Here is a 101,735-nt window from a genome sequence, read left to right as displayed (position 1 = left end):
ATGCTGGGTGTGGTCCCCCACCCCCTGCCCTCCTCCCCGCATCGCCCCCAGTCCGGCAATGGGCCACAGTGCCCAGCTGATTGGCTGTCTGCAAAGCTGCCTCTCCAGACAGGCCTGTTGGATCGTTTTGGTGCCGCTCGCTTGTGTGTCATGAGCCCTGTAGTGCTAACAGCCAGCAGCGAGTCTCCTCTGGTGGGGGCAGGCTGGGAAGGGCGAACTCCACGCCTGCTGTGTGGGATTCCCCCCCCCTCCCCCGAGCTGCGGGACGGAGGCCTCCCCAAAGCTCAGATGAACGCCCCGGCGTGTGGGCGATGGGGGCAGAGGCAGGTGCAGGGCCTGGGTGCTTGGCGCAATGGGGGGCAGGGCGAGGCGCCCCCTCTGCCCTGGCACTCGCCCTGGCCTGTGGCAGTGGAAGCTGCCACGCTGGGCGCGCTGCAGACTGCGGGGCTGGTTCCATGCGGTGAGTGCAGCCCAAACCCCTCCCGGCTCCCTGCTGAGAAAACGACCGTCTAAATCCGGCTCCGGCTGGCGCCAGAACCTCAGCTGCCCCCCGCCCCCAAACCCGGGCCCTGCTCCCCTGTAAACCACACCTGGCCCTCCCTGTCCCCCTGCCCTGGAGCTGGGGGCTGAGCCTGAGGCGCTGCCCGTGGGGGGGGGGGGGAGGGGCGTGTTCGCACGTCCCTCTGTGCACGTGTGTGCTCTGCGGAGCCGGCCCGCGGCCGCCTGTGCCCGCACAGCAGACACGTCTGTGTGTTGTGGGGCTTGTGTCTGTCTGGCTGTGACTCACGGCAGGCGGGGGGGGGGGGGGGTACGTGCGTGTGACACACACCGTGTGGTGCTGCCGGAGGGGGGGGGTGTGCACCACACACCAGCCGTGAGCGGCGCTGACTCCGACTCTGCGAGCCGCGGGCTGCCCCTGACCTTCGGCACCCGCCATTGCCGGGGTGGGCAGGGGGGGAGCAACCTCGGCTAGCGGCCCAGCCGGGCAGCGGTGCCCACAGGGCGCCCGGCCGCTCGGCCTCTGGCTGTGTGGGGTGACACCGGAGCTGCCTGCGCTGCCTCCAGACCTGCAATTAGCACCGATCCCGGCTGGACCACAAGGCCCAAATTACCAGCGGGGGCCTCTCGTCTGGGATGCCCAGGGCAGCGCAACGTCACCGGATGGGCTCTGCCAGGCAGCGTCTGCAGCATTTCCACTGCAACCCCCTCCAGCCGGGAAAACGCCCCCCTCCCCCGGCACCAGGGGGCCCCAGCAAGGATGCACCTGCTGCCACTGGGCAGAGGAGGGGCCCCCGAGCCCCGTTTGGCCTGTCTAGCCGGGTCCCCCCCTCCCTGCCCCACTGGCTCGAAGCACCGCGCCCACCCAAAGGTGGGAGGCCCCACGTTCCATTCCCTGCCCATGCCCAAGGGGTGCCCCCGCTTGGCAGCTGGGAGAAATCCCCTGCCTGGCGTGGGGCGAGCACCCAAGCCCCCCGAGTGTCAGGATCCTGCAGGCAACTGGGCTCGGGGCCAGCCGCCCCCCTCTGCCCCGGGCGCCTGGGGTCTGGCACGGCAGGGGCGGGGCTGGTAGCGAAGGGAGGGAACGACCCTTACATGGGATGGGGCTTGGGGGGGCCGTAGACCGGGGCAGCTGTTCTCCCCCAGGGGTGTGGGGCCCAGGCCCTGACCCACTCGGTGTGAAGGGGGCAGAAGCCGAGGGCTGCGTTTTCAAACACGCTGAAATCCGCACGGCCCCTCGGCCAACGGAGCTGCTACCCTCTTCCTGCCCCCCCACTCCCCACAACCCCCTTGCTGGGAGGGGCAGGGCTGGACTAGCTGGGAACTTCCCCCCCCCCCAGCCAGCGCCCCCCCCCCAGCCAGCGCCCCCTGCTGGGACTGGACTGGGTGTGGCGCTTGCTCCAGCTGTTTGACTCTGGCCCTCTTGCATCCCAGCCCTAGCCAGTGCTGGGGGGGGGTGTCGGGGGGGGGGGGGCGTGATGAGGTGTTGTTTCTGCGGTGAGACAGTAGGGGGATCCAGATGTGAAACCGCTGCCCGCAGAGGAGTGGGGCCCGCGCGCCGGAGCGAGCGGCTGAGTCACAGTGAGTGGCCGGACACCGCCCGCCCCGTTCCTGCAACGCCCATGGCTGGCCGGGCAATCTGCTTCCAATTTGCCTGGCCTGGCGCGGCCCTCCCGGACGGACAGACGGGCCGCGATACAGCTCCCCTTGCCCGACGGCGGGGGGGCTGGGGGAACGGCGCAGGAGGGAGCAGAGGGTGCTCAGAAAAGCAATGAATGTGCCAGGTCTCAGCTTCCTTCCCCTCCCCGAGACCCCCCTCCCCGCCTGCCCTCCTCCTCCCCCCCGCCTGGAGCTGCACGGGTTGTTTTCTGTGCCGGGGAGGCAGGCCCAGCCCGCCAGCTGGCCCCGCTTACGGGAAGGTCACGGCGCTGCTGCCGCAGACACTTGCTGGCGGGGCAGCGATGGCCTGGGGCAGGGGGGCTCGGCCACCAGGTGCCGTCCGTCCAGGCCGGGCGGGAATCACAGCGGGTCCCTCCCCGCCCCGCCAGGCAAGGAGCAGCCCACGTGAACGTCAGGCGCTGGCCCTATGTGGGAACGCGTGTGCGCCAGGCTGCGTGCACACGCTTGTGTGTGTGTATGTGTGTGTGTGTGTGTGCATGCACACCCAGGCCTTTGCACGTCCATGGACCCTGCACTCTGGCACGCAGGGCGCCCCAGGGGCTCGGGGTCCCAGCCAGCAGCAGCCATGGGTCTGGCCAGGGGGCAGGCCTGGCCAGCGTCCCCAGGCTGCTTTCCCGTGGGGATGAGACAGCTGCCCAGGCCGGCCCACCACCTCGCTCCCCCAGCTCTGGGGCGCCCCCACCCCTCTCCCCGATGGCCACACACGCTCGGGGCCGGGCCGGGCCGGGCATGGCCTCTTGCTGAACTGCCCCGCGCCGGGGAATGGCTCCCCTGAGTGAGCGACACGCCCGAGGCCCCGACTCACCACAGCCGGGAACAGCTGCTCACTCAACCGCAGCCACCCTGCTCTCGGGCCTGGCTCCGCAGCAGAGCCAGCTCGGAGACGCGCCCCCAGCCGCACCCTCCCGGGCCAGCCACGGGGCCTCTGCCTGCGGGGCCGGCCACACTGCGCAGCGAGCCGGGGGCCAAAGCCGGCAGCGCCTGGGGAGGAGCGTGTGGGGCCTAGAGCCGGCGTGTGGGGCAAAGTGGCAGGGCAGGGCCTAGATCCCAGGGTGACGGGCACATTCCAGGCAGCCCACGTGAGGGATCGGGGCTGGCTCAGAGCGCTCGGGCAATGCAAATGCCTGACGACCCTTGGGCAGGCCGGTTGCCCGGGGGGCAGGACTCCATTATCCAGGGCTGGGTTGTGGGGTGCAGAGCTGCAGGGAGGTTGGGGGGGACGCCACTGGCAACTCGCACAAGGGTCCCAGTTCATTATCTTTGCCCTCCGCAGGCCAGCCAGGCTGGTGGGAACGGAAACGGGCCCCCGGCTTCATGTCCCACAGTGAGGGCCTGGCTGGGGGCAGGAGGAGCTGGGCCAGGGCAGAGCAGGTGGGTGTGGGTGTGCGTGGAGCCCCGGGGTGGACACGGGACACTAGGGTGGGGTGGGGGTGGGGTTGGCCCCGTCCCCAGGGCCCTGAGGAAGCTCAGGCTTGGGGGGGGGGTTAGTGGCTCCCCCACACTGGCCCATGCTGGGAGGCCTGGCTCCGGCCTGTCCCCGTCCCAGCGCCCCGGCTGTGTCGCAGCCCCTGAGACGTTGGGACGGGAAGTGGTGATCCAGCGGGCCCTACGCCCGGGCACCCTGCCGGCCAGCGCTGGGCTGGGCACCTCTGCATGAATGCCCTGTCTGCCGGGCCGCGGGGACGCTGGGTGCCAACCCATGGCGGGTATCGCCTGCTGCCATCCCGCTGTCCCCGTGCTCGCAGCAGCCCCACAGCAGAGGGGCTAAGGAGGGCCCCCCCCCGCTGGAGCGGCCCAAGGCGAGGCAGCTGTGCCGCAGGAACGCCTGACTCACAGCCTGCCTCCTCGGGGCTGGGCCCAAATTAACTGCAGCTGGGCTCCTGTGGAACCAGGCTGGCCTGGCTCCCGCCGCTGCTCCCCGGCCTGCCGCAGCGCTCCGTGCCGCAGCTGAGAGCAGGATCCGGCCCCACACCTTCCCCGCCCCCGGCTCTCCGCTATCTCTGCTCCCTGCCCCACTCCTGCCTCCCAGCCGCGCACGCGCGGGGGCCGGCTGGGATCTGTCCCTGCGGGTGGGACCCTGCTGTCCCCGGGGCTGGTGGTGACTGACCCTGGGGGGCGATGGTGACATGGGGGCAGCCGCGTCCTTTTCCTTGGGGTGCCGACGGGTCCTGCCCTGGCGAAGCGGGGCTCCCAGGTATGCACTGGGTTTGACGTGGGGCAGCTGGGCCCGCATCTGGCTCTCCCTGCCTGGCCGCCACGCATGTGCCGGGGGCTCTCTGGGCACAGACAGGGCCCTGGGCTTCCCTCTGGTTCTGAGCCGTGCCCCGTCCCCGCCACCAGGCTGCCTTTGAGCCCGTCGCCGGCTCTGCTCGGCATCGGGTGGGGCACCTCGGAGCTCCCGGCCTTGTGGACCGGCCGGCCCTGGAGCTCGGCTCATCTGGTCCCAGCGTCCGTCTCCCCTTCTCCGTCCACGGGGCTGGCACGGGGCGTCGGCGGGGGGGGTGGGGGGGAGCTCATTGGGGAGAGTGCGCTGGGCTGGCTGGCGACCGTACCCCTTCACGTCCTCACAGGTCCCTGCCCCAGCCTGTGCCCACGGGCTGGCAGCTCTTTCAGGGTGGGGGGGACCTGGTTGCTTGGCTCTGGGTGGGGACAGTGGGGGGACGTCTGTTTGCAGGGGCCCCCGAACCCAGGCTCAGCACAGCGTGGGCCAGCCCGGGAGGGAGGCGAGTGGCTGGCTGGAGTGGGGAGGGCAGCAGGGGGGGGGAGAATCGGGGTGCATGTAGCTGGGCGAGACCTGATCTGTCATTGTGGCAATGCTCCCTTCCCTGTGCCCCCCCCACTCCCAGTGCCACCAGCATCGCAGCTGAACTGGGGCCAGGGAAAAGACTGGGCGACCTCCCACACTGCCGGGGGTGTCCCTAACCAGAGACACCCCCCCCCCCCTTAGGACACATCCCAGGGCTGGGGGCATGGGCAGGAGCCCTGGGCCAGGGTTGGGGTCCCATAGAGAGACCCCCCCCACACACACCCCCTCCATCCACAGGGAGCCGCAGAAAGCTGAGCTGGAGCCGTCCTTCCACGGCGCGGGACAGACCCACGGCCACAAGGTGTCGCTGGACAGTAGGTCAACCAGGCAGCCCCGGGCTGTGGAGGGGGACAGGGGTGCGGGGCTGGGGGGGCTGCGTGGGAACCTCGGGCGGTGAATTCTCACCCCTTCCAAGGCGCTTGCAGGGAAGAAAAGCACAGGGTGGGGGTGGAGGGGTGCATACCCCCCCCCACCCCCACGGCGCCGGGGCCCGCCCAGTTGCTGCATGGGCCCTGCCCCAGCCTGAACCCTGCATCAGGGCAAACCAGCGCCCACCCCCGCTGCCCCCACCCATTGCCCCGGTGCTCCAGCGGGCCGCCTGCGCCCTGGTGCAAACTGCACATGGAGAAGGCTTGGGCCTGTGGGTCTGGGGCCTCCGTCCACACCCCGCATGGCCCGGGTGCTCGCAGGGTCTTTAGTGCCGGCCAGGCCAGACCCCAGGCGCCGGGGTGGGGTGGCCGGGAGAACGCTCCACCCTGACCGAGGCTTGCTGGTGGCGCTGCCTGGCGCGGGGCCGGGGGCCGGGTTTGCCGGTGCAGGGCCGTGCAGGCACTTGCCTGCTCTCCCGTGATGCTCTGCGGTGCGGCCCCTCGACTCGGGGAGGGGGGCTGCGTGCGGGGGGGGGGCAGCTTGGCGGTGTGAATGCAGCATTGTTAAGCGGGGCTGGAGTCACAGATAATTACCTCAATTAGTTACAATGGAAGAGTAATAAATACAGGCTTAGCGGCTCCTACCCCACTGTGGTTTCTCAGATTAATCCAGCCCGGCCGACCGGTCCTGAAAAGCGTGATGGACAATTCATTAAACGCCCCAAATGCCACACAACCTCCCCATGAAGGTTTGTATTAGACCCCTGGGGCTTGCCGCTTTCTCCCTAATTGTTTCGCTCAGGCATTGGTCACCTAACAGCCAGGAGGTGACAAGCTGCCTTTCCAGCCCATGCCGGCCTGCCCGCGGATTAGCGGCGATCCCGGCCTCCGTTGCTGGGGCGCCTTGGCCCGTCGGGCCAGGAATGCTCCCGGGGAGGGGGGAAGCAGAGAGGCGGGCCCGACAAGGTGGGGTATTCGCAGGACACAAAACCGGAGGCACAAGGAGTTAATTAGAAGCCAGGCAAGGGGCTGGTCGGGCCACAATGACGGGGCTGCGAGCGGAGACGGCTAAATTACTTCCGAGGATTAATATGAACCGGGCTGCGCTAAAGCTGACGTTGAGTAATCGGCGCAGGGGAGCGGCTCCCTCGTTCCCACCACAGCCCCCTCCCCTGTCCCAGGATGTGGCTGGGGCACAGACACTAAACTCCACATCTGGACTCCCTCCTCCCCCAGTGATATTAATGGCCCCGATCCTGAGCACCCGCTGGAGACCAGGAGGGGTTGCCAGGGCCTTGAATTCAGCCCCGTGGATAACAGGCGCAATCCTGGGCTGGTGGAGATGAGGAAAATCTGCAGCCATGTAGCTGCACAGGTGGGAATCCACCCCCCCGCCCTCCTCTCCTGGCTAGAGAGGCTGGGCTGGTGCCAAGGGGAGGTGAGGCACGCCTGGGGAAAGGCCGTGGCTTCCTCCCACTGCTGAGATGCAGCCACCTCTGGGAGGGAACGCGGCAGCTGTTTGACAAGGACGCCGCAGTGCCATTCCTGGTGGGGGCAGGAAGAGACGGAGCGGCTGGAGTCCTCAGGGGATGCTGCGGGTGCAGAGAGGAATTGCCCACCCTGGGACTGCGCCAAGCTGCTAGGGGGAAGCCACAGGCAATTATGGCTGGCCAGGAATGGGCCCACGTGACTGGCAGAGCCTGCGGTGGCAGGACACCCCCCGCACCGTGCCAGTGCTGCACGGACTCAGCCAGGTGCGGGCCTCCCGCCCCGAATCCCCAGCCAGCCCGCAGGGACCTATTCCCTCCAGCCCAGGCCAGCACATGATGCTGGCGAGCTCGTAAGGGTGACGTCTCCTCATGGCCAGTCCCAGCGCCCCCATGGCATGCGCACTTAGTCCATCTCCGGCTGAGCCCCCTCGGCGCCTGGCACGGGGCAGGGCCGCCTGCTCATGCCAGTCACCCCAGGCTCCCCTGCAGCCTCCCAGCTAGCCACCCCCCCATCCTTCCCTCCCCAGATAACCCGCGCCCCATCTCCTGGCTCTCTGCCCTTGCAGAGCCCCCGCGTGGGTGGCCAGCGCGGGCCCAGGCGACGCTGAAGGCCCAGACTTTCAAGGGCTCAGACCCCACAGCTGATGCCCAAGTTGCTCGGCACAGGGCTGACTGTCCCAGGGAATGTGTGCGGGGTGCGCGTGAGCGAGCGAACACAGCTATCTGACGAGCTGTAACGCGAGAGCGTTGTCCTCGGAGCTCAGCTTCCAAAAACCCCCGACAACCACCAAAAAATCCTTCTCGAAAAGCGCAGCCACTGGCAAAGGGATCCAGATGTTGTACGGCTTCCTTCCCAGATGTGATGGGCTTTCCTCCGGGGGGGAGGGCAGGGCGTGCATTTCCCAGCTCAGGCCCAGAACATTGCAGGGGGAGGGGGTGGAGAGCTCTATTTAAAGCCACCCGGTGTATTTATAAAATCCCAGATAATTTGCACCCTGAAGCCCAGGCCTCTGTGTGTGTGTGTCTATCTCAGGGGGGATTTAGCTGTGTAAGGGCCGATACGGCTCAGCGAGCCCTCTGGAAAAACTGAGTAACAGAGGTGACTTATAAGAATGTCATTATCTATATTCTTAACTCTCTACCACAGGAAAACAGGGTTATTTTCATGCCCTGTGCATGTGCAGAATTTAGCTGGGCGATAGCTCCCAGCAGACAAGCATGATGGTGCAGGAGGGTTATTTCGGGATGTGTTTCTTTCCAGTCGTTTTTTTCTTGCATTTCTTTACTTTACCGGGCCAGTGAGTGTTTTTTACCTTGGCACGAAAAAGGGACGTTTTTCTTTGTTTCTTTCCTTCTTTCTTTCTAAACATCAACTTTTCCACTCGCGGCGACCCTGGAAGGTATTTCTGGAAACGCACCCGGAGCCATCGCTGAGCTGGCCTGGCCCGCTTGAGACACGTCACCTGCACCCAGCTCCCCACAAGCCTGACTCGAGGGTTAACCTCTGAGCAGCAGCAGAGCCTGGAAGGTGAGAAGGCCGCGGTCAAGCCGCTCACCCGACCTGGGGGCCTGGCTCGCAGCGGCCTGAGCTTTGCCCCAGGTACCCGCATCAAGGCCACGGCCTCCCCTCTGCACCTGGAGCCATCAAGACATGGCCACTCCAGTTCCCTTCCGGCGACTGGTCCGACGGGCCATCGCACCAGTGACGGCCGGGCCCGCTGGCCAGCTGGCGTTTCGCTGGCTTTACCTTCCTGCACTGGGGGTCTCCTGCTGCCCGCTTCAGGCAGGCGAGGCGAGGCGAACGCAGCGCCCGCACCGTCTCTGTTCTGTGCGCATCTGCTGGAGCCGGGAACCCCCCCGGCATGCTAGGGGTGAACTAACGTTTAGGGTCAGATTCCCACGAGCTCGCGCCCAGCGTCCTGGGCCTTCCTAGGAACCCTGGCTGGACTCAGCGCCTTCACGGCAAACAAAGGGAGTTGGGCACCTCGGTGCGTCTGAGGCTCTGGGGCCTTTGGCTTTTCCCAGTAAGACATTTTGGGGGTGCAGGCCCCAAATGCTGGGACAGGGCTGGGGTTCCCCTGTGAATGCCCACGGCTAACGGGAGCCCACTGGGCCTGGGGGTGGCTCTGCCGAGCGGGTGTTTGGTGGGTCAGGCAGCACCACGGTGGGCACGCTGGAGCCATTCCTGCTACCAGTGACCCACTGGTGAATTCAGCCCTGGGGAAAGGGGCTGGGCTGACGGCCCAGAAGCTGAACTCTACTTCTCCCCACTCAGGCCCAGTCCAGCCAGCAGCTGCCCCCGAGCTGGCCGCATGGAGCAGGGGAAATCCTTGTGTCTGCAGGCCCCAGGAGGCCCACCTCCGGTGAGTACAAAGCGGCGGTGGGCTCAGTGCAAAGAGCTCTCGCTCAGCCCTGGATCAATCCCTGGATCAAAGCCAGGCCCACGTCTTACAATCAACTCCCGCACTCGCGCTGGGCTCCCCGCACGAGTGGAGGGGACGCGCAGTCGGCTCCTGGCCAGGGGACAGTGATGGACGATGCTCATCCACTGCCTTGTTGTCTTTCGCCTCCAGTGGTCATTAAAGACCCCTTGGCCGTAGGGGCACCAGCCCCACAGTCCCAAGGAAAGGCCAATGGCTGGAATCCCCATTGTATCCGGGTGCCTGGATGTCCTGGTGGTGGGCACATGAGAACTGCTATGAGAGAGAGAGAGAGAGAGAGGGGCCCCTGGACCTTTCAGTGGGATGCAACAGTCTTGATTTCCAAACTATAGTGCAGCTTTTCTGTGTGGCTGTTAAATAGCTACCAGACTCCACCCCAGAGGTAGCTGCATTCAAGGGTTCAGAGATTCAAAAGGAATTGTGTGGTACGCTAGGGACTCCTGGCCGCCTGCTTCCACGTGCTCCTCCACCCGGAGTCAGGACTGTGCCAGCTCGGGCAGGGGCCTTAGCCGGGCGGCGCACGTGTTTGCGTGTGGCAAGGGGTCTGCAGCATGTAGGCAGCCGGTCTCCCTGTTTAACCTGGAGGGGGTGTGTTGAGCAGCTCACCCAGGCTGCGCCCAGACAGGGAAGCCAGGCAGTTCTGCAGCTTGTTGCCTGCTTCCCCTTAGCTCCTCTGGTGAGAGGCCGGTTCTGATCCCGCACCGCGCCGGGAGGGAGAGTGGGGGTCCCTTTCTCCGCTGCAGACGCAGGCTGTGGGTTTGAGGCGCCCAACACACTTGCTTAAGATCCTGAAATCCCAAACCAGGTGGGCACCAAAGTGTGCCAGGGAGGGGGCAGGGCAGTCACCGCCCCGGGGCCTCGCGGGCTGGCCTGTTTGCCTTTCAATGGAGCTGGAGCGCAGGTGCAAGTGGCAGCCCCAGCATCTGCAGAGTGCGTGGCCTCCTGGGCCCACGGCTGCCTTGGCGTCATCTCTGCCCAACGGGCAGCCTCCGGGAGCCGCACGGGCCACGTCCTGCACCCCAATCAAACCATGGGGCGCCTGCCAGGCGCAGCTCTGGATGCTAGTGCGCTCCTCTCAGAGCTGGTCTAGCACCGTTAGGGGCGGGGGGGGTGATTTTAGGCTCACTCCGGCATAAGAAAAGGATCCGGCCCAAGTCCAGAGCTGCCCCCGCTCACAGCCCGCAGGGCTCTAGTGAACAGAAGCCCTGGCCCAGCGCAGTGCGAGCGGACTCTGCAGGCAGCTGAGAGGCGCACTGGGGAGGGGGCAATGCAGCCACTTCTGGGGTGGAATATGGTGTCTGGTTGCCAGCCACGCAGCTGTAATTAACCAGTGAGGTTGAGTTAATCCGCGTGTTCCAACCACCCTTGGGAGGATTCCTGCGGGCAAGGGGCTCGTTGAGCCAGCTGCAGTGTGAGAGCAGTTCAAATGGCAAATCAGCCCCAGTGGGGAACTGACCATTGGAACCAGCTGCCGTGGGCCTGGGGTGGATTCTCCATGGCTGGAGCCTTTACGCTGGGGCTGGGTGTCTCGCAGCGCGAGGCTGGAGGTGGAGATTCCCCGGCTGGATTCTGATGGGCCCGTCTGACGTTATGATCTCTGACGCCCCATTGCTTGCACTAGCACAACAGCTGTGCATGGCAGCCGCCCTCGTGCACGTCGCACCGGTGTGCATGATGCTGCAGCGTGCGTGGGGCTGGGAGCGGATGAAGTGCCCCCGTGCTCCCCCATCTCCCCCCCCCCCCCAAAAAAAATGAAACTCAGCTGGATTGATAAAAATATAGCTTTTATTCTTCTCTAGACGCTACGAACGAGATCCATAAGGAAGCATTATTATTATTTTAATTAAAAACAAAAAGGAAAGGGGGAAACTCTTTCTCAAACACAGAGGAGAGGTATTGTCTAAGAGACCAACCATGGGCAGGCCAAGCCGGCTCTACGGGAGATAAAACCATCCACAATAAATACGTTATTTACAAAACAAACCACACAAAGGCGAGTCTGACCACGTTTTCAGTGCACGTTACGTACAGAATTCCCACCGAGAGCACGAGAGTGAGCAGACAACCGGGAAAAATCAGCATTTCTCTACTACTTTCTTGGCAAAATGATCTAAGTCCCAGATTAAAAACCAAGCTGCGTTTGGGAATAGTTGTAAACACTTGTCCAAGGGGCAGTGGCGGGCACTGGTTGCTTTCCAGCCTCCTTTGAATTGCCCGACATGCGGCAGAAGGAAGGCAGGTAGCTGCTGATGGCACTGGGGGGGCTACAGAGCCTGTGTCTCTGGCTGGCGGATGTGACGCCTGCCGGGGGGTGGGAGTGACTGAGCCTCATGGAAGGGAGGTTTCGGATGGGCACCGGCCGACTCAGCACAGAGGCCAGCGCTGGGCAGTGGAGACCGACCCCCACCTCCAGGCAGGGCTTGGCGGAGGGCGTGGGGCAGGGAGGTCTGCCCAAAGGCACCCAGGGGCTCGTCCAGTTCACTTGCCCGGGTGGGCAGTGATACCTGACGGCCCTGCGGGTGGTCCCATCCTGGGAGGGGTCCAGGGAAGACAGCCCGCCCCCACGCCTGCGAGACCTTCCCCGTCCTCGGGGCGGCAGGACACTGAGCTCCCGTGCTGGGTCAGCCTCTGGCGAGGGCCCCAGGTCTGCCACTGAGCGCGGAGGCCACAGAGCTGCCCACAAGGTCCCGTGTCGCAGGAGCTATTCAGGTGCAGGGCTCCTGCTGGGCAGGCTGAGGCTGGGGGGCCCTGATTTTGCTCCCCCCCCCCAGGGAAGGTCTTTGCTTCTGTCCCCCTCCTGCCGCCCGGCCCCGGCTCACAAGCACTCGTGCAGCACTTGTGTGTTGGTGCAGTTCAGGCAGCTGACGTGGCAGCACCAGTGGAAGGTGCAGTTGCAGCGCTCGGTGACGCGCTGGGTCCGCGTGCGGTAGCCCCGCCCGCAGCACAGCAGCTCGCAGCCGTCCAGGGCCGGGGAGGAGCTGTTGCAGACGCGCCCCGCCGTGCCCGCCGCGCCCGTCTTGCCGCTGTAGGTGCAGAAGTTGGGCGACTTCTCGAAGTAGACGAGGTCGTGCGGGGAGGGGGGCTTGTGGGCCGGGTTCTCGGGCTCCAGCAGGTGCACCTCCGCCCGCGAGGCCCGGTTGCTGCCCTTGTTCCCGTAGATGACGCGGGAGGCGCCGTCGAAGCGGTCCTTGAGGAAGTCGCCCACAGCGCGGAAGGTGGGGAGACGCATCCAGCAGGTCTTGACGGTGCAGGAGCCCGACATCCCGTGGCATTTGCACTCCTGCCGCATCTCCGAGAAGACGGTCTGCAGGACACGGCACGCTTAGCAGGGGCAGGGAACCCCCCAGGGCGGCGCCCAGCCGGGACCCCACAGGGGTGCCCACCTCGAAGTCCTTCACGTGTGCTCCGTCCCTCCCTCCCTCCCAGCTAGCGCACGTTAGCCAGCGCCTGCCTGCCTGCCTGGCTGCGGGGGGACTGCTCGCGTGATGCCAGCCGGCGCTGGCTGTCTGGCCACAGGCGGCTTGTTCTGAGCAGAGCCGTTCCGCCGGGATCGCTCTGCAGCCGCCCGCCCGCCCGCCCGCGCTGGAATGCCGAGGCAGCGCTCGGAACCTCCCAGGGCTCCTTTCCAGGGGGTTTTACTGCAATTAGAGGAATTGGATCATTTCCTCCCATATGTGCTGGATGCCGGCAGGACCACGCGCGGCAGCACGCCTGGACTAGGAGCCCTGGCGTTGCCCGTCAGTACTAGCATGTCCTGGCGTGTCCGCCCATGGCGCCTCCGCCCTCCCTTCCCTGGCCTCTCTCTCGCCCTCCCCCCATCTCTCCGGCTCTGATCAGTCCTGCACCCCCTTGGCCCCCACCGGCTTGGCTGAGAGTCCGGAGCATGTGAGGAGAGCAGGACGGGTCCCTCCAGGTCTCGCTCTCTCCCTTGTGGTGTTGCACGGCACACGTCTGGCTTCCGCCATCCCTCTGCTCAGAGGCTGCAGCTCCCCCGCACCCTCTGCTGATGCCCCCCCAGGAAGAGAAGCTGCAGGGACCTGCCCCGCCGAGAGGCTCCGGCAGCCGCACGCTGACTGCTGGCGTCCAGCCAGAGACCCCCATCAGCGCCCGTCTGGGCTGGCAAAGGGCCCCAGAGATGATGCCCTTCCCACAGCACACACGTGCACACGCGTGCACACACCCCCCCCCTCCCATGCGTGCACACACCCACTCGTGCACACACACACCCACGCACGCTCCTCACCAGCCGCCCCGCCTCGTTGTTGTGCAGGTTCACCAGGAAGCGCAGGTCCCGCCCCTTCTCGTTGGAGTCCACGAACTCGCGCCCGAAGACCCGGCCGAAGTCGACGTTGTCGCTGCAGCCGCCCCAGTGCCAGTCGGGGCCCCCCGGGCCGCGGCGCCGGTAGTCACACGTGCAGGACTCGATGGAGCCTTCGGAGCAGGACCGGGCCACGGAGTGGGTGACGCCGGCGCTGGTGATGGCAAAGATGAACGCCGTCTCCCGACAGCCTGGGGGGGGAAACACGCGGCTTCAGGGCACCGGCGTCGCGCGGGGACCCACAGCGCGGGGGAGGGAGCGGTCCCGGCCTGCTGGCTCTGCGCCTGTCCTCTGCCCGGGCACCCTAGACACCAGCCAACCCGTGCGAAAGGTAACCTGGCTTGGGGGGCGGAGGGAAGGCGGGAGATGACTGTGGCTCCCTCAAGGGGAAGGGGGGACGCTGGGCTGGGCTGGGCCCAGCCTGAGTCACTTCATCTCCCAGATGGGCGCCGGGGCCGGCTCGCCCCGTGTCCCTGCAGCGCCAGGAAGCCGCGGGTCATACACCCCATACAGGCTCAGGGAGGCTCCCTGGCTCCCCCTAGAGGTGAAGGGGGGAAATTAAAGGTGCGTGCCCACCTGCGGCCAGGTAGGTTTGCATGCTGAGCTCCCTGGCTCCCCCTAGTGCTGAAGAAGGGGCAGTGAGGGACGAGGGGGCAGGTGGAAGGTGCAGAGGGCAGGGAGCTGCAGCGTCTGGAGTCCCTCATGGAAGGTGCTGGCTGTGCCCTGGGGCGGCGGAGAGGTGCATGGCTGGGGACTCGCGGGGGCTGCTCAAGGGGGAAGGTGGACGAGGGGGGGGGTCCCTGTGCAGGGGGGAGGGGATGATTGTGAGCTGGGCTTTAGGGGGAAGGGCTGCAGCCATCATGGTGGATGTGCCAGGGGCCCTGGGGAGGTGCTGGCTGGGGGTGCGTTCCCAGAGGTCCTGGTGGGAGAGTGGCAGGATGGCTGGGCCGGGGGCAGGCACCTGCAGGCGCACAATTGCAGGGGAGACCAGCTGGGCAGGGACTGGCACCCGGCTCCCCGCCCCCCCGTGCACTCTGGGGTGGGGGCACCCCCAGCTCCCCCGAGCACAGCCCCACCTTTGCTTGTTTGTTTTCCCCGATGAAGCTAGTTGGACCCCAGGCGCCCGAGCCTCATGCACGTGTGAGGGAGAGAAAAATACCCTGCCAGGGCGGGGCTGGGCCTGGCCGGGCCGGGCTGGGGATACAGCTCCCAGTGGGGGATTTCTGCCACGGCAGCCCCGTGCGGACACTGGCCCCTTTAACCTGGGGGGTGACTCTAGCTCTGCCCTTCGTGCGTGGGCTGACCGAGTCCCGCCCCCCACCGGCCCTGGCCAGAGCTGCCAGTCCAGGCAGGGCGGGAGGGGACCCAGGAGTCCAGGGCCCCAGTTCGAGCTCCAGCCACTAGGCCACAGGGCCCTATTTTGGAAACTTTTTTTAAAAGCACTGAATGAAAAACAGGCTGGCCCCACACAGAGCCCTCTGCAGAGGGGTTGTGCCCCCGGGTTGCTGGGCCGCTCGGTGTGTGTTTGCCGGGGGGGGGGGGGGCGAGCCATCACTGCTATTGGGGGGGGGTGACCCACCAGGTATGGCGCGCAGGGGGAGGGGTCCTCAGCACGTGGTGGGAGGGGAGCACGTGGCACTCCTAGCCACTGCCTGCCTCCTGCTCTGCCTCAGTTTCCCCCTCGCCTTGACCAAGCTCACAGCTGGTGGCCGAGCCCGGAAGGGAAGCTCAGCCCCCTGCTTTAAGCCCGGCCGGGCGCCCCCCCGCAGCCTCACCCCGGGTGACGATCTTGCCGAAGATGTTGGGCCCCGGGGTGGTGGGGCAGTTCCAGCGGCGGTTGCGAAACTGCCACTTGCATTCCTTGATGGCGCTCTGCAGGCCGCTGCTCACGCTGTGCAGAATGCCGGGGTTCTGGCGGATCAGCTTGCGCTGCCGGCGGCTCAGCAGCTGCAGGCTGGGGTCCAGCACCAGCTGCACGTTCTTGGAATCCGTCAGCAGGTTGGTGGAGGAGGCCACGTTGATGATGCCCCTGCGGACAGCGGGGGCGGAGGATAAAGCGCCGTGGCACAAGCCCGACCGACAGACCACGACCGGAGCAGCCCCCGCCCCCCACCAGACTTGGGGTCCTGGCTCCCAGCCTCCCTGCTCTAACCACTAGGTCCCACAACCCTCCCAGAGCCAGGATAGAACCCAGGAGTCCCGGCTCCCAGCCCTTGCTCTAACCACTAGATTCCACTCCCAGTTCCGAGGGGTAGAGCATAGCGCCGGGGCGTGGGTGAGGAGTGGGACAGGCTCCAGGATGGGCAGAGCCCCGAGTTCCCCAGCTCCAAGATGCCACAGCACAGGGTGCCGGGTCCTGGCTGCTCAAAGCCGTGCCAGGCAATGAGCGGGCATGGCCTGTTCCATGCAGAGAGGTCAAGTGCTGCAACCCCGCCCTCCCCCCCCGCTCTAAATCAGCCCGACAGGCCAGGTCTAGGCAGTAATTAAAACACGAGGGAAAAGCCTCCCCCGGAGCCTGGCAACGGCAGGGACCGGAGCCCCGGACTGTCACTATGGCATGAGTGTGCATCTGCAGGACATGGGGGGAGAAACCCCACCCATCCGTCCAGCCCCACACACCGCTCTGTAGCTGGCTATCATAGACACAGTAAAACATAACGGCTTTGCAGACACACAACAAACAGACATACACCTTTATCCCATGTCTTTGGCATACATGTGTGTATGCACCTCTTTGTGTAGATATCTCCTCTGTTGTATATCAGGTATACCTACAGCCACTCACACTGTGTGTATGTGTATCTAGCTAGTTGTATGCGCACACACAGTGTGACATGTCAGGCTGACATGGTGTGGCTGTGTCCCTCAAACCAGTGCTGAGGGCGTAACATCATCAGTGTGTACGGACGTACGAATATACACGCCCTAGTGAGCAACAGAGGAAGAGCGCGAGCACACAAAGGTGTGTTTTGTATCTGCGAGAGGTGTGTGTCTATAGCCTGCAGCTGTTTCTGTGTCTCTATGTACAGCGTGTGATTATGGTCGTGTCTAGTCAGGGATCAGAGCCTTCACTCGTGTAATGAAAAGTCAGTCCCTGCTCCATAGAGTCTGTGTAGAATTAGCAGCGTGCGCTGCCTAGATCATCCTGTGTGTGAGTGTGTGTGTGTGTCTTTATATAGCAATAGCTAGCTAGATGTGCATGGCGATAGATAGATAGATAAGATGGGTGTGGGGGGGATGCATGGATGGGTTTTGTTATAGCAAAGTTCCATCAGCAACTCCCCCCTGCAACCCCACGATGGGCAGAGGAACACACAGAAGGAAAACAGATTTGGTCATAAATATAGAAATCTGTCTACCGGAGAAAGCAAAAAGACAGGAGGAGCAAGGTGTGCCGGGGTAGAGGAAACGCCCGGGCTCCAAGCCCTTGGAAGGCGCCTTTGCTCCTCAGTGCAGATTATCAACATTTTTTCATCCTTAGAAGCAGACACCTGAGTTCTTGAAATTTCTCCCCAGACATCTCCGGATGCTGTGGAGAGCAGCTGCGTTCCCTCCTGCAGTGAGACCAGACCCTCTCTGCACTTGTTTGCTGAATTTCTCTCTCTCTCCGCTGCTACATTTGCAAAAGGAGAATGACCAGGTCTAGGATTTCTGAAATTGATATAAATGCAAAAGCAGAGACTTACCACCATCTCCCACTGTTATTCACCGCCAGCGTGTTGGAAAGAGACGAAAATGCCAAAACCCACAAGGTCTTAAACCCTAAAATTAATGCCACAGGTCTCATTGCTTTGGCTGCAGGGCAGTCGCTCGGATAAAACTTCCAGAGACACCAAAAATTATAGATATAAAAAGTCTTGCTGCAAGGAGAATCCTACAACAAATTCTTTGGCTTAATCATTTCTGGTTCTCTAGCTATCTATATATCTATATATACATCCACACACAGAGAGATACGGTGTGTCTATGTATATGGCTATATATAAATATATAGATATATGTATAGAAACTTAAAGGCTAAAAATAGAATGGAACTAAAACGTGGTGTCACAGTTGAATTGGCAGTAATGCCGGCATCCTCAGAAATATGAAAACGCTGAAGGAAAGGCTCCAATCTTCTGGTTTCTGGCAGTCTCTGAGAGATGATTCCCCCTGAGAGGAATTAAACCACTAGGGGAAAAAGTTTGATGGTCACAGGCTGCTGTTGAGTGCTGAGCATCCTCCAACCATCTCCAAAGCATCCCAGAGCCCCTGCCTTCTTATAGAGGCAGCGAGGAGGGTCTCCATGGAATGAGACATCTGTGTAGGATCCAGGCAGTGTTCTCATGCTAACAATGGGAAGTGGAAGAGCCGCATCACTTCTTACGGGGCAGCCTGAGACGGGCTAGCTTGCCATCAGACTGTCCATCACCCGACTTGAGATTAATTCTCTCAAGTGTCCAGACTCTGTAAATCCATCGGTTCCTCCGAAATCCTTCTCTGCATGGGAGCAAATCCACATCAGGGGGATGAAGGTTAGTGTCTGTCACTCACACGCCCCCCCCCCTCTGCCCACCCCCACCCTACCCCTCTCCTAGCCAGCTCCATGCACAATCATTGGCTCGAAGCTGGCTGAGTCCCGGAGGTTTCTTGCAACTCATTTTCCCCCAGAGGCGCCCAGAGCGCCCATGACCACAGAAGCAGGACAGGTCGGAGTAGGGGGTTGTAAGGGAAAGTCGAGTCCAGAGGTGCTGAGATCCCACAGCAGGATGGAGCTGAGCACAGGAGAAGGGCTCTCCGGGTTGGGGCCGGGTCCCCCTGCTGAGATTGGCCCGGGATCAGCTCCTGCCGCCCTGCCATGGTCTCCTCGTCCGCACCATGCTGCCCGTCACCCGGGGACGGCTGCGCTCACATGTACGGTGGGGGCTCCGCTGGCCACATCTGGCTTCCGAATGCTGCTGAGGCTTCTGTGGCAGCTTCTCTCCCCTCTTGGCTGCTCTTTGCCAAACGTCATCCCGCGTTTGTGCTGGGCTTGGCAGTCTTTGCTGCCTCCTTTCATCGCACGGGGCTGGCGGTTGAGGCAGGAGCTTGGAGAGATAAAACCAGAGCGAGTTCCATCCCCTCCGACCAGATGTCGCAAATTAATTGCACAGCAGCTAATGGGCTGGAGCTGGCGTTTTCCATCCCGTCTTCCGAGACCTCCCCGAGCGGGAGTTCCAGGCTGGAGAGCGAAACGCTGGGGGTTTTCCCCAAGGGGGAAAGAAACAAATCGAACGCTGGAGTTAGGAACCATCCCTGGGGCCGGGGCTGGGCCTTGAGTGGCACTGGGCAGCCAAAGAGCGGGTCCTCGGCCAGGTGGCCAGGAGGGCAGGAGGGCAGGTTGCCCACTGCTGCTACACAACGGAGCGGGGGCATGGAAAGAGACGTGCCCAACGGTCCTGTTCTCGTACTGCACCCCACATCCCTGCTGTCTGTCTGTCTGTCTCCAGGCACACCCTCGCTCGCCCTTGCCCTCTGCTCCTCCACTACTCTCGTTCCCTGTGCACGTCCGTGTGTCTCTCTGTCCGAGGGGCTGTCTTTTTACGTGTTTCATGGGGCAGTTGTACGTGCTACACGTGTTGTGTGTGGACACACACACACACACTCTGCGCGACTGACACGCAGACGGGGGGAACGCTCCTCCCGGGGTGACTCTGCTGAAGTCTATGGTGTTGAAGCAGGGAGGAATCTGGCCTCACATGAAGCTGACCCCCAGGGTGGGAGAAGGGGGGGGGAGCAAAACCCCCTCCTTGTAGGTTTCCTGGAGGGGCCTTGTGGGTCTCAGGGTTAAGCTGATGCACATACACAGACAGGCGCCCTGGCTTGTACCACTGCTCCCCCTCCCCCCGCACCAGAGCCAGAGGGGCGTGTGAAAGCGAGCCGGAGCCCCGTCAGCAATAGGGTTTCTGTATCATGCGCCTCTCCCCTGCAGGGCAGGACAAGGCCACCCCACGCTGTGCCCCCCAGGTGCTGACGGGAGGTGAGGAATCAGAAGGAGAAGTGCTAGTGCTGCCCTGTGCTCCGGCCCCGGGGCCTTGGGGCCGGCGTTCCAGCTCGTGACCCCTGGTTTCTCTGTCCCAGTTTGTGGGTCTCAGTGAATTTGATGTGGGTATTTGTACCTGGGGCCTGATTCTGCGTCCATTACAACAAGCGACCCCCCCCGCCCCCATTCTTGGTTTCCCGGGCAGAAGGATCGGGCCCTTCGTGAGCGTCGGTGCACATTGGGCGGTGACTGTGCAGCTGAGGGGATCCCTCTGCGGGGGAGCCGGCGCTGGGGGTGGGGGTGGGGGTGGGGGTGGCTGACAGGCGAGGCTACGTTTTTGCCAACTGCGGTGGAGCGAGTTCGTGTTATTTGCTCTAACGCGGTGCCTGGACGTGGAACTGGGGAGGCTGCTGGGAGCAGACTGGCTGACGCCACGTTTCACCCCGGCTGGACACCCGCCTCGCTGGGCTCGGCCGCCCAGGAGGCCTCAGGCCGTAAGAGATCCGGGCCCAAGGGCCTGAGGCAGCTGCCGGCCCGTGTGCGGGCCTGGACCTGGGACCATTCCACTTTCGCACGCTGGCCGGCAGTCCCTGCCCAGCCACTCACGCTGGCACGTCCCCCCGCCCCGCCCCCCGCCCCCTGCCCCCTGCACATCTCTGCGCGGGCTTAGCACCTGCGTGCCACCCCCGTTGCTGTGGGAGGGAAACTGAGGACTGCGGGGCCCGACCGACACTGGCCCTGCTGCCGGACGCACAGACCAGGACAGACGCCAGGCCCTGGAAGAACCATTGGAGAACAAAAGAGAAAAGAACCAACCCCCCCGCCTCCCCCGTCCAAGGAGTGACACCCCGGGGGGGGGGGGGGCGAGGGCTCCCGATTGTCTTGGGCCGCGTGTTTGCGTCTGGTGGCTGTTGCACGCACACTTCACACGCCCCCGCCGGCCCCTGGCCCATGCAGGGGGCGAGCAGCTGCTGTTCCACGTCTGGCCAGCAGGGGCTGCTGCTGGCTCGGCGATGGCCCATGAGGCTGAGCTGGGGGAGGGGCCGGCAGGTGTGTCAGGGGCTGCACCGGTGCGGGGGGGGGGGGGGGCGAACTGGGGAGTTGTCAGAAGAGCTGGGCCCTGGAGGGCAGGTGCGGGATGGAAGGGCGGAGGGAGAGGGGGCAGGTGGATGAGGTGGGTACAGGGCATGGGGGATGGATGGATGGCAGGGTGCAGGGCTGGGGGGATGGAGGGATGGCGGGGTGTAGGGATGGAGGGATGGCGGGGTGTAGGGATGGAGGGACGGATGGATGGCGGGGTGTAGGGATGGAGGGATGGCGGGGTGTAGGGATGGAGGGACGGATGGATGGCGGGGTGCAGGGCTGGGGGGACGGATGGATGGCGGGGTGTAGGGACGGAGGGATGGCGGGGTGCAGGGATGGAGGGATGGCGGGGTGTAGGGATGGAGGGGACGGATGGATGGCGGGGTGTAGGGATGGAGGGGACGGATGGACGGCGGGGTGCAGGGCTGGGGGGACGGATGGATGGCGGGGTGTAGGGACGGATGGATGGCGGGGTGTGTAGATGGATGGAGGGACGGATGGATGGCGGGGTGCAGGGATGGAGGGGACGGATGGATGGCAGGGTGGTGGGCGTGTACGGGGACGGATGGATGGCGGGGTGTAGGGACGGATGGATGGCGGGGTGCAGGGCTGGGGGGACGGATGGATGGCGGGGTGCAGGGATGGAGGGATGGCGGGGTGTAGGGATGGAGGGGACGGATGGATGGCGGGGTGGCGGGTCTCTGTGACAATCGATGGTTAGATGGAGGATTTTGTTTGTGGCTGTTTTCCCCCCTTTCCCGATGGATGGGGGCGCTGACCCCCTTGTTTCCCCCCCCCCCCACAAGGCCTGCAGCCTTCACTGCTCCCCCAGGTTGGGCTGGCCCCCGTCCTGTCCCCACACTCGAGCCAGGCTGGGCTGGGGCAACGAATGGGGGTTTAGTTGGGTGGGAAATGAGCAGCGCTCAGGCCCCGCTTTGTGGCCGCCTCCAGCCCCCCCAGGCCTAATCTTCGCCCCGCGCCGTTTCCCCGGGGCAGTCATGCGCGCGGGATGGATTAGCCCTTGAAACGGCCCTTTCTTCTCCGGCGTCGTTTCTACATTCCATGGCATGGCAGACAAAGGCCATGGGCTGAGCCTGTGGCTGCTATGGGGGAGACCCCCACCCCACAACCCCACAGGGACCCTCATTTCCTCCCCCCACAGGAAACTCTGCTCCCTAGGTCCTTCAGAGACCTCCACAGCCCCCTCCCCCAGCCTCACAGACCCCCCCCATCCTCCTCTCATGGGAAATGTCACTCCCTCTCCAACACCCCCACTGCCCCCCACACCCTCCTGCTCCCATTGGTGCACCGGGGAGCTCACGTGGGGTCCCAGCGCACCCGGCGCTGCACAGGCCCCAGACGGGGATCGGGCCCCGGCACGCACGGTGCTCCACAGACTGGTGACAGCGGTACCAGGGCAGGTGGGAACTTATCGCACTAGAGGCACCCGGGGATCACGCCCCGGCAGGGCACCCGGGTCCCCGGAGGAGAGGGCTGGGTTCTGGTTTAGCAGCCGTTGCTTTGGAGGAGGATTATGGGTATAACGTCCAGGGCAGCCTAACCCGGCTCACACAGGGGCAGGTGCACTCCAGGCTCCCGCTAGCCAGGTTAGCGTCGTAACCACTGGGCTGTCCTGCCGTTCGTCCCGCCCCGCCTTAGTCCCCCCCACACCCTTCAAAAAATATCCCCACCGACTCCGTCTTAGTCTCTGCTCCTTCTCCTCCCTTGCTGGACTGCAGGGGCTTCTCCATGGGGGGGGAACCAGGCAGTGCAGTGGGGTGGGAGGAGACCCCGCAGGAGCCACGTGCAGCCAGGCCGTTCTGGGGCTGGGGTGACCACTGAGGCAGCAGAAGGGGAGGCCTGGCCTGGGAGAAGTGGGGGGTGGGAGCCGTTATATTGTATAAACTAAGGAAACGAAATGCTCAAAAACGTGGCGAAGGCAGAGTTGTGGTTGCTCAATGCTGCCCCAGCCGGTACCGTCACAGCCACACAGAGCCCTGTGAGGACAGAGCACGTCAGCGCTGGGGGCGGGAGGGGAGCCTGACATCGTTTCTTTGCTAAGGCAAAACTGGGCTTGGGGCGGTAACCCTGCCCCCTTTAAGGTCAAATGGGGCCAGCAGCACCTGTGCAGAAATGAGCTGCCCCTCCGCCTGACGAACACACCTGGGCCTTAGACAAGGGCTGAGAGATGCCGGCGGGGGGAGGAGCTCCAGGAGTCGGGCCAGGCTGGCCCAGGCCGTGTGGTGCCATGGAGGTAGGGTCTGTAGGCAGCTGGGGGTCTCTGGGGGGACCCGCTAGGAGAAATGGCCTTGAGGGAGGACGCCCAGGCAGGCCGTGCTCAGCTCCCAGAGCAACGCAGAGCTTCCAAGTCACCCGGCAGGGGCTGAGCCCATAACCTTTGGGGATTTGACTTTTTGTCGGACTTATGTCTCTCCCCCCTCCCCCCCCCAGAGAAGCTGGCCTGAGGGGTGGGCTGCAGGCTGCAGAGCCAGGGCAGCGGGGGGGGGGGGGGAGGGCTTGCACATGGATGCAGCTCGGTCCCTCCTGTCCTCTGCCCGAGGCAGGTGCGCTGGGTCTCCTGTGGGCTGCCGATCTGTGCTCTCAGTCTGGTGGTTGGCTCACGGTGCAGGTGCTGGGTGGTGGTGGTGACCTGTGATATACAGGAGGGGGGCCCTGGGGGGCCCTTCTGGCCTTCCCGTCTCTGAGCGTGGCCCAGAGGAGGTGCTGGAGTGGTAGAACACCTGCAGTGCCGTGCCCTGGCGGTAGGGGTGCGCTGGTGGGGGTTCCCCCTTCGCCGTCAGGAACAGCAAACGGTAGCTGCTGACTCTCCCCATACAAATCACCTCAGGCGTGTCCCTGCTCCCCGGCCCCCGGGAGTCCCCCCTAAGCCGGCGGCTGCTGACCGTCGCCATGCCGTGACCCCTTGCACCGCCGACGCAGCCCGCAGCACCCAGCCCTGCAATGGGGCACCCGTGCACCTCTCCTCGTGTCAGGGTGACCGCTTGGCCAAGCACCGTTAATTCTGCACCGTGCGATGCAGGGCGGGGGGCACATGCAGATCACGGCTGCCGTCCAGCGCTGTGGAACGCAGCACATGCAATGGCAGGCGCTTTGTCCCTCCTCGTTTCTATGCGGTGTAGAGGCCTAGAGTTCTGGGCCAGGAGGGTCCAGAGGCTCGTTGCGTCTGCCTTCCTGTCTGGTACAGGCCAGAGAATGTCCTCCACTTTCCCCTTGGTGAGCCTAACGCACGTTCGACTAAAGCAGCTTCCAGACAAGCAGCGAGGCTGGCCTGGGAGACACCAAGAGACCGAGAATCCCCCACTTCTCTTTGCACTGAACCCTCCTGGGGGCTCTGGCCAGCTGCCAGGGCAGAGAGAAGGAAGGAAGTGCTGTGGGGTAGCCCACACCTGAGCTCTTTGTTCCTGGTTTTCGGAGGTTTAGCTGCTCCCCCCATTCAGGGAAAGCATGAGGCCACGCGGGGCAACCTTCACTCTGCATGAACCAAGATTTGGGGGAGTTAATAGGTTAAAAACCCGGATTCCTTCTCCGGTACCAGGGGAGAGGATCAAAGCTGGAAGAATCTTCATAACCTCCCAGCTGCTGTCTGTGTCCCTTCTGGGTTCCACTAGCACAAGCCATGATCCCTGAAGGGGGGACACCCCCCCCACTCGTACCGAGACACCAGTGCAACGTCACTCGCTCAGCATGGCCGTGCTTTGCACCCCCTCCACTCCGCTGTAAATGATGGTGCAGGGCCACCCCCATCTCTGTCTCAGCCCCTTTACCAGCTGTGATAGTGACTTTGTCCCCTCCCCCCATTCTCATTGTCCAGCTCCCTGCACACGTGCTCCCAGCAGCGCCTCCTACCGGCTGGGGCAGGGAAATGACCTAGCCCCCCCCCAGCAGGACTCACGCCAGGGTCCCTGCCTGCTCCGGGTCACGGGCTCCTCCTCCCCCCAGCAGCTCTCTCCGGAGCTTCCCTCTTTCTGAACCGGTTAAACATTAACTCTCCCAAAGCGCCGAGGGGAGTTTCACGCCGTCCTAGCGAGTTCAGGCAGATCCGCCCCGGCGCTGAGATGCTTGGAATTCAAGAGAGTTGGAGGCTTGCGCCAGCCTGGGCATCTGCCCCTGGAAGAGATCGCCCATGCGCCTGCACTTGTTTCTGTGCAGCAGCCTGGGTGGGGGGGGAGACCCTCCAGTGGCTGGCAGAGGCGGGCTGGCAGAGGCATTTCTGGAGGGACAGCCCCGGATAAACGGGCAGGATTTGAGCCAGTAACAGAGGCCCCCTGGGACAGGAGACTGCAGGGCAGGGCAGTGATCAGTCAGGGGCACCCCAGCTGCAGCACAGAGCCAGGGACCCACCTCTTCCAGCCCCACCGCACACCCACTCCAGCGTGGGTCACAGCAGGGGCTGAAGCCAGGGCCTTTCATCCCCCTGCCCAGCCTGCCATCCCTTGAACTACAGCTAGAGCAGGAAGCCCGTCAAACAGTCAGTGGGGCCACAGGACAACCGAGGTGCTGGAGAGACATTCAGGGAAGACCAGGCCATTGCAGAGAAGCTAAATGAATGTCTTGCATCAGTCCTGACTGCAGAGGACACCAGGGAGATTCCCGCACCTGAGCTGTTTTTAGGTGGTACATCGGAGGAGCTGTCCCAGACTGAGGTGTCCGTAGAGGAGGTTTTGGAACAAATTGATAAATTAAACCCTCATAAGTCACCAGGCCCAGCTGGTGTCCACCCGAGAGCACCAAAGGAATTCAAAAATGAAATGACAGAGCTACTAACTGCGGTAGGTATTGCTATATCTGCCTCTGAACCAGATGACTGGAGGCTAGCTAATGTGACGCCAGGTTTTTTGTTTGTTTTTTTTTAAAAAGGCTCCAGAGGCGATCCTGGCAATTACAGGCCAGTAAACCTAACTTCATTACCAGTCAGCTGGTTGAAACTATAGTAAAACCAGAATCATCGGCCACATACATGAACATGCTTTGGTGAGGAAGAGTCAACGCTGCTTTTGTAAAGGGAAATCAGGCTGCACCAATCTATTAGAATGTTTTGAGGGTGTCAACAAACACGTGGACAGGGTGATCCAGTGGATCTAGTGTACTTGGGCTTTCAGAAAACTTTTGACAAGGTGCCTTACCAAAGGCTGTTAAGCAGAGGAAGCTGCCATGGGATGAGAGGGAAAGTCTGTCAGGGATCTGTGACTGATTAAAAGATGGGAAATAAAGAGTAGGAATAAATGGTCAGTTTTCAGACTGGAGAGAGAGAGGTTGATGGCAGGGTCTGCCAAGGATCTGTACTGGAACCAGCACCGTCCAACATGGTCATCAGTGATCCGGGGAAAAGGGTAAAGAGTGAGATGGCAAAGTTTGCAGATGATACAAACTCAGTCAGGATAGTCGTGTCCTCAGCAGATTGCAAAGAGTTACACAGGGATCTCACTGGGCAATAAAATGACAGATGAAATTCAGTGTTGATAAATGCAAAGTAATGCACATTGGGAAGCATAATCCCAAGTATACCTACAAAGTGATGGGGTCTCCATCAGCTGTTAGCGCTCAGGAAAGAGATCTTGGCGTCAGTGTGGATGGTTCTCTAAAAACATCCACTCAATGCGCAGCAGCAGTCAGAAAGGCCCACAGAATGTTAGCAGCCTTTTGGAAAGGGACAGATAATAGAACAGAAAAGACCACAACGCCGCTCTTTAAATCCATGCGTCCTCCCCTGCCCCCAAAGACTGCCTGCAGGTCTGGCTGCACCATCTCAAAAAGATATATTCTAACTGGGAAAAGTACTGAAAGGAGCACCAGAAATGCAGAGGGGCTGGAAGAACTTCCCTCGGGGACTCGGACTGTTCAGCGAGAAAGGAGACAGCTGAGGGGGATGTGCCAGCGGTCTCTACAGTCATGACTGGGGGGGGATGCGAACAAGGGAGGTTCTTTGCCCCTTCTCGTAGCGCACAAACCAGGGGTCGCCCAGTGAAATGAAAGGCGGCCGGTTTAAGACAAACAGAAGGAAGTGCTTCTTCACCCCCCGCAGTCACCTTAGTTAGCAGCTGGGACTAGTTACCAAGGCGCGGGTGGATTCTCTTTAAATCAAGGCTGGGTATTTTTCTACAGGCTCTGCCTAGGAGTTGGGTGGGGGCCGGGCTCTGGCCCGTGCTAGCCCAGAGAGCAGGGTGGATGGGTGTGATGGTTCCTGCTGGCCTGGGGATCTCAACCCAGGCATCCTGGCTCCCAGCCCCTTCCCCCCCCACCCCCACTAGACCCCACTCCTCCCCCAGAGCCGGGGGGGGGGGGAACCCCAGGCGTCCTGGCGCCCCAGCTTGTTCTAGAACCACAGGAGCATCCTTTCCAGAAGGTGAGGTCGGGGGCACGAACCCCAGCAAGCTCTGGGGGTGGGGGAGTCCCCTGGGGCCGGGAAATGCCCCCGCCCATCCATCAGAGCCCGGGCGGGGGCGCTGCGGGCGCCCAGTCCCCCGGGGTGGAGCGCGCGGGCTCGGCCCACCGGGGCCGGAGATGAAACGCGCAGCGCCGCCTCGGAAAGTCCCCGGCGCGCGGGGCTGGCCCCGCTCCAGCTGGTAGGCCCCGGCGGGCCCCCGCCGTCTAGGGCTTCCCTGCCCGCGCAGCGCCCCGTGAGCCGGCCGGGCCACACCCCGCGCAGGTGCCTCGCCCGGCCTGCGCTTTGCTGGCGCCGCGCTGCCTGCGCCGCGCAGCGCCCCAGCCACGCGCCCGGGTGCCCCTGGCTGGGGGGGGGCCTGCACGCGCCCTGCGGCTCCCAGGCGCAACCCCCGCGGCTGGCTCTAGCCTTGGCCGTCTGGCCCTGCGGCTCAGCAGCGCTTCAGGGGGCGCAGCTCCGGCAGCCCCCCGCAGCTGGCCCAGCAGCTGTGCGCAGCTGTCTGACAGGCCACGGCACGGCCTGGGGAGGGATCGCAGTGCAGCCGCCTCTGGGGCGGGGTGCAGCCGCCCAGGGCAACGCCGCACAACGCTCTGGGGCGGGAAGCAAGTAGCCAGGCGGCGGCGCAGGGCCGGGGGAGGCCGAGCGGGGCGACCTCGGCCGGGACTTGGCCGGGCCGCCGGGGTTTGCGCCCGCTGATCTCATAGCGCGTGGGGACCTCGTCCGCATCAGCACAGGCCCCCCCCGCGCACTGAGTCATCGCCAGCAGCTCCTGCAGCCCCCGGGGGCCGGGGCCGGGCCGGGATGAGCTCAGAGGAGGGAGGGGTGGATGGGGTCAGAGGGGTGTGGGGAGGGGAGGGCGCGAGGGGGGCAGGGGGCTGGGGAGGGGGGCAGGCTGCCGGGCGGGCTGGATGGGCGCGGGCAGGGAGCGGAGCGGCTCAGGGAGGGGCCCGGCTTGTGTCTCCCAGATCCAAGGCAAACTTCCGAGCGGCTGGCGGCGCGGGGGATCCTCTGCTCCCAGCAGGGGCCGGGGGCCGCAGACCCACCTAGGCCAGCGGTGGAGCCGAGCCGAGCCCCCGGGCCGGCCCGGGCCGGGGGTGGGGGGAGCGAGCGGGAGCCGCGGAGCAGCCCGGAGCCTGACCCCGACTGGCGGGGCGGAGCGGAGCGGCCAGGGGAGGCAAGAACCGAGCCCCGGGCTGGGCCAGGCGGGGGCTGCGGGAGGGGGCGTGTGTCCCGCTGCCGCAGCTCGCCGCTGGGATGAGCATCCCGACACTGGACGGAGGGACGGACTGAGAGCGAGCGGGCTAGAGGCGGACGGGCGGACGGGCGGACTGTGAGCCAGGAGGCGAATGCGGAGGCAGGAGCCGCGAGCGGGGCACGGGCAGAGCGAAGGGCGGAGGAAAGCCCCGAAGTTCTGGTGACAGGAGGGCGGGGTGGGGGAAGGAGGGGGCCGGGCAGGGCCGGGGCTGGGGGCAGCGCACAGCGCACAGCGCAGCGGGAGGACTGGCGAGACTGACAGGTGACGGTGTGCAGTGCTGCAGTGTGTGTGCAATGGCAACTGGGGCTGTGTGGTGCAGTGTGCGTGCAGTGTGTGTACAGTACGAGCTGGGGGTGGGGTGCAGTGAGGGGTGCAGTGTGCATGCAGTGTGGGCTGTGTGTGTATACAACACGAGCTGGGGGGTGGGGTGCGGTATGCGTGCAGTGTGGGCTGTGTGTGCAGTGTGTGTGTACAGTACAAGCTGGGGGGTGGGGTGCAGTGAGGGGTGCAGTGTGGGCTGTGTGTGCAGTGTGTGTGTATACAATACGAGCTGGGGGTGGGGTGCAGTGTGCATGCAGTGTGGGCTGTGTGTGCAGTGTGTGTGTACAGTACGAGCTGGGGGTGGGGTGCAGTGAGGGGTGCAGTGTGCATGCAGTGTGGGCTGTGTGTGCAGTGTGTGTGTATACAATACGAGCTGGGGGTGGGGTGCGGTATGCGTGCAGTGTGGGCTGTGTGTGCAGTGTGTGTGTGTACAATACAAGCTGGGGGTGTGTGGTGCAGTGTGCATGCAGTGTGGGTGTCAGGTGCAGGGGTGTGTGCAGGGGGTACAAGCTGGGTTGTGGGCTGTGTAGACAGTGGCCCAGGTTTCCCACGAGCAGACGGGTGGGGGCAGGGTCATGGCCCATCTGAGCAGGGGAGGGGAGGGCCTTCGCAGCTCCAAGATGGGTTTAGCCACAGCATGGATCTGCCCAGGGTCAGGATCGGGGCCTCTCCCCCCATGGCCAGGGAGGGGGATGGGCGCCCAGCCCCATGTGTTGGGTGAGGCCCCTACTGGGGGTTCTCGGCTCTAGTTCATGGGGATCCCAGGGCAGGGACCATGCAGCCTGACCCCAGAGACCCCCACACCCAGGGTGGGGAGGATGCTGGAACCAGCCCAGGCCGGCAGATGCTTTTCAGGCTCCCGTGGCCCAGGCAGAGGGAGGGGGCGTGGGCGCATTCCCAGCCCCACTTGACGCCTTCCCCCGCCCGCTCAGCAGCTGGTCACTTTGGGGTGCATGATTGATTGGCGGGGGGCACCCGTCTGGGCTTCCTCAGTCATGGCTTGGCCTGGGGGCAGGACTGTGCAGACAGACAGACAGAGGGGACAGACAGGCCTGACTGGTGTGTGAATGAGGACGGATGGATGGACGGGTGGGTGGAGATCGACGGACAGGAGCTGAGCCATGGGCTGTCTGTACTGGCCGGTGCTGGGCTCACCCCCAGGACTTTCGGGAGGACCCCGCTGTCCCTGCGAGCCCCTTGGCTGGAGAAGGGGGCCTGGGCTGGGGCAACTCCCCAGGAGCCCATTGGTGAGGGGAGCAGGGAGGGCAGACACAGGACCAGGGCTCGCCCTGGCCTGCCTCAGTTTCCCTTGAAGTTGAGGCCCCAGGGATGACAGGATGTGGTGAGAGGTTGGGGGGGCTGGGACGTCTTCCCCCCACTAATGACCCTGGCCCCTTATGACCTCCAGCCCGAGGCTGCCTGGAGCAGGAGACACCCCTGCCCCGGGTGGGGACATGAGGGAGGAGGCGCCGCCCGACCCGACAGAGCAGCCACTGCACAGCATGGGCCTTGCCCCCTTCCTCACCCTCTGCCTCTGGAGCCGGTAAGCTGATGGGGGTGGCCTGGGGGCTGCTGGTGAGGGGGTGGTGGCATGGGCATCACCATAGTCATGCAAGGTCTGTCCCGCTGTCTGTCCACCCCTGCAGGGGTGTGTCAGCTCTGGCTTTCTCCAGCCAGTTACCCGCTGCCCTCCCCACCAACTTCCCCTCTCTTTGTGCCCACCTGTGCCAGGGGCCGGGCGCCTGGACTCCTGGGGTCTACCCCTGGAATTGGCTGGGACGTGGGGTCTAGTGGTTAGAGCTGGGGGCGGGCTGGGTGCCCGGACTCCTGGGTTCCATCCCCAGCAGTAGGAAGGCAGTGAGGTCTAGTGGTTAGAAGAGGGGAGTGGGGGTGGGAGCCAGGGGAAGTCCCCAGGCTGGCTCTTGTGGGAGATCATGGAGGTTCCAGGGACCTGGGTGGGGTTATGGGCCTCCTGAGGGTTATGGGCTCATGGGTGGTTACGTTCCCTCCTCACAGCAGGAAGCTTCGCTATTTCCCCTTCAGCATCAAGATGTTTTTCTCTGCAGCCACCCAGGTTATTCATGCCCCTCCCTCCATTGCCATGGAAACCCCTGCTCTAGACCTGGGGGGGGCCGGGGGCCCTCACATCATCACGGGAACACCCCCTGGGGTGGGTACTGAGCTGGAGGGGGGTGCACCTAATCCTCAGACCCCTTTAATCTGGTTCCAGGGAAGAATGTGTGCGCGTGGGGAGGAGGACGGGGGAATTTCCCCTGCAAACAGGGCCAGGTGCAGAGCTCCCTGCGGGGGTGGGCGGGAAGGGTCCTGGGTTTGCACGCCTTGCACACACATGTGATGCAGGTGCACACGGGCCCAGCTGCCAGCAGGGCTGGAGTGTGCATGACACATTGGACTCCTGGGTTCTATCCCTGGGTCTGGGAGGGGAGTGGGGTTTCGGGGTTAGAGCCGGGTGGGGCGTGGGGTCTAGTGGTTAGAGCAGGGGGGCTGGGAGCCAGGATTCCTGGGTTCTCTCCCCACTGCTCTTCTCACCTGCTTCGCTTTGCTTCCCTTCCAGGGCCCTGGGTAACGACATCCTGGGGCTGAAGCTGACGAGCGACCCTGTCCTGACCCCCAACACCGTGTGCCTGACCCTGCCGGGGCTCAGCAAGCGCCAGATGGGGCTGTGCGTGCGCAGCCCAGACGTGACCGCCTCGGCCCTGCAGGGCATCCAAATCGCCATCCACGAGTGTCAGCACCAGCTGCGGGACCAGCGCTGGAACTGCTCCAGCCTGGAGGGGGCGGGCAAGGCGCTGCAGGACAGCGCCATCCTGAAGAGAGGTGAGGGCCGGGGGCCCATGCGGCGCCCCAGGATCCGCGCCCTGCGGCACGAGCGGCGGGACAGGCCCTGCCAGCAGCGGGTGTTGCGGTCCCTGCTGCGCTGCCCCCGGGCGCCAGGCAGGAAAGGGTGGAGGATGCCGGGCCCCCCAGCGCCTGCAGATTGTCCCGGCTGGGGCGAGGCCTGATGGCAAAGGGGAGGGAGGCGTGGGCCTGTCTGGGGAGGTCAGAGCAGCACAGGGAGGGGATGGGACGGGGCGAAGGGCTGGGGCAGGTCAGGGAAAGAGACGGGACCTGTCGGCGGGGCGGGGGGGAAGGCTGAAGACACTCAGGGTGACGTGCTGCCCCCCTTCCTGCTGGCCCCCTTGCTGCTCTCATGGCACATCGGGGCCGCCCCATCCCTGCTCCCCGTAGCCTGGAGCTGCCTTTCATGCCGGCCTGGCCTCTGTATAAAGGGAGAGGAACTAAGAAGAAACCCGGGATCAAAGCGAGGGAGCTGGAGCCAGCCGCAGCCTGCCTGCTTCTGCCGGGGCGGGGCAGCTCCTGGGGCGCAGGGAGTTCTGTGGGTCTCAGCCCAACTCCCAGCTGGTGCTAATGGGGCAGCTTCAGCAGAGACGCCCCAAGGACCCAGCTGTGGGGGAAGTGGGGAGGATCGGGGTGCTTAGCTGGGGGCCTGGGCAGGGAAGCAGCTGAGACAGTGCCCCCAGTGCGCCAGGGGAGGGGGTAACGGCGTCTGTATCCCTTACATGCCCGTGAGCACAGCAGCATGGTGGGGTGGGCTGGGAGGGTTTGAAGAGCAGAGCATGAGTGAGGGGCCCACTGGGGTTTTCGGCTCTGGAGCCCTGCCTCCAAACACCCACTTCGGTCACAAGTGAAGCGAGTAAAGCTGGTCTCAGCACGGTTCGGCCGGGTTAGTGGTTTCTGAGCGGCAGAATCAGGAGAGGGATAGCAGGGGGCTGTGGATCGGGATTGGGGATTGGCAGAGCTGGGGGGCTGCAGGTCAGGATTGGGGGGTCCTGGATGGCTCCCATTCCCCAGCTGGTTAAGCAGCTGCTGCTGCCTTCAGGGAATTTCCCAGGGACAAGTAGCAGCAGCTTCACCCTGCGCTGCCAGGGGCGGAGGTTGGGCCAGCGGGGATGAGATGCGCTGCGGGGGGGAGGGGCTGAGCAGCCAGCCACCTGTACAAGGGGAGGAGACAGTGGGGTTTGCACCTAAGGCCAGAACTGGGGGTTTGAGGGGGCACTGGGCAGTGGGGGCTCTGTGTGTGGGGAGGTGCTGGGCCGTGGCAGGTGGACTCCCAGAGCAGGTGACCAGCTGAGCTGACTACACGGGGCAGCAAGGATCCTGTGGGCTTTTTGGAAAGAGTCCAGGAGTCCTGGCCAAAATCTGACTCCAGTGACCCTGTCCCCTCTGCCCTCACCCTGCCAGTTTCAGCTGGGTACTGGATGCCCCTTCACTTCCTGTCCGAAAGGGCTGCCTCGTGCTCCACCCCAGAGGCAGCTGCTCTTCTGCAGGGGAGAGAGATGACTCCCCAGCAAGGGGCTCCTGGGTTGCTCCCGGGAGGTGCTCAGGAGGGAGGGGTCTGGCTTGGTCCCCAGCTCACCCCCTCCACATTTGCTCCCCAGGCTTCCGGGAAAGTGCCTTCGCCTTCTCTCTGCTGGCGGCTGGCGTGATGCACTCGGTGGCCACGGCCTGCAGCCTGGGCAAGCTGCAAGGCTGCGGTTGCACGTGGGGAGAGCGCAGTGGCCAGGAGAAGCAGCGACTGAAGCTGAGCCAGCTGCAGGCGCTGTCCCGGGGAAAGGGGCTCCCCCCTCACCTGGCCTCGCTCCTCGGGGAGCCCAGCCCGCAGGACACCTGGCAGTGGGGTGGCTGTGGCCCCGACATCAGCTTTGGGGAGCGCTTCTCCCGGGACTTCCTGGACTCACGAGAGGCGCCACGTGACATCCAGGCCCGGATGAGGATCCACAACAACTGGGTGGGCAGGCAGGTACGGTCCCCACCAGGGGAGGGACACGGTGCATGTAGGGCCTGGGGGGAGGAGAGTGAGAGGGCAGGGTGGGGAGATGGGGTGGAGGGACAGGATCACTGGTTGCTGTGTCCAGTGGCAGGGAGTTCCGCCGGCTCACCAGTGTCTCCATTTTTCCTGGGCAGGTGGTGACACAGAACGTGAAGCGGAAATGCAAATGCCACGGCACGTCGGGCAGCTGCCAGTTCCGGACGTGCTGGCCGGTGGCGCCCGACTTCCGGCTGGTGGGCACGGTGCTGCGGGAGCGGCTGCAGCACGCCGTCTTCATCAACGCCCACAACCGCAACACGGGCGTCTTCGGGCCCCGGCTGGGCCAGCGCCGCCTGGCCCGCGAGCTCGTCTACTTCGAGAAATCGCCCGACTTCTGCGAGCGCGACCCGGCGCTCGACTCCCCCGGCACCCGCGGCCGCTCCTGCAACCGCACCAGCCCCCGCATGGACGGCTGCGCCAGCCTCTGCTGCGGGCGCGGCCACAACATCCTGCACCAGACGCGCAGCGAACGCTGCCGCTGCCACTTCCACTGGTGCTGCGCCGTGCGCTGTGAGGAGTGCCGGCTCAGCACCTGGCTCAGCGTCTGCAAGTGAGCAGGGGCTGCGAGCGCAGGCCTGCCCCTCTCCCCCAAGGGACTCGCCCCTTCCTCAGCCCCCTCCCCCCATGCGGAGGGCTCCCTGCCGCCTGCACTCCCTGCTCCCCAGGAACGGTGCTCCCTGCACCCGCCCACCCTGCTGGCCCCCCCCACGCGCCCCCGGAGGCTGAGCTGTGCAAAGCATCTGGCTGGGGCTGGGTGAAATCCGCGCTCCTGCCCCCGCCTCGAACATCTGGAGGGCTATGGCAGAAACGCACCTTTTCCCCGACCCCCACCCCCCGGCCAGGCAGGGGCACTGGAACAATGGGCACGGGGGGGGGGAACGAGCGCTAGTGAACCAAACCGTAACCCCTGCCTCCCGTGGAAACCCCTTCGCACCGGGGGGGGGAGGGGGTGCCTGCACCCCTGCGTCCAGACCCCCTCCAAAAACGTCTGGGCAGATTTGGCTCCAGGCTGAATACAGGGGACAGCGCCCCAACTCCACAGGCAGAGATAGGGTGGGGGTGGTCTAGGTGTTGCCAGGGAATGGGGGGGTCAATAACTCCCAGGGCTTTGTGGGAAGGGAACCAGAGGCATGGTGGGGGGGGGCCTGCAGCATGTCCTGAGGTGTGTGGGGGGGTTAGAGATGTGGGGGGGATTAAGCAAATGCTGCAAATGCTTTAAATGCTGCAGCAGGTGTGGGGGAGCAGGGGGGGGCACGGGGAGGCGGTGGGGGTGTTATGGGGGATGCCAGTAGGCAGGGGAGCTTTGGGGGTGTGGGGGATGCTGGGATCGGGTCAGTGGGGTGCTGCAGTGGGCGTACAGGGGCTGAAGTCGGGATGTTGTGGGGGGATGGGGCAGGCAGCAGGAGTAGTGGGGGGCCAGGAGTGGTCTCAGAGGGTGGCTGGCGTGGGGGACCCCCCAGGGTTAATTTATTGCTTTAGGGGCTCTTGCTTTTCCTTTTGTCACACAATCAAATAAAGACGGCTGGTGGCTGCCGGGCAGGGGCCAACCTGCTCCGCTGTCTTGGTGCCTTCTGCTTTCACCCCCCGCTGGTGCAGGCGCTGGAAGGGGTCAGCACGGGCAGAGGGGTCCTTGCATGGACCCTTTTGCTGGGGAGGGGCAGGGGGAGCACGGCAGGCGGCCCTGGGGGGGGGGGGAGGAATAATTCACAGTTCCCAGCCTAGGCCCAGCAAGTATGCAGGTCACACATTTGTTAAATGAAAACTTGAGTGAAGGGGGCTGGGAGCCAGGACTCCTGGGTTCTATCCCCAGCTCCAGGAGGGGGCTGGGGTCTTGTGGTTCACGTGGGGACAGGCTCTGGGGCAGCAACTCTTCGCCCCGTGAGACCTGTGTTTGAGGCTGGCAGGGGAGTCCCATGAGCAAGTGTCACCCCGCAGTGGTGTGGAGAGGCCCGTGCGTGGCTGCACGCCCGGTGATGTGCGTGTCAGTTACATGCACGTCTGCCCCTCTGCATGGCACAAGCGGCTAGCTGTGGAAAGGCCAAGTGCGTCATGGCAGCTGGCGGCCGTGGCTCCGGCGCCCAGGGGAACGAACACCTTTGCTGCCACACGTGGGCGGCCGCTTTACTGCACGCCAGGTCGCGGCCCCTGGGCCCTGCTGGAATCTGAGCTCTTACTCCGCTCCAGTCCCACCATCTCTTTCCAGCAGGGCGTGGCAGGGGCTGATGGGGATCAGGCTAATTAAAACAACCCAGCTCGCTGGCCCAGCGGGCAGCCCGGACCCACGCACACTCCATGGCTGGCCATGCTCTGGAGATCCTTGCATTTCCTCTGCAGCAGCAGGAGACAGGCCAGGCTAGACGGGCCCCCCTGGGATCTGGGACACCAAATAAGGGGCCCCCCATGGCAGGGCCCAGCCCCTGGTGCAGAGACCCCGGCGGCCAGTGAGCCAGGGCAGGAGGGCGGCGGGAGATGTCCTCTGCCCTGGAGCTGGCATGTCACTGAACGTGGAAGCCCAGGGAGGCTGGGAACAGCTCCCCCCCAGCACGGGGACGAGCCCCCACATGCAGCGAGGTGCGGGGGGCTCAGCCCACGCTGCCACGGCTGCCAGCGCCAGGCTCAGCAGAGAGGCCACGGAGACCATGCTACCCCCTATAGGGCCGGGCTGAGGGGGGCCAACGGGGGGGGGAGGGGGCTGCGCCTGCCCTGGGGAGGCCCCTCTCCCCAGCATCCTGCTCCGCCAGCAGCTGAAGCGGGACACTCCCTGGGAGCCGCGCGCTCTGACTCACGCTGCAAACACACGGACCCTGCCCTGACCTCAGCCTGCCCTGCAGCCCAGCCCAGCCGCCAGCCACACAGGGTGGCCGCGAAGCCTCCGTGTGTGTTTGTGTGTGCGTGCAGTGCGCAGGGCTCTGTGTGTGTGTGTGTGTGTATACAGTGAGCAGGGCTGTGTTTGTGTGTGGGTGCAGTGTGCGGGGCTGCGTGTGCGTGTGTTTATGCAGTGCACAGAGCTCTGTGTGTGTGTGTGTGTGTGTGTGTGTGCATGTACAGTGTGCAGGGCTGTGTGTGTGTGTATGCAGTGCACAGGGTCTGTGTGCGTGTACAGTGCGCAGGGCTGTGTGTGTGTGTGTATGCAGTGCACAGGGTGTGTGTGTGTATGCAGTGCATAGGGTCTGTGTGCGTGTGCAGTGCGCAGGGCTGTGTGTGTGTGTGTGCGTGTGCAGTGTGTGCGTGTACAGTGTGCAGGGCTGTGTGTGTGTGTGTATGCAGTGCACAGGGTCTGTGTGCGTGTGCAGTGCGCAGGGCTGTGTGTGTGTGTGTGTGCGTGTGCAGTGTGTGTATGCAGTGCGCAGGGTCTGTGTGCGTGTGCAGTGCGCAGGGCTGTGTGTGCGTGTGTGCGTGTGCAGTGCGCAGGGCTGTGTCTGCGTGTGTACAATGAGTGGGGCGAGGGGGCTCTGTGTGCAGTGCACAGATGCCCGGAGGGGGGGGCTGGGAGAGGGACTGGAACCGCAGCATCCTGGCTCCCAGCCGCCTCCTCCCATCTCCCGTGTGGCCCAACATGGCCCTTGGGAAAATAAGGCCGCAAGTGGCTAGTCCCCCAGCTCCCCCGGCTCCCAGCCCGGCTGCCCACGGGGCAGGCTCGTAGGCAGACCCGGGCTCCAGGGGCTAGGTCACGTCCAACCCTCTCCTACCCTGACTGCAAGCGGCGGGATGCCACCTACGGGGGGAGCAACACAGGCCGCGCCAGCCGCCCACATCCCAGCGGGACGAGGAGCGGGCTGTGGGGCCGCGCTCAGAGCCCAGGCTGCTGCACCGGGCGGATTTGCCCATTCACACTGCGATGGCGTAGATCAGTCCATGGCCGGGCCAGGGACAGAACCCAGGAGTCCTGGCTCCCAGGAAGGTGCTGTAACCACTGGCCGGCCCTGCCGTGGTGAGGGGTGAGCTCACCGCGTTATAGCCGGACGCAGGATGAAGGGGGTGATTATGAGAGAAGGGGGAAGGACTCCCCTGGGGCAGTCCAGGGGGCAGGGCTGGGAGTGATAATCAACCCAGCTCCCATCTAGCGCTTCTCAACCGTACATCCCACAGCGCTTCACCGAGGGGGAAACCGAGGCACAGAGAAAGGGCCCCAGGTCGCCCAGCAGGCCAACAGCCGAACAGCGAAGAGAATCCGGGTCCCTGGAGACCCCATCCAACGCCCTACTCGCTAGACCATGCTGCCACCAGCACCTCCCGGCCGCTCCAGTGGGCCCCGCTTCCGTCAGGAGAGGCTGAGGGGTGCAGCGGCTGGGCTCCCCTCTGGCTGCCGTGGGCTGCGCCCTGCCGGGGCCCTGCAGCTCCTCCTGGACCCCGTTCAAATAAGCCAGGGGCAACCTGCCTCCCTGGGGGGGGAGGTCTCTGCTCTCTGCAAGCAGCACCCCCGGGGCTGGCGCGACGGGGGGGGATGGGGACACGGGGGGGGGGGGGGGGTGCGAGGGTCGGAAGGGGAACGTTGTTCCTGCCTCCTTCGCTACTCACGCTGCAGGGGAGCCCCCACCTACTGCACCGCCCCCTCCCCCACTAATGCACCCCGACCCCCAGACGAGCCCCCCCCCATCAATGCAATGGGGGAGCCCCTCAGGCACACCCGCCTCTATTCATGCACCCCCCGTGGGGCCCCCAGGATCCAGCGCGCCCCCCAGCGCCCCCCACGAAGGCACAAGACCCACAATGCTCCACCCCCGCCCCGATGCCCCCCCCCGCATCGCTGCAGCAGCAGCCGCTGCCATGGAGACGGGTTGATGATCTCGCGGGGTTTGCAGCCCCCCCCCCCGACCCCCCCCCAGTGCACGGTGAGAGCCGCTCTCGCGAGATCCCCGCTGCGTGCGCTGGGCCTGCTGCTGCTTCCGGCTGGGGGGGGCTCGCTGCAGAGTCAGCTGGGGAGGAGGAGGAGGGGGCGGGAGGAAGCGCGAGAGCCGGAGCAGGTAGGTGCGGGGTGCATGGCCCCGGGGGGGGGGGCCCTGGGCGGGGTGCGCTGGGAGCTGCACATCTGGGGGGTGCCGGCGCTGCAATGGGGCCTGCAGCGGGGGGGGGGGGGCAGGCTGAATGGGGTGCATGGGGGGGCAGGCCTGATTCCCCCCCAGGACGTGGGGGGGTGGGTTGCCGGCCGTCTGGGGGGTGCCGGCGTTGCAATGGGGCCCTGCAGCCGGGGGGGGGGGGGTAGCAGGCCTGAGCGCGGCATGGAGCGGGGGGGGGTCTCATACCCAGGAGAGGGGCTGGGCCAGGCGCCCCTGGGGCCCCGTCTGGGGCGGGGTGTGGGGGCGGCGCCGCTCGGGGGATCGTGGAGCCCAGCCAGCATCGCCGGGGGGCTGCATCCCTCCAAAGAGTGGGCTCTGCCCTGGTCTCTGAGCCCCCCCCTCCCCCGATCCTCCAGGGCTGCCCTTTGCTCTGGGGCTGAGGGGGCCATCTTCCCCGGGTGGGGGGCAGCAGGGAGGCCAAGGGGCCTGGGGCCTTGCCCCCCTGCTGACCTGAGAGTGAGCCCTCCGTGGGTTTTCCTGCAGGCCCCCCTCTCCCCGTTGTCCCTGGTGAAGAGTCGGGGGTGGCAGGTATTAGTCATTTTGGGTGGGTCCCAGCTCATCGCTGTGTGGGGGGGTCTGGGGTGTCTGGGCCGGGGGGGCTGCGGGGCGCGCCGTGTGCCAGCCGGAGACGCAGGCAGGCTGCAGAGGAGAAGGATCTGGCGGCTGGCAAAGGGGCGCTGGGATGGAGATGCGGATGCTGGAGGGGGCAGGGGGCTCCTTCCCCACGCAGGGAGCGCGTGCAGGCCTGGTGGGAGTGTGTGTGGGGGGAGGGGGCTGGGAGCCAGGATGCCTGGGTTCTATTCCCAGCTCCGGGAGGAGAGCGGGGTCTAGTGGCTGGAGGGGCAGGGGGCTGGGAATTCTTCTGTGGATTCCGTGGCCTTGGGCAAGTCTCTGTCTCGCTCTGTGCCTCAGTTTCCCCGTCTGTTGCACAGGTGAGTGTTCAGGCTGGTTTGGACCCACCTCCTGGGAGCTGAGGCCCTCGGACAAGGGTGCTATCGATCACCCTGCATGAAACGTTAGGAACGGGGGGCTGCCTCGGCCCCCCCCCCAGTGTGATGCAACCCCCCCCAATGAACCCCCCAGCCCTGAGTGTGCAGCTCCTGGCCCTCGCTGGCAGCAGTGCCGTGACCCCGCACCGTGGATTGCTGCCGTGCGGGCGCTGCCCAGTCCGTTGGCCCTGGTGGGCGCTAGCCACAGCCTGGCACGGCCGCTCAGTATTGTGACCGGGGGAGAGAGGCCCCTTGTGGACCGCACAGAGCCAGCCCCTGGCCTCGGGCTCCGGGGAGGGGGACGCGCTCTGGGCTTGTCCTTCTGCCGGGTGGCCTGAGGGTGCCCCTCTCCCCAGGCCTGGAGCCGAAGGGTCAGCAGGGCCCCCGGTGGCGGCTGCTGTTCCTGGCCGCCGAGCGCGTTCGGGCAACGAGCCGGGACTTGGGGTCTGAGTGGCCGAATGCCCGGCCCTGGCCCGATCTCGGCCTGCCGTGGGGCAGAGCTCCTGGGGCCTGCAGCCGGGCGCGCTGGTCGCCGTCGCCTCCGCAGGCCCTGTCAGCCCCTTGCCCTTCCCGCCACCCAGGAGTCTGCCGGGAGGTCAGGAGCGGAGAGCCGCCGAGCCGAGCCGAGCCGAGCCGGCCCCGGGAGCCCGTGCACCGCACCGCGCCCCCACCGCCATGGGCAACATCTTTGGGAACCTGCTGAAGAGCCTGATCGGCAAGAAGGAGATGCGCATCCTGATGGTGGGGCTGGACGCGGCCGGGAAGACGACCATCCTCTACAAGCTGAAACTGGGCGAGATTGTCACCACCATCCCCACCATAGGTAGGGCAGGGAGCCGGGCCCGGGCCAGCGGACAGGACAGACAGGACAGGACAGGACAGGACAGACAGGGCCCCCCAGCGCTCCGGGGAGGGGGCGCCGGCACCGGCTCACGCCACCCCAGTCCCCCAGGCTGGAAAGGACCAGCTGGTCCCTGTCTGATTTGGAGGGGCGTTTAGAACATTTCATTGGGACTCCTGGGTTCTGTCCGCAGCTCTGGGAGGGGAGTGGGGTCTAGTGGTTAGTGCGGGGGGCTGGGAGCCAGGACTCCTGGGTTCTGTCCCTGTCTCTGGGAGGGGAGTGGGGTCTAGTGGGTTAGAGTGGAGGGGGAGGGTTTGGGAGTCAGGACTCCTGGGTTCTTTGCCCAGCTTTGCTGCTGCCTTGCCTCCCGACCTTGGAGGCAAGTAGCTGACCTCTGTGCCTCGACTTCCCCACCTGTACTTTGAGATGAAGGCTCCCTCCCTGCGGGGGGTGGGGAAGGTCAGTGACAGCTCCTGGGGGCAGGGATGCGCCCAGCCGCCATCGTTTGGAGACGCCAATCTGTGTGAGCGCCGAGTTCGAGTTCCAGCGCCACCCACCTGCCCACCTCTGCTCTGCCCACCCTGCCCCAGCTCTGTGCTGGGACATGGAGCCCCTTGGGCACAGGACACAATAGGGGCTGGGGAGCCCCTGCTCTGCCCCACAGCATGTCTGGGCCCAGGGCACCGCCGCCTCTGGCTTACGGCGGGCGCGGGGCTTGGGCGCTCCCTGCCTGGGGCTGGGAGAGCGGGGTTACGTCGTCCAGTGCGGGGGAGCATCTGATCTTCCTGACCCGGGCCAAGAGGCAGGCTGGGCTAGTGCTCAGGGCTCCGGAGTTCTGCCCCCCCGTTCTGATGCCCACACCACCCTGCCCCCCCTCGGTGCCTCAGTTTCTTCTCTGGCCATTGAGAGGCCCCCGTGTGAGATGAGCTTGCTGGGTCTCAATCACTAGCAGAAGTGCCCGGGGCGAAGAGGGCCGAGGCCCCCCCCCGCGTCTGTGACTAACACCCCCCCCTTGCAGGGTTCAACGTGGAGACGGTCGAGTACAAGAACATCAGCTTCACCGTGTGGGACGTGGGTGGCCAGGACAAGATTCGGCCCCTCTGGAGGCACTACTTCCAGAACACCCAGGGTAGGGCGGGCAGAGCGGACCCCCCCCAATGCGTCATTCCCCCCCCCCCGCCCCGCTCCTTGTGTCCTGAGCCCTGCTCTGACCACAGGGGCGGATGGCTGTGGAGTATCCCCTGCCCCTCCCCTGGGGGGTGAGTTACTGTCCCCGTCCTGGGATGGCGGGGGGCTGGGTGAGTGGGGGGGGGCTAGACGGGTTGTGAGTGGGTGGGGGCGGGGAACCGGTGAATGACTTTGTTCCCCCGTTGGAGAGGGTGGGCTGGTGGGGGGGATTCGGGCTGCACCCTGTCACCCCCAGCTGGGGTAGGGAGGAGGGATTCGTCACCCACACACACAGCCCCGGTCGGGGGCGGGCTCCCTAGCTGGGGCTCTGGGACCCCCGGCCCGGTCTCAGTGCCCCCGCCCCCCAGGGCTGATCTTCGTGGTGGACAGCAATGACCGGGAGCGGGTGAACGAGGCGCGCGAGGAGCTGATGCGGATGCTGGCCGAGGACGAGCTGCGGGACGCCGTGCTGCTCGTCTTTGCCAACAAGCAGGTGGGTCCCCCTCGCCCGGCGGGCAGGGAGCGAGCTCTCACCCTGCCATCTGGGCAGGCTGGCTGCTAACCCCCCCACCCCGCTCTGCCCCCCCCCCAGGACCTGCCCAACGCCATGAACGCGGCGGAGATCACGGACAAGCTGGGCCTGCACTCCCTGCGCCACCGCAACTGGTACATCCAGGCCACCTGCGCCACCAGCGGCGACGGGCTCTACGAGGGGCTGGACTGGCTGGCCAACCAGCTGAAGAACAAGAAGTGAGAGCGGGCCCCCCCACGCACACCCCCGCGCCGCGAGGGGCCGGGCGGGGCCGCCCTTCTCCCCCCCACCCCCTCTCAGGCTGGCTGGACCCATCGGCTCCCCACGCGGCTCGGGGGGGGGGTCCCCTCGGGTCCCTTCCCCCCTCCCCGCTCGCTGGGTTTTGCTTTCGTTCCGGCACCGGTTGCTGTGGGTTTGATTTGGGTTTTCGGTTCTGGTCCGCCCGGGGTTTGCACGGATCTGTGTGTGTGCGCGTGTGATCAATATATAGAGCTATAGATATATATGGGGGTGGGGGGCTCCCTGCCGCCCGGGGGCTGGGGGGCACAGACTGTCCCGTGTGTGGCAGTGGCCTTTTTTTTTGTGTTGTTCTTCTGTTGTTCTTGGTGCCCTGTGACGTGGCTCTGAGAAGGGTTGTGAATCCCTCCAGGCAGCTGTAAGCTTCTGTGTGCAGGGAGGGCAGCGCTGCGCTGCGCTGTCTGCCGGGGGGCAGCCGGGGCGTCCTTGGTGGGGCTCATCACATTCCATCTCTCATCTCCCAGTGGGGGGCCGGGGGGGGGGGGGAGGAGTTGCTTGCTAGGGCAGTGCCCCCCGCTGGCGACTTTGCTCTTTCCCCAGCCTCCCTGCTGCACACGCCCTGAAAACCCCCTGCCAGCCCCCCAGCCCAAACCGCCTTCCCAGCCCCCTGCCCCCCTTGCACCAAATCACAGGGACACAAATGTGGGGGGGAAGGGGCAGGTGGCCAGTGCAGTCTCCTTTCAAGGGAGGTGAACTTTCTGGGGGGGGGCGGCCAGGGGTGCGTATGAACTCAGTGGCAGACTCGGGACCATGGTGGAAATTCCCCCCCCCCCCCCCTCAGGGTTTCAGAAGCTGCAGCTCCTCTAGCACCAGCAGCCGGGCCGGCCGGACCCAGCACCCCCCCGCGCTTCCCTGTCTTTCCACCGGGGCGGCGCCCTGAGGGCGATCACAGCTGCTAAATGACCAGGCCCCCGAGGTCGCCTCAGAACAAACCAAAGCAGGGTCTTGCAGTGGGGGCCCCTGGGTTCACGCCCCCCCCCCCCCCCGATCCTGTTGCTTCAAGTGGCAGGGGGACAACTGCAACTGGGGGAGCTGCATGTCTGGGGGGCCCCCCATTACTGCCATCTGCTGCAGAGGGGATGCCCCAAGAGGTGCCTGTTGAGCTGAAGAGGGATTTAGGGGACCTGCTGCTTCTCCAGGACTTCCCCATAGAAGAGGCCCTGGGGTTCCCACCCCCGGGGGCCAGGGCTGGGAGCTCGTTAGCGCCCGCTGTGCTGGGTGATTGGCGGGCCAGTTAGCGAGGAGTGTTTCCGGTTTTTCTTTGCGCCCCGCCGTACCCCCAAGCCGTCCTGCATGTCATCCGCCCCTCCCCCGAGATGGAGGGAAATCGGGGCTCACCCTCCCGGCTTGGGGGGCAGCCGAACAGCCAGGAGGGGCAGCGATTAGCAAGTGACGATTGCGCCTTGAGTGCCCCCCTTCACCCCCCTGTGTGCAGCACAGTGATTGTAACGGTAATGTCCCCTCCTGGACGGACGGACGGACGGACAGACATAGATCCTCGTACTGTAAGCTCCTCCCTGGCACATGTATTTATACCCCTGATCTGTGCTTGGTGTGAAATGTTGCCCGCGGTTCTGCTCTGGTTTCTCCACCACCGCCCTGGGACGTGGCCCGTGTGTACGTCACCCCCTGTCCCCCCCCTTGGCTCTCGAGGTGTGGGACCCACGAGGACTCCTGTCCCCCCATTGAATATTAAACATGTTTTATGTAGCGCTGGCCTGCCTTGCTTCTTTCACCGGCCCTGGGTGGGCAGGAGGAACCGTCAGCCCCGCTGCTCTGCCGGGCAGCCCAGGGCCACAGAGCGTGGGGCGGGGGAGTGGGGGAACCAGGACTCCTGGGTTCTGGGGCTGGAAGGAGAGCAGGGTCTGGGGTTAGAAGCTGGGGGCCAGGACTCCTGGGTTCTCTCCCCAGCTCTTCCAAGCACTAACCCTGTGAGGCGTCTTCCCGTCGCAGGGGGCAAGCCAGGCCCTAGCCCCACCTTGGGTGCCAGGGGAGCCGGGCGCCCGGGCCAGGGGAGAGATGACAGACAGGCTGGGGCTGAGTTTAATTAGAAACAGCTTAGGGGAGTGATGGAGCTTCTGGGGCAGGGAGATGCGGCGCCAGGGAGAAGCTTTAACCCCCAGCCCAGGATTGAAGTGGATATTGGCTGAAATGGTAAATCCCATTAGCTGTGATCCTGGGCGGGGGAAGCGCTTTGTGCCGGTCCCACACTGATTTGAAATGGTGGGGGCAGGTGCTGAATCCTCGCCCCCACCCGTGGCCGGTCCAGCCCCAGGAGCTGGGGGGTGATACGGGGCCTACGAGTGGGTGGGCAGTGGGTGCCGCCTGCCTGTGGTGCGCAGGACCTGGCAGCCGGCCGCGGGGCTCTGGAAGGGAGAGGGGCCCCGACGGGTCGCCTGGGTTCTGCCAGGCGTGCGCTGCATGATCCTGGGGGCGGGGGGGCGCAGTTCTGGCATTTGCACTGCTCCAGTCCTTCCTTAATAGCCCCCCAGTGCTGGGTTCGCCACAAACCCACGGGACCCGCCAGAACCGATTCCAGCCCGGACTGGCCCCAGCCATGCAGCCTCGGCACGGCCCGTGCTAAGCCCCCGGCCGAGCCGGAGCCCCGCGAAGGGACAGGAGGAACGGTTCTTAGCCGCACACAGGTCAGACGGCGCCTGGGGCTGAGGCTGCGCTGCCGGCCCCGAGACCCACCTGCTCCCGAGGGGCCGCGCTGGGTGGATGAAAACTCCACCAGTGTGTCCGTGTGTCACAGGAACTCCTGCACAGGGGCCGTGCGCTGCACCGCCGGGAGCCGGTGCCTGCCGCACACAGCTCACAGGAGAGGATCCTTAGCTGCACGGCACAGAAGGTGACCGGCCCGTGGTCAGCGTCCTGGCTGTACCGGTGCCGTTCGGGCTGGGACCCGGTGCCGCCTGGCAGGTCGGTGCCAGCCCTGGGCTTTGTCTGCGCTGGGGGGGGGTTGGCTGAACTGAATCTGCACGAGGGCTCACACCTCGAGGTATCGCTGCCCCTAAGATGTTTAGAACAGGGGGGCCGGGAGCCAGGCCTCCTGCACTTCACTAGAACCCAGCGCTGGGCAGCTGTGAGCTGCCAGGACCCGATCCTGCGCCCCTTCCTGGGAGCAGCCGGGGTGCAGGGGGCTGCGGTGACGCTCCAGCCGGCGCGTCCCCCTCCCCACTCCCGGGCTGGAGTCTGGTGCCTGCTTCCCCCCAGCCCATCCATCTCACATTGTCTCTGGGCAGGGGAGGGGGCCCAGCCCAGTCCCGAGTCGACCCGGCCCCCGTAATCCCATTACAGCCCCGCGGCCCCAGCCGCCAGCCCGTCTTCGCCACATCACGGCAACCGGGGCTGGTATGCCGGTGCGGCCGGCGGGGGATGACAGGCGTGGCCCAGACAATGGGAGCAGCAGCCCGGCGGGGGAATAGCTGGCATGCCAATCCCGTCGCTCTGGGAGCCAGTGCCACGGCCCAGCCCACGCTCCCAGGAGCAAGCCGGCCCCTCGCAGCGCCTTGCGCGGCCTGCTGGCCTGACACCCCCATGCTGCGGGGAGATGGGCCGTCACCCAGCCCGCCCCTGCTTAGCCTGGCAAAGGGGACACGGCTCTAGGCCAGGGCGCCCTGAGCCGGCTCCTCCGCCCAGCCCCGGGCTCCAGCCAACACCGGAGCAGGGCCCCGTCGAGCGGGACGACTGGCAGCTGCCTGCTGCCGTGTGTCCTCCAGGCGCCAGGTTGGCAGGGCTATCTTTGGTGAGAGGGGGAGCTGGAAACGACTCCCCCCCCCCGACGTTTGTACAGCTCCTAGCACGCTCCTGAGTTGGGCCCTGGGTGCTGCCCCAGCACAGAGCAAACGCGCTGGGGACAACAGGCTGGCCAAGCCGGTGTCCTTCACACGCAGGGCCCAGCATTTCTCCAGGGCACCGTTAAGTGATGCAATATTTACGTTCAGGGGCTGACCCAGATTATGGGGGTGCCCAGCTGAACCCCGACCCGGGACTGCACCCACTGTATCATTTCACGCCCTCCAGGGCCTCACCCCACAGAGCATTGGAGCTGGAGAGCCCAAAGGGTGTCCCGTGAGACCTCAGCGGGACGGGATCCACCTCTCGCCCCCGAGTCTGGCCGTGCGGTAGAAATGGACTGACTGGTTCCGCGGTCTGGGCCCCGATCCCACGTTGGGCCCCCTCGCGGCCGCACTTAGCGGTTCGAGGCCTTCGTTTCTCATGGGAGATGTATTCTGCCAGGCTCGGAGCAATCTGGGGCCGGTCCCAGGTCTGCCCCGGGCCGGCAGCCCGTGGAGTGGTGAGGTGCTGCTGCTGAGTAACTTACTATTGATCTTCCGGTCGCGGCTAGAGAACCCAGCTGAGCTCAAGGCCCCATTGGGCCCAGAGACAGTGAGAGACTCCCCCTCACCCCCCAAGAGACCAGAGATCCATGGAGGAGCGTTAGCCCCATTTCACAGACGAGGGGCTGAGGCCCAATGAGATGAGCTGATTGGCCGAACATCACCCAAGGGGGCCGGCGGAAGGGCCAAGAATTGAACCCGAGTGTCCTGAGCCCCCGGCCAGCGCCCTCAGCGCCAGATCAGCCCCCGGGCGTGCGCCTGCTGCGGGCGCTGGGTGCAGCCTCCCACCCCACAGCGCTGTCAGGGGAGTGGAGCCTTCAGGATCAAATGAGGCCGACTGTGTCTCTGGCAAGACAAATCCGCAGCAAACCTGTCAGGCCCCGTCTAGAGCAGAGAGGCGCTCATGCTGTGAGCTTCTCCCCACAGTGCCCTCCCCAGGCCAGCTGGGCCCATGGAAGGGGGGGATTTTTGATGATTTGCTGCCATCTTCTGGCGCCGGGAGCTTGGTGCTGTCAAAGCTCAACCTGGCCCTGACCCTGCTCCACCAGCTGACCCCTGAGATGTGTACAGGGCAGGCAGGGTGGGTGAGGGGAGCACGCATTTAACCCCCAGGGCTCCTCTTCGACAGAGGTTTTCATGAGAAACATAAGCCGGAAGGAGGGAGTCACCCATGGAGAACCCAGGAGTCCTGACCCATGCGCCCAGTGCTAACACGAAGGGAGGGCAGAGCCCAACCTCCCGCAGGGCCCTCGGAGGGGACAGGAGGGTGTCATGGATTTCCCCATTAACTAAATAGTTAATTGGCCAGTGAGCACCTGCACCGAATAAAAGGGTTCCCTGAGGGCAGCTGGGCTGCGTGTGGCCAGGGGGACGGCTCGCCTCACCTCGGCCCAGTCTAGAGGGCCGTAGCGGGGGCGCGCAGGGCCCCGGACAGATCCGGCGAGGCTGCTGGCAGCATTTCATCCCCTGCCCTAGCTATGGCTGCTCCGAGCTGTGCCTACCTGCACTGATGGAAACGCCCCTTTTTGCCACGATAGGAAGCATCCCGGCTGCAGCGGCAGCGCCTGTAACGCCTGGCGGAAGGTGAGCGCTGCCGGTCAGGGAGCTTGCTGGCGAAAGGCGCCTGGGAGGTGCACAGCTGGCGAGAGCTGGTTCCTGCAGGCCTGTTCCTAGCAAGGGGAGCTTGTGAGCAGTGGCAGGATGCCCAAGCGGGCAGGAGCGATGAGCTGTCCCAGGGAACAGCTGCACCTGGCAGGCCTCCGCAGACAGCTGGCCCTGGAGCCAGCTGCTGCCCAGTTGGTGGCAAGAGACCGGGGCGCAGGGAAGAGAGCTGAGCTGAGCAAACCCTGCTGGGGCAGGGCCTGGAGAAAGGCGAGCAGGGACTCGGGTGGGCCGAATGGACGCGGGCCGACTGTCCCCCGGCTCGGACGACCATCTTTTGTTTATTCTTTGTCGGCCTTTTCCTGGCAGTCCAGGCGCCCCTCCAAAGCGGGGATGCTCTTTGGTACCCGAAAACCCGCTTGGCCTCGTGTATACCCTGGGTGAAGGGAAGTCGAGGAAGGCCTCGCGTTGGGGCCTGCCTGCCCACGAGGGGGTGGGCTGGGACAGCCTGCATTGCCACCCTCTTGCGGGCCACGCCGGGCAGCTGGCATACGTTGTACTGTGAGCCCCACACCTCCCGCCGCCAGGGCTCAGCTCAGCCCCAAAGCACTGGTGGGGTTTGACACACGCTGAAAGCAGGCTCCCGCTCACCGCGCCCGCGTCTTCACGCTTCAGTCGGCTCAAAATCCACTTTTAAAAAACCGAGGGGGGCCCATGCCAGGAGCTGGGGCTTGAGAGAAACTCCCCCTGGCGATCAAATGAGGAGGGTCCGTGACGCTGCAGCTGCTGCCTGCTCCTACGCCCGGCCCCGCTCCCAGCAGCTGTGGCAGAGGTGCTGCTTCTCACAGGGACAAGGGGACATGTGCGTCTTCTGCTGTGGGAAACCAGACCCCGGCTTTCTACCCCCTAACCCTGCCCTGGGCTGAGGCCGTGGGCGAGAAAGCCCAGCTGGGCAACGCAGCTGCAACCCTCCCTGCCACCCGCTGCCATCCCAACCCACCTGAACTCCTAAGGGCGAGAGCCGGGTCCCTGCCCCGCTCCCCTTGCAGTGGGGGGCCAGGCCAGCAGCGGCCCATTGCTCTGGGTGGAGGTTGGCGGCAGGGGAGGGGGTCCCCCGTTGGTTTGGTGGGAGCAATGGGGTGCTGAGCGATCTGCAAAATGCTCTGCAGCTGGTGTAGCAGTTTGCACCTGGGCAAAGTGTGTGTGTGTGTTGGGTGTGTGCATGGGTTGGGGTGTGTGTGTGTGTATTGGGTGTGCCGGGTGTGGTGGGAGTGTTGGGTGTGCTGGGAGAGTGTGTGTGTGTGTGTGTGAAGCTTCTCATGGTCCCGCGGCTCCCAAGGCTGGTCACACTCACCCCCCCCCCCCCCCCCGGGGCTGCTGGGTGGCCCCAGGCCGAGGCGCTGTTGACATTCCACGTCCGCGTTGGTGCGGGGGGGGCGGGGGGGGCACGTGTCGCCTGGGCCCTGCCGGGGGCGGAGCTGCGGGGGGGCGGCCCGTGCGGTCCCGGCCGGGCTCCAATGAGCGGGGGCGGGCGGCACCAGGCGGCGCTAGCAGCGGCCTCCCTGCGGGGCGGGCAGAGGCGGCGCCAGTTGCCCCCCGCACCCCGCCGCACCCCGGCTGCTGGCGCTGCGCTCCCGGCCCGTCCGGTCCCGCCCCGCCGCACCTCGACCCGCGCCGGCCATGCGGCTGCGCCCCCCCGCCGCCCTCCTGCTCCTGCTGCCGCTGCTGGGCTGCGGGGCGCGGGGGCAGAGCGGCGCGGAGAGCCCCCCCCGGGAGCTGCAGCTAGAGACCCTGGTGAGGGGCGCTGGGCTCCGGTCTGCGCCGGGGCGGGGCGGGGTGCGGGGGGACCTGGGATAAGGCGGGGGGGGGCGATCGCAGAGCTGTGACCCCCCCCTTGCGCTTGTCTTGCAGGTGGCGCCCCCCGAAGACTGCGCGGAGCTCTCGGCGCTGGGGGACACGGTGCAGATTCACTACACGGTAAGGGGGGGAGACAGGACCGGACGGGGGGGGGGCAGGAACACGTCAGCACCCGCGGCTCCTTCCTCCCGGGGCGGCCGGGACGGGGCTGCTCCCGGCTCCCGCCTGGCCTGCACGTGCGGCCGGGGGAGGGCGTGTGGGGAGGGGAGTGTCCCCCGTGTCTATAGGGCTGGGGGGGGCGCAGTGTCCCCCCGTGTCTATAGGGCTGGGGGGGGCGCAGTGTCCCCCCGTGTCTATAGGGCTGGGGGGGGCGCAGTGTCCCCCCGTGTCTATAGGGCTGGGGGGGCGCAGTGTCCCCCCGTGTCTATAGGGCTGGGGGGGCGCAGTGTCCCCCGTGTCTATAGGGCTGGGGGGTGCAGTGTCCCCCGTGTCTGTGTGGCACAGGGGCCAGTGTCGGGGAGGTGGGAGTGTGTGGGGGCGGGGTAGCTGTGGCAGTGCCCCCGTCCCCGGAGTGGCAGCGAGCAGCCCCCGGCACAGGACTGCCGGCCCTTCTTCCACCTCTGCCCTTCGTGCTCCTGTTCCCTGGGCTGCCCCCTGCTCTGCTGCGCCCCCGTCTCCTGGCGCCGGCTGTCTGCTAGGGAAGCCGGGGGGCTTAGGAAGGGTGCAGGCATCTCCATGGCAGCACCCTTCCAGGACTGCAGCAGCAGGAGCTTCCTCGGCCCAGGGCCCACGCACCCTCGCTGGCCCTGGGGCAAGGCGCCTGCCCCGGGCCCTGGGGGTCACCCACCTGTGTCGATGTCTCCCGGCAGGGCAGCCTGGAGGATGGCCGGATCATCGACACCTCCCTCTCACGGGATCCCCTGCAGGTGGAGCTGGGTAAAAGACAAGTGATCCCGGGTAGGTGCCACTCTGGAGCGGGTTGGCCCTGTCCCTGGGGGGGAGGGAGGCTGGGCCCGGCCACCGGAGATCTGGGGCCAGTTCCTGCCTTTGCTGTTGACTGAGTGTGTGACCTTGGCCGAGTCGCTTCACCGCTGGGTGCCGTATTCCCCGCCGGGGAGGGGCTGTGCCTTGCTCCCGCCCTCCGTGGTGTCTGCGCCGACCCTGAGCCCCGTGGGGCTGGGACGGTTTCTCCATCTGGGACTCGGGCAGGGCTTCGGTCACGCCTACAAATGCCATGAATCGTAGAGGAAGGTGCGGGAGCCTCTTCCGGCTGGTCTCCGTTGGCTTCCGCTGGAAGGATCGGGTGGGTGCCCAACAGGCCCGAAAGCTGGCTGCTGCCTAGAACCCACGCCGTGTTCCCCTGGCACGTCCCCTGGCGCCGTGCCGTTTAGGAAGGGGCCGCGAGCCCTTGCTCTGATGTTTGCTTGACAGACTCTCCCCTCCCAGCTGCAGCAGGCCCAGGGGTGGGGAGGCAGCTGGCTGTGGGGGGCATTAGGAATTCCCCGGGTAGGCCCGGGCTCTGGCTGGGAGCTTCTCTCCCTCTTAACCAGGCTGAGTGACGTGATCGGAACCGGCCAGATCCCGCCCGCTGCCTCTTCAGCTCCCATTCCCCTGGCAGCCCAGCCCGCACGCGCGCTGCCTCATTGGTGCAGGCTCCACGGCTTACCCCCTGGCGCCGTGTGCCTGCCAGAGCTCAGGGCCGTCGGGGACTTGCAGGGGAGGCTCCTGGGAAAAGGGGGTGGGAAGATGAGCCCGGGGGTGGTGGGAGGCCCCCCTTTCAGAGAATCCCCCTGACCTGTGTCGTCTTCTGTGGTTTTTCCCTCCTCCCAGGCTTGGAGCAAAGCTTGCTAGACATGTGCATTGGGTAAGTGACGCCCCGGCTCGCTGGCAGCAGTGGTGGTGTGGCGGGGAGAAGGCAGCCTGACCCAGCCAAAGGCATGAGAGCAGCTACTGCGCAAGAGACACGATGGGGGTCGCCAAGCGCTCCCCTCCTGCTCCTGGCATGGGGCTAGCGGGTCGTGGGTCAGCAGAGCGGGCTGGAGAGACAAACATGGTTAAAACCGGTCTGAGCCCAGCCGGGGGAGCTCTTGGCTGTGTCTGCATTTCCTCTCCAGGGAGCTGGGCCTGGCTCTCGGGCTGTGCTCGTCCCGGAGCAGAAAGGGGCTCTCTGGCTGCCCTCTGGGGGCATGGGCCAGGAGCTCCCCTTGTGCCCGTGGTCAGATTCAGGCGCAGGCCTGCTAGCCCCCGCAGTTCTGCCGTTAGACCACCCAGGTTGGATCGGGTCAGGCGCTGGATGAGAAAGATCCCAGGAAGCTGTCACTGAGCCAGTGCCCCAAGCAGCTCAGCTGGACGTGCTGCCTGAGAGGAGGCCCTCCGCGTTCCGGTTCTGTAACCCTTCTCCTCGTACAGGGGCTGGTACCCCAGGCACTGCCCAGAACTCAGCGCTATGGTTTATGTGCTGTCCACGGACAGTTTCAGCTCCGTGCGCCATTAGGCACTTCATGTCCTGAACTGTGATGGAGTTGTGCTGTGTGGCTGTTAGAGGTGCTGCGCTCCACCCCAGCAGTGGTCACAGTGCCTTGGCGGATGAGGTTTGCAGGGGATGCTGTGTGCAAATGGCATGTTGCCAAAGGGCCGCGTGTTGGGCCCTCGCTCTGATGTGCCTCTCCCTCTGCCTGCAGGGAGAAGCGCAGGGTGATCATCCCTCCTCAGCTGGCTTATGGCAAGCGAGGATCCCCGCCTGCTGTCCCAGGTAACTACCCCCTGCTGCCTCCACGCCTGCCCAGCCTGGCTGGACGTGGGATCCTTCCTTAATGGACCTGAGTCTCGGAGCCCAGCCCTCCTCTCCCAACCCCAGGGCGGATAGCACTAGGCTGCGGTTAGGTGCCCTCCTCCCAGCCCTCTGGTTACCAGCAATGCCTGCTACAGAGTCGGCTCCCTGGTGAATTCGGTGCCAGACAGCCCCCAGGGGGACATTGCACCCCACATGGCCCGGCCGAGGAGGGAGGGAGCTGGGCCTGCCTGTTGAGGCTGCCAGAGATGATGTGGCAGGGCTGGGGCTCCCCATGCTCTGGGCAGGGCAGGGCAGTGCGGGGGGACCTGCTCGGGGGGAGCACCCCCCCATACAGGTTGGGCAGTGAGCCGGGGCCATGCCTGCCTCCTGTGGCCGGGGAGCTGAGGTCAGCCGTGCCCCTCTCTCCCCAGCCGACGCCGTGCTGCAGTTCGACGTGGAGCTGGTTGGGCTTTCCCGGGCCAGCAAATGGCAGAAGCTGACCAACGACGTGCTGCCCCTGCTCTGCATCGTGCTGGTCCCCGCTCTGCTGGGCCTGATCGGCTACCATCTCTACCACAAGGCCAGCAGCCCCCGCGGGTCCAAGAAGAGGCTCAAGGAGGAGAAGAGAAACAAGGCCAAAAAGAAATAAACCTCTCCTGCCCCGGCAGCAGCACTGCTCTGTAGCTGCTTTTGTCAGGCTCCCTGGTGGGAAGAGGGGGGGGCGGAGCCTTTTGCTCCCCTCCTGAAGGGGGGCCGGAGCAGCAGAGACCGGCTCGAACCTTGCAGGGCAATGCAGGGGCTAAACCGGCTCCCCGGGTGTGGACAAGGCCTCAGGGCAGGAGAGCAAAGGTGTCTCACTCAGTGGGGCCACCTGGCTCCCCCGTCCCAGGGTCAGGCGATCCAGGGCTGTCTGCAACATGGCTGCCACCCTGCCTTGGCAACTCAGGGTAGAGCAACACACCTGTGCCCGTGGCCCTCAGGTGGCCCTAGGCTCCCCTACAGGTACAGGACCTCCAGCTGCCCCACAGCAGCCCCTCGCTGCCACACACTGGCCCCCCAGCTCCTGTAATCAGGCCAGCCTGAGTGGTGTGGGAAGAGATCCAGCCCCTCCAGAGGCAGCAGTCCCTGCCCTCCCTCTCCCCTGGCCCCCTGCAGCTGGGGGAGGCCTGGCCGGGCATTTGATTAACGCTGCTGGAAGTTGCTGAAGCCCAATTCCACCAGCCTCTGCCCAGAGCCGGCCAGCGTCAGCTTCCCGTGGGCTCAGCCCCGCCCCGGGGGGTACGAAAAGGTCAGGCTGGCTCCTGTGAGGGGAGGCAGAGGCATGTACTCCTGGGGCAGAGTCACCCCGGTGTAAAGCAGCACAAGTGCAGCAGGAGCTGCCTTAGGCCCCACCCCCATCAGCTGCGGGCAGGCGGCCGTGATCTGTTCAACCCTTTAATGGCAGCTTCCTGGCGGCAGGGAGTGTCCCGAGCAAGTGTGAGCGCAGCGCGGGGGGAGCGCTCCCTGCTCCTCACGCCTGAGCCACGCAGGCCAGACAGGACTAGGAGCTGGCGCAGCTCACAGAGTGCAGTTCCCAGCATGCCCCGGGCCGGGCAGCTCACAGGATGTGCGGCACCTCGTGGGCTGCCTCGATGACGTTGTAGATGGGCCGCTTGGAGGCTTGGCCCGCCGGCCCTGGCACGCGGGGCTTGTGGTTGAGGATGAGCAGCGGGTTGAGCTGGCTCAGCACCTCCTGGCTCACCGAGATGCCGTCCAGGTACTGCTTGAGCAGCAGGCGCAGCTTCTGGTTCTCCTGGCGCAGCGCCGCCTTCTCCCGCTCCAGAGCCAGCTGCTCCAGCTTCCCCTTGTTGTACCTTTGCCAGAAGCGCTCCAGCCCCAGGTAGTCCTGCAGCAGCTGCAGTGGGAGAGGACAGAGGGGGGCAGCGCTCAGGGGACGCTCCCCCCCCCATCTTGTTCTGCCTCGTCTGCTCAATTAAAGAGCGCACTGCTATCAGCAACCTTCTCCCCAGCCGCCTGGCCCGTCTAGGCACGTGCTCTCCACCCCCCTCCAGCGGTGCCAGCCTGCCTCTAGGCACCCCCGCCTTCCTCTTCCAGCTAGGTACATGCACCCCCCCAGTATTGGCCCCCCCTTCCCCGGCCCTCCTTCCAGCACACTGCAGCCGTGCGTCCTGAGGGATTTCATCCCTCACCTGGGCCAGCTGCTCCCCGGGCTTCTCCAGCATGACTTGCTCCACCTCCTCCTGCTCCTCCCTGCCCAGCGAGGAGGCGTAGAATGGCAGCACCTTCTCCTCCTCGGTCTCCAGCTTCCGACACATCTCGGCCAGCCTCAGGATGAGCTCTGCCTGCGTGGCAAGTGAGGCCTTAGAGGACGGGCTGGGGACAGGTCAGTGAGCAATGGAAAATGGCTGTGTGGTCCTGCTGCTAGGAGAGGGTGCTTTTCCTGGGGGTGTGTGTTGAATTGTGTTGACAACATAGGGAGTGAGAGGGAGGGCAGCAGAAGTGTCCCCTGGGGCCAGGAAGAGACAAGGGGTTTGGGGGAAACAAGTCTCCCAGCAGCCAGCTCACACTGCACCCTGGGACGTGTCTCTGCTGGACGGGCGGCTGGGAGCTGCATTTGGCTGGTGCTACTCCAGGCATGTGTGCAGGGGGAGCAGGGCCCGGGGCAGAGGAGAGGTCTCTGCTGTGGCCTTTACCTTCTCAATGACACCCCTTAGCTTCTTCAGGGCAGTGCTGCTCTCCAGCGTCAGCATGGCAAGGTTGCTCCTGGCCTTGGCCCTGGCTTGGTTCAACTGGGTCTTGAGCTTCTGCAGCTGCTTGAGCACGACCTCCTTCTCCTCGCGCACCTGCCGGTTCTGCTCCTCGGCCTCCCGCAGCTGTGCCGTGATCTTGCCTTTCACGACGCCAATGGAGTCCTGGCAGAGAAATGGTGCCCGGAGAGGGAGGGGCTCAGCACACAGGGAACCCCGCAATCCCCCCAGGAGGGCCTGTTCCCTACAGCCCAGGCCTCACTGACCTGAATTTTCTGCAGCTTCTTCATCTGCATCTCAATCTCCTTGGAGCTCTTCTCATCCTTCTGCTTGAGGGCCTCAAAGGCGATCTTCCGATCCTCTGTGGCCTCTGTGTAGTTCTTCAGCGCCTGCTGGAACCGCTTCCACAGCTCCTCCACCGTGCCCTCCAGCTGCACACGCAGATAGTGCTTCTCCTCCAGGTTCTGGGGAGGGACACGCGTTAGCCCCTCACCTACCCCGAGCCACCTGACTCCCCAGACCAGCCAGGCTGTGCACACCCCATCCCAAAAAAACAAACCAGGGCAGGACCCAAACCCCAGGAGGGGAGCTCCCTCTCTCCGGCCCCACCAGGACTGGGCAGTGGTGGTGGAGATGACTCATGCCCATACGCTGTGCCTCACAAGCCCTGCACTCCTAGGAGCGTGAAGAGGTGGGGCTCCTAACCACAGTCAGCCACCAGCAGCTGGCTGAAGAAACAGGGAGGCTGGTCTCACCAAGCCCCATCCCTGCCCCAGGCTGGCACAGAGCAGCCTCGGCCCAGACCTTGTTCTTGACGTCATCCCTGGTGCTCTGGAAATCCAGCTTGGCCTCATACTCGCTCTCACTGAAGTTCTGCTCCAGGGCCAGCAGCACGTCCCGCAAGTAGCGGCTCTCATTGTCATGGTGCTCAATGATCATCCTCCTAGGGAAGGCAAGGCGCAGGTGAGCCCCCAGGGCTGAGCCAGCACGGCACATGGTGTGGAAGGGAGAGCAGCTGATGGTCTGGGGAGCTGCTCCACAAGAGCCTCCCAGCCAGGGATGAGGGCTCATGGCCCTGGGGCGCCATCAAGCTGCCTCTCCACCCCTCTGTTCATCACCCACCTGTCTGGGTCTTCCCCTCGGCACCCCACAAAGCAGATGATTTCCCCACCCCCGGTACCTCTCTGTCTCAAACTCCTTCTTCAGGGCCTCCAGCTCGGCATTGTAATCCTCATCCAGGTACTTCAGGCGGCACCGCTGGAGCTGCAGCAACTGGTCGATGTTGTGCAGGTGGCTGCACAGGGCATGAGTGTACTGCGCCTCCGCTTCTGACAGGTCCCTGGCCAGCGACTGTACGGCCGACAGAGAACAGTCAGGCGCTGCAGTGCCTGCCCCAGAGCCTCCCAGCGCTGTCAGCCCAGCACGATCAGCGGCAGCGAGGGCTGCAGGGTGTGTGGAACCCCGAAGACTCAGTCACCTGGTTCGAGCATGTTCGCCCTCCACTTGGGGGGCATTGCTAGCCCCGTCCATGGGCCCCCAGAGCCACGCACCCCCTCCCAGCTCACTCAGAAGGGGCCCCCGCTGCTCACCCTGATGACGCTGTCCTTGCAGTCCACCACCCGTTCAAAGGTCTGGCTCAGGATCTCGATGTCCTTGCGCAGCTCCCTGGCCTTGACCTCCCGCAGCACCGTGCGCCACTGCAGGTTGATTTTATTCATGTTCAGGGCGCTGTTGCGTTCCTCCTTGGCCAGCTTGTCCTGCCGTGGGGGTCAAAGGTTACAGGGGCCAGCGGGGGGGGGGACATCCCAATAACCCGCAGGTATTTAACCAGCTAGAGCTGAGCCCACAGCCCAGAGCCGGGCGTGAGCCAGCAGGAGTGACGGGGCCGGCCGGCCGGTAACACCGCGGTTCGGCATGTGGAGGGGAGAGCAGGCGACGAGGCCTGGCCGGGGAGCCCGGCTGGGGGGGCGCGAGGCGGCGTGGCAGGAGTGAAATGGTAAGGCCCCCCTTTCTGCCCGACGTGACGTTTGCTACTGACCCCCCCAATTGCCAGCCCAGCTCCCGGGGTGGGGGGGCAATGGGGCTAAGCTGGGCGGAGGGGCTGGGCCCTGGAGGGGGGAAGCCGGCCCCGCCCCGCCCCGCCCCGCCCCGCCTGCGCCCCGGGCCTCGCCTTCAGGAACTGGCTGAGCATGTCCTCCTTCTTCTTGCTGCGCTCCTCCTCGGCCAGCATCTTCTGCTGCAGCAGCAGCAGCCGCTCCTCCTCGCTCGGGGGCGCCGCCCTGCGCCCCCCGCGCCCCTTCTTCGGCATGGCCGCTGCGCTGGGCGGAGAGGCCGGTGAGGCGCTGCCAAGGGGTGCACCCCCCCCATGGGACCCCCTGCATGGGACCCCCCTGCACGGGATCTCTGGTCCCCCCCGCGCACAGGACCCTTCCCTCCCCCCCACAGATCCCCCCGTTCCCCTTCCCCCAACGGGTCGTCCCCCGCCCCCGACAGGATCCCGCCCCCCACCGGCCCGATCCCCCCCCCACCCCCGGTACCTTTTGCTCCTCCCACCCGCTGCAGCAAGTCGCGTCCCTCTGTCTCCTAGCAACAGCCACTTCCGTTGCGAAGGGCGGCCCCGGAGAGCCCGGCGCTAACGAGCGGCCGCTCTGGGCAAGAGGGAGGCCCCGGGCGGGAGTGAGCGCCCCCTGGGCCTGGAGGACCCGCCGGCTGCGGTGAGGTGGGACAGGCAGCGGGAGGGGCTTGGGGGGAGGGGGGAGCAGGAGGAAACATCTCCCTGACCCCCCGCACACGCGGCCCCCCTCCCCCGCACCTGCCCCCCGACACCCCCCCGGCGCACACGCCCCATGCCCCCCCCCGCACCTGCCGCTCCCTGCGGATGCTGCCAGCCTCTTCCCCCTCCGGGTGGAGCTTGTTTCCATGGTGACGCTGGAAGCCTGGTACCCAGCCCCACCCCGCCAGGGGAGACCTCAGCAGGGCCAAGGACCCCCAAAGTCCGACAGCAGCCAGCCCCGGAGCCCGATGCGGGGAGGCAGCCAGGACTCCTGGGTTCTACTGGAGGCTCCCCCACATTCGCCATGTCACCTGGGGGGAGGCATCTCCCTGCTCTGTGCCTCAGTTTCCCCATCTGACCAACCCCCCACCCCTGTCCCGTGTGGAGCCCCCCTTAGGGGGAAGGTGCTGGGGATGGACAGAGGACTCGTCTCACACCCAGTCCTGCCCACAGCCGCTCCCCAGGGGATCAGCATCCCTCGCTCTCTACAGAGGTGCTTCTTTGCAACCCCCCCACTGCTGCTTCCCCCACCCCCCATGAAGCTGCAGCCACTTGTGGCATTGCAGCACTTGACAAAGGCGAGCCAGTGGAGAGCGTGTGCCCCTGCAGAATGGAGGCGGGGAGGGGGGGATGGATTCAGGGCCCCAGGCTGTCCTGCCGCGGAGGGCAATGAAGCCCGGAGAGGGAGGCAGGTGGGTCTGAGCCTGGGCTCAGCCGTGTCGGTGATTCACAAGAGTGGTGGCTGTCGCTGGCTGGCCCGGCAAAGAGCTAGGACCCACAGCGCCGAGTCAGCCCCCTTCTGCACAGAGGCCCTGGCGGGCGGAGATGTAACTGGCGTTTCCCCTGCAGCCGTGGGTTCAGTCTGGCTGGCTCGGGGGAAGTGGGAGGCGTACAGAACATAGGGTCTTTGCCGTTGAGGGGGCACCAGCTGGGCCCCAGGTCCAGGTCAGCAGTGACCCGGAGTGGGTGTGGGGGGTCTCAGTTCGGTTCCCAGGCATCCACATGACAGTAAGTCCCCTCGTCCGCTGCCCCCGGGCTGGGCCTTGGAGACCAAGCTCCCTCGGTCTCGCTGCGCTGGGGCGTGGGGCAGCTCTGCTCTTGGCCCCTCACGCCCATCAGCTCTCCCCCTCCCCCCCCCGGGCTTGGCTTGCTTCCTTGGTACAGTGACACCCTGCCCCAGTAGATTGGGTAACCATGTAAATCCACCTGCCCCGGGGCAGCGGGGGGGGATTTGGGGTTATTGTCTTGCTATTGTTTTAATGTGGGGTGTTTTTTGCAGAACTGTTGTCATGGTAACTGGTGTGTGTTTAATTGTATGAAGAGAGGCCAAATCCTCTCCCTCCCTTCATCGTTGTATGCCCTCATCCCACCTGCTCCCCTCCATTACAGTCTGAGCCAGGAAGGTGGGAATCCAGGTCCGGACTGTCCCTGAGGCTGGGGGCGCTGGGATGCCACGTTGGGGTCTAAGGCAGGATCCCGTCTCCCCATAATGCCCAGTCAGCGCAGCCAGAGCACAGGAGCCTGGAGCGTGTGGCTGGTGCATGCTGGAGCGCTTGCTCTCCCACACGTCATCGCTTCCTCCTGACTGGAAAACCACCCGCAGGAAGCCGGAGTCCTGGAATGTCTGGGCCATTTCTGTGCAATCTCCAGACTTCCCCTAACCACCCCACTCCTGCTGCCTGGCTCACTCAGGCTGCCCCCTCCTTTTCCCACCGGTGTCTGGATTGGCCCACGGCACCAGTGCCTCCCGCTGGGGGAGGCCAGGCCTGGAGCAGCTGCTGCACACAGAGGGACGCAGAGGACTTGGGGGTCTTCACAGGAGCCCCATCAGCTCTGCCTCTTTCCTGCTGCGCTGTGTGACCGGGCAGGGGCAGGTGGGCAGTGGGGCCAAGACAGCAGCACTGCCCTCCAGCTGTGTGCTGCGCCCCAGGAGATGGTGCTCAGGCCAGCCAGAGCTGCCAAGCTGTGTGGAATTAGGGTGCGAGGCTGGGTGTAAGGGGAAGGGAAGGCTCCCCAGCTATGGAGCCCAAGAGGCAGTGCTCAGCAGCAACCCTACAATAACAAACCAGGGTGCATGGTCCAGCTCTCATGGGAAATATTATAACAAACCAGGGTGTGCTCTCCCCTGCTGGCTACTCCAGTCCCGACCTCTCCCAGCAGGAGGCACTGCATGGACATTAGCGGATGATGCATCAGGTGCTATAGGACGAGGCAGACCCTGGGGTGTTCCAGGGAATCGACCGGGATCATTAAGGCTTGGAAGGGACCCCCTGGAGAAAGTCAGGTTCAGATCTGGCTGTTCTTCTGGAGGCTAAACAAAAGCAGCCAACCTGCCATCCCGGAGAGAGCCAATAAGCTGCCACCCAGGGGATTAAGTGCCAAGGAATTTGCATGGCTGAGTAGCAGCAGCGTTGTTTACCTTCCCGGCTGGAGAGTACCTGGCAGGCCTTCCCCGCTAGTGCACCGGGAAAGTCCCAGCCACCCTTCCCAGCAGCCAGTCTCACAGGACAAGGAATCCGGGAATGGAGCGTCGTTCCTCTTCCAGCCTTCCACACGTCGCGTGGAGTCAGCAACACCAGAAGCCTGGTTAAGCCCTGCTGCCTCCTAAAGGGCCTAGAGACGCTTCCTGTTTCCACTGTGGGAGCGGATTCCCTCGCTTCCTTCTAGCTGCATCAAACTCCAAGTGCCCTGCCCTGCATGCCTGCCCTGAGCCGCCTGTCTGAGCTGTTTGTAAGTGCTTACCCAGCACTATTCAGCCGCCAGCCTGTATCTCCACTTTACAGAGGGGGAAACTGAGGCACAGAGGTGGCTGCAAAGTGACTGACCTGTGCACACACAGCCAGTCACTGGCAGAACTGGAACTGAATTCCAGGAGTTCTGACCCCCAGTCCTCCACTCTAACCACTAGACAGCACTGTCCTCCCACAGCTGGGACTAGAACCCAGGAGTCCTGGTGCCTGGTTCCCTGCTTTAATCACATGTCCCCCACCAGAGCTGGGAACAGAACCCAGAAATCCTGGCTCCCAGTTCCCTCGCCAACTCGACTCTCCTCCCAGAGCTGGAAGCAGAACCCAGGAGTCCGGGCTCACAGATCTCACCCTTCCCTGCCCCAGCCCATGGGACTCATTTCCTGGTGACGTGTGTGTTTGTGTCAGGAGCAGTTTTCCTTTCAGACGGTGACCAAGTTGGCGATTAGTCCCGAGGAGCGGGGGCGGCAGGTTGTTATCAGACCAGTGTCCGCTCTGACCTCCGCTGGCGCTGGGGGAAAGGCTGCGAGGCGAGAGCAGGAAGGGCAGAGCTCTGAGGAATGGAAGGTTTGGAGCAGCTCCCGTGGGGAAAGCCCAGATCCTGCCCCAAGCTCCCCTGGTCATCCAGGTCTCCCTGCTGCGTGGAGGCTGCTGCGGCTGGCAGAGAACGGTTCAAACAAGAGGCAACGTGTGGAACTTGCCCCACCATGGGGCTGGCTCCAGCACCTTGTGGGCACCCAATAGCGGGCAGCCTGGGGAGCCAGGTTCGGCTAGTCCACGCTGCTCCCCTGATTGCTCTGAGAGAGGCTTTCCCTGTTTGCCCACCAGTCCCCAGGTGCTGCAGCGACAGAGCAGGTCCCAGCCCCCTGGAACCGAGGGGATCCTGCCCCTGCCCCTCTCTGGGCTCCATCTGGTACCCTCGCCCGGGAATGAGTCTGCAAGTCTGGCCCTGGCAGCTGCATACTGCCACGGGCAGGCTGGTACCTAGGGGTGGCGAGGGGGGCTGAAGGGCAGCCAGGGAAATACCACCACACAGCGCAGGGGCCCCATTGCCCAGGCATGGAGTGGGCTCTGCAGCTGTGCCCAGCGCAGGGGGTGCTCTGGGGCAGAGGGAAGCTAGGGTGGGGCATGGCCAGGTTTTGGGGCTGGAGAGTGAGCTGGGAGCTGCTGCCCTGTGCCCAGCTCACAGCTGGGGCTGTATGGAGCCCCTTTCCCAAGGGGATACCCCCACACAGGAGGTCCTCTGCACCCCCCAGCCCCAGCCAGAGCTCTGGGTGCAGAGGACATTCCAGGCATGGCGGGCAGGTTGGGGGCAGGAGGGGGTTGTGGGGCTATTCCCTGGATAGGGGGCTTGGGCAGCCAGCCCCAGGCTCAGGAGGCTGAGGTACGGGCCCAAGGCAGCCCAGGCCTCTGAAGGAGGGAGCGTGCCCCTGGCTCCCCAGTGCCCACGAGGACATGATGCTCACCCAGGACGTTCACCTGTTGCAATTTCCACGTTAAACTGTAGCCAGGGCCGGTGCTGTCCAGCATTTCGTAACAAGCCAGCCAGCGGGGCTGACGTCCCTCCCGGGGGGGGGAGTGAAGCCGTGGGGTGGGCCTGGCGGCATTGAAGTACACAGCCTGGACCCCCCGGAGATAGCACCAGCACGCAGGACCAGCTGGCCGTCTACAGGAGAAAGCTCTGCTGCTTTAACTCTCCTGCTGCTGTTAAGGCAGAACCCGCCGCCCCCCCTCCCCCCAGTGCCGGTACATCACACGGGGCTAAAACTGCTCAGAGCACCATGGCTGATTCCAGTTCAGGAAGGGAAATGAACTGGTGTGAGGCACCTCTGTGTGGACAGGACGGCCTCTGTCCCATGGCTCCTGCTGGAAAACCTCACAGCACCGAAGGACAGATACTCTGGTGGAACTTCCTGGCGGAGCCCAGGCCTAAGGGGAGTGGGGGTGAATCGGGGCGTGGGGGGAGGGCGATCCTGCCAATTAAACTCTGCCCCAAAACATGACATTAAAATACTCCAGTAGAAACAGCCAGTTAAAAAAAAATCAGCTTGTGTCCCTCCCTCCCTCCACCACCACCATGCTGGCCGTGTTTGCAACCCAAATATTGCAACACAAAGTCTGATGGACAATGGTGCTCAAAAGTGGCCTCTGAATAGGGTTGTTTGTAATTACTGGGTGGTTCTTAAGCCGGCTGCCGCGTCCTGCCCCGGGGGCAGTTGGATCTCAAGGGCAGGCAAAGTGATTCTGAGCCCGGGCTGGATCTTGCAAACTCTGGGCTCCCAGGAAAAATCCCGCTTGCAGGCCAGATGGCAGGGGTCGGGCCTGGAGACTGGAACATGCCTTGGGGATGAAAGACCAGGCAGAGTTCTCCCCACCCCTCTCCTTCACTACCCCGCCTTGCCAATTCCCTCCCAAACGCCTCTGCACTTCCAGTCACGCTCTGTGCTGCCCCCGGCTCGGCCCAGCTAACCCCTACATCCATGTGCCCCCGTTTTCTGGCCTTTCTTCCCAAGTTACCATATTTCCACCCTCATATTCTGCTACCCTAGTCCTCTGCAGCCCCTCAGTCTCCTTCTTGCACCCCGATATAGCGAGATGTAAGTCATTCAAGGACACATCTGTCTCCTCACCTGCAGACAGATCGTCCAGACGCGGAGGATTTCAGCTGGACAGAACACCAGAATGGCCGCACTGGGTCACACGGACGGTCCATGGAGCTCACTAGCCGGTCTGCTGACAGTGCCGGTGCCAGGTGCTCCAGAGGGAATGAACAAAGAGAAGAGGATGATTATCGAGTGCCCAGCTTCTGTCACCCAGTCCCAGCAGTCAGAGCTGTAGGGCACCCTGAGCATGGGGCTGGCTCCCTGACCGTCCTGGCAAATAGCCATGGAATCGGAGTGATTTTGCCCCTTCGATTTCTTTCTCGTGGGACTGTGAAAATCAGTGACTATGAAAACATTGTTTGGCTGATGCCAGAATCCAAAATGCTGGGTGCGGCGCGCCTGGGGATCGGGGCCTGGAGTTCGAGTGGTGTCGAGGCCCCCCTGTGTGCTGAGTCATCTACCCTTACCCCCACTCAACTCAACTCAACTCAACGTGACCCGCAATCGGAGAATTTCCAGCCGGGAGGCCGGCCAGGCCCAGCCAGAGAGGGAGGGAATGTCCCTGATTTCATTGGAACTATTTTTCTGCATGACTGTGGGGGTGGGGGAAAGAAAGCCTTGCAGACTCGTTAATTGGTAATTAGACTGGTAATTAAGTCCCTTTAAAAACTCCCCAACAGTTCAACAGCAGCCACAGACTCTGCCCTGCGAGTCCTGCCCGCGCCAGCCCATCCCCACGCTGCTGTGAGCAAGGAAGGTGAGGCAAGGGAGTGTCGTTTTAAGGCGATTCTGTGACTCGGGACCTCTGCCATTGGCTACCAGGCAAGAGCCCTGCCTGCCTGACTGGTTAGGGGAAGACCCGCCCCTGCCTGTGATTGGCCTGAGAAGTTCTATATAAGGGCAGCACTTTTCCCTCCTCCCCATTCCTGCAGGGCTCCAGTGGGTGCGAGTGAGGGGCTGTGGCTGAGAACAGTGCCGTGCGGGAGAGAAGCCAGGACCACGCACCCCCCCTCACCATGCGGGAGAGGAGGAGTCCTCAGCCAGCTGTGGCCAGGTGTAAGCTGGTGCTGGTGGGAGACGTGCAGTGCGGGAAGACGGCCATGCTCCAGGTGCTGGCGAAGGACTGCTACCCCGAGGTGAGTGCCCAGCTCTGCATGGGGCATCGGGGCTTGGCCTGACCCAGGCAGGGTGCCTGGGACAGTCCCTACAGCCTCTTCCCTCCTGTCCCCCCAGGGGTGCCCTTCTGGCCCCAGGGAGCCTTCCTGGCATGCTCTGCCCTGCCCTGCCCTGCCTTGGGCACTGATACTGGGGGATCCCCTGGGTGCCCGCTGCCCTGTGCGGGTGCTGTGGCTGGCAGGGCTCTGTGTGCCCATGCCGGTGGCTCTCTGTAGGCATGTGCAAGGCTCCTATGCAAGGGAGTGTGTTTGTGTGTCCTGCGCGCACACACACACAGACACACACAGACACCCCCGCCCCACACACTGCACAGCGTCGCAGGCTGCGCAGTGCCGGGCTCCGCTTCGCAGCTGGGCTCGCGCCCCCCCCCCCCTTCCAGCTCCTGGAGCGCTGGGCAGCTCCCACCTGCCCCTCCTCGGGTGCGTGGGGCGGCACCCCCCATCCCCCAGGCTGGGCCCGGGCAATGACAGACGCCCCCTCTCCATCCCAGACCTACGTGCCCACGGTGTTCGAGAACTACACAGCCTGCCTGGAGACGGAGGAGCAACGCGTGGAGCTGAGTCTGTGGGACACCTCTGGTAAGGGGGGGGGTGACTGGGCTGGGAACCTTGGGGTCCGTGTTGGGGGGGGGTATTCACTCCCTGGGAATGTGGGGGTGGGGGTCCCTGCAGATCCCGCCCTGGCCCCAAGCCTGGAATGGGTTGGGGTCTGCCCTGGTGCTTCCTGTGGGCGGGGGGGAGTGTCCACTGCAGGGGAGCGTGTGAGGAATTGAACATGGAGCTTTAAACTGGCAGCCCCCCCAGAGGGGCATGAGACCCCTGCAGGTTGCTTTAGCTCTTTCTGTGTGTGTGTGGGGGGGGTCCCTTTGCCTCATGCAGCCCCCTCCCCCTGCAAGTCCTGCCTGAAGCCCACCTCTGCCTCAGCAGCTCACTCAGCCCCTTGTAGCCCCCCCCAGTGGGGACAGGCTTTCCCTGGCATCTCCAAGCACTGGGGGCTTGGTTCCTGTGGGGGGAAAGGGGGGGAACTGTGACAATACAGCCCCCAGAACACAGCCCGAGAAACGACAGTGCCCTGATCTGGGGGGGCTGGGGGTGGGTCTGTCTGATGCTGGCCACTCCCGCAATAGGTGTAAGAGCTGCTGTCCCCCAGATCACCCACATCCGCCTGAGTCTCCTGCCCCCCCCCCCCGGCTGCCCACACCCCCAGTTACACTGGGCAGAGCCAAACCACAGCCCCCTGGGGCTCCGTCTGAGGACGGGGCGTGCTCCTCCTCCCCTAGTGCATCACTGCGGATCTGCCACGGGGGGGGGGGGGTTACTGAGGGGAAATCCCAGGTCAGGAGGCTCCTGACTCTCCTCGGGGGGTGGGGGGAACAAATCCCTTAAAACAAAGGGGGGCACAGGGGGAGTGGGGGCTGCAGGAGTTGGGGTGCGGGAGCCTTGGCTGACAATGGGGCCAGGAGGTCACATCGGGGAGCCCCTGCAGCAAGGGTGCAGCCCCCTCCCTTGCTGCTGCAGCGTGTCCCCCCCCCCTCCGGGGGGGTCCTAGTTTCACTCGGATCCCCCTCGTTGCTATGGCGATGCGCTGGCGCAGGGAGCGCGGCTGTTTGCTATTCTGAGCACACAGCGTCTGGGCTGCAAAACCCTTGGATGCTGCTTCTGGGGGTGGGGGAGGGCACCTGTGCTGTCCCTCCCCCCGTACGTTCCCCCCTTTCCCCCCGGCCTGGATTCTCCCCCTAGCTCCCAGGCAGTGCTCAGCTGTGTGTGTGGGGGGAAGGGACCGGGGGGGGGGGGCGGGTTGTTATATAAAGGGCTCTGAGAAGCGCCTGGCACAGGAAGCTGAAGGGGGGAGGGACTGAGGACTGCGGGGGCCCTGGCTGCACAGCTGTATCCGGGGGGGGTCAGTCCCCTCTGCCTCAGTGGGTCCCGCTGCCCCGTGGCACAGACTCTGGGCTCTGGGCAGGGGTGACGCTGACTCCTTGCAGGGTCCCCGTACTACGACAACGTGCGCCCCCTCTGCTACAGCGACTCGGACGCCGTCCTGCTCTGCTTCGATGTGGGCCGCCCCGAGACCATGGACAGCGCCCTCAAGAAGGTGAGGACCCCCTCCCCCCCCGCCTCTCTCCCCACGGCAGAGCTCCCTGCTCCTGCAAAGCAGGGAGCTCAGGGGCCTGGGGCAGGGGGCCCCTGGAGGGGTGTTGTGCTCCCAGCCAATGGTGAAGAGCTGCTTTCAAGGGGGGGCAGAGCGGCAGGGCCTTGACTCCTCCATGTCCCGGGCAGGGCTGCACCGCTGGGGTGGCCTGTGGGTCTTTCGGTGCAGGGCAGTTGGACACAGTCTCCCCGCCCCTCAGGGTTCTCCGCACCCCCACCCTGCAAGCCTCGGGGGGCCTAGGCCCCCTGGGTCTCTGATGGGGGCGTATCTTGTAATGGGAAGGCCTGGCTCCTCTCATGAAGAGCCAAACACACACCTGTGGCCCCAGACCTGCCCTGCAGCCGGGGGGGGGGGGGGGGCAGAGGCTAAACATGGGGGTGACCCCTCGATTTCCTTCGCCAAAGACTTTCTGCTTGGCTTAAACAGCCTCGTCTGCCCCCCCCCCCCCCCCCCAGCAGTGCTGCCTTTCTGGCCGGCTGCTTCCACTGGGCTCATCGGTCTCTTCTGATTGTGCGCCGGGGGGGGCCAACTCTGGGTTGTGAACGCAGGGCGGGGAGGGGGAATGTTTCTCTAAACCCCTTTGCCAGTGCTGGTCTGATGTCGGCTTGTACAAGGCTCAGACCCAGTGGCACCGCCCACAGCGATGCTCCCATGAACCGTTCCTGGCTCCCAGTCCCATGCTCAGGCCACTAAAGCCAGCCTGACTCCACCTCATCCTGTCGTGGGGCCAGCTCTGACTGCAGGCATTGGCTGGGAGGTTCCCAACTGGCCACGCTGGGCCGTCACTGGGACCCACGCCCTTCTAGTGCAGGGACCCAGAGACCGCAAGGGCAGGGCAGCCAGTAAGTCCCCTGGGTAGCAGCCGAGACACCCCAGGGGATTTCCCTGCAGGCTCTCAGACCAGTGACTTCAGCTCTAGGCACCCGACTCACCTAGGCTTTCCCTCTGCAGTGGAAGACCGAAATCCTGGACTACTGCAGCAGCACCCGGGTGCTGCTGATCGGGTGCAAGACGGATCTGCGGACCGACCTGAGCACCCTCCTGGAGCTGTCCCACCAAAAGCAGGCGCCTGTCTCCTATGAGCAGGTGAGTGAGCTCCGACATGCCTCCCCAGCCCTCAGGCTCAGCACAGCCTGGCCTCCCAGTGGCGGGGTGTCCCTGGGCCCAGTTCTGATCCAAATCCACGGGGGCTGGCCGGGCGGTTATGCCATGGCTTCAGCGCTGAGCCAGAGCCGCGGCTCAGCTCCATGGCCCCCAATCCCCCTGGGCTGCGAGCCTGGCCAGCAGCAGCAGGCCTCCATGCCCGGCTCTGTCTGACGGCTCCGTCCTTGGCTGGGTTACAGGGCTGCGCCGTGGCCAAGCAGCTGGGAGCGGAGAGCTACCTGGAGTGCTCGGCCTTCACGTCGGAGAAGAGCGTGCACAGCATCTTCCGGACGGCGTCCACCATCTGCCTGAGCAAGCCTGGCCCCCAGCCCCCCAAGAGCCCCGTGCGCAGCCTCTCCAAGAGACTCCTGCACCTGCCCAGCCGCTCCGAACTCATCTCCTCCACCTTCAAGAAGGAGAAGGCTAAAAGCTGCTCCGTCATGTGAAGGGGCCAGGCCCCAGGGCAGGGACGGACCAAACCCCAGCTCTGGCCTCCGGATGGTCTCCAGCCGAAGCTAGCCGGGGGCTGGGGGGCTGCCTGAAGGCGGGAGGAGCCGGGGAGCTAGGCCAGGCCTCTGAGGGGGAACAGATGGGGCAGCAACACCTTGGCCCATGGAGAGGACTAGTTCCCGCCTGGCCTCGGCTGCCCCAGGCTCGGCCCTTCACCATCACAGCGCTTCCCACGCAGCCACAGCACACGTTCTCTGGGGGCCCCCACCGCCGAGGGGGAGATGGAGCCGGGGTGACGAGAGGGTCCTGGGGCGCCTCGGGGCAGAAGGACCTCGGTAAGCAGCTGCTCCGAGCAGCCCCCCCGAGCCAGGAGGACTCAGCAGCACCCATCCATTTCTCTGAATGCCCACGCGGTGTCTGGCTGTGACCCTCCCCTCCATCTGCTGCTTGTCCCCAGAGCCAGCCGCTCCTGTGCCGGCTTTCTCCAGCCGCGGTGTTACCCGCCTCCCAGCGCAGGGGCAGCCCTGCCTTCGCCTGGCCGGGGGGCAGCAGGTGACTTGTTTACAGACTTCTTGTCTGGGGGGGGTGACTGTTCAATGTTCAGTGTTATTAAAAAGCTTATTTATTATGGAAAATACAATGGCTCAGCCGTCTGCGGCAGGGGCTCCTGTGGTGTCTGTGATGCGCCAGGTGGAAAACGCCCCCTAGGTGGGGGGGGCGGCATCCAATACAAAGGAGGGGGCTGGGAACCCTGGCTCCCCATCCTCTGCTCTAACCACTAGTCCTGTCATCCGTTTCCCCACCCCCCCTAGGGCTTGGAGGAGTGGCTTACAAGGGGTGACTGCTGCATCACCTCCAGCTGGGCTCCTGGGGATGTGGAGGTGCCAGCCCGCTCCCCTGTCTGCCTGCTTGTACAAACACCTGAGCTCATGTCCGGCCCTGCCCCTGGGCGCCTGAGTCACTGTCCTGCCACTCAGAGTCCCAGGGCAAAGTCCGGGCCACTTGCCCAGCGCCGAGGGGTGGGTGCAGCACTGCGGGGCAGAGCCCAGCTGCTGCTTAACTGCAAGGAGAGTGGAGGGGGTGGGCGGGGGGACTCCCTGCATGGTTCATGCTCTCCCCCACCCCCGTCCTCGCCCAGCATGGCCTAATGAGGAAGGGGCTGGTGGTGGCTGGGCTGAATTTCAAGTGGTGGAGCACATGCATGCTAGGGGCAGCACCACACCCCCTCGCCCCCCACGGTGACAGCTGGACCTTCCCCAAGACTGGCGGAGCTCAACGCGGCCTGGCCTAGCAGAGGGGACCAAGAGGAGACATGGGTGGGGGGAGGTACTGGGTCCTATGGGGCTCCTGCCCCAGCACCAAAGCGGCAGCTGCTCTCCCCTTAGAAGTGGGGCATGGGGCAGTGATCCCCCCCCCCCGCACTCAGCTCCCCAGGGAACGGCAGATTCGCCGTCGCGGGCTGTTGTCATGACCAGCCGTGCTGCCCATGGCAGGGGTCCCCATGTGTTCTTTGCCTTTGGGGGGGGCAGAGATGAGCCAAGGGTTCCTGGGGGCCTTTCAGGGGCTGAGGGCTGGCCCCAGCTGTGTGGCACTGAAAGGCCCCACCCGGCCCAGATCCCCAGAAGTGTCTGTCTGCGCCTGCGGGCTGAGAGCTGCTAGCGGGTGCCAGTCCACGCACGGCGGGTGCGGTCTAGAGCCCCCACGGCCCAGGACTTACCGCAGCTCCTTGCTAACGGGAGCCTGGCCCCACAGCCCCCTCCTTCCCAGCAATCCTGCGGGGGGGCTGCGCAGGGCGGGGTGGGGGGGACCTAGTGGGATGGGGGCAGCAGTGGGGCTCCAGGGCAGGCTGGGAGGGGGCAATGGGGCAGGGGGATAGCAGGGCAGGGGGGACCTAGTGGGATGGAGGCAGCAGTGGGCCTCCAGGGCAGGGTGGGGGGGGTGGCAGGGGCATAGCAGGGCACGGTGGGGCGGAGGGGACCTAGTGGGACGGGGGTACAGTGGGGGAGGCGTAGCAGGGCGGCAGGAGGGAGGCTGGGGGTGGGGCAGCAGGAGGCGCTGTCTCGGACGCAGCCCTGCGGAGGCGGGGCGGGAACTACATTTCCCAGCGTTCCGCCGGCGGGCCACGCGGTGCCTGCCGGGAGCGGTAGTTGCGGCGGGGACGCGGTGGCTGCCGGCCGGGGCCGGGCCGGACTCGCTTTCCCGGCATGCCGTGCGGCGCCGCCCGCTGCTCTGCGCGTGTGCCCGGCCGCTGCGTCGCTAAGATGGCGGCTGCTGCGCAGGGGCTGTGAGGCCTGGTGGGACCGGACCGGAGCGGAGGCGAGGTGAGGGGGCGGGCGCCGGACTCCTGGGTTCTCGGGCGGGGCGGGGCGGGGGGCTACCGCGGTCACCCCCAGTCAAAGGTCATTTCCCGTCGCTCACCCCGTGCCCAGCCCCGGCCGCGGAGGGGAAAGGCCCCGTGCCCCATTCCCAGCCCCTCCCCCCGGCCGTGGGACTGGGTCGGGGGCTGGGGTGGGGGGTCTATCCGGCGGGGCGGGGCGGGGCGGGGCGGGCCGGGCCGGGGGGCGGGGGTCTAGCCGGGCCGGGGGGGTCTCTCCGGGCCGGGCCGGGGGGGTCTCTCCGGGCCGGGCCGGGCCGGGCCGGGGGGGTCTCTCCGGGCCGGGCCGGGCCGGGCCGGGGGGGTCTCTCCGGGCCGGGGGTCTCTCCGGGCCGGCTCCCGCTGACGGCGCGCCCTGCCCGCAGATGGCCGGGGAAGCGGCGGAGAAGAAGGAGCGGGACCTGTCCCCGCCCAAGGAGGAGCGGAGGCGCTCGCGCTCCCCGGAGCGGGACCGCGAGAGGAAGGGCTCCCCGCCCAAGGACAGGAAGCGGCACCGGTCCCGCGAGAGGCGGCGCGGCAGCCGGTCCCGATCCCGCTCCAGGTCCAAGTCAGCCGAGAGGTGACAGCCCGGGGACCGGGTCGGGACGGGACGGGGTGGGGGGGCACGGGGATGCACCGGGCTGCGGTGGGGGAAGGGGAGGGCCTGGGGCGCTGGTTGGGGGGCTGCACTGACGGGCGGGGGTGGGGTGGCTGCAGGTGGCCATACGTCCCCTTATAACCCATCTCCTGCGCCGGGCGCTGCAGGGAGCGGAGACACAAGGAGCGCGAGCGGGAGAGGACTAAGAAGGAGCGTGAGCGGGAGAAGGATGGGCACCGGCGGGACAAGGACAGGAAACGCTCCAGGTAAACACGCCCACCTCCTGCCCTGTCACGGGAGTGAGGGTGTCTGGGAATGCGGCCACCTCTGGGGCGCAGCACGTCAGCTGCTGAACAGCAGCGCTGCACAGGCATGCCCGGGTGTCCGTGTAAGGCGGGAGGTGAGTGGAGCCTGACGGACGCCTGCCGCTGGGTTGGGGATTTGCGGCAGCAGAATGTCCCGGCAGGAGGTGGGGCCTGGGGGCACGCTGGGGTTCTTGCCGTCACACTGTGGAACCGGTAACACTGGCGAGCGGGGCAGGGCTTTGGTTTCGCGTCTCATCCAGAAGATGCCAGGTGGGGCTTTGACTGAGCGCAGACGAGTGGTCGAGAGGGTCCTCTGCCCTCTGCTGAGCCAGCAGCCCCACTTCTGCTATCTCTGGGCTTTGCCTGGCATGGCCTCTCAGTGGCCGGAGCCTGATTAGCCAAGAGCCCTGGCAGTAAGTGGGAGTCATGGGGCCCTCGTCTTCGCTAGAGTCCTTGCCGTGATTGCCGAGTGTGGGGCCAGAGTCAGTGGGCTAGTGGCCACCAGCCCTCCCTGCCAGTGGGGCATTTGGAGAGGGTGATCCAGGGGCCGGGGAGAGTTCAGACGGGTGGAGTTAGGAGTGTCTCACATGTCCGATTTTTCTCTCACTCAGAAGTTTGTCCCCGAGCCGAGGCAAAGACTCCAAATCCCGGAAGGAGAGAGACTCGCGGAGGGGGGAGGAGGAGGATGATGCAGCACTGAAGAAGGATAAGGTAGGAGTGGTGGGGGGAAGGCGGGCATGGCTCTGGGGCCTGCTCTGTCCCCCTAAAGGGCTGAGGGGCCATAGGAGCCGTGATGGGGTGGGGGTGGCCAGTATCTGCCCAGACTGGCTCCTGGTGGTGGTCAGTGGGCAGGCAGCCTCTCCGCTCTCCCTCTGTGTTTCCTCTGGGTTCCCTCCCCGGGTCTCAGTGAACCCCCACGGTAGCAGTTGGGGACCCTCCCTTGATCCTGGCTATTCTGTCTCAGCCCCCCAAGCGTTTCCACTGCTTTTCTCCAGGCTCCCGTGGGTCTTAATCTGTCTTGTAAGGTGGTGCCCAGGGCTGAGTCTCCCGAGAGAGGGGCAGCCCCGTTTGTGTTCCCTGCACGGGCAGCCATAGAACTGAGTCCTTGTTCCCACCCCATCGCAGCCTGGTGTCTGGCTCGTCCTGGGTGCCCAGGAGTGCCCTGGGCGAGCCTGGTGTGTTCCAGGTTGGCGCAGGAAACCTCCGCGGCTCTGCAGGGGGTCGCTTTCTGCTCCCCGTGCGGCTTGGCCCAGCCGGCGCGCGGCTGGGGACCGTAACTGTCTGTCTTTCCAGGCCCAGCCTCTGTCTCTGGAGGAGCTGCTGGCCAAGAAGAAAGCTGAAGAGGAGGCCGAGGCCAAGGTGAGAGTATGACGCCTGTCCCCACCCCTACTGGAGGGGCCCATGTGGCCCCCTTTCTCCTCAGCGTCCAGAGGCGGGTGGGGTGCACCAAGCTGATGGGTTCTCAGGCTGGTCCTGGTGGGGCTGCAACACCCCCGGCTGACAGCCTTAACAGAGGCCAAGGACTGAGTGGGCCAAAGGGTCCAAGCCCCGCTCCAGGGCAGGCTGTGGGTGCTGGCCTGCGCTGCCCCCCTACCCCTCCCCGCTGTGGGGACAGGCCCGGTGCCAAGCTCACGGCCCGCTCTGCCCCCCAGCCCAAGTTCCTGTCCAAGGCGGAGCGGGAGGCGGAGGCGCTGAAGCGGCGCCAGCAGGAGGTGGAGGAGCGGCAGAGGCTGCTGGAGGAAGAGAGGAAGAAGAGGAAGCAATTTCAGGATCTTGGGAGGAAGATGCTGGGTGAGCAGCCCCCGCCTCCAACGCCCCCCTGGGCAGGCCCTGCCAGCTGGCCGGCCTGCCTGGGGGACAACCCCAGGGGCCAGGGAGCCCTGGCCGGTGAAGGGGGTGAGATTGGGCAGGAATCCCCAACCTGGAGTGTGTGATACCCTGTGTCCCCCCGTTCGCCCCCCCAGAGGACCCCCAGGAGCGCGAGCGCCGGGAGCGTCGGGAGCGCATGGAGCGAGAGACCAATGGCAACGAGGATGAGGAGGGAAGGCAGAAGATCCGTGAGGAGAAGGACAAGAGCAAGGAGCTGCACGCCATCAAGGTGCCCCGCCCCTGCGCCGTGGGCTCCTTGGCTCGCAGCACTGCCCCCCGCCCTGTGGCAAAGGAGGCGCTCCGGACTCGTGAGCCTGGCAGTGCAGGAAGAGGAAGTGGGTCGGAACGGGGGGTGGGGAGTCAGGAGTCCTGGGTTCTGGCCCCGGCCCCAGGGAGCTAGTGGTTCGAGCGGGGGGTGGGGCTCCTGGCTTCCCTTCCCTGGACTCTCTGTGCCCTCAAGCAAGTCCCTTCCCGTCTCCAAGCCTCCTTTTCTATGGGATCAGTGGGACTGAGCTTCTCTGCCAGGGTGGGGGTGGGGGCTGGCTGGGCGTGTGGGGCTGGAGGCTGATGGCTGGGCCGCCCCACAGGAGCGCTACCTGGGCGGCATCAAGAAACGCAGACGCACCCGGCACTTGAACGACCGCAAGTTCGTCTTTGAGTGGGACGCCTCGGAGGACACGTCCATCGACTACAACCCGCTGTGAGTGGGGCGGGGCGGGGCGGGCGGACAGGATTGCTGCCCCACTACAGACTGGGGCTGGGGGCCTGCCGTGCCCCCTGCATGGTCCTGAGCCATGATGGTGGGGGGGGAGACGGAAATGCACACAGGCTGCCCGTAAGCGGGGTGGGGGAGGAGGATCTAGCCCTGCTGAGGTGGGGGTAGTCTAGTCCAGTCGAGCTGCGCAATGGAGGGGGCGGCTGAGAGCCAGGACTCCTGGGTTCTGTTGCCCACTCTGGGAGGGGAGTGGGGTCTAGTGGTTAGAGTGTGGGATCAGTACTCCTGTGTCTTATCCCAGCTGTGGGAGGGGAGACAGTCAGGTTAGCGCAGGGCACAGGTCTCGTGGGGAGTGTGGGGGTCAGGACACAGCTGTCCCAGTGAGGGGAACTCCCTGCCCCTGAGGGCATGAAACAGCAGGTTGGCTAGCTGCCCTGGGCTAATGGTGACCAGCTGTGGCCCCTGTGCCCTGCCCTGAGTGGTGCCCACGTCTCGGGGGGTGCTGAGATCTGCCAGGGGGCCCAGGTCAGCAGGCTCCGTCTTCACTCCCAGGTACAAGGAGCGGCACCAGGTGCAGCTGCTGGGCAGAGGCTTCATTGCTGGCATTGACCTGAAGCAGCAGAAGCGGGAGCAGTCGCGCTTCTACGGGGACCTGATGGAGAAGAGGCGGACGCTGGAGGAGAAGGAGCAGGAGGAGTGAGTGACCCGCTGGGGGGTGGCCCCTCAGGCCTGGGGTCTGGCGGCTCGGGGGTCAGGATGGACCAGCCAACTCGCTGCCACCTGCGCCCGTGGCTCCGTGGGGGATGGGTCGTCCCTTCCTCCCCCCAAACCGGCCGTTGCAGGAGCCGGAGATCCTGAGCTGGAGGGCGTGGGGCTGGTTAGGGTCGTCCAGGGGAAGGCTCTGGGGTGCTGGGACGTGGAGCCTCTGTGGGTCTTGGGGTGGCCCAGTGCATGCTGGGATGTGTAGTCTCTGGGCTCTGCTGCCCTGGGGCTCCCGGGGGGCGCAGTGTGAGTGAGACCTGAGTTGCTCCCTCCTGGCGCCAGGGCCCGGCTGCGCAAGCTGCGGAAGAAGGAGGCTAAGCAGCGCTGGGACGACCGGCACTGGTCCCAGAAGAAGCTGGACGAGATGACGGACAGGGACTGGCGCATCTTCCGCGAGGACTACAGCATCACCACCAAGGGTGGCAAGATCCCGAACCCCATCCGCTCCTGGAAGGACTCCTCCCTGCCCCCCCATATCCTGGAGGTGATAGACAAGTGTGGCTATAAGGTGAGCACCCAGGCCCTGGCAGAGATCCAGGCAATGCCCAGATCAGAACAGACTCCTGGGGCTGCTTGGCCTGGGTCTGGACCTAGGACTCTTGTCCCTCGTGGGGGCGGGGAGTACGAACGGGGACTGGAGACCAGGACTCCTGGGTTCAGTTCCCAGCCCCCTGATCCCTCCTTGGCGGAGCCAGACGGTGGGCACAGGGGTTCTGCTCGTCCTAAGCATCTCTGTTCCCCGTCCGCCAGGAGCCCACCCCTATCCAGCGCCAGGCCATCCCCATTGGCCTGCAGAACCGCGACATCATCGGCGTGGCTGAGACCGGCAGCGGCAAGACGGCCGCCTTCCTGATCCCGCTGCTGGTTTGGATCACGACGCTGCCCAAGATCGACAGGTGAGGCACTGGCTGACAGGGCGCCCCCCTGCCCTGTGTTCCCCGAGCACAGAGGGGACGTGGGGGGGATCCCAGGGGCTGGGAAGAGGCTGGCTCACGTGCTCCGTTGCCTGCAGGATTGAGGAGTCGGACCAGGGCCCCTATGCCATTATCCTGGCCCCGACCCGAGAGCTGGCCCAGCAGATCGAGGAGGAGACCATCAAGTTTGGGAAGCCCCTGGGTATCCGCACAGTGGCGGTAATCGGGGGTATCTCCCGGGAGGACCAGGGCTTCCGGCTGCGCATGGGCTGTGAGGTGAGTGCTGTGGCCGGGGGGCGGCGAGGGGCTGGGCTGGGCTGGGCCGTCTCTGACCTTCCTGCTGGTGCCCTCTGCAGATTGTCATTGCCACGCCGGGCCGGCTCATCGACGTGCTGGAGAACCGCTACCTGGTGCTGAGCCGCTGCACCTACGTGGTGCTGGACGAGGCCGACCGGATGATCGACATGGGCTTTGAGCCCGACGTGCAGAAGATCCTGGAGCACATGCCCGTCACCAACCAGAAGCCAGACACGGATGAGGCCGAGGACCCTGAGAAGATGCTGGCCAACTTTGAGTCTGGCAAGCACAAGTACAGACAGGTCAGCCCAGGCTCCCACACAGACGCTGCGGCACACGCCCGGGAGCCCGGGGCCGAGAGGAGTGGCTAGGCCCCGGGCCCCAAGAGGATGGTGGGTGGTCCATTGGCCGGTGGAGGGGCAATCCAGGCCTTTCTCCCCTGGGCCCCAGTATCCCCTTGCTGCCCAGGACCAGCCTAGAGGGAGGAGGTGGTGGGGGCCCCCTGGAAGCTGTGCCACTCACAGTCCCTCTCCCCTGCAGACTGTGATGTTCACCGCCACCATGCCGCCGGCGGTGGAGCGCCTCGCCCGCAGCTACCTGCGCCGCCCTGCTGTGGTCTACATCGGCTCGGCCGGCAAGCCCCACGAGCGCGTGGAGCAGAAGGTCTTCCTCATGTCCGAGTCGGAGAAGAGGTACGGGAGGGTGGGGGGCATCGGTTGGGGGAGGGGGCAGCTCTCCTGGAGCTGGGCTGCAGGCGGCTGGCATGGCAGGGAGATGGGATGCTTCAGGGATCCGCTAGGTTCCTGCAGGGCTCAGTGGCAGGGGCTGTCCCAGGGCACTGGGGTGCCTTCGAGGGCAGCCTGGTGAGGCTTTGGGGCCTGGCCCCGTCCTGCCTGCTGACGCCCCTTTCTCCACTTCTCCCCAACAGGAAGAAGCTGCTGGCCATCCTGGAGCAGGGCTTCGACCCGCCCATCATCATCTTCGTCAACCAGAAGAAGGGCTGTGATGTGCTGGCGAAGTCCCTGGAGAAGATGGGGGTAAGTGCCAGCCCCTGCGAGTGTCCGTGTCCGTGTCCGCCCTGCAGGGTTGGGCAGGGCTGATTGGCTCTAGGGCACCCCCCTTTTCCCTGGAGCCCCGAGTCCCAGCCGCTGTCCAGCGATAGCTTTTGTTCCACCTGCCCCGACGGGCCGGGTGGGAAAACAGCCAGACCCCCTGGGCTCAGCTTGGCTCTCCTGCTGCCCTCAGACTGGCTGGTGTGCCCCTCCTGCCGGTGCCGCCACCGCGCTGCGCGAGCATGCCCAGGAGTCGCAGCACCACGGGGCGGTGGATGGCAGGGACCTGGGGCAGGAGGCGGCGGCACGGACTCGGGTTTCAGGGCGGGAGAGTCGGGTCAGGCCAGGTGATGCTGGGGCTGGGTCAGAACTAAAATCTAGGCCCGACCAGACTCCAGGGCTCAGGGTTTCTGCTGCGTGGCCCATGGTCCCGTCGCCTGGATCTCACTGTGAGCTCTGCCACCCCGGGGGAGGATCGTGCGCTGCAGGACGGGGCAGATCCAGCGTGCAGGGGCTGTTGGGAAGAAACTGCCTCCCGTAGCCTTTACTGAGCCTCTGGTGCCAGGATCTGCCTTGCCAGCCTGGGACCTCTGTCTGGGGGCAGGGCAGAAGTGCACCCGGTCCTCAGCAGCGCTCCAATCTGTGCACAGCCCCTTCCCCCTCTACCCCACTGCCCTGGGGGCGCGTGGGCTGTGTGCCCGGCGGGCGGGCGGGCAGGCGGGCTGCGGATGTGATGTGCGTGCTGCCCTGCAGCCAGGCGATCAGCTCGCAGCTCCAAGTCCAGGTGGGCTGGTGGGTGCACGCTGACTGGAACGCTGCGATCCCAGGCCCTCCCGCCGGGGGTTGGAGCCTGGGGCTGAATTTCCGTGTGCCTCGCAGAAGGGGCTGTGGAAGGACAGCTGCTGGGCAGGCAGCACCGGGGGGTCAGGCCCTGCCCCAGCCCTGCTCTGAGTCTGCCTCTCCCCATGCAGTACAACGCCTGCACCCTGCACGGCGGCAAGGGCCAGGAGCAGCGAGAGTTCGCCCTCTCCAACCTGAAGGCCGGCGCCAAGGACATCCTGGTGGCCACGGACGTGGCCGGGCGAGGTATCGACATCCAGGACGTCTCCATGGTGGTGAACTACGACATGGCCAAGAACATCGAAGGTGAGTCCAGGCCTTGGGGGCAGGGCTTGTCCTGGCCAGAGGCCCCGAGAGGGGCGGACACCGTTCCCCAGCCGCCCGGGCGGCTGCTGGGCTCTGCAGCTGGGCGGCACGGCCTGGCATGAGGGCGACGGTTGGCCGGAGTCAGCACTTGGATGGCCATCAGCCCGGTGCTCGGGGATGCTGCCGCGGCGTGCACCGTCTGTCAGAGCCACAGACCAGAGGCTGGCTAAAGATCCCAGGGCAATTTAGTGCAGAAATTGGGTCCTTAATTCCGAGATCCTGCCTGAATTGCAGGGTGGCGGATCCGGTTCTGCTCCCTAAACCCTGCCCAACCCTGGGCTATGCTGCTGTTGAGGCAGAGGCCTTTAACTCAGTAGCAGGAGAGCAAGCCCCACCCCACCCCACCCCACCGCCATGTGGCTCTTGAATCCGCAGCTGAGCCCCACCCCAGAGGCGGCTGCATTTCAGTGGCGCTTCACCATCTGACCGTGCTGCTTCTCCGCAGATTACATCCACCGGATTGGCCGTACGGGCCGAGCCGGCAAGAGCGGCGTGGCCATCACCTTCCTCACCAAAGAGGACTCCACGGTCTTCTACGACCTGAAGCAGGCCATCCTGGAGAGTCCCGTGTCCTCATGCCCCCCGGAGCTGGCCAACCACCCAGATGCCCAGCACAAGCCGGGCACCATCCTCACCAAGAAGAGACGGGAGGAGACCATCTTCGCGTGAGTCCCAGGGGGCCGCAGGACTTCGACAGCTGGGGCCTGGCTGCCCGGTTGTCATGGACTATCAGCCAGCACCCCTGGGGGGCTAAACGCTGCCTGGCCTTTGTAGCCAGCCGCCCCCCTCCAGCAGGGCGGTTGGCAGGCCGTGTGCCACCCCCAGCCCCTCTGTCTAGGTGGGACTGATGGAGCAAGAGTCCCCGTTTGGGTGCCAGTGTTCCCAGGTGTGAGCTTTAGACAGAGACTGGATGCTGAGCCGGGGCCCTGCTGCTCCACGAAGGGCAGCGCTTGGCAGGAGAAAACCTGGGACCAAACCAGCCCATGGGACATCTCCCCCTCCCCCCCAACTCTAGTCCCATGTGCGCTGGGGCTGTGCCTCGCTCCTGATCCGGATCATGGGGGAGGGAGGAAATCCACATGCTGGACACCCTCCTCCCAGGAAGAAAGAGTCGGGCTGAATTTTCACACCCCCCCAGGGCTCCCCCTGCAGCATTCCTGGGCCGCAGAACCTGTGGGGATCAGCAGAGACTCCAGGCTGCCTCCCGTGAGGGGGACCCTGCCACGGAGGGGCAGAGCCGGAGCGGAGTGGGGGTGTGTGGTGTCTGCTGCGTCCCATCAGGAGGTGGGACGTGGCGCTTGAGTCCTTTTTTATGTTTAAATTCTTATTGAATCTGGAGCAAAACCCAGCAATAAAGCTGCTGAGAGCGTGTGTGTGTGTGCAGGAGCCTGGGCCGGAGAGTCGGGCACGGCTCTGTCTCCCCATCCCTGCCCTCACAGCCACCTGGGGCTGCTCCCCCCTCAGTGAGCTCAGCTCCCACGCTGGTTCTCCGCCTCAGCCCTCAGGGACCCCGCTGGGGAAAGGACAAGACACCCCTGGCCCCGCCCCACACATCCCGGGGAAGTCGGGAGCTGCCGGGGCTCGGCCCCTTGTGGAATCGGCCCCTCTAGCTGCCCAAGTGCAGATGACGCTGGGGGGGGGGCCCCTCCTGTGGCCCTGCACTCCCCGGGCCACCCGCACAGAGCTTTGCCCTGCACCGTTCTGGAAATGGCCCGAGCACCTGCTCTGTGAGCATGGGGGCGGTTCTGGCACCTGGCCCCCCCCTGAGCACGGGCGGGAGGGGAGTAGGTTCTGGCACCCAGCCCTGCCCAGTGGAGACACACACGCCATCTAAACTGCAAACACTTCTTTGTTAAACAGGCTACACGTTGGCAGGGCAGTAAGTGCTTTCTACAAAAGAACTGGAACAAAGCCGTGGCCGCTCCGTGGTTCTCGGCTGGCGCAGGGCTCGACCCCTGCTCGCCCGCTGCCCCAGCCCGGGGATCCCCCTGGCCCCTAGCAGCGTAGCACCTCGGACACCCTGAGGTGCACAGTCCCTGTCCAGCCAGGACCTGCTTCTCTGGGAAGTGGAGGGGTTGCAGTGGGGTGTGGGCGGGGTGAATGTGGGGGGCAGGACAGATCTGCCCAGGCCCCCCAAAGCAGCAGGGTGTGAAGGGCGGGCTGACACATTCCTGTTTAACCCTACGAGTCCCATGCAGTTAGCATCAGGGGGTGGAGGGAAGCGGGACTGAGCTCCGGGGAAGGGTGAGATCTAGGCTGCTCATCCTCCCCTGGGGTTCTGCTCTTAGCAAACTGTCCTCGGAGCTGCGAGCCAGGGCCCTGCCCTGCAGACACTCAGGCAGCTCCGTGGCAGGGGGGTAAGGAGGGCTTGGAGCAAGCAATGCCACCTATGCAGGTTTAGCCCGGGGGAACTGAGGCTCGGTGCGGGGCCTGACGTGCCCAGAGGCAGCCGGCACAGAGACCCTAGGCATCCTGGTTCCCAGCCCTCTCAGCTTGCCCTTGGCTACAGTGGCAATGGCCCCCCTGGCAGGATGTTTCCCTGGGGAGATTGTCTGAGCAGCCCCTAGCACACGGGGGCAGGGGCTGATGGAGGACAGAGGCCTCCTCGGCCCCAGGGGAAGAGCGGGGCAGGAAGCCAGCTGCTGCCCATGGGCCTGGTCTGCCACCGCAGGGGCGGGGGTGTGGAGGGGGCCCAGGCTCACGGAGCCCAGGGGTCTGGTGCAGTGCAGTAGGGGGGCAGGGCAGGGCAGGGGTCTGCTGGGGGCAGCCCGGCCCGAGCCGGTGCCCGTCAGTAGCTGTCCTTGGCCCAGGGCCTGCTGCGCTGCCAGTTCCTCTCGTTGTGGTTCCGCTCGGCCTCGCGCTCCAGCAGCCGGTCCTGCGAGTCGTGCCCGTTGGTGCCGTGCAGGCTGCTGTTGTGGTGCCGGTGGGGCTGGTACAGCTCGGGGTAGGCGTCGGGGTCCTCGTCCTCCAGCTGCTGGGAGCTGTGCTGTGAGGCGGCCGCCCAGGCCTTGCGGGAGGTCTCGCTCGCCTCGTCCGACTGCATCAAGCTGTCGCGCTCCAGGGGCGAGTGCTCGCTTCCGCGCTCCCTCAGCTGCTGCTGGCTCTGGGGGGCAGAGACACGGGGTCAGGGCCCCCCTGGCAGCTGGACAGGGAGCGACGCTCCACCTGTGCGCAGCAGCGGAGAGGAGAGCGCCAGGGCAGGCCTGGGCTTCTGTGGGGTGCCCCCTCTCCAACCAGCAACCAAGCCCTGATTGCTTGGGGGGGGGGGGGAGAGGGACTTTCACACCTGTGGGGCTCGGGAACCTCAGGCCTCCCCATGACCATGTGTGGGGCAGAGGGAGCTCAGTCGCCCGCTGGGGGGCCCCACAGCCTAGCTCTGAAGCTGAGGGTGAGCACAGCAGGGTGGGGGGGTCTAGGGGCTAGGCAGACTGCTCCCTGGCCCCTTAGCCCCCAGGGGGTGAGCTCACGGCGGCACCCGTCGCCCAGGGGTGTGGCCATACAGCGACCCCCTCGCTCAACAGCAAGATGCAGCCACCTCTGGGAGGCGAGGCAGCAGCTGCCAGGACGGGGAGGAGCTGCCATAGCCGGGGCGAGGCAGGCTCTGGGCAGAGCCGGCTCTTAGCTGGGGCACGGGCGCCGGGTACCTGCAGGCCCGGGATGGCAGCGGGCGGCGTGAGGCTCTGGCTGCCCGGCGGGTGGTGCGTGGCTCTCCAGTACACCTCCAGGTACTCGGCCAGGTGCTCACAGGCGTCCTCCAGCTGGTTCTCATCCAGGATGACGTCGAAGAGCTCCTGTGGGCAGGAAAGGGCTGCTCAGAGGGAGGGCCTGGCAGAGGCAGGTGGGCGGCCACCGGGGGGCACGGCCGGCTCAGACGTGACGGGGGCCCCCCGCCCGCACTCACCGGCGGGCACTGCACCAGCTTGTCGGCTGCCATCATCTGCACGTTGAGGTGCTTCACCTGCGACTTGCCCCGGGATTTGATCAGCCGCTGCAGCACCTGCCCAGGGAGAGAGGGACTGTCACCGTCTACTGGGCCAGGCAGAGCCCCCCACGCCCGGGCCAGGCCTCCAGCCAGGCAGCGCCTCCTGTCCCGTCCCTCCCAGTGGGGCCCAGCTGTGGGGTGAGGCACAGGCGCCCAGGCTTCGGTGCGGCTGGGAGAGGCAAGGCTGGCCTGGACCGGGAGACGGGGAAAGAAATGGCTGGGGGGGCCCGGCCAGCCCCAGTGCATGGCGAGGGGTGCTCAGTACGGCCCCGCCCCACCCCGGGGGCTCCCGCCCGGGCCCCGCTCACCTTGGGCGACGACACCTTGACGTAGACGAGGATGGGGGCCAGCGAGGTCTTGGCCAGCTGGGCCGGGTGGTTGATGGTGTCGGCGTCCAGCACCACCAGCTGCAGCGACTTGGCCAGCTCGAAGATGCGCTCGATCTCGCTCTGCACCTCGGCTGGGGGAGGGGGGGGGGTCAGCGTCAGGCCATGGCCCCCAGCCCTGCCTGTCTGGGCAGGGGCGCGATTCCCTCCCCTCCCCCCCGCCCCGCCGGCCTGGGGCTCCCTGCTCCCTCCCTGGGGAAAAGGTCACAGCGACTCCTGCTGTGATGGGGCCTGCGCCGGCCACCCTGCCTACCCCACGCTGTGCCGTGGACCCCCGTCCCCGCCCTGCCCAGGGCTCCCCAAGGCGCTGAGTGCGGAGGGGAGGGCGTTTCTGGGCTCCAGGCACCAGATCTCACCCAGCTCGTGCCCCCCTTCCTGTCTCTCGCCAGTCGTGGGTGCTGGCTACAGGACACGTGACCCCCAGGGCAGGGGGTGGGCTCCGGGTGGGTTGGGCCTGGTGGGGGGGTCCCTGGGGCAGGCCCCCTGCAGAGGGAGGTGGGGGGGAGGCTGCCCTCGCTCTGGCCTGGCTGTGGCTCGACTCACCGATGCTGGAGCGGGCGGCGGAGCGCTCGATGATGGCGCGCTTGCCCGGGTTGTTGAGGACGGAGCGCTTGGCGAGGGACAGGTCGGCGCTGACACGGGTGATGGAGATCCTGAGGGGGCGAGAGAGGCTCTGACACCTGCCCCGGCCAGCCAGGCTCCGGGCTGCCCCCAGGGCGAGGGGGGCAGGGGAACGGGCATGGGGGGGGGGGAGGGGTCTCACCTGCCATCGAACCTGTGCTTGAGGAAGTCGAAGAGCGCTTTCTGCATCATGTCGGTCACCTGGGGGGGGCAGAAAGACCCAGCGCCATCAGCCAGCCCCGGGGGGGCAGAGGGGCAGTTTCACCGGGGGGCTGCCCCACACCAGCCTTGTGCTCCCCGGGGGCTAGGCTGGGGGTCAGCGAGGGGCAAGTCCTGCACCAGCCCTGCCGCCCGCGCCGGGCGGCAGGTGGCCCCAGGGAAGGAGGTGGCGGCTGTGCCAGGCCTCGCCATCTGGTTGCCGGCATCACGTGGGCCAGCGTTGGCTGGCAGCGGGGCTCCGGGGCGGGTGGGCGCCGCGGGGGGCAGGCGCAGACATGGAGAGAGCCCCTGGTCCGGCCTCTGTGGGTCCAGGCGTGTGCGCACGCCCGCGTGGCATAGGGTGGACGGGGCCCGAACCCCTCCAGTGTGTCAAAGCCCCCTCTCCGGCCGCCGGCGGGCGGGGAGTCTCTGTTAGTGGGGCGGCAGAGCCTGGGCTTCGGGAGCTGGGTCTGGCCCCATGGTGGCCGTGAAGGCAGCGTAATGGCAGCGTGAGGGGCTGGGGGGGGGGGCGGTGCCGGGGAGCCCTCCCCGCTCAGAAGTGGGACCCCACGGGCCATTTCCTGGGCTGCTCCCCCCAAACACGGGGATTCCCCTGGGGCACCCGCCAATCTCACCCCCGTTCCCAGCCCAGGGCCGCTTTGCCAACCCCTCCCCCCCCCCCCCCCGGCCCTTGCTGAGCCTGGGGCGGGGCCATCGCTGGGGAATCCCCTTTGAGGCTCCGCCCACGCCCCGCCTACCTCATATCCTTTCAGGGAGGGGCCCACCAGCACCACTGGTCTCATGGAGGGAACCACGTCGTAGGGGGGGACGTGCTCTGCCTGCGGGGGGGGGGCAGGTTAGGGCGCAGGAGGCCAAGACAGAGGGATGCTGGATGCCTGGTTTTGGAGGGGCCTTAGACGCAGTGAGCTGGTGTTCATCAAAGATCCCCAGAGAACCCAGGTGTCCTGGCCAAATTCCCCTCACCCCCCCCGCCACTGATGCTCAGCCCTCCCCCACCCTGGCCCTGCAGCAGCACCCCCTCCTTCACCTCTGGTCCCAAACAGCGGCTCTGCCCCAGAGCGGTATGCTCTGCCCCAGAAGTGGCTGCATTTATTTTGGCTCCCCCCACCCCTGCATCAGTCCCCCTGCTGAGCTTGCAGGGTGCGCACAGAGCTCGCGCTGCCCTTGCTGGGAACCGGGCCGCCAGCCCCACGTGCGCAACCTGCCCTAACCACTCACCTGCTTTTGCTTCTGCTTAGCTTTTAGGAAAGGAAAAGAAGAAAGGGGGGGGTTGGTGAAGGCAACTTGGGAGCAGCCGCGTGGGGGGGGGAGCAGTCCCCTGATTGTGGGGACAGCGGGGGTCAACCCCGGAGCCACCCCTCAGTTCCCCCCGTCACCCTGACTGCAGCGGGGGCAGCACCAGCTCTCCTGGCCCGCTTTGGCACTGCCCCTTCCCCAGCTGAGCTGCAGCAGGAGTGGCTGTTTAGCCCCCCCCATCTATCCTTGCAAGAACCAGCCCCCAGGGCAGCGAGGAGCCCAGCAACCCAGCGAGGGGGGGGGCTCACGGCACTGACCCCTCGGCAGCCCCAGGGCGGGATGTCACGGGGCAGGAGGGCTCACCCGTTCTCCATAGGGCCCCTCCAGCCACCTACCTCCCCCAGGCCCCACCTGAGGTCACTCTGCTGGGAGTGGGAGGGGGCGGGCAGGACTAGGAGGGGCGGGGCTGTGTGCAGAGGGAGCTGGGTGCGGGTTGGGATGTAGGTTTGCTGGGACCTGCCCTCAGGCCTGCGCTGCAGCCGTTACCTAAGGACGGGGGAGGCGATCGCCGCTTGCTGGGGTCCCCGAGGCCGGAGGCGTTGCCAGATCTCCTGGGGAGAAGCGACAGTGAGTAGGGGGGGGAAGCCCCAGGGCGGGGGGGATCCACTGGAGCTGCGTGTGTAACACCTACCCAGCTGTGCTGTGCCCGCTCCCCAGGCAGGAAAACAGCCCGCTACTGCTGCCGGCTGAGGGAGCTCCCTTCAGCGCCACGGCAGCGCTCTGGGCCCAGGCGCTGAGGTCCTGGTGTGGCTGCTCTGCCAGTGGCTCCCGGGGGGGGGATGGACGTGACTCGTCGTGGCTGTGCTGACCCCAGGGGCCCAGAGAATCCCCCCCCCCACCCCCCTTACCTGGCTTTCTGCTCCTGCTTCAGCCGCATGGCCTCCAGCCGCTGGGGACTGGGGATGAAAGCGATGTCCCCCCCCTCCTTCACTAGCCGCCCGATCCACCAGTCATTGCTGTATTTCTAGGGCGACAACAGCAGGGGCCGTTACAACCCCCCTGCCCGGAGCCCGTCCTGCCCGTCCAGTGCTGGCCTGGGCCCCAGGCAGGAGGGAGGGAAACCCCCGGCCCCTGGGGGAGCTGCTGGCAAAGCCGGCATCGGAACCCGGCGTCTGGGCTCCCAGCCCCGCCCCCCACGAGCCCAGGGCCGGACTGACCTCCTTGATGTGCAGGAAATCTTTGGCTTCGAAGTTGATGGCGGAGCCCTGCACGGGGCACTCCTCATCCAGCGCGCCGCAGTAGCTGACATTGGTGCGCACGGCGAACGCTACCGGCTTGTGCTGGGGAGAGGGGGGTGGGGGTCAGTGTGGGGCAGGGGGGCCTCCATGCGCCCCACAGGCCCTCCGCAGCAGCCAGGCACTCACTGCCAGGAGCTGGCCAGCCGCCCTCCGGGCAGCATCACGCAAGGATCCCGCTCCCCCCTCAGCCTGGGGCAGCAGCAGCTGCGGAAGGCAGGCCGCCAGGCTAGACGGGCCCGCAGTGGGAAGGCTGGGCCCGCTGGGCGGTGGGAAGGGGGGGCTCCACGTTAGAGGGGCCAGCAGGCACCATCCGGGGGGGGGGCAGGCTCCCAGACCTGGGTCGGATGCGGCACAGTCCGGCTAAGCGTGTGCACACCTGTTTGTGCGTGTTCACCACTGCCCTCTAGTGGCTGGCAACAGAGCTGCCCAGCTGTGTGTGTCCAAGGCCCCCTACCGCTAACAGGGATCCCCTGGTGCAGGCTGCCAGGACGGGCCTAGAGGGACCCAGACTGGCGCTACGAGGCAGCCGTCGCAGCCCCTCCCGCGCTGAGGCAGCACTGCCCCTGGCTCGGCCCCAGCCCGCCTACCTTGGCCCTGTCGAGCTGCTGCTGGGCCTGGTTCTCCACCTCGCGCTGGGTGGTGTCGCGCTCCTCCTCCAGGGACACGTCTGAGTCCAGGGACGGCCGGCTGGTGTAGGAATCGGCTGAGCCCTGTGGGGTGGGACAGCCTGAGCGTCCTGGCCACAGGAGGGGGAGCTCCCCAGCACGCCCAAAAACTCTGCGGCCAGACGCCTGATCAGCCCAGGCCTGTCCCCCACCTGCCAAAGCCACCCAGGTCTGTGTTCCTGCAGCCAGCGCTGACTCACACCGGCCTGCCCTGGGATCTGGGGGGCGGGGGGCACAGGGAGGGGGGTGCTGCAGACAGCCCCTGAGGTGCAAGCCCCCCCCAACCCCGGCTACATAAACTGTGCTGCTACAAGGCACTTTTTGCACCAGCGCAGCACGTCTGCGCTAGGGGAGTGCGGGGGATCACGTGGGGCTGGCACGTCTGCACTGTGGAGTGGGGGTGGGGTTGCACGGGACCCACGCGTCTGGAGGGAGAGTCTCATGGGGCTGGTGTGTCTGCACTGGGGGATGGGGAGAGTCCCATGGGGGGAGCCCAGGGCCGGGCACCCCAGGGCCCTGCACGTCTCCTTAAGAGCCCACGATGGCTTTGCCGACAGCAGGCTCCCCCCGCCCTCCAGAGGCTCTGCATCTCCAGCCCCCCTGCCTTGCTCCCGGAGAGCAGCCTGGCCCGGGCGCGGGCCCCGGGGGGAGGTTGGCCCCTTTACCCCTCTCCCCACCCTGCTAGGCATCTCCCCCGCACCTGGCCCGGGTTCCAGCCCCAGATGGCACAGGGAGCTAATCCCAGCTCCAGCTTCCCCCGCCCCACGGGAGGGTGAAGTCAGCAGCACAGCCATGCCAGCGAGCGGAGGGCGTGCCAGCGCCCGCCTGGTAAACACTGAGCCGCTCAAGCTGCCAGCTCCGCTCACGCGCCCTGCCTGCCAGGCCTCCAGGGCGGGGAGAGAGACCTCGGCCTCCAGTCCCAGGGGGAGCGAAGGAACAACCATGACGGCAGCTCCCAGGGGCGCAGAGCACCGGCCAGCACCACAGAGAACAGGGCAACTACGGCGCGAGTGACCCACCCCGTCTTCCACGGCCGACTTCCAGGGGTTTAGGGTCGCCCCGAGACCGGGGGCCGCACCCCCGACCACTGCGCGGAGGTTTATGGAGCACGATCCACAGTGACTCCACGAACTCACTCTGGGCTGACAACGGCTAATTCAGAGCCCGCCGGGGCATGCACAGCGCTGGGGCTGGGCAACGTCGCACCTCTCCACGCTGAATTTCACCTGCCATTTTTGCTGCCCGCCCCCAGCTCTGTGAGATGCCGCTGGTGACTCTTCACAGCCGGCTTCCGACTTCACGACCTTGAACAATTTTGTATCCGCTGTAAACTCTGCCAGCTCCCTCTTTGCCCCTTTTCCCAGGTCACTTATGAACATGTTGGACAGCGCCGGCCCCAGGACAGACCCTGGGGGATTCGCTGATCCAGTCCAACCCTTTGTTTCCTGTCTCTCACCCAGCTCCTGACCCAAGAGAGGACCCTCCTGCTTATCCCTTGGCTACTTAGCTTCCTTAAGCGCCTGAGGCCGAGGGACCGTGTCAAGGCTTGCTGAATGGCAGAGCACACTGGTTTGACACTGTTTGAATTCTAGTAGATTGGCGAGGCGTGATTTCCCTTTACAAAAACCAGGTGGACTCTTCCCCCAGCGAATCGTGTTCACGTCGGCGGCTGGTCATTCTGTTCTTTACTATCCTTTCTGCCAATCTGCCTGGGCCTGAAGTTACTTCCATCGCCTCGGGAGCCCTTCTAAAAAAATCGGCAGCGCATTAGCTGCCCCCCAGCGCCCGGCCTCCTGGTGCACAGGCTGATTTCAGCGACAGGTGACGTCCCTGGGAGCAGTTCTGCAGCTCCGTGTCCGAGCTCCTCCGGCCCCTGCTGCGAACACCTCGTCCACACAGAGAGGTGCGCACGGCCCAGCAGGTGAGACGCGCCCTGGCCCCTGGTGAATTTCTACCCCGCTGTTCACCCCCATTATTCAGCTACATGCAGGAGCCGTACCCCCCCTGCCCCCAGGCTGGGCACTGTTAGACCCCCATCTTCACATGGCCGGGGAAGGGTAATGACTGGGGGGGTCACCACCTTCCACAGACTGCCGGGCCAGGCCAGGTAGCGGGGTCTGAGCAGGACGGAGATATCGGAGGGGGGGAGACAAGAGGTGGGGCTGCCCCCAGTGCAAGCCAGAGCCACCTTCCCTTCCTCTCCCACTGAGCGTGATCTCCCCCAGCCCCCAGAGGAAATGCAATGACCTTTAACCCTTTGCAGGCTGCCCGGTCCCATCTGGCCCTGCTCCCCACGGCCCATGCCCGGGGCTCCCTGGGGCTCCGCAGGCACCCTGGGAAATGCCAGGCGCCACAGCCTCCGTGGCAGCGGTTTTGTTCTTTCATCCGATTCTCTGGCCCCCTGGCGCCGGCCCACGCACCTCACAGCCAAGCAGATGTGCCCACGGCGGGCGAGCGCCCAGCCCAGCTGACGTGCTGCAGAGTCACTCCGGCTCCCGGGCTCAGCGGGACAGCGCCTCCACCCCGCTCGCCATCCCTAGACCCCTGCCAGGCCTGACCCGCTCCCCACAAGACCCTGCCCTACAACCTGGCTTCCGCATAGCTCCCGAGCCTCCTCCCGCTTCCTCACCACCCTGCCCCCCGGAGCTCCCCACCACTCTCTGCCCCTCGTGAACTCCCAGCCGTGTTTCACCCCGCATGTTCCAGCCCTGCCCATCCCTCCCTGCCCCCCAGCCCAGGCAGCGTTGCTGGGTGGTGATGAAATCCTGGTGTGTTCTGTCCCAGGATGTCTGGCCCTGCTGTCCCTGGGTGCCCAGACACCATGGGGATGGGCGCACGAGGCAGGTGAACGTGCAGCGGCTACGGGGTGAGCTGGACGAGGGGGTGAACGCTGCCCCCCCACCCCCTCCGCGGGAGCCGCTTGGTTACATGAACGGCTCCTGCTGCGTCCCCAGAACAAAAGCAGAAGCTGCAGTGAAATATTTATAGGTCCCTGGCTCTGTTTCTGAAAAGCAACTATCCCCCTCCCCCCTCACATCCCCTCCTCCCGCCGCCCCTGCCAGGCTGCCTGTGCCAGCCCCTGCTTGGCTCAGCCTGGTACTAGCACCCTCCATTCTACCCTCCTGCCCTGCCCCCCAGTGCCCCTCCTGCCCCATGCCCCTGCCTCCCTCCTGCCCCAGCTGTGATCTCAGCCTCAGGGGTCCAGCTGTGGGGGGAAAGGCATGTGGAGGCCTGGACCAGCTCTGAGCTGAGGAGGCGGCTGGCTCTGGGGTGGCTCCAGGGTGCCCGCTGCAGACGGGCCCAGCAAGGGGCTCTCCCACACCCCACAGCTGAGGCCAGCCATGGGTTCTGCAGGGCTAGGAGTGCCGTGGAGCACCCCCTCGCTGCACAGCACCCCCACGCCTGGCACCTGCAGAGCGACTTCCCCCTCCTCCCGCGAGTCCCTGGCTGGGGGGGCACGGAGCACCCCCTTTGCAAAGCGTCACACCCAGCTTCCCGGCCCCCCCCCCCGGCCGACAATACCAAGAACACCTCTGACTGCCCCCAACCCCCCCCCCACCAGGTGCTGCCCCCCGTAACCAGCAACAGCTCCCCCACCCCGTGCCAAGACACAGGTGCCCACTCAGGACTCTGAGCCCCCAGTGCCACCCCCCACCCGGGCCAACTCTTGCTCAACATCCAGGCCCCCCCACACACCCTATCTCCCCGCCTCCCGGGAGGTTGTGGCGCCGTATCAATAACAGTGGGCAGCGGGGGGGGGGGACAGGATGGCAAGACACGCAGAGCCCCCCTCGCTCCCAGCCATGTGGGGAGGGGGCTCCACGCTGACTCTCCCGCCTGGCAGCCCCCCCCCGAAGGCAGCCCCCCCGACTCACCACCTCAGAGTCTTCGAAGCCATGGAGGGAGGAGTCCTCGTACATAGAGGGGCGCGGGGGGGGCAGCAAGCGGCAGAAGGAAGAAGCCCCCGAGCCGGGCGAGTGGGAAGGGCCCCCCCGGCTGGCCAGTTGCCGGCGCAGGCTGTACTGGGCTGGGTGGGGGCAGCCAGCGGCTCTGGCTCCCGGCGGGGCTGGTAGAACCGCAGCAGCCGCCCCAGGCTCAGCTGGCCGGGCTGGGGCCTGCAGGTCAGGACCGGCTGCACCTGTCTGGTGGGGCTGGCAGTGGCCTGGGGGGGGCGCGTGGAGGGGAGGAGGGAGGAGCAGGGAGGGGCCGGGGGCGTGGCAAGGAGGGGAGAGAAGAGCTGAAGGGAACAAAGAGCTGGTGCCAGGGAGAGCATGGACAGCGAGGGAGGCTGCAGCTTCACGCTGCAGCTACCGGAGAGGAGGGGCTCGCGGGGCAGGGGAGACCCAGACAAGGGGGGGCACAGTGAGGACACGTGTCCTCCTGTGCACAGACCGACCATCCCCCCTGCACTAGTGCGAGGATCCGTGTCCTCCTGTGCACAGACCGACCATCCCCCCTGCACTAGTGCGAGGATCCGTGTCCTCCTGTGCACAGACCGACCATCCCCCCTGCACTCGTGCGAGGATCCGTGTCCTCCTGTGCACAGACCGACCATCCCCCCTGCACTCGTGCCCGGATCCGTGTCCTCCTGTGCACAGACCGACCATCCCCCCTGCACTAGTGCGAGGATCCGTGTCCTCCTGTGCACAGACCGACCATCCCCCCTGCACTAGTGCGAGGATCCATGTCCTCCTGTGCACAGACCGACCATCCCCCCTGCACTAGTGCGAGGATCCATGTCCTCCTGTGCACAGACCGACCATCCCCCCTGCACTAGTGCGAGGATCCATGTCCTTCTGTGCACAGACCGACCATCCCCCCTGCACTAGTGCAAAGATCCATGTCCTCCTGTGCACAGACCGACCATCCCCCCTGCACTAGTGTGAGGATCTGTGTCCTCCTGTGCACAGATCGACCATCCCCCCTGCACTCGTGCCCGGATCCGTGTCCTCCTGTGCACAGACCGACCATCCCCCCTGCACTCGTGCCCGGATCCATGTCCTCCTGTGCACAGACCGACCATCCCCCCTGCACTAGTGCAAGGATCCATGCCCTTCTGTGCACAGACCGACAATCCCCCCCTGCACTAGTGCGAGGATCCGTGCCCTTCTGTGCACAGACCTAATGCCAGGCGCCAGGCTCCTGGCCCCGGCTCTGTTCCCGCAGTGCACAGGTCATTAACATTTAGTCCTTCATTAACAATTGATCAGCAGCGCAGCTCGCCAAGGGCAGCGGGACAGGCGGGGGGGGGGGGACCAATGGCTGGGAGGTGGGGTCACGTCCCACAAGCAGGGGCCGGGTCTGCTCCTCATACTGAGATGCCACCGTTAACCACCCACCGCTGCGGGCAGCTCTGGGCCCCTGGTGCCCTGCACAGACAACACCCCCTCTGCTCCACGGCATAAACCACAACCTGCACCCCACGGTCCAGGCAACACCCCACACGCCCTGCAGCACTGCCCTCCACCCAGCCAGGCCGCCATCTTGGCAGACAGCGGGGATCAAACCGGGGCCACAAGAGCTAAAAGCAGGAGTGGCTACAGCCCTCCCAGCTGGGGGCTGATCAGACTCCGCCTCTGGGGAGCTGCAGTGGGGGGGCCTCTGACACCCACCCCTGGGTCCTGCCTGGCCACCACCCCCAGCAGGCCCCACCCAGCTCCCAGCACAAGAGGGGGGCACCGAACTTCACCCCACCTTGCCTGCGGCAGCTCAGAGGCTTCCAGCCACGTGGGCCCCAGCCCCGGGGAGGTGGGGGGCGGTCGAGTGGGGACAGGCAGCCCTGGTAGTAGGGGGTGAGGGCAGTGGGGTGGGCTGCCCCACGCCCAGCAGGCAGGAGATTCCCCACACTGGCCCACAGTGTCTGGGGCTGGGATTTGCCCATCGCTCCCCCCCCCCAATCCTGTGCCCAGTGAGTCCAGAGCAGAGCAGCTGCAGCGCCCCATAGGCTCTGGGGCAGACAGGGAGTGTGAACAGCTGGGCACCCCCGACCCATGCCATGCAGCTCCTCCCCCTTCCCACACACTCCTAGGCCTGGTCCCACAGGGGTGGCTAGCTGCCCCCCTCCACAAGTGCCCCCAGGGAGCTCAGGAGAGGAAGGTAAGGAGGAACCCTGGACTCCAGCCAGATGGGCGGGGGGGGGGCTCCAGCATCCTGCCCCCCACGAAAAATATCACCCCCAATCAACTGCCTGCAACAGTAGCCCCCACTCAGCGGCAGCCACCATCTGTCTGTCTGTCACCCCACCTCTGCTCCCTCGGCTTGCCCCTCCCTTTCCATCAGCCTCTGCGAGCCTCCCCCCGCTTGGTCCCCCTGCCCCCCACATCCCTTCCCAGTCCCGCTGCTCCCCAGATCCCCTCCCCCTCTCAATTTGCCTGCCCCTCCCATCCCAGTGTCCCCCCATCTCCCCCTTTCTAGTCCTCCTGACCCCCCCCACCTCCTGACTCCTGACTCCCCTGCCCCCCAGATCCCCTCCCACCCTCCGGACCCCCACATCCCGGGTCCCTGGTCCCCCGCCCCCCTGCATCTCCCCTGCCCCCCAGCTCGCCCTTGGCTCGGTCTATTTCTCTCGCGTTCCTCCCCTCCCGGACTCCCGTGAACGAGGCGAGCGAGCGGCCGGGGGCGGGGGCGGTTTCCCGGGGGGGGCCCGCGGGGAAGGCGGGGGGCCGGGGGGGCCGTTACCTCGTTCAGCAGGAAGGTTGCGCTGGAGTCAGAAAAAGACATAGACGTGCCCGCGAGCCCGAGCCGAGCCCAGCCCCCCCGCGCCGCGGGCCCCCGGCGCCCCCCCGCGCCGCTCGCCTCTGCCCGGCCGCTCCCCGCCGCCCTGCGCCCGCCCCGCTCCGCTCCGCGCCCCCCACCCACCGACCGACCCCTCCCTCCTCGCTGCTCCCTCCCCCCGGCTCCCGCCCCTCCCCCCCGCCAGCCCCCTCCCCACGCGGTTGCTCCGGAGCCCCATTAGCGGCTGGGGGGAGGGGGATGAGGGCGCCCCCCCCGGAGAAGGGACACCTGGCGAGGGGGGGCCCGGGAGCTCGCCCCCTCCCTCATCCCCCTCCCCCCCCAGCCGATCCCACTGACTGGGGGGTGAGGAAGGGCATCCCCCCCCCCCCCAGCAGCAGGACAGGTCAAGGGCCACGCCCTGCCCCATGGGTGGGGACTCGCTGCCCCCCTCCAACGCCCCCCCCCCCAGTGCCAGTCCCCGGCCTGCCCCCCAGGCCTGCCAGGGACCCTACAGAGCAGCCGGCTGGTACATGGCCATGGGGCGCGGAGCCTGTTCCACTCCCCATCCCAGCAGTGCCCCCCCCCGAAAGGCCTGGGGTCTCTGGTGCCATGTGCCGGGGGGGGGGGCCTGCAGGTTCTGGGGCAATTTCAACTCCTGCCTCCCACGCCCGCAGTGCCAGGGGCTGCTCAGTCCCATGTTTCGTGGGGATGAAATATTCATTGGCCGTGGGCGAAGAGGCAGACGAGGTCCCCCTCCTCCCTGCACCCCCCCCTCACCCAGGGGGCCCGAGAGACACCCCCTGGCTCCCCGAATAGCTGCACCAGGTGGGCAGGGTATACACAGCCCCCCAGCCGGGCTCGCTGCAGGAGCCCTGCCTATAGGGGGTGCGCCCAGCGACGCCAGGACCGGCCCCTCCCAGCCAGGGGCGCTGCAGGGTGTGGGGCAGGAGCCCGCGGGACGCAGGGGGGCTCCCGGCTACTCCAGCCCCGGGGGTCTCTGGTGCAGCAGGAAGGGCGATGGGTGAGATGCAGCGAGCGCCCAGGGGCCTGGCGTGCTGCCGGAGGGCAACGGCTCCCAGGCAACTCGGGGCTGAGCGCCGCAGCCAGCTCCCACCAGCCCAGCTCGCCAACGTACCTCCATGCTGCTGCCCGGACTCCGGCGCCGGGGCCCACACCGCCCGTCCTCCCTGCAGACCTCTTGCTGGGCGGGGGGGGGGCAGCACTAGCCTCTAGCAGTCGCGTCTGCAGCCTGAACCCTCTTTCAGGGTCAGTGCAGCTCCCTCCTCTTCCCCCCCCCATGCATCCTCCGCCCCACTCCCCCCCCGCTAGACAGCCACATGGAGCAGAGCAGCGGTGGTCCGATGAAGGGTCCCGTGAGTGAGCCGTGGGGCCATCCTTACCTCGGTGAGCAGGAAGACACTGGAATTGGAGAGAGACATGCAGGGCGGCCGCTTCGCCGGAGGAGAGGCACTGTCTGCCGGCTGCCCCAGCGCCTGGCTCAGCAGCCCAGCCCAATGCACAGGCTCTCACAGGACCCAGGCAGGAAGCCCAGCCCACGGGCTCCCATGGGAGGGCTCCCGGGGCAGCGCACGAGCGGCTGGTGTGCTCTCACGGGATGGTGCACGAGCAATCCCGAGCTCGTGGGCTCTCGTGGGATGGGGCCCGGGTGTTGTGTAGGACAGGGCGTGGCGTCCCATGGGCCGGTACTCGGCACAGAGGTCGCGTGGGCCGGGACACGGGCATCGCAAAGACTCAGGCCTCCACCGCACCCCAAGCCGCTGAGTCCGGGCCCAGCCCCTCAGAGCTCCTCGGGGGCCCAGCCTGGCATAACGTTGGCTCAAGGGCTGAGGGAGTCAGAGCAGAAGCTCGGCCCCCCCCAGGAGGGGCCAGTCTGCGCCATGATTCTGGGGCTCCCCCCGCCCCGGGGACGGTGCCCACAACCCCACCCGTTCGGCTCCACCCAAAGACGGGCAGCGCGGGGCCCGGCCTGCGCTGAAATGCAGCTGGAAGCTGGACTGGGCGCTGAGCCGCTTCCCTGCAACCCCAGGCTACCCACCCCTCCCCCGGGGCCCAGCTGCTAGAGCCCCCCCTTGTTTCCCAGGGGCAGCGCCCAGGGGCCACTCCGAGATGCTGACAGGAGCCTGCCCACGCGGCAGCCTTCGGGCAGAGATGGATTTGGGGCCATCCCAGTGAGCGCCCGGCTAGGAGAGCCAGCCCCCGTGAGCTGCCGTCCCCAGGGCAGGTACAGCCCCGCCCCCGGCCCACACCCCCAGCCGGGCTCAGCACCTGGCCAGCAACGCTCCGTCATGCCCCGGCTGTTCCCCGGCTGGGACCAGCCCGCAGCGACTCGGCGTCCCACCCGCTAAGCAGGGCTGGGCTCTGTCCTTGGATGGGAGAGACCCACAGAAACCCCCGGGGCGGCAGGGGGGCTCGCAGCCAGGGCTGACCCCGGTGCAATGCTGGGCGTGCCTTTCCCATCACACCCGCGTCCCCAGGCCCAGGTGGCCCTGGCAGATGCCAGAGCCCGTTGGCCCCGGTGTCCTGGCCCCGTTCCCCACCAAGCCCTGCACCCGGCTGGCCGGAACTGCCCCTACCCGTCCAGCTGGCTCTGGGGCCCTCGGCCAGCCACGATAGGGGTGACGTGCCCCACCCCAGAGACAGCTCAGCCCTGATGTTGCCTCCTTGCCGCGGCCCCCCCGCTCCCAGGACTGTCCCCCACATCCTGAGGAGAAGCCCCGGTTCTCCTGCCCCTCCCGCCGAGCGGCTTTCCCCAGCCCCCACCGCCTGGCACAGAGCTACAGCCACGCGCAGCTTGCCCGAGGGATCGGCCCTTCTCAGAACTCCGGCTTCATCGACCCAGTTGGGAGACAAAGCAGCCTCCCAGGCGGGGGCGGCAGAAGCCGCGGCAGGGGGGTGGCGGGGGGTGTCGTTCCATTTAGCTGTTGTGAAGCAGACTCATAAATAAGAGAGCAGGGAACCCGCGGCCCTGGCCAGGGCTGCTGCTAATGGATGCGCTGTGATGCCAGCGAGCCGCCTGGGGGACAGGCCAGGCATCTTGGGTTCCCGAAAGAGGAGAGAGGGCGAGGCCCTCCCCCAGGCCCAGCTCTGTGTGTCTGGGCTACCAGGATTGGCCACCTCCCTGACTGAGACCCTGGCTTCAACCCCCGCCCCCCCAGCCACTCGCGCCCTGCTCGGCAGAGCTTAGAAAGAGACTCTCCTCCCACCTGCTCTTTCTTAGGGCGCAGGAGCTGGGGGGGGCTGAGAGCCGGGACTCCTGGGTTCTGTTCCCAGCCCTGCAAGGGGAGCGGGGTCTAGTGGTTAGAGCAGGGGGGGCTGAGAGCCAGGACTCCTGGGTTCTGGTCCAAGCTCTGGGAGGGGAGTGGGGTCTAGTGGTTAGAGCACCTGGGGGTGTCACAGGGTGAACTGGGCTCTTTAAAATGCAGCTGCTCCAGCCCACCTGTGCCTCATTAGCAAACACTTGCTGGGCCGGACAGAGGGCAGCTGGTCTCTCTAAAGCACCAGAGGAAGGCAGGCAGCTGGGGCGGCAAAGAGCTGGGGGGAGGGGTTTGGGCACTGCAGCCATGGGGTGGAGGGCCCCGCACCGCACTGCACCGCACCGGGACAGCGTGGTCCCCTCTCCTGAGCAAGGATGGATGCCAGGTAGGCAGGGCGGGGAGCTCCGGCTGGGCTGGGCTGGAGCAGCTGCTGGATGTGAACTGACCGGGATGAGGCAGAGCTTGGGGTGCCCATGAGGGGCTGCGCCGCATGTGGGGCAAGGCTCCTGGTCCCCTCTGAGCCATCGTCTCTCAGGCATGACCGTCCATCTGGCCATCATCCACCCTGGGTCCTGCTGCCTCTCCACACCCACGGGCAGGGCAGGGCAGGGCATGGCACCATTGCCCCCACCCCCCTTCTTCCAGGTGAGGCCAGCCCCACACGCAGCACCTCAGCAGCCTGCACCCCAGCTCCATCATGCTTGGGTCAGCCCGTGCTGAGCCCCTGCAAGTCCCTAGCACGTCCTGGCGGGCGGCCACCCGGCACTGCCTGCCCCCAGCCTGAGTGGCTCTGACCTTCCTGGGGATGGCCTGCGAGTGACCCGCGCCTGCCAGGAGAGCTGGAACTTCAGGGCATTCAGCATTTCCGCTGGCTGTCCCCTGACACAGCACTGCTCTCTGCAGAGCCGGGCGGGGAGAGCTGCTTGCTGACGCTCCCTGTGTCTGCCGGCCCGGGGGGGCTGGGCTGGGCTGGCTCCTCACAGCTGCCAGGGGCCAGTGCAAAAGCCCCACTCAGCCCAGGGCGCCCGGCTGCAGGCAGCTCCCACTTCTGACCCTCCCTCCCCCCCTGCAGCCAAACAGCAATGCCTGGCCGTGGCCACGGCTCTCGGGACGAGCCCCTGAGTCTTTGGTAATGCAGGAAGGGCTGTTTTGTCCAGTGGTCAGAGCGGGGGGCTGGGAGCCAGGACTCCTGGGTTCTCTCCTTGCTGTTCTCTGGCGGCTGGGCTGGAACACGGGTGATCACTTCAAAGGGGAAGGCAGAGAGCCGGCTCCCCCCAGATACAGACCCTGGGGGTGAGTCAGATGCTGGATGAGGAGAATTGGGGGTCTGTTGGGAGGGGACTGCTGCTCATCCCCCTGCTCAAAGCTGCTGGCCCCCCCACATTTGTAGAGGGACCATGGGGCGGGGTCTCTGCTGGATGCACCAGACAGCCCTGGGGTGTGTGCCGCAGACCCAGAGCAATGCCTGCTGCATCAGGGGTGGCATTCCAGATTGACACCTGTGTATCTGAGAGTGGGATCTGGCCCTGCGTTTGTCTGTCTCTCTGACGCACGCCCAGGCCCCCCCCAAAGCAGGTGGATCTCCCATTCCCCCGCCCCCCAATGCGGCAGGGTCCCATCACAGAGACCAGGACGTGCTGGCTCCTACCTCTGGAAATGTTTCTGAGCCCCTTGTGGGGTGCAGCGTGGGGGGCTTGGTGGGGGCCCCCGCCTGCCCCCGCCTGCCGACAGGCCAGAGGCGTCTCCTGCAGCTGCACAGCTCCTGGAATTAGGGCACCTTGCGAGCGCTCCAGCAGCGTATGAATTATTGAGAAGCTGCCAGGCAGATTTTGCAGAGATGCCTCCCGCGAGTGCCCGCATCCCCACCCCCGCCCAGACCCGCATGGAAACACCAGCCAGGCCACGGCAGGGCTGAGCGGGCACACGGGTGGCGCGACAGGGACAGGGACAGGTGTGACCCCAGCAGAGGAGAGCGGAGCAGCCCCTGATCGAACCCCTTTCCTCTTCCGGCTGCCTTGCAGTGTGTGGGGCTGGCCTGTTTGTGGGGGGCGCGGGTCAGGAGCTGGTAGGGGACACGCATGCAGCCCCTCTGCAGCCGTGCCCTGCTGCAGTGCGAGATTGTGTGTGTGTGTGTGTGTGTGTGTGTGTGTGTGTGTGTGTGTGTGTCACAGGCTCCAGGACCCCAGGGGGGGAAGAGGGGTTGCATGCATCTGGTGACAGCAGCGACTCTTACCCTGCGGCAGGCTCCGTGTGGGCGGCCATGAGAGGCTGGTGCCCGTGGGGAAGGCGGAGGGGGGGGCGCCCTGCCTAGTGCATGTTTGTGAGTGCAGCCCCCCCTTCACACACACTCCCGGTGGACACGGACGATGCTTGCACCAGAGACGGGTGCAGACCTAAACGCGCCCACGGTGCCGGTACCGCCCTGCCCTGCTCCTGGCCCACCACACTCCACTCACCAGGCCAAGCTCCTGGGACTCAGGCCAGCCCCCTCTGTCCCGAGCCCATGGCCCAGCAGAGCGCCAGGCGCTGCTCTCTGCAGAACACAACAGCATCGCCAGGGCTCTGCCCCTGGGCAGACGCAGAGCCTGGGTGCGAACCCTGCGTCCTGCCCACGTCCCAGCTCAGACACCTGCCCATGGTCTCAGCTGGACACAGGCGGCCGCAGCTTCTTTGCTTCCTGCCCAACCGCTGTGAGCAGCTGCCACATCCAGCCCAGAGGTGGGTGCATTTCAGGACTAGCCGAGCGCCCACGAACAGCGCTTGGGGACGTGGTGCTGGGGCAATGCCTGCAGCGACTGCAGCTCTCTGTGCCCCAGGCTGGCTGCCTGGGGGTCGCCTGCCCCTGGCCTTCAGCAGGATGCGGCCTGCGCTGGTGCTGGGCGCAGTGCCAGACTCCCGTGGGACAGGTCTGTCCCCCTGGTGGAGTGAGGGCCCTAGGGCAAGAGGTACAGGAGGGCCAGCCTGCCCCATGCGGCGTGGCAGGGCCAGTGGTCCAAGCAATGTCCCAGGAGCAGGGGAGTGACCAGAAGGGACCCAGCGCCAGCTGGGAGATGGGCTGCAATGATGCCCAGCCCCCAGAGACTCCGGCCAAGGGCTCCTGGCCCCCTTCTTCCCCAGGCGGTGCCCGCCCCCCTCTCTGCCCAGGTGGTGCCTGCCTCCATCCGCACGCACGCTGTCCCCCTTCCCCCTGCCCCGGGCTGTCACCGCAGCCCCCAGCTGGATTCCCACCTGCCTCCTGAGGAAGCTGGAGCTGGTGTCGGACGAGGTGCTGCCATCCGAGCGCTTGAGGGGTTTCTGGAGTTTCCGGGGTGTCTGTGGGGAGAAGGGAGACGTGACAGACGGGGAGGATGGGGGGATTCTGGAGGGGGCAGCAGCAGCCCGAGGGCAGGTTCCTCGGCTCCGCTGTGTCTGGATGGTGCTGGGGGGCTCCAGCTGCTGGGCCTGAGGCCAGTTTCTGGGGTTTCTCTCCCGCAGAGAGGGCTGGAAACCTGCTGATCAAAGGGAAGCATCTCTGGGCATCTGAGGACTCCAGGAGCTGGGGCTTGGGCCAGGCGGGAGCAGGGTGCTGTGCGCTGGGAACAGGCTCTGCCCAGGGGGAAGGGAATTGGCCTTGTGCGTGGGGGAGATAAAGGGGCCCAGACTGGCCGGAGAAGCATGGGAGCGCAAGGGCACGCGGCTCAGAGGGAGGCAGCGTAGCCAAGGAGGGACCCCCTGCTCAGGGCCTGGGGCTGTGCTCAGACCCTCCTGGGGGGCCCACTGCCTGCAGCGTCTGCAGGACTTGGTCCCCACCCAGCCTGGTGAAGGAGCCCCATGCCCCACAGGTGTGCTTCGTCCTGGGGGATTTCCCATGCTGCAGATCGGCTCCTTTCTTCTTGGGGGGCTCGGGGCTCGGCAGGGGGCGCGTTCCACATGCCCTGCCCTGGGATCTGCAGCCCCCTCCGCTGTCTGCACGGCCCATCCCCCTGGCTGGGGAGCCACGTCATCAGCATGGGGGGGACCCACCAGCCACCCGGCTCCTCCATGGAGTAGGCAGGTGGTGGCCAGCATGGGTGAGGGCGGGGGACTGGCTCCTGCACCAGGACTCTCCCCCAGGGGCCTGCCTGGCAGCCTGTCCCCTCGGCTCTGCCCACAAGCTGTGCTCAGCACCAGCTGCGGGAAGTGCCCGGGCAAGGCGGCTGGCCAGGAGCTGGGGGTGGGGGGCACTGGGGGCTTATGTGAAAAATGGCGGGGGGCTGGGCCTGGACCTGGTGTGTGGGGCGTGTCCGGCTGGGGCTGGGCCCGGGCCCAGCTGCCCTCTGAGAATCCAGGAACGTGGCAGCCCAGCTGCGACCCCCCCCCCCCCTAGACCTGGCTGCGGGGGGGAACCAGGCCTCGGGGGGGGGGACCGCCTTTGATCACCCCGAGCCTGGCTAGGAGCTGGCCCCTCCTAGCAGGGCAGGCTCTGTGTCCCATTCCCCAGCCCCCCAAGACACCAGTGCCCCCCGCCAAGCACCTTGCTGGCCGCCCTCCCCAGCTCCCCCGCGAGCTGGGCCCCTCGGTCCCTATGGGGCAGGGCGAGGGGTGCAGGGGGCTCGCTCCCCCCTCATAGGCAGTCGGGCAGCCTGCAGAGCTGCTGGGGGGGTGGCAGGAGGGGGGTGCGGGGGGAGGACAGGCAGGGAGACACGGAGGGGCTATGGGGGGGAGAGCCCCTCTCTGCCCCCCCCTTGGCATCCAGGCTGCAGCTGGGCTGCAGGGGTTAAATGCCCGCGGGGGCGGGGGGGGGGCTGTGCTCACCTGCAAGGCCGGGCTCCACATCTCCGGCCCGGGGCGGCGGCTGGCCCCGGCCAGCTGCGGCTGGGGAAGGGGGGGCGGCGCGCCAGGGTCGCTGCGTCCGTCGCTGGCTCGGCTTCTCCCTGCCGCCGCCCGGCCCGGCCCGGCCCGGGGGCCTCGCGCTGCGCCCATCGCCGCGGGGTCTGAGCTGGGCTCC

The 101,735-nt window shown here is 66.0% G+C and overlaps 8 protein-coding genes across 12 annotated transcripts; 5 read left to right on the top strand and 3 right to left on the bottom strand.

Annotated features, from left to right (window-relative positions):
- Positions 1–11,071: 11,071 nt before the first annotated feature.
- WNT1 (Wnt family member 1) lies at positions 11,072–18,091 on the bottom strand. Of its 2 annotated transcripts, none has more exons than XM_067529760.1 (4): positions 17,288–18,091; positions 15,377–15,630; positions 13,527–13,792; positions 11,072–12,587 (listed from the first exon to the last, which is right to left on the bottom strand). In XM_067529760.1, exons 1-4 carry the CDS (start codon positions 17,386–17,388, stop codon positions 12,099–12,101), a joined length of 1,110 nt encoding a protein of 369 aa, XP_067385861.1. In that variant the 5' UTR covers positions 17,389–18,091; the 3' UTR covers positions 11,072–12,098. The 2 variants fall into 2 exon arrangements, with proteins under 2 accessions (XP_067385861.1, XP_067385862.1); XM_067529761.1 differs by having other exon boundaries at positions 17,093–17,376.
- Positions 18,092–26,805: 8,714 nt separating this feature from the next.
- Positions 26,806–34,664, top strand: WNT10B (Wnt family member 10B). Of its 2 annotated transcripts, XM_067529759.1 has the most exons (6): positions 26,806–27,049; positions 28,054–28,262; positions 30,073–30,207; positions 31,240–31,502; positions 33,125–33,486; positions 33,651–34,664. In XM_067529759.1, the coding sequence occupies exons 3-6, from the start codon at positions 30,119–30,121 to the stop codon at positions 34,107–34,109; spliced, it is 1,173 nt and encodes a 390-aa protein (XP_067385860.1). In that variant the 5' UTR covers positions 26,806–27,049; positions 28,054–28,262; positions 30,073–30,118; the 3' UTR covers positions 34,110–34,664. The 2 variants fall into 2 exon arrangements, with proteins under 2 accessions (XP_067385860.1, XP_067385859.1); XM_067529758.1 differs by lacking the exon at positions 28,054–28,262.
- A 3,730-nt stretch (positions 34,665–38,394) lies between these two features.
- Positions 38,395–44,148, top strand: ARF3 (ADP ribosylation factor 3). Its single transcript, XM_067529766.1, has 5 exons — positions 38,395–38,519; positions 40,183–40,424; positions 41,461–41,571; positions 41,978–42,102; positions 42,202–44,148. Exons 2-5 carry the CDS (start codon positions 40,277–40,279, stop codon positions 42,361–42,363), a joined length of 546 nt encoding a protein of 181 aa, XP_067385867.1. The 5' UTR covers positions 38,395–38,519; positions 40,183–40,276; the 3' UTR covers positions 42,364–44,148.
- A 5,297-nt stretch (positions 44,149–49,445) lies between these two features.
- Positions 49,446–53,986, top strand: FKBP11 (FKBP prolyl isomerase 11). Its single transcript, XM_067529765.1, has 6 exons — positions 49,446–49,676; positions 49,794–49,859; positions 50,609–50,696; positions 51,570–51,603; positions 52,421–52,491; positions 52,944–53,986. Exons 1-6 carry the CDS (start codon positions 49,563–49,565, stop codon positions 53,159–53,161), a joined length of 591 nt encoding a protein of 196 aa, XP_067385866.1. The 5' UTR covers positions 49,446–49,562; the 3' UTR covers positions 53,162–53,986.
- On the bottom strand, positions 53,933–57,618 carry CCDC65 (coiled-coil domain containing 65). Its single transcript, XM_067529754.1, has 8 exons — positions 57,430–57,618; positions 56,849–57,016; positions 56,440–56,609; positions 56,064–56,202; positions 55,526–55,723; positions 55,206–55,424; positions 54,702–54,854; positions 53,933–54,406 (listed from the first exon to the last, which is right to left on the bottom strand). The coding sequence occupies exons 1-8, from the start codon at positions 57,565–57,567 to the stop codon at positions 54,110–54,112; spliced, it is 1,482 nt and encodes a 493-aa protein (XP_067385855.1). The 5' UTR covers positions 57,568–57,618; the 3' UTR covers positions 53,933–54,109.
- Positions 57,619–64,308: 6,690 nt separating this feature from the next.
- RND1 (Rho family GTPase 1) lies at positions 64,309–69,378 on the top strand. Its single transcript, XM_067529764.1, has 5 exons — positions 64,309–64,518; positions 65,049–65,136; positions 66,543–66,652; positions 67,661–67,795; positions 68,053–69,378. Exons 1-5 carry the CDS (start codon positions 64,399–64,401, stop codon positions 68,296–68,298), a joined length of 699 nt encoding a protein of 232 aa, XP_067385865.1. The 5' UTR covers positions 64,309–64,398; the 3' UTR covers positions 68,299–69,378.
- Positions 69,379–70,478: 1,100 nt separating this feature from the next.
- Positions 70,479–79,744, top strand: DDX23 (DEAD-box helicase 23). Its single transcript, XM_067529753.1, has 17 exons — positions 70,479–70,623; positions 71,042–71,235; positions 71,421–71,519; positions 72,170–72,269; positions 72,852–72,917; positions 73,211–73,349; positions 73,523–73,656; positions 74,015–74,127; positions 74,695–74,838; positions 75,187–75,412; positions 75,655–75,800; positions 75,917–76,094; positions 76,175–76,417; positions 76,656–76,807; positions 77,044–77,152; positions 78,139–78,313; positions 78,819–79,744. Exons 2-17 carry the CDS (start codon positions 71,042–71,044, stop codon positions 79,040–79,042), a joined length of 2,442 nt encoding a protein of 813 aa, XP_067385854.1. The 5' UTR covers positions 70,479–70,623; the 3' UTR covers positions 79,043–79,744.
- Positions 79,745–81,036: 1,292 nt separating this feature from the next.
- On the bottom strand, positions 81,037–93,540 carry CACNB3 (calcium voltage-gated channel auxiliary subunit beta 3). Of its 3 annotated transcripts, none has more exons than XM_067529756.1 (13): positions 93,459–93,540; positions 86,703–86,825; positions 86,035–86,157; positions 85,726–85,841; positions 85,364–85,428; positions 84,800–84,819; positions 84,319–84,399; positions 83,505–83,563; positions 83,285–83,394; positions 82,664–82,815; positions 82,275–82,370; positions 82,018–82,164; positions 81,037–81,476 (listed from the first exon to the last, which is right to left on the bottom strand). In XM_067529756.1, the coding sequence occupies exons 1-13, from the start codon at positions 93,498–93,500 to the stop codon at positions 81,162–81,164; spliced, it is 1,449 nt and encodes a 482-aa protein (XP_067385857.1). In that variant the 5' UTR covers positions 93,501–93,540; the 3' UTR covers positions 81,037–81,161. The 3 variants fall into 3 exon arrangements, with proteins under 3 accessions (XP_067385857.1, XP_067385856.1, XP_067385858.1); XM_067529755.1 differs by lacking the exon at positions 93,459–93,540 and adding an exon at positions 90,656–90,868; XM_067529757.1 differs by lacking the exons at positions 84,319–84,399; positions 93,459–93,540 and adding an exon at positions 90,656–90,868.
- Positions 93,541–101,735: the final 8,195 nt, after the last annotated feature.

Source organism: Emydura macquarii, unplaced genomic scaffold, assembly GCF_026122565.2.
Source record: "Emydura macquarii macquarii isolate MOO-44397 ecotype Brisbane River unplaced genomic scaffold, CSIRO-AGI_Emac_v2 contig_2994, whole genome shotgun sequence".
NCBI lineage: Eukaryota > Metazoa > Chordata > Testudines > Chelidae > Emydura > Emydura macquarii.
Note: the sequence above shows the minus strand (reverse complement) of the source record. Positions and strands in the feature narration are given on the sequence as shown.

Coding starts and splice junctions, on each gene's coding strand:
- RND1 (XM_067529764.1), top strand. CDS start 64,399: ATGCGGGAGAGGAGGAGTCCTCAGCCAGCTGTGGCCAGGTGTAAGCTG. Junction 65,137..66,542: donor GAGTCTGTGGGACACCTCTG/GTAAGGGGGGGG, acceptor GACTCCTTGCAG/GGTCCCCGTACTACGACAAC. Junction 67,796..68,052: donor CGCCTGTCTCCTATGAGCAG/GTGAGTGAGCTC, acceptor GCTGGGTTACAG/GGCTGCGCCGTGGCCAAGCA.
- CACNB3 (XM_067529755.1), bottom strand. CDS start 90,700: ATGTACGAGGACTCCTCCCTCCATGGCTTCGAAGACTCTGAGGTG. Junction 85,842..86,034: donor ATTTCCTGCACATCAAGGAG/GTCAGTCCGGCC, acceptor TTGTCGCCCTAG/AAATACAGCAATGACTGGTG. Junction 82,165..82,274: donor AGCTGGTGCAGTGCCCGCCG/GTGAGTGCGGGC, acceptor TCCTGCCCACAG/GAGCTCTTCGACGTCATCCT.
- DDX23 (XM_067529753.1), top strand. CDS start 71,042: ATGGCCGGGGAAGCGGCGGAGAAGAAGGAGCGGGACCTGTCCCCGCCC. Junction 71,520..72,169: donor AAGGACAGGAAACGCTCCAG/GTAAACACGCCC, acceptor TCTCTCACTCAG/AAGTTTGTCCCCGAGCCGAG. Junction 77,153..78,138: donor AGTCCCTGGAGAAGATGGGG/GTAAGTGCCAGC, acceptor CTCCCCATGCAG/TACAACGCCTGCACCCTGCA.
- WNT1 (XM_067529760.1), bottom strand. CDS start 17,388: ATGAGACCTGTGGCATTAATTTTAGGGTTTAAGACCTTGTGGGTTTTG. Junction 15,631..17,287: donor AATAACAGTGGGAGATGGTG/GTAAGTCTCTGC, acceptor CGCTGTCCGCAG/GGGCATCATCAACGTGGCCT. Junction 12,588..13,526: donor ACAACGAGGCGGGGCGGCTG/GTGAGGAGCGTG, acceptor CGTGTCCTGCAG/ACCGTCTTCTCGGAGATGCG.
- ARF3 (XM_067529766.1), top strand. CDS start 40,277: ATGGGCAACATCTTTGGGAACCTGCTGAAGAGCCTGATCGGCAAGAAG. Junction 40,425..41,460: donor CACCACCATCCCCACCATAG/GTAGGGCAGGGA, acceptor CCCCCCTTGCAG/GGTTCAACGTGGAGACGGTC. Junction 42,103..42,201: donor TCGTCTTTGCCAACAAGCAG/GTGGGTCCCCCT, acceptor CCCCCCCCCCAG/GACCTGCCCAACGCCATGAA.
- WNT10B (XM_067529758.1), top strand. CDS start 30,119: ATGAGGGAGGAGGCGCCGCCCGACCCGACAGAGCAGCCACTGCACAGC. Junction 31,503..33,124: donor CAGCGCCATCCTGAAGAGAG/GTGAGGGCCGGG, acceptor TTTGCTCCCCAG/GCTTCCGGGAAAGTGCCTTC. Junction 33,487..33,650: donor ACAACTGGGTGGGCAGGCAG/GTACGGTCCCCA, acceptor TTTCCTGGGCAG/GTGGTGACACAGAACGTGAA.
- CCDC65 (XM_067529754.1), bottom strand. CDS start 57,567: ATGCCGAAGAAGGGGCGCGGGGGGCGCAGGGCGGCGCCCCCGAGCGAG. Junction 57,017..57,429: donor TGCTCAGCCAGTTCCTGAAG/GCGAGGCCCGGG, acceptor CCCCCACGGCAG/GACAAGCTGGCCAAGGAGGA. Junction 54,855..55,205: donor TAAGGGGTGTCATTGAGAAG/GTAAAGGCCACA, acceptor CTTGCCACGCAG/GCAGAGCTCATCCTGAGGCT.
- FKBP11 (XM_067529765.1), top strand. CDS start 49,563: ATGCGGCTGCGCCCCCCCGCCGCCCTCCTGCTCCTGCTGCCGCTGCTG. Junction 51,604..52,420: donor TTGCTAGACATGTGCATTGG/GTAAGTGACGCC, acceptor CTCTGCCTGCAG/GGAGAAGCGCAGGGTGATCA. Junction 52,492..52,943: donor ATCCCCGCCTGCTGTCCCAG/GTAACTACCCCC, acceptor CTCTCTCCCCAG/CCGACGCCGTGCTGCAGTTC.